Raw genomic sequence first — 121767 nt, forward strand, 5'->3', positions numbered from 1 at the left:
TTTTCTGAGTGAACTAGGTCAATAAATATGTTCTTGTCTTCAATCACATCAGTCAGAATCCAAACAAGTTAAGGACACAATAATATCATCTGATGACTAAGACATTATCTAGATTTCAGGAGTTTCCTTGAATGAACCAAAGGGTAACAGCCTCAATAAGTTGGCTGAAAATTGTGCAAAGTAAAATTCAAACCGATCCACTTGGATGGCCATTTTTGAGTGAATAATGCTCAGAATATAATCATTGCAACCAAAATTAAACCAATAATCAGAGAATTACTCTTCTATACATTGCAAATCCATTAAAGCAAACACATGTATTTTGAACAATGTAAAGGTCAATGAAGAAGTAGGATCCATGATCAAGTACAGGTATGATATGAACATCACAACAATAATATCAGTCACCAAACACATAATCTAGCATAGGAAGGTTGTAGCCTTCAAAGGGAACATAGCCAAACATGCCACTCGTGCAACAATAAATAATTTACATTTTTCTTGGTTTATACTAACCACCGTATCCATATAAATTTTCAACTTTGATAAACATACAAGGCTCCTACATCTTCCCAGATCTCAAAATATCCAGACTTTCTAGGTTACATTTTCCATATCCAGAGAACTTGGGGTGGCCAACCACTTCTTTAATGGTACCAATTTCCATGAAATAAACCATTGACAAATTAGACTGGCGGTGGGAATGCCGGTGCGTGAGAGGGAGAAAAAGTGAAACACCTAATGAATGCTAAGAATTTAGAACAGTGAGATGCATTGTACCCATATAACAACAACCAGATTTTGTTGCTTTATTTTTAGGTGCCAAGGATGTGACAACATAACCCCATGCCATAGAGAAGCCCACTCTGCCCTCACATGAGCCCTGTTCTTGTAAATTCTGTTGAGTATAAATAGTCCTAATAATTCATATCACCAGTTAAGCTATTTAAAAAACTTGACCTTTCCATGTTAAAAATAGTAACCATGGCTGCTTTCTCTCCAAAATCTACTCCTCCTTACAATGTTCGTTCGGTTAGTTTTCCAGCTCGATCACATCCTAGTGTAGCCAAACTTGAACAAGAATTGAACAAGATTAGTTCTTGGCAGGTACCAACTTCATTGAAGGCAGAAACAGTTCTCTGTCGCCTATCAAGCCTTGGAGAGATATACAGATGCGTTGAGGATCTTCTCAACTTGCCAATGACCCAACAAGCTCTATTGCAACATCGAAATGAGAAATTGATGAACGACATGCTGGATGACTTGATGAGGTACTTGGATGTAAGTGGCAAGACAAGGGATGCTGCGGTCTTGATGAAAGAAAGCATCCGGGATATTCAATCTGCCCTTCGGCGAAGTAAAGCAGGTGGAGAGTTAAGCATTGAAAGCAATGTCAACGCTTACTTTTGTGCGAGAAAGAAGATGAAAAAGGAAGTAGCAAAATCTCTCGCATCATTGAAGCATGCAGATAACATTTTCGGAGACTCTCCTTTGTTCAATGCAAGTGATCATCTCCTTTCTGCAATTGTTAGAGTGCTTAGAGAAGCAAGTCTGGTCACAGTTTCGATCTTTAGGTCACTCTTGTTATTCCTTTCTGTGCCAATGTTGAAGCCAGGGCCTAGTAAATGGTACTTGGTTTCAAAATTGGTGCACAAGGGTGTGGTCACATGCGAAGGCCAACAGGAGAACCTGAATGAATTGGAAAGTGTGGATGCTGCTCTTTCAAGCTTAGTGGTGCCCAACTCAGGTAAAGATTTTGAGGCACGGGACATACATTCTGTTCAGAAAAGGCTGGGAATTCTGGATACTAGTATTGAAGAAATTGAAAATGAATTGGACAGCTTGTTTAGGCATTTAATCCATGCTAGAGTCTCCCTCCTGAATATACTGTCCCAATAGCTAGAGGGATTTCAGTGTAAATTTTTATGTAACTATGTATCATTGATGAGATCCGAATTTTAGAGGATTTTCATCCTTTCAATTGTACAATTATGTTCACGAGTCCAGTTGTATAGCAGAAAGGTTGAAATAAAGCTTGAATTTAAGTAGATTAATTGTGATCAAACTGTTCTCTCTCTGTTTTTTATTTTCCCCCGATGGTTTCGCTCCTTCCTGAATGTGTTAGAGGGATTTGTTTCCTTAAGATTCCAAGACTTGATTGAACCTTGTCGTTTCTGTATATGAATTTTGGCAAAAAAAACAATCAAATACACAATGCAATACAATTCTTGAGAAATTATTAAAAAAACCAAAAAGAAACACCCTTCGTAGTATTGTCGAAAAGTTTAAGCTTCAAATGGCCATATGAGAGTCCCTCAGCTTGAACAACTTCTTACAAACTCAAGTTTATGTATACCAGACCAATCAAATGTTCTGTTTAATGTTTACTCCAGTAGAGAAAAGAAAAGCTAGGAAAAGAGAGAATGAAAAGAATGAAAAGTCTGTCATTTTATCAAATTATCAAAACTTGTAATGTCTTAAAAGTTTTATATAAATAATAAATCCTAAACGATCACGGGTAATCCAGGAATTGTAAGCATAGCTAAAGAGGGCAATGGAAAGTGGTCCAGAGGAAGAAACTTCAGGGGTACTCAAGATTAAAGGATACACAAATTTTCAAGACAGAAGTAAAACACAGAACCCTTAGTGAGACATGAATAAATTAAGAAAATGTAGTAGCAGGGTCAAACTAGAATAAGAACTTGCATAATTAAGCTGCCCTTTTCTTCAGTCAGGGTTGGTGTAAAATTGATGCAGCAAGCTACCTTTCGCAATCTTTATGTTTCGTTGTGTACGCTACTGATAGCCAAATTTGTCAAGCAACCTGCAGTTTTGACTTTCGAACAGAACTTTCATTGTTTCTTTCAATTTTCCCATTGCCCACAACTTTAATGGGAGGAGGGCTTTCCCTGATGGATCTTTTTCATTTTGGCAGGACTTGCTATACTTCGTAGCTCCTCCTCCCATACAATGACAAATCAGTCTCCAGCTTAGTAGGATTTATTATTAAAGCTCTCTATGAACTCACTTTGTCGTCAGCTGGTTGATACGACTAACAAGATTGCCAGCACCGATTTCTTTTTCTATTTATAAGTGATTGCGTTTTCCATCTCGTCATTCCAAGCTCACTAGGAATCTTCTTCCTCTCCTTCTGGACCAAGATTTTATTTGTGTTGAAATTTCCCAACACTGGTGGCACAAACAAACATAGATAATTAGCCCACACTTCAAGAGTTTTCAGTTGAAAGCTTCAAAAGAAAGATAGATTGATAGATACTTCCAGAAAAATAAACTATTAAAGATGAGTGAGGCAATTGAGATGATTGCAGCTCCCGTAATGCCAAGTCCATAAACCAATGCACCACAAGTTTTTTGCATTGTTATAAGCCCGGTCGGCATGAAAGGTTGTCCCGGGATAGGGAACCTTAATCGAGTATTAAATAGATAAAATCCAGGTTTGTAATTGATTGATTCAAACCCGGGCAACAGGCCATGTTAATCTGAAACCCGAGCAAGACCTGACTTTTCATTTTATATTTTTTAATAAACCCAAAAATATATAATAAATTTATAAATACTTAACCTCGGATATTTTTTTATAATTTATATCTATATAAATTGTTTCTTAACTTTTTAATGTTTGATAACTATATATATAACCTACATCCATATATATAAAATGTTTCTTAGCTTTTTAATTTATGATAGTTATATATATAATTTACATTTATATAAATTGTTTTATAACTTTTCAATGTAAGATGGCTAATAAATAGCCTACATCCAAGTATAATGTTTTTTAATTTTTTGATGTATAATAGCTATATATAACTTATATTCACATAAATTATTTCTTAATTTTTTTATAAGGAATAACTATATATAATCTATATTTATATAAATTGTTTCTTAATTTTTTTCATGTAAAATAGTAAAACTTCAAATATTTTTTAAAAAAAATTTCTCAAATTAACACGAGTAAACCCGTATAATCTAAGACCGAAATAAATTTGATAACTATAGTTTTTTTGTCCACCCTCTCAAGATAACTCCCCATCTTTTTCTGGACCGCCAGAGGAACCTAAAATAAAGAAAAGCCCGAGAACCCCACTAGCCTCTGTCTCCAAGATATAATACTCCTTTGGGTAGTCCAGTGAGAAAAGCTCTTCGCTTAACTAAGTTTGATCCTCAAGATGCTTGGTTACCCCTAACTGAATCAAGAAATGGCAATAAATACTAACAGTGATGGAATGACCAGATGCATGATCCAAACCCATCTAAACAGTGAATGCACCAACAGACATTTATTTGACAAACATTTCTGTAAACTAGACAGGGAGGCTGCTATCAGCTGCACTTGGAATCCTACTCTTTTTTGTTCTTTTTTTTTTTTTTTTTGCTTTACATGGCAATTTGAATTCGAAAAATCAACATCTTTAGATTGATTGGGGCGTGAAAAAATTAGTACACAAACAATTCTGAAAATCTCCATCAAACAAACATTACAATCACCATCCAATTCAGACTACAAAAACCTAAAGGCCCACAAGAGGCTCCAACTTAACCATCCGTACTGCCATATTCTGTAGCTAAAACAACTGGATGCTCGGGCACACATTCACATGGAGATCAAAAAAAAAATTTGGAGGCAACAATGTTTTCATTAATATCACAATGCCCTCACAACCTCAGCAACAACGGCAGGTCAAAAAACCTAAGCATGTGTAAGGTCTTGACTTGTCTTCAAGTTCCATTGCCGTGGGTAATCTTTCCAAACTGTATATGCTGCTTCGAGCACAACAAAATTTGTATAAATTTCTGCAAACTCCTTCACTGAATGGATACACTCGTTCAGGAATTCCTCTGCATATCAATGAAAGTTGGTGGACTAATAAATCAGCATATAAATAATGGTCAAATCATATTTGCTTTTCCCAGTAAAATATGGTGCCCTAAGCACCATCCAATAGAAGGCTGGCACCAAATAATGCAAAGTGAATGCCCATAAATGAACCCAGCATGTGGTTTGATTTGATATATTTTGTTGATCAGTAAATACAGATCCAACACTAAACAAATGGCTTAAAATACAAGATTTAAGAGTGCTAGCAAACCTTAGATATGGAATGCGTCTACGTCTTATGAGTTCATAGGTAGTTTGATTTGTCAGAATAAGATAGCTGCATCAAAAATCATGAAGTTAATTAATCATGCTGAAGCAGGCTAGATGTATTTCATGCAAGTAGACAATTTTTATGATCTTTATCTATTTATTGGGTGTAAGGCCAGTTGTTTTCTGCCATTGTCAGTGAAACTTCAGAAGCAAAAAACAAGTGCAAACATGAATTAAGCCATAATCTGCTTCCAGCTTTTCCCTTTCATACTGGCAAGCTGCAACTGGATATCATTTCCAATTCCTTGTCAGCTTTTGCATGATCTTTACAGCATGAGTAACTATTCCTTGGTCCAATTGGGATTGAACTTTAGAAGCTTAACAAGGGAAGATTTTCTTTTTCTTCCCTCAGAACCTAGTGAACAATGGATCGTTTACTGGTCTCAATTAGCAAACAGGACAAGCACTATTGTAAGAAAAAAGATGAGCCAACTAATCATTTTTTGGACCTGGCCATTTCCTTTTCAAGTGGTATTCAGATTTATTCTTAAAATGGACAAGTTAATTCCATGCTCCTACTTTTCTGTTAAAACTTTCCCACCCATCAAAATGATATCATCAGAGAAAGCGTTAGAAAACGAACTAATATGACATTAGGATAACTAAGTCAGCTCACTAGAAACACCAGAAACAACAAACGGGATATTCTAGTTACTCTTGTGGCTTTTAGAGTAAACATAAACATGACAAAAAAGAAGTGAAGCTGCTCTGAAACCATGTTTCTAAGAATCTCATGTGGGAAACAAAGTACTGAGTGAATGTAAACACTTACCTATGGAAAATGAGGAGCAGCAGGAGAAAGATCACGGCAAATGACAAAGTAACCAATAGCAAGATCATAATCACATCCTTCCACCTGACAGTACAGCATAATTTAGATTAAATCTAAAGCTGCAGGAGTCGTAAAAGCTGATCATATGTGTAGCTAAGTTAAAACTTCATCATTGAAACCGCTGGCACCAGCATGATCATAAAGCTCGATGACTACTCTTTCCCTTTTATCCTTTCTTTATTAGCAAGGCACCAGGGCCTTTCAATGAAAGTAACAGAAGCGGTGAAGAAAAAACAGAAAGGACTTCAAAAAATATACTGTACCAAGCTCTTGAGATGTTAGCCTTCAAGTATGTGATGTACAAGATGCCAGTCCAAATGCATAGTGCAGTTTCTTCAAAAATGTACCACCTAAAAAGAACAAAAATATTGGAAGTGCATTAGAAGTATACGGAAAATTTGAAAAAGTCAGCCTGTAGATCTAATTTGGATGGAAATTCACACAGAGATGATTAATAAGATATCTCCAGGCTGGCGATGTCATTTGTCTACGTTTAGAGTGCATCCCTGAAAAAAAAAAAAAAAAAAAACAGAAAGATGGAAGGCAGGAATGATGATCCTACATGTTTCAACTGGCATGCTTTATCAAAAAGTAAACTATAGAAACATACATGTAATGTTGGGAACAACAACCATTATGCACACAAAACTTCTCTTTTGTCAATAAGACCATCCAAGAGCAAAGCATAACTCTTTAATCCATAGAGCTGGTCCATTGCAGCTAAATTTGAAGCAATCAAAACTCCATGATGTAAATCATTTTATCCAATGCGAACCAAGTTTATCAGAATGCAAAATGACTATGACATTGTATAACAAAATGTCAGCCTTTCTCTTCATCAAGCAAACATGTTAATGCTAGCATGTGGTGGGCATCAGATCCATAAAAGATAACTAGAACAGATTATAATTGACATTGAATTCAATGACTACCAAAGAGTATAAAAATCAATCATGAACAGCTGTAGCTTAAGCTTATGATGAAGTATAACCACTCTTATGGAATTTGAAGCAAGGCCCATTTTGTTTACAATCCATCCAACACAATTTTCTGTAGAGGACTTCAAAAGGATAAAATGCTCACCAAAATCGACAATGATTTCCCCAGCCAATGCATGCCCCAAGCCAAACACAATGATGGTCAAACTGAAGAACACATCTATCACAATCATGGCAATGCTTCGCTCGTGGAGGCTGCAATTATGGCAAAGAAAAAAAGTAAACAACAACCAAATGCTACCATAATGGTGAAATAGAGTTCCTTGAAAAGAAAAAAAAAACATGTTTGTAACAACACAGCTCCATCAGAAACTTCATAATTTATGCAGTCAAATGACGGTCAAAATACCAACATCAGGTGAAATAAGACCACAGAGCAGGAAAAGCAGGATGTCTGGAAATTGGCTAAATTTCTCCAGAGGTTTAAAGCATCATCAGTTAGGACCAAGGTTTTTACTCAGCAACCTAATGCAACCTCATGTTTCTATCAAAATTATTGGAAACAGAACATTAGTTACTTTTTTTGCACAAATTCCTGCAAAATGTGTGTATTTTTAATTCATTGCAAGAGAAGAAAAGGTTGTCCATGAAGGAGATTACAGTGAACTTTGAAAGGTTAGTGATGGGTAAGTACTTCATATGATCTCTGATCATTTTTCTTCTGCATATTCATTTGTAGATTTATGAGATGATCATTTAATATTGGAAAAAATAAAACAGCAATAGAGAGAGCAATTTAAGTGCAGTTGTACTTCCAAGCTTAAGGGGGCATTGCACCAAGTCTTGGGCTTGCATTCACAGGGGTGTATGTTCAAGTCTTGGGGACCAACTGATTGGTGCAAAAATGCTGAAGGACAAAACACCATCCAAATTCTCCACCCAGAACTTTTCAATGGGCTCATAGTTAAGTAATTGCCTCCGTGAGAAATCATTGGGAACAAAAACTCAATTAGGCACTATTAGATGCTCCACTCACCCTAAATAAGTCGACCTTCTTTCTTATATAATCAATAGAACAGTATGAAAGCAGGTAGTTCTAGATTTAAGCATTCTAGAGCTGGAATGAGATTTTAATTGATTCAACTGACTGTATAACATAAACTAGTATGTAAACATGAGATAAGAAATACCTGTTCAACATTGCAAAAGGTACATGACAAAGTTCTGTGAAAAAAGGCAAAGTAGTCAGTAGTAGAGTATGTTAGTTTTTAAATAGATACAGAACAACTGCATCTTCTTTTCCCCTTTGTAATCATCACATGAAATCATATAGAAATGAACTCAGTGGCACTACAATCTATTCAATTTCCTGATTTATATCTCTGCTAAGATTTTGTTGAACATCATGTTATCAAATTGAAGAAAACAACAGAAATTAATAATGGGGGAACTTAAAAACTTCATCATCTTCACTTTTCAAGACCTTATGTCCAGACCTTTTGCATCAAATCACATAATCTTCTAAATTCAAGACTCTGGATACAGTTAAGGTTTAGTCTAGGCATTGGCACTTTTTGCAAATCACATAATCTTCTAAATTCAAGACTCTGGATACAGTTAAGGTTTAGTCTAGGCATTGGCACTTTTTGAACAAACTAAGTTCTTTTTACATTGAAAGTTATCTCACTGCCACCGCAGTCAAGAACAAACAATGACTGTCTTTGGTCAAGTGGATAACAATCCAATCATCATCTAAGAGGTAACAATACACTAAAGCCAGCCAATCATCTTGTGACATAACAGACCAACAGGCCAAAGGAAGGGATTCCTGCATGTACCCAGCATTCATAGCTGTCATTGATTAAAACATCAAGCACACATATCTGCAAAGCCCTTGCATACCTAACAGACGTTCCAGGTGGATACATGTCCAGAACAAGCTTTGTCCAAGATGTAACATTACTTTCTGGAATATTTCTTTCTGACTGACTTCCTTCCACAGTAATAACCAAGCTTCCATTTTTGCTTGAAGCAGGCTGTCTTTGCTTAAACATTATAACAATTGATAGTCAGGGAGATCAATTTGAATGCAATTCCACTCCAGTTTATTTTAATTAGTGTTATTTGCAATGATTTCCTATTAAAAGAAACTTCAAAATCAGGGCTTACTTGGACAACATTGACGCCTTTCTAAATAAAGAATTTTTCTCACTCACTTCCCTCATTGCATCAAGGACATAGCTGAAAGTGTTACAAAAATGGGGAAGAAAACAAAACAAAAGAGGAAGAGAGAATATTAGGCAAGTAGTTATATAAATCACAGAAACTAATGAAATATATTGCAGAAATAATGAGTTCTAATCACAATTCAGATTGATCATAAGGCATTACAACTCCATCAAAATTTACCCGGGAGAAGAATATGATGCAACAAAGTATTGAATCAATGTTGCAACAAACAGCAACAGATATAATCCCGTGTAGGACCTGAAGGGGGAAAAATGGCAATTAAATTCTTCAGCGTTATGCTACATTGCACACTCAAGTTAAAGCAAAGATGAGAACCATATCAAAGAAATTTTAACAAATTTTAAAAACACATCAGTAGTTACACCCTCCTTGCATAGATTCGATAACATCCACTAACAATCACATAATTATGCACTCTATTTACCATAATATTTACCTAAAGTTCCCATCACAAAGTAAATATAAAAAACACCCTTTGATTACCTTGCTAACATAAATAAACATCAAAGGTTTGTGAACATGTTCACAGTGAATAATTAAGAATCTTGAAATTCATAAATTTCCTCTCATTGTCAAAAGAAAAAAAGGCCTAATTCACCTAGCATTTCCCAACCAATTTTATAATTTCACCTTTTTTTGCGCAAACTTGCAAATTATCTTGCTGAAACAGTAATCAATGGTAGCTGTTGACTGTAATTAATTCATTTTACCTCAAAAACTCAATTCATTAAATTCTTTTGACCAATTAACTTGCTAATCCAACATCACTAATATGATCATAACAAGCCACCTTCAACTAAATTTTCAATAATTCAATAACCCATTACAAGTTACACTCCAGCAATCCAATTCAATCAACAAAACCAAAAGGTAACAAACTTTCACTTTTTAACTCGATCATTACTCTCAAAAAAAGAAAGAAAGAAACAACATACCATGGCTCTTGTTTTGTTTTCTCTATTAAATCACTGTCAAAAAGAAAGAGAATGCCCGCATATACAATATGCAACACCACTAATGCTGCTTTCAACCCCAACGAAGATCTCGTTGCTACACAAACAAAATTACACCATTAACCACAAAAACAAAAGAAACCCATTATTTCATTTCTGATTTTCTATCAGAAAGTCACCTGGATCGGCAAGGCAAGGAACAAAACGGTGGCAGAAATTGAAAATCGACATGGAAGGTAAAAAAATCATTAATTGAGAAAAAGTAAAGAAAAAAGACTAAAAAGAATTCTGGAAATTAAAAAAAAAAACAAAAAAGAGAGACAGAAAAGAGAGAAGAAAGCAAGAGTGATGGTTATCTAAACTGATTTTGAGAGAAAATTAAGTAGAATTAAAAAAGAAAAAAGAAAAAGATAGGGAAAATGGGAGACATGATAATGTTGCCAGTTAAAACTAATTAGGACCTCTACGAGAAAAGAGTGCGGATTCTTAGGTCGCGGACTTTCAGTAAGGGTATCTATACCACTTTGGAACGAAACAGGAGAGTGTTAAGGAGAAGGCTTCCAGGAATTAAAGTCTATTTAATTTATGGGGTTGACCAGTTGCTGTAGTGGTAGTAGTTTGAAACGAAGTTTTACTGTATTCGTCGTCACAAAGTACGTGTTTTTTTTTTGTTTTTTTAAATGAAAATTATTTTTTAATTTTATACTAATATTAAATTTTATTTTTATTTAATTATAACACTTTTATAACATAAATTTCAGATTTCATAGGTTAATTTAGTTTTATGAATTAATCCGGTTAACTCAGATTTGTTTTGTTTACTTTTCATTAAGTTATTATGATCTCATGATTCGAGAATAGTGTTTAACAGGTTATCCTGATTTCACTTAGATTGTTTTTTGTATATTTTATTTAATTGGTTTTGTTTTTTAATTTTATTATTCAATATTGGATCAGTTGGGAATTAAACTATTTTGATTTTTTTTAAGAATATATTGGTCTTACAATCAAGATAACAAATTTAAATATTTAAACACTCGTTAAATTTCAATAGTCAAATTTTATTTTTATAAGTTGTATGAATTGTTTTTGAACTAATAAAATTAACCAGCTCACATGATTTTTTAATTTTTTTCACTAGGAAAAAAACATCACCAACATTTTTACTATCATTAAGAATTTTTTAAAAAAAAATTATAAATACACGTACTTTAATAAAGATAGTCTACTCATAAAAGTATTGATTTGAGCTCATAAAAATTTGGACCAATAATAAAATCTTAAACGAAGAAAGTCGAAGTTTGAACTACTTTTTATCACATGATAAATGTTTTCTTTCCACATTTCTTGGTCTTCGGACAACAGAAGAAAGTTTGTTGGGTGTTTACTCATAAGAATGTCTTATGAGAGTCCTTTCTTTTCTTTATTTTTCTTTATTTTTTTATTATTATCTGTTATTGTTAGAAAAGCATATTTTTTTCCTTGATTATCTTATTAATACAAATAATATTATAGGTGCTCAAATCCATTTTTCCTTCAAGGAAGCTGAAGCTGAAGCTGAAGGTGAAGGTGATTCATTTATAATTATTATTCTCTTAGTTAAGGACATTAATTTTCTCAATTAACAGTCTCATCTTCTTCTTTATGAAGCCGACAGGATCCTACGCGCACATCAGTGAAAAATATGGCCAAATTATATATTTTTTTTTTCTCCTTGGATACTCACTCAAGCGAATCAGCTCAAATTAGTAAACATAAGAAAAAAATGGTCAAGAAAGTTAAATAACACCAGGTCTTTGAACTTATCATGGCTTTAGACATCAAAATAGCATCGTGCTCGACATTTTCTGAGACACATTTGCAAGTTCTGAGCTCGCCAGTTTGCTTTGCGTTTGACATGCATGGCTGAAAAGATGAGTTTGTGTTTAGATATTTGGGCCATGCTTGTTCCATCTGTCTGATTCACGGTTAGGTCTATCTGCCCAATGAACCAGAGACTGGTAGCTGAAAATTTTGTATGTATATCATTGCAGGCTGGAACTTGGGACACTGACAGGTTCGCTAATTAAAACTACACCTGTGCTTCCAAACTGGTCATGACAGACCTTATAATTATCATATGACCTTCGTAAGAAACACTGTTATAGATTGACAAATTCCGTTAGTCAAATCAAATGAATGCATAAAGTATTGTCAAACGTCCTGTTGACATAAATATGTAAGTGGTTTTTTTTTTTTTAATTACTTTGGCAGTGCAAAGAAACAGTAGAAATAAGCAAAAGGTGTAGACAGAATGAGAAAGGAAACGAAGAAATATTCAAGATATATGTAAATGAAAAATTCTCCTTTGCTTTGTTTTTTTTTTTTTTTTTCTCGATAATTATAAAGTGGGCCTCTATACTTCCACAGCAAACAGAGACAATAATAGTCCGAGAAATCAAAATATTCCATAGATGTGGCTATATATATATATAGATAACAGGACCTGCTCCTTCTTTAAAAGAATACAATAACTTTTATTTGTCGTGAATTATGCTTTTTATATGTGCATGATTTGGGATTGAATCTCCACATAATTTCGTTCTTGCATGAATTATACAGCGTTATTTATACAAATGTTGCACGTTGTTTATGACAAAGTTCTATTATTTTTACTCTACAAGTAATCATCAAGCCATTTTAAGAATAAATATATTATATGTGTGCGAGCGTGTTGGGGGCTCTTAAAAACCCATGAGTAAAAGAGTTAAAGACATAGTAATAATTAAAGATAATCATTTTCAGTTCGAATTGATTTTTATCAAAAAAAAATAAACAAACCGGTTTTTTCCTAAAGAAACCAAAACCGAACCGGATATTGGAATAAGTAAATGTTCTTGGGAATAAGTAAATGATTGAACAAGAAAACTCAAATTTAGGCCTAAACTAATAAATTGAGGATGGACACTCGATTTAATTGTAAAGAGAATGAATTAAATTGAGTTACATGAAGTATGAAGTAAAGCATGGTTGATTAATGAAAGATTTAGGAAGAAATTCAAAATGGAGAATTACACTTGCTTTTATAGGCATATTCGGATAACAATTGAGAAAGGAAGAAAACATGATTTGGATTTTACTAACAAATTGATATGTTCTTATTGTTCAAGGGATCAGTCTTGATAAGCTTTAGGGGTAAATGAAATTGACTTATTTGATTCTTCAAACATGTTTGTTTATGTGGAAAGGGAATAAATAATATGTAAGTCATATGCATTGAAAAGAAAATAAGCCCTCATTGTTTAAGGGAAATTCAGCCTAGGGCTGAAAATGAGAAAAGAATTAGAATGTTTTAATTATTTGAATATTTATATTAGATTGTGCTAGTTGAAGTAATTAAGATTTGAAAATGGAATAATTCCAATAAAGGTTAGAAAAGGCTAGTAAAAGAACGCACACCATACTTCAAGAGAAGATATATGACTCCGTTAAACATCACCCTCACAGAATTGTTTACAGCCACCAAGGGAAAAGATTTTGTTTAATATCTATCTTTTATGGTATCGCCTCCATACACTCGTACCTCCAAGAAGTTTTGTTTGTTTAACAAGAATAAATGACATGATACGAAAGATTGCTTCACATTATAAAAAAAGATTGAGAGGCTAATAACCAAGTGTTATTTAAAGTAATTTGTCAAAAGGCACGCCCACTTGGAACATGACAGAGAAGAGCCCAGCCAACCTATAACGGCCAGAGGAAGTATAGAAAATATGTCTTCACAACGGCTCGTCAACAGAACCTATAACACGAGCTTATAACTTTTATTTCAGAAGATGGAGAGAGGTGACTTACCTCTATAGGGATGCATTGGTAATTTCCATAGTTCTAGTCAATCATCAAGTCCACAGGGTGTTGGTAGATGATGGGAGCTCAGTTAATATCCTGTTTAGAGATGACATATTGCACTTTGACGGTATCCATTCGTGATCAGCTAAAATTGTTATGAATAACCCATTTGGACAACGTAGGTCGTATTCCTTAACCAGCGTCTTCGAAGCATCTATCTCAACGCAAACTCTTGCGTATCTAAGCCTTTTACGCAACAATGTAGTATGATCAGCATGAAGGGGAACTTCAATAGCACTCGTTACACAACTCAACCCCTTAATAGTCCAATACTCGAGAGGAACATCATACAGCCTAACCCATACCGGAACTCTGACCAAATCACCTTTCAAAAATTGCATGTTCGGTTGCCAACGTTTAAGCACCAAAGGTCTGTTTGCCATGTGTCATGGGGCTCTTTCCAGAACATTTGTGGCGCGATCAACAGAATCAAAAGTGAAAAGGAAGAAACCATTATCCGAAGATAAAACTTCTGATAGACCGTAGAAGCCCCATATTCTTTTGGCAATAGAATTAACAACAAGATACGGTAATTGACCAACTAGGGTGGATTTCTACAGTTCGCAGCCATCTTCAAACACATCAAGTGGAGGAGCTACTGTCACACGACCATCAGCCACAGCGGGGGGGTGCAAAATGCAAATTATGAACTGGATTAATATCAATGGTCTTGCTAACCTCATTGTCATCGACATCAGAACCCTTTAAAGCATTTAAAAAATTCAATTTGGGGCTAAGGTTTAGATGTTCTTGTTGTTGAGACCCTACCTTCAATTCATCAACTTTAGAAGCCAACACATGATTCATTTCTGAAACAGCATGAGAAGCTTGGAAATTAGAGTGTTTCTCTATGCTAGTTTCAGAATCAGCTTGATTATCACTAGTAAACTGAGAAATCTTCATACCATGACTATTTAACATATCTTGTAGCTCTAATCTTAAGGTATGTCCAGACTTAACTTCAATGTGTTGTTCAAAGTTATAGCTAACCATTGGAACAGATTCCACAGCAGAACACAAAGACATTATGGCATCAGACAAATACTAGAGATAACAAAGTTCTAAGTAGAGAAACTGAGTCCAAGAAGAACTAATAAGCAACCTAAACTCATAAACAACAAGATGAGTTACTTGACTGAAACATTCATGTCCATAACTGCCATTGGAAAATCCAGTAAGAAAATCCACTGAAAATGATGCAACTGCTCTTTTATATATACTCCAAGAACAAACAACAGAATTACGAGGCCAGTATCTCTCAACTCATTGATTGGAACGATGATCCGTTCAGCCAAGATTTAGAGCATGATCTAATGGACAACATACTCAAACGTGGTGACGATCCAACGGTGAACAAAAGAGATCTAGCTTCGACAACACCACTCTGTAACCAGCAAGGAAATGAACTTTCAAATGAGCTGGAATATAATCTTCAAGGGTGGCAAGGGCCTTTCAATTCTAACTTCGAGATACTAATTTGAAACATTCATGTTAACTATTGAAAGTGAAAAGACAAATAGAGGGCTAAGCTTAAAGAAGAGATGCTGGTTCAATTCAAACTGGAACATTATTCAGTTATTGGATCATAACTAGAGCTTTAGAACATGGATTTAGGTTTGATTTATATGGATCGAAAGCTAAGACATAGGCCTAAAACTTTCATTAAGAGTCCAAGATTCAAAACGGCTATTTTCAAGTTCAAATTGTAGCAACAAAAGAGAAGTTATCATTATGGACTTTGTTTTAGGTTTACCTAGGTCAAAAAAAGATAAAGACTCTATTTTTGTTGTGGCTGATAGGTTTTCTAAGATAATGCATTTCATTGCATGCTATAAGACTAATAATGCATCTTATATCACATACTTGTTCTTTATGGAGGTTCTATGTTTGTATGGCATTCCTAGGAGTATAGTTTCAGATCATGACGTTAAGTTCCTTAACTACTTTTGAAAGACTTTGTGGGGAAAGTTGGGAACCAAACCTTTACTTTCGTCAACTTGTCATCTAAAATAGATGGATAAACTCAGGTAGTGAATAGAATTTTATCACAACTTTTGCGCGTTGTTATTCTAAAGAATCTGAAAAGTTGGGAAGAATGTTTGCCTTTTATTGAGTTTGCTTATAATAGAAATGTGCATTCGACCACTAACTTTTTTCCTTTTGAAATTGTTTAAAGGTTTAACCACTAACTCCTATGGATTTAATTCCTTTATATTTGGAAAAAAAGATAAGTTTAGATTGTGAAAAGAAAGCAGGGATGACGAAACAACTCCATGATGGAGTTCGACTACAAATAGATAAAAGGTTGAAATAAGCAAATAAGAGACTTAAACATGTTGTTTTCCAACCCGGTGATTGGGTTTGGTTGCACATGTGTAAGGAACGATTTCCTTACCTTAGAAAATCGATGTTAAAGCCTCGTGGTGATAATCCATTCCATGTTTTAGAAAGGATCAATGACAATGCCTACAAAGTTGATCTTTCAAGTTAGATTGGTGTTAGAGCTACCTTTAATGTTGCTGATCATACTTTGTTTGACACAGGTTTTGATTCGAGGTCAAATCCTTTTAAGGAGAGAGGGGATGATATGGATCGGTCCATGAACACCAAGGACCCATTACACGTTCCAAGTGGGCCCATCACAAGGTTCAAAGCGAAGGCATTGGAATAAGCGTTCAATAGACTGGTTGTGCAAGTTTCGGCCAAGGTTGAACTTGGAGATCCTTTGAAGCATCAAGATGAGGCCTTAGTTCATTTAATCCATGTGCAAGAGGGGCCCAATCCACCCTTATTTTGGCCATGAAGTTTCGCCAACAAGGCTGTCATTTTTTTATCAACTTCATCCAGCCTTGTTATGTGATGTTTTCATGTGTTTTGTGGAGTACTAACTAGTATTGGATTTCCTATTATGTGAGAGAACAATGATTATTTCCTTTAAATATTAGGATATATGGTTTTTTACTTTATTTCCTTGTTAAGTGATGAGAAAACACAACAAATAAAATAAAGGAACTCAAAGAGAATATAAATCAAGGAGATATGCGCTGAATACTGAACAGTGTCTGGGCTGCAAGATAAATTTTGACTTCTCTTTTGTTGCTACAATTTGAACTTGAAAACAACTGTTTTGAATCTTGGACTATTAATGAAAGTTTTAGGCCTATGTCTTAGCTTTCGATCCATATAAATCAAACCTAAATCCATGTTCTACAGCTCTAGTTATGATCAAATAACTAAATAATGTTCCAGTTTGAATTGAACCAGCATCTCTTCTTTAAGCTTAACCCTCTATTTGTCTTTTCACTTTCAATAGTTAACATGAATGTTTCAAATTAGTATCTCGAAGTTAGAATTGAAAGGCCCTTGCCACCCTTGAAGATTATATTCCAGCTCATTTGAAAGTTCATTTCCTTGCTGGTTACATAGTGGTGTTGTCAAAGCTAGATCTCTTTTGTTCACCGTTGGATCGTCACCGCGTTTGAGTATGTTGTCCATCAGATCATGCTCTAAATCTTGGCCGAACGGATCATCGTTCCAATCAATGAGCTGAGAGATACTAGCCTCGTAATTCTGTTGTTTGTTCTTGGAGTATATATAAAAGAGCAGTTGCATCATTTTCAGTGGATTTTCTTACTGGATTTTCCAATGGCAGTTATGGACATGAATGTTTCAGTCAAGTAACTCATCTTGTTGTTTCTGAGCTTAGGTTGCTTATTAGTTCTTCTTGGACTCAGTTTCTCTACTTATAACTTTGTTATCTCTAGTATTTGTCTGATGCCATAATGTCTTTGTGTTTTGCTGTGGAATCTGTTCCAATGGTTAGCTATAACTTTGAACAACACAATGAAGTTAAGTCTGGACATACCTTAAGATTAGAGCTACAAGATATGTTAAATAGTCATGGTATGAAGATTTCTCAGTTTACTAGTGATAATCAAGCTGATTCTGAAACTAGCATAGAAAAACACTCTAATTTCCAAACTTCTCATGCTGTTTCAGAAATGAATCATGTGTTGGCTTCTAAAGTTGATGAATTGAAGGTAGGGTCTCAGCAACAAGAACATCTAAACCTTAGCCCTAAATTGAATTTTTTAAATGCTTTAAAGGGTTCTGATGTCGATGACAATGAGGTTAGCAAGACCCTTGATATTAATCAAGTTCATAATCTGCATTTTGCACCCCCCGCTGTGACTGATGGTCGTGTGACAGTAGCTCCTCCACTTGATGTGTTTGAAGATGGCTGCGAATTGTAGAAATCCACCCTAGTTGGTCAATTACCGTATCTTGTTGTTAATTCTATTGCCAAAAGAATATGGGGCTTCTACGGTCTATCAGAAGTTTTATCTTCGGATAATGGTTTCTTCCTTTTCACTTTTGATTCTGTTGATCGCGCCACAAATGTTCTGGAAAGAGCCCCATGACACATGGCAAACAGACCTTTGGTGCTTAAACGTTGGCAACCGAACATGCAATTTTTGAAAGGTGATTTGGTCAGAGTTCCGGTATGGGTTAGGTTGTATGATGTTCCTCTCGAGTATTGGACTATTAAGGGGTTGAGTTGTGTAACGAGTGCTATTGGAGTTTCCCTTCATGCTGATCATACTACATTGTTGCGTAAAAGGCTTAGAAACGCAAGAGTTTGCGTTGAGATAGATGCTTCGAAGACACTGGTTAAGGAATACGACCTACGTTGTCCAAATGGGTTATTCATAACAATTTTAGCTGATCACGAATGGATACCGTCAAAGTGCAATAATTGCAATATCTTTGGACACACCACGGCGATATGTGCTACTAATAAAGTAACCAATAGCAAGATCATAATCACATCCTTCCACCTGACAGTACAGCATAATTTAGATTAAATCTAAAGCTGCAGGAGTCGTAAAAGCTGATCATATGTGTAGCTAAGTTAAAACTTCATCATTGAAACCGCTGGCACCAGCATGATCATAAAGCTCGATGACTACTCTTTCCCTTCTCTCCTTTCTTTATTAGCAAGGCACCAGGGCCTTTCAATGAAAGTAACAGAAGCGTTGAAGAAAAAACAGAAAGGACTTCAAAAAATATACTGTACCAAGCTCTTGAGATGTTAGCCTTCAAGGATGTGATGTACAAGATGCCAGTCCAAATGCATAGTGCAGTTTCTTCAAAAATGTACCACCTAAAAAGAACAAAAATATTGGAAGTGCATTAGAAGTATACGGAAAATTTGAAAAAGTCAGCTTGTAGATCTAATTTGGATGGAAATTCACACACAGATGATTAATAAGATATCCCCAGGCTGGCTATGTCATTTGTCTATGTTTAGAGTGCTTCCCCGCAAAAAAAAAAAAAAAAAAAGATGGAAGGCGGGAATGATGATCCTACATGTTTCAACTGGCATGCTTTATCAAAAAGTAAACTATAGAAACATACATGTAATGTTGGGAACAACAACCATTATGCACACAAAACTTCTCTTTTGTCAATAAGACCATCCAAGAGCAAAGCATAACTCTTTAATCCATAGAGCTGGTCCATTGCAGCTAAATTTCAAGCAATCAAAATTCCATGATGTAAATCATTTTATCCAATGCAAACGGAGTTTATCTGAATGCAAAATGACCATGACATTGTATAACAAAATGTCAGCCTTTCTCTTCATCAAGCAAACATGTTAATGCTAGCATGTGGTGGGCATCAGATCCATAAAAGATAACTAGAACCGATTATAATTGACATTGAATTCAATTACTACCAAAGAGTATAAAAATCAATCATGAACAGCTGTAGCTTAAGCTTATGATGAAGTATAACCACTCTTACGGAATTTGAAGCAAGGCCCATTTTGTTTACAATCCATCCAACACAATTTTCTGTAGAGGACTTCAAAAGGATAAAATGCTCACCAAAATCGACAATGATTTCCCCAGCCAAAGCATGCCCCAAGCCAAACACAATGATGGTCAAACTGAAGAACACATCTATCACAATCATGGCAATGCTTCGCTCGTGGAGGCTGCAATTATGGCAAAGAAAAAAAGTAAACAACAACCACATGCTACCATAATGGTGAAATAGAGTTCCTCGAAAAGAAAATAAAAAACATGTTTGTAACAACACAGCTCCATCAGAAACTTCATAATTTATGCAGTCAAATGACAGTCAAAATACCAACATCAGGAGAAATATGACCACAGAGCAGGAAAAGCAGGATGTCTGGAAATTGGCTAAATTTCTCCAGAGGTTTAAAGCATCATCAGTTAGGACCAAGGTTTTTACTCAGCAACCTAATGCAACCTCATGTTTCTATCAAAATTATTGGAAACAGAACATTAGTTACTTTTTTTGCACAAATTCCTGCAAAATGTGTGTATTTTTAATTCATTGCAAGAGAAGAAAGTCCATGAAGGAGATTGCAGTGAACTTTGAAAGGTTAGTGATGGGTAAGTACTTCATATGATCTCTGATCATTTTTCTTCTGCATATTCATTTGTAGATTTATGAGATGATCATTTAATATAGTCTATCAAATATTGGAAAAAATAAAACAGCAATAGAGAGAGCAATTTAAGTGCAGCTGCACTTCCAAGCTTAAGGAGGCATTGCACCAAGTCTTGGGCTTGCATTCACAGGGGTGTGTGTTCAAGTTTTGGGGACCAACTGATTCGTGCAAAAATGCTGAAGGATAAAACACCATCCAAATTCTCCACCCAGAACTTTTCAATGGGCTCATAGTTACGTAATTGCCTCCATGAGAAATAATTGGGAACAAAAATTCATTTAGGCACTATTAGATGCTCCACTCACCCTAAATAAGTCGACCTTCTTTCTTATATAATCAATAGAACAGTATGAAAGCAGGTAGTTCTAGATTTAAGCATTCTAGAGTTGGAATGAGATTTTAATTGATGCAACTGAGTGTATAACACAAACTAGGATGTAAACATGAGATAAGAAATACCTGTTCAACATTGCAAAAGGAACATGTCAAAGTTCTGTGAAAAAAGGCAAAGTAGTCAGTAGTAGAGTATGTTAGTTTTTAAATAGATACAGAACAACTGCATCTTCTTTTCCCCTTTGTAATCATCACATGAAATCATATAGAAATGAACTCAGTGGCACTACAATCTATTCAATTTCCTGGTTTATATCTCTGCTAAGATTTTGTTGAACATCATGTTATCAAATTGAAGAAAACAACAGAAATTAATAATGGGGGAACTTAAAAACTTCATCATCTTCACTTTTAAAGACCTTATGTCCAGACCTTTTGCATCAAATCACATAATCTTCTAAATTCAAGACTCTGGATACAGTTAAGGTTTAGTCTAGGCATTGGCACTTTTTGAACAAACTACTTTTTACATCGAAAGTTATCTCACTGCCACTGCAGTCAAGAACAAACAATGACTGTCTTTGGTCAAGTGAATAACAATCCAATCATCATCTAAGAGGTAACAATACACTAAAGCCAGCCAACAGCAGTCAAGAACAAACAATGACTGTCTTTGGTCAACTGGATAACAATCCAATCATCATCTAAGAGGTAACAATACACTAAAGCCAGCCAATCATCTTGTGACATAACAGATCAACAGGCCAAAGGAAGGGATTCCTGCATGTACCCAGCATTCATAGCTGTCATTGATTAAAACATCAAGCACACATATCTGCAAAGCCCTTGCATACCTAACAGACATTCCAGGTGGATACATGTCCAGAACAAGCTTTGTCCAAGATGTAACATTACTTCCTGGAATATTTCTTTCTGACTGACTTCCTTCCACAGTAATAACCAAGCTTCCATTTTTGCTTGAAGCAGGCTGTCTTTGCTTAAACATTATAACAACTGATAGTCAGAGAGATCAATTTGAATGCAATTCCACTCCAGTTTATTTTAATTAGTGTTATTTGTAATGATTTCCTATTAAAAGAAACTTCAAAATCAGGGCTTACTTGGACAACATTGATGCCTTTCTAAATAAAGAATTTTTCTCATTCACATCCCTCATTGCATCAAGGACATAGCTGAAAGTGTTACAAAAATGGGGAAGAAAACAAAACAAAAGAGGAAGAGAGAATATTAGGCAAGTAGTTATATAAATCACAGAAACTAATGAAATATATTACAGAAATTATGAGTTCTAATCACAATTCAGATTGATCATAAGGCATTACAACTCCATCAAAATTTACCCGGGAGAAGAATATGATGCAACAAAGTATTGAATCAATGTTGCAACAAACAGCAACAGATATAATCCCGTGTAGGACCTGAAGGGGGAAAAATGGCAAATAAATTCTTCAACGTTATGCTACATTGCACACTCAAGTTAAAGCAAAGATGAGAACCATATCAAAGAAATTTTAACAAATTTTAAAAACACATCAGTAGTTACACCCTCCTTGCATAGATTCGATAACATCCACTAACAATCACATAATTATGCACTCTATTTACCATAACATTTACCTAAAGTTCCCATCACAAAGTAAATATTAAAAACACCCTTTGATTACCATGCTAGCATAAATAAACATCAAAGGTTTGTGAACATGTTCACCGTGAATAATTAAGAATCTTGAAATTCCTAAATTTCCACTCATTGTCAAAAGAAAAAAAGGCCTAATTCACCTAGCATTTCCCAACCAATTTTATAATTTCACCTTTTTTTGCGCAAACTTGCAAATTATCTTGCTGAAACAGTAATCAATGTTAGCTGTTGACTGTAATTAATTCATTTTACCTCAAAAACTCAATTCATTAAATTCTTTTGACCAATTAACTTGCTAATCCAACATCACTAATATGATCATAACAAGCCACCTTCAACTAAATTTTCAATAATTCAATAACCCATTACAAGTTACACTCCAGCAATCCAATTCAATCAACAAAACCAAAAGGTAACAAACTTTCACTTTTTAACTCGATCATTACTCTCAAAAAAAGAAAGAAAGAAACAACATACCATGGCTCTTGTTTTGTTTTCTCTATTAAATCACTGTCAAAAAGAAAGAGAATGCCCGCATATACAATATGCAACACCACTAATGCTGCTTTCAACCCCAACGAAGATCTCGTTGCTACACAAACAAAATTACACCATTAACCACAAAAACAAAAGAAACCCATTATTTCATTTCTGATTTTCTATCAGAAAGTCACCTGGATCGGCAAGGCAAGGAACAAAACGGTGGCAGAAATTGAAAATCGACATGGAAGGTAAAAAAATCATTAATTGAGAAAAAGTAAAGAAAAAAGACTAAAAAGAATTCTGGAAATTAAAAAAAAAACAAAAAAGAGAGACAGAAAAGAGAGAAGAAAGCAAGAGTGATGGTTATCTAAACTGATTTTGAGAGAAAATTAAGTAGAATTAAAAAAGAAAAAAGAAAAAGATAGGGAAAATGGGAGACATGATAATGTTGCCAGTTAAAACTAATTAGGACCTCTACGAGAAAAGAGTGCGGATTCTTAGGTCGCGGACTTTCAGTAAGGGTATCTATACCACTTTGGAATGAAACAGGAGAGTGTTAAGGAGAAGGCTTCCAGGAATTAAAGTCTATTTAATTTATGGGGTTGACCAGTTGCTGTAGTGGTAGTAGTTTGAAACGAAGTTTTACTGTATTCGTCGTCACAAAGTACGTGTTTTTTTTTGTTTTTTTAAATGAAAATTATTTTTTAATTTTATACTAATATTAAATTTTATTTTTATTTAATTATCACACTTTTATAACATAAATTTCAGATTTCATAGGTTAATTTAGTTTTATGAATTAATCCGGTTAACTCAGATTTGTTTTGTTTACTTTTCATTAAGTTATTATGATCTCATGATTCGAGAATAGTGTTTAACAGGTTATCCTGATTTCACTCGGATTGTTTTTTGTATATTTTATTTAATTAGTTTTGTTTTTTTAATTTTATTATTCAATATTGGATCAGTTTGGAATTAAACTATTTTGATTTTTTTTTAAGAATATATTGGTCTCACAATCAAGATAACAAATTTTAATATTTAAACTCTCGTTAAATTTCAACAGTCAAATTTTGTTTTTATAAGTTGTATGAATTGTTTTCGAACTAATAAAATTAATCGGGTTACATTTAATAACTCTCACATGATTTTTTAATTTTTTTTACTAGAAAAAAAACATCACCAACATTTTTACTATCATTAAGAATTTTTTTAAAAAAATTTATAAATACACGTACTTTAATAAAGATAGTCTACTCATAAAAGTATTGATTTGAGCTCATAAAAATTTGGACCAATAATAAAATCTTAAACGAAGAAAGTAGAAGTTTTAACTACTTTTTATCACATGATAAATGTTTTCTTTCCACATTTCTTGGTTTTCGGACAACAGAAGAAAGTTTGTTGGGTGTTTACTCATAAGACTGTCTTATGAGAGTCCTTTCTTTTCTTTATTTTTTTATTGTTATCTGTTATTGTTAAAAAAAAGCATATTTTTTTTCCTTGATTATCTTATTAATACAAATAATATTATAGGTGCTCAAATCCATTTTTCCTTCAAGGAAGCTGAAGCTGAAGGTGATTCATTTATAATTATTATTGTCACTTTTGGGTCTTAGTTAAGGACATTAATATAACATTTTATGGATAAACATCAAGTAAACCTAATATTTTTGGATTCAGCTATATGTTGAGCTCATGTGCATTGAATCTGGCAAGATACCAGACCAAGCATGTAAACCCCTACAAAAAAAAGTAATTGTGTGAGCACCAGTGAAAAAATTGATAACGTTACTGTGAAATGATAAAAAAATTTATAAATGAAGTGAATGGTGAAAAGGCCAAATGTATAAATGTTCTTGGGGATTTATTGAGACAATTGATATGATTTATGGAATGATTGAACAAAAAAACTCAAATTTAGGTCTAAACTAATAAATTGAGGATGGACATTGTCGATTTAATTGTAAAAAGAATGAATTAAATTGAGTTACATAAAATAGAGCATGTTTGATTAATGAAAGATTACGAAGAAATTCAAAAGGGGGAATTACACTTGCTTTTATAGGCATATTTGGCTAACAATGAAGAAAGGAAGAAAACATGATTTGGATTTTATTAACAAATTGATATGTTCTTTATGTATAATATGGTAGCTTGTATTGACTTTTCGTGAAGAAATAATTAGAAGGAACCTAAGGAAAGTGATGTGTTACGTTTCGGACTAGATATAAGAAAAAGGTTTGGGTTAGTTTGTATTAATTGCCATGTAAAATGAGTAGAATTATGAGAGCATAGGTAATATATGAATGGATAAGGTGTTAATTAAAAATAAAATGATGAAGGAAGTGTTATGTCACCATTGTTCAAGGGATTAGTCTTGATAAGCTTTAAGGGTAAATGAAATTGACTTAATTGATTCTTTAAACATGTTTGTTTATGTGGAAAAGGAATAAATAATGTGTAAGTTGTGTGTATTGAAACGAAAATAAACATTTCTTGTTTAAGGAAAATTCGGCCTAGGGTTGAAAATGAGGAAAGAAATGGAATGTTTTAAGTTTTTAACTGTTTGGATACTTATATTAGATTGTGCTAGTTGAAGTAATTGAGATTTGGAAATGGAATAATTCCAATAAAGGTTAGAAAAGGCTAGTAAATGAACGCATATAATATTCCAATAGGAGATATATAACTCCTCTAAACACCACCCCCATAGAATTTTTTGCAACCAGTAAGTGAAAAGACTTTGTTTAATATCTATCTTCTATTGTGTCGCCTCCACACACACGTATCTCCAAGAAGTTTTGTTTGTTTCACAATGATAAATGACATGATACAAAAGATTGCTTCACATTATAAAAAGAGATTGAGATGCTAATAGGCAAGTGTTATCTAAAGCAATTTATCAAAAGGCATGTCCACTTGGAACGTGACAGAGAAGAGCCCAGCCAACCTGTTCAAACCCTACCTGAGATCACTGTGATTCTAAATGGCACTTTAGCTGGGGGGGATACTTATAATGGCAAGAGGAAGTATAGAAAATATGTCTTCACAACAGCTCATCAACAGAACCTATGATACGAGCCTTTAACTTTTACTTTAGAAAATAGAGAGAGGGTGACTCACCTCCATGAGGATGCATTGGCAATTTCTATAGTTCTAACCAATCATCAAGTCCACAGGGTGTTGGTAGATGATGAAAGCTTAGTTAATATCTTATATAAAGATGAGATGTCCTATACAAGGATAGATCCCTCAAAGATGACTCATGTAAAAAAACTATTTAAATGAGATTAAACAGTCAAAAGTGCCAATACAAGGTGTCTTGAAGATCTCAATCACAATAGACACTTACCCTAAGTGTTTTACCTTTCAACAAACCTTTATGGTAATAGATATGGCTCTGGCCTATAACACCATAATAAGAAAACCTCTCTTACATAAGATTAATGCAGTAATAAACACATAATAGTTTTTCTGAAAATTCCCTATTCAGAGGGGGATTGTTATCGTGAAAGGAAATCAAGGGGCCTCAAGACATTATGTGTTTGTATGTTTGAAAGGCAAGAGGTCTTTACCCCTGGACCATCAAGGGTTCTTGAAGAAAAGGGTGGAGGTCAGAAATGAGGCCACAAAGTAGTTGAAAGAAATGTCTTTAGGACAAGATAAAGGGATTGTCACCAAGATAGGTCTAACCTTGGAATCACCTCAATAACTATTACTAACAGATTTTCTCTTCACCTATAAAACTAATTTTGCTTTCAACACTTTAGATATGTCAGGTATCAGCCTAAAGATATATGTTCACAAACTTCAAGTTAATCCAATTTTCCTTTATATTAGATAGAAGAAGAAAAAATTTGGGCAGGAAAACTGTCGCACGTGAGCGACGTCGCGGCGATCGTCCACCCACAAAAAATGTAATATGGGGGATATATATCTGGTCAATGTAGGGAGACAAGGAATTCGTTGTCTCTTAGCAGTGAAAAATGGTGTGGGAGTCGCCACCTAGTATTTTGGTCACTAGGAACCCTAACTGGTCTCAGAGATCGGGTACGGGGACTGGTTGCGTAAAGGGAAGGTATTAGCACCCCAAATACGCCCTACCTAAGGTAAGCTGCATCGTTTAATTGTCTGATAAAATTTAAGGTGTTTTCGTTGTGTTTCCTAGTTGTTGGTCCGTCTATGGTTCAAGAAAAGTCCTCCTTAATAAGGAGGTCCTTATCTTATCGGGTAAAACCTAACCGTTTTAATGTCTATGTAAAAAAAAGCTATATCTTTTAATATCAGGAATACATTTTACATATAAATTCTTAATCCCAAATACTAAAAAAGGACAAAAATATTTTTTAGAATTTTTGAAATATTGGCCTAGTTCTCATGGCTTGAATAAACTGGTTATTAAAGCCAAAATGCATGCTAATACATATATTGTTTTTTTGAAATTTCCTTTGTTGTGTGAAAATATGATGTTATAATATTTATATATATACGTTGGAGAGACTAGGCCGTATTTTAAAACAAAACATTTTTTAAATATGTATTTTTGTACGCTTTGACGCAAATCGGGTATTTTAATACTGGGTTTGTATCCTTACGGTATAAAAATACAACCAAATATTAATCCACTTTGACAAAATAAAAATGCAGAAAAATCAACAATATTTTCAAAGATATTTAGAAAATTTTTGAAAGCAAAAGACATTTTTTATTTTGAAAATCTTTGATGTTTTGATGAAAACCAGATATTTTAATACCGGATTTTGTATCTTTACAGTATAAAATACCAACCAATATTAATCAAAATACAGTAATAAAATTACAGAAAATCACATATTTTTGAAATAATTTTTGAAGAATTTTTGTAATTTTTTCATATATATATATCTATATAAATAATACAAAATATAATATATATAATATAATATATAATATTAAATGGGCTGGGCTGGTCCGGCCCAACCGACTGGGCCGGACTCAGCCCAAAATTGCTGGGCCGATTTTGGCCCAAAATGGATTGGGCCGATCTCGGCCCAAAATAAAAATATTCTCTTCTGGGCCAGACCCGGCCCAGAAGACAGGGCTGGGCCAGGACCCGCCTGGCCCAGACTCAAAACGGGCGGGGGGAATTAATTTCCCCCCACCCCTGCATGCAGAACGCTATTCGTTCTGCATGCAGAGAAGGAAATAAAGGAATAACAGAACAGGGGAGGGAGAAGAGTTACCTGGCGCGGGGTGGCGGTGGCTTCCTGCGTTTCTGGCGGTGCTGTGGCGGAAGCTGGTGGCGGCGACTTGTTCACGGACAGCGACTCCCGGCGGCGCTGCGGCTGTTTCCGACGGTTTGGTTCGTTCTCTCCGTTCCTCCCTTTCTCTTTGTTTTCTCGGTTTCTTTTGTTTTCGGGTTGGTCCTTCCTCTCTTCCCGTTACTCTTCGCTGTTTTTTTTCGTTCTCCTCTCTTCCTTCTCTCTCCTTCGTTCTATCTCTTCCCCTCTCTCTCCTCTGTTTTTTCGTTTTTTCCTTGCTCCTCCCCTCTGTTCTCTTCTCTTTTTTTTCTCTCCCCCGTCTCCCCCCTCTCTATTGCTGCTGTGTTGGCTGTTATTTATAGGGCCAAGTGAGTGGGTTTGTACTGTGGAGCATGGGGAGCAACCGGCCGGTCGGCCATGGGGCGCGACTGCCAAGGCTCGGCCCCCCTCCCCGGTTTTCTGGCAAGTGCGCGGTGGGTGGTCGGCCATTGTGTCCGGTCGGTGGGCTCCAGGCGAGAGAGTGGCCGGCAGAATTCAAATTAAAGCCAAACTTTTTCCTTCTTCCCCGCTGCATGATCGGGGGAAGAAGATGAACAGTGTCGTTCAAAACGACACCGTTCTGCTCTTTTTTTTTTTTTTTTTTTTTTTTTTTGAATGGATGAAACGGCGTCGTTTTGGATAAAACGCGCCGTTTCATTTAAATCCTGCAAGACGCCAAAACACGTCAATTTGCGAAGCAGCCCTTAATTATCTTTTGTCCCTTCAATTGCATCCCTGCCGAATTCGAACCCCGTCCCTATATTTGGCCGCGTTTTTCACTTTGGTCCTTGGCCTCTGAATTATGCAATTGAGCCCTTAATTGATCAATAAACTTCCAATTTCTTCAATTAGGCCCCTGAAACAATTAATTCCAGCCCCCATACTTACGCGCCTTCTTCAATTTGGTCCTTGGTTTTGGATTCCTTCAATTAAGTCCCCAATTGGCCCTTAAACTTCAATATTTATGCAATTAGGCCCCTGATTTGACCTAATAAATTCCTAAAAAATATATTTTGGCCCCAGAACTTAAATTTCTTCTAATTAAAGCCCAAATTGACTTAAAAATCAATTTTTCTTGCAATCAAATCTCCTATAAATTCATTTAAAAATCCAATTAAGTCCATAAACATCCAAATTTGGGCTTTTCTCCTCAAATTTCAAATTTTCCTTGTCAACAGGGCTCTCCTCCTTCAAGAATATATTATCAAAAATTCCATCTTTGTATTTTTAACCTCATTGACCAATTTTCCAACCATTTTCTGAGCGCTTCTGCCTCCTGTTATTTTTCTAACCTCCTTTGGCTATATATTTTTATATATATTTTATGGGGACCCAAAAATGGGTTACAACAGATGCCCCCTCTTTATAATGCTTACGGAGCAGAGGTTTTGCGCAGTAAGTTTTATAAAGATAAACCAAAACTGAGCTCCCGAAACTGATCTAGTCGGAGCTCGATTGCTCTGAAACTTTGTCCTTACAGCAATCCTCCTTAACCCAAAAACTATGATCAAAATTTATCATCTTGAGATCCCTTCTGGCGATCTTCTAAACCAAAACCTATAATTATTGCTTACTCAACTTGGAATCCCGTCTGGCAATTCCCCTTTTAACCAATATTGAAATACAAGATCCCTTCTAACGATCTCCTTTAACAAAAAAACTTAGAATCCCATCTGGCGATTCTTTTACCCATAACCAAATACAAAAACACGTGTGTGGTCTCATTATGACGGGTGACCTGCCCGAATGGGAAAAGGAAAGAGTGGTCTCATTATTATGGGTGACCTACCCAGGAAAAATAATGGTCTCATTGTATGGGTGACCTACCCAAGAAAAATAATGGTCTCATTGTATGGGTGACGAACCCAAGAAAAATGATGGTCTCATTGTATGGGTGACTAACCCAGGAATAAATAATGGTCTCATTGTATGGGTGACTAACCCAGGAAAAATGATGGTCTCATTGTATGGGTGACGAACCCAAGAAAAATGATGGTCTCATTGTATGGGTGACTAACCCAGGAAAAATGATGGTCTCATTGTATGGGTGACTAACCCAGGAAAAAATGATGGTCTCATTGTATGGGTGACTAACCCAGAAAAATAATGGTCTCATTGTATGGGTGACTAACCCAAGAAAAATAATGGTCTCATTGTATGGGTGACGAACCCAAGAAAAATGATGGTCTCATTGTATGGGTGACGAACCCAAGAAAAAAAGATGGTCTCATTGTATGGGTGACTAACCCAAATGGAAATAATGTGAAGTGCGGTCTCATTATAATGGGTGACCTACCCAGGGGAAGAATTCTTAGTAAACTCCATGCTTTTCTAAGAAAAAGTTTCAATACGAGGTCCCTTCTAGCGACCTTCCTTGATGAATGTCGAAGTACGAGATCTTTTCTGGCGATCTCAAATAACTTGGAATCCCATTGGGCAATTCCTTTTACTAAAGCTAAAACATGAAGTTCCTTCTGGCGACCTTCATCGAAATACAAGATCCCTTCTGGCGATCTCCTTTATCCAAACAACTTGGAATCCCATCTGGCGATTCCTTTTAACCAACATGTAATACGAGGTCCCATCTAGCGACCTCCAAATAGCGAAACACGAGATCCCTTCTGGCGATCTCCTTTAATCAACTTGGAATCCCAATCTGGCGATTCCTTTTAACCAACATGAAATATGAGGTCCCATCTGGCGACCTTCATCAACTTAGAATCCCATCTGGCGATTCCTTTTATTCAAAGCTGAAATACGAGGTCCCTTCTGGCGACCTCCTTTGACCAATATCGAAATACGAGATCCCTTCTGGCGATCTCAAACAACTTGGAATCCCATCTGGCGATTCCTTTTATTCAATATGAAATATGAGGTCCCTTCTGGCGACCTCTTTTAACCAATATCGAAATACGAGATCCCTTCTGGCGATCTCAAACAACTTGGAATCCCATCTGGCGATTCCTTTTTCCGAAGCTGAAATAATGAGATCCCTTCTGGCGATCTTCTTTAATCAAAAACCAAAAAATCTATTTTGTAAATCGGTTAACCTGGAATCCCATCTGGCGATTCCCTTTAACCGATTGCTCGATGTCGTTCCTCCTGATGGCAGGGTTTGAAAATTATTATCTTCTCTTCTCGTTGTTCTAGAATCAACTCAATGATTCTTTCTTCATCTCCAATTTTGTTGGAATGCATTAAGGTCTCCTCCTGTAATGATCCAAAAAACATATATGCAATGATTTATGATTAGATGCCATGCATGCATTTGTACCTGGTTTTGAAACATAGGCCCCATCATCTTCTTCTATTTCATGAAACTCTCTCTTGATATGAGCTTGCTTTTGAAGTCGTATGCTGGATTCATTTCTCGTGCTGCCTATCATATCTTTGAGAAGAAGTCTTTGACTTTCTTCAAGTAGTCCTTTTCTCAAAATGTATGACTTGTATTTGCCTCTTTGTCATGCTTTTGTCAAATGCTTTAGCTTGGTTTTCAAATCTATAGGCTTCCAACCAATTTTAAACTCGTAAAACTTTTCAAAAAAAACAACTCGTTTTGCCCCCAGTGTAGGGGTGTGATCCTAGTCTGGGCTTTTATAGAGAATAAATTCATTCAGCCAATGATAAACTTTTTTAGTGCGTGAAGGGATAATGATGATTTTTTTTTTTTTTTTTTTCGTTCTTTTTCAAAATGCACATTGTTATTACAGATGATTATAAAGTGACCACTTAATCATTCATCAGAGGTAGGGATGTACTTTAGGGTTAGCTTTTCTTAAATTTCATATTAAACCATTTTATGATATAACCACTCAAACTTGTTCAAAAAGTGCATAATCTCATCATTTATTAAAAAAAAAAGGTAGGCTCAAAGACAAACATAAAATCTGGCTGAAAACATGAGCCCTGATTGCCCAACAGAGAAAATAAAAGTACTGACAAAAGCAAATGACAAAAACATGCTAAGGCAAATAAAGTTGTTTTACATTTTGAAAACTACGAGAAGTTCTTGGGTCAACCCGTTCTGGAAAGTCAACCGAGACAATGCTTCATCTTCCTTCCCCATTTGCGTTTCCTTGTCTTCTCTTTCGATCTCGCCTTCTTCATTATTGACGATTCTTGACCAAGGTTTTCCAACCCTTTATCCCCTATTACTTTTGTCATTACTGGGCAATAGATTTGAATTGATATTGGGTGTGTCTTCAAACGACACCCATCCTATCTTGATGAGCTTCAACAACATGCTCTTGAAAGCGTAGCACGTTTCAAGACAATGTCCGGGAATACCAGCATGGTACTCGCAAGTCAACTCGGGCTTATACCAGATGGGGAATGGTGGTTGTAGTGGTAATGTAGGGATAGGAGCTATTTGTCCAATGCTCAGTAGTTTGGCATACATTTCCTTCAAAGGCATGGGTAATGGCGGTAGTTGTTCTGAGATGTACCTTGTATTTGGTCTTTGGTAGTTGTTTTGGTTGTTTGACTGGTTATTTACTTGATTAGAGGAAAATGGTTTGTTAAAGTTTATGTGGGCAACATGAGAGGTAGGTATTTGTGGGTTGAGTGAATCCACTATATTGCCCTCGGACCCACCTTCAAAGTCGTAAATATGACCTCCCATTTTTCTTCCCATAAAACCCTTCGCCTCCAATGGCTCAACTATACGTCCAGCTTTAATCCCTTGCTCTATTCTTTCAGCTATGCGTACCGCATCGTAGAAATGCTGAGATGAGCTACCCATTAGGTGCTCATAATAAGGTGCTTTGAAGGTATTGGCAAACAAGCTCACCATTTCTGTTTCTATCAAAGGGGGTTGGACATGCATTGCCTCATCTCTCCATCTTTGTGCATAAGCCCTTACTGACTCCTGGCTCCTTTTCTCCATTGCCATTAGACTTGTTCGATCAGGAGCGATTTCCATGTTAAACTTGTACTGTTTGAGGAAAGCCTCCACCAAGTCTCTCCAGCTCTTGATCCTGATGCTGTCTAACCTCATGTACCAGCTTAAAGCGGATCCTGCTAGGCTATCTTGAAAGAAATAGATTAGCATTTTATCATCACGAATTACTTCCGCCATTTTGTTGCAGTAGGATCGAAGGTGAGTGTTTGGGCATTCCAGACCGGTATACTTAATGAACTCTGGTATGCGAAAATCTTTTGGTACCACGATGTTTGGTACCAAACATACTTCGGCTGCTCGCACAGGGTCAAACCAATCATTACCCTCAATTGCCCGTAATCTTTCTTCCAAAGCAAACAGCTTGTCTTGGTCCATCAAACTAGGAGACCTATTATCCGGTATTCCCTCCGCTGTTAAGTCCACAGTGACTGGAGCATGAGTTGGCTGGATAGGGGCGATAGGCACAAAATATTGTTCATTGGCCGAGTTTGCCCCCTGGTTTTGAGATGCTTGAGGGATGTGAGCTGCTGGCGCTCCTTCAGGCTGTTGTGCTGATGTTCCCTCCCCATTCTTAGCTCTTAAAAGCTGCTCGAGTAAGTCGGTTAGTCGAGAAACTTCATTTTTTACGGACTCCAACTCGGTCTGGTAATGTGACTCTAAGTGAGCTCTTTCTTCATTCTCCATTCTTGATCTGGACCGGGTGTTGTGGACTTTGGATGTGGGACCTATGTTTCACGATCTGGTATGCGTGAAAAAATGTAAATGAATGTATGATAAAGAACAATGCATGATGCATATATAATGTGAGCTGAAAAGACCTGAAAACCAAAATGCCTTATGGTTAGGTTTTGTCTTATGCAAAAATATATTTTATGGAGCATACACCCTATAGCCGGTTCTAATTCTTTTGTGCTTGACGAGGGTAGGTTGGCTATTCAGTCTCTAAAAAGGGTCTCTTGCTGTCCCAGTGATTGCCCTCGTGGAGGCAATATGGGGGCTTGTAGGCAATGAGATGGTCACATGTACCAACTATTACCAGTCTAAGCACTCAGCAAAGAGTTGGGGTTTACACAAACTTAAACCTTGACTAACAGTCGTAAGGTAAGCTGCTAGTCCCCCACTTAACTTAAAGTTTGTGTGTGCTCTCAATAATCAAAGTATGTGATGCATGTGACAGTTCTATAAGATGTATGAGACAGTTCTATACAAATGCATGAACAATATGTGTAAAAATATTTAAAGCATATAAGCAGATAACAAAAGGAAAGGCATATTAACAATAAACACACGAAAACAAAAACAAATCAGACAAAAACAAAGCTTAGTCCACAAGGTCCCCAGTGGAGTCGCCATTCTGTCGCACGTGAGCGACGTCGCGGCGATCGTCCACCCACAAAAAATGTAATATGGGGGATATATATCTGGTCAATGTAGGGAGACAAGGAATTCGTTGTCTCTTAGCAGTGAAAAATGGTGTGGGAGTCGCCACCTAGTATTTTGGTCACTAGGAACCCTAACTGGTCTCAGAGATCGGGTACGGGGACTGGTTGCGTAAAGGGAAGGTATTAGCACCCCAAATACGCCCTACCTAAGGTAAGCTGCATCGTTTAATTGTCTGATAAAATTTAAGGTGTTTTCGTTGTGTTTCCTAGTTGTTGGTCCGTCTATGGTTCAAGAAAAGTCCTCCTTAATAAGGAGGTCCTTATCTTATCGGGTAAAACCTAACCGTTTTAATGTCTATGTAAAAAAAAGCTATATCTTTTAATATCAGGAATACATTTTACATATAAATTCTTAATCCCAAATACTAAAAAAGGACAAAAATATTTTTTAGAATTTTTGAAATATTGGCCTAGTTCTCATGGCTTGAATAAACTGGTTATTAAAGCCAAAATGCATGCTAATACATATATTGTTTTTTTGAAATTTCCTTTGTTGTGTGAAAATATGATGTTATAATATTTATATATATACGTTGGAGAGACTAGGCCGTATTTTAAAACAAAACATTTTTTAAATATGTATTTTTGTACGCTTTGACGCAAATCGGGTATTTTAATACTGGGTTTGTATCCTTACGGTATAAAAATACAACCAAATATTAATCCACTTTGACAAAATAAAATGCAGAAAAATCAACAATATTTTCAAAGATATTTAGAAAATTTTTGAAAGCAAAAGACATTTTTTATTTTGAAAATCTTTGATGTTTTGATGAAAACCAGATATTTTAATACCGGATTTTGTATCTTTACAGTATAAAATACCAACCAATATTAATCAAAATACAGTAATAAAATTACAGAAAATCACATATTTTTGAAATAATTTTTGAAGAATTTTTGTAATTTTTTCATATATATATATCTATATAAATAATACAAAATATAATATATATAATATAATATATAATATTAAATGGGCTGGGCTGGTCCGGCCCAACCGACTGGGCCGGACTCAGCCCAAAATTGCTGGGCCGATTTTGGCCCAAAATGGATTGGGCCGATCTCGGCCCAAAATAAAAATATTCTCTTCTGGGCCAGACCCGGCCCAGAAGACAGGGCTGGGCCAGGACCCGCCTGGCCCAGACTCAAAACGGGCGGGGGGAATTAATTTCCCCCCACCCCTGCATGCAGAACGCTATTCGTTCTGCATGCAGAGAAGGAAATAAAGGAATAACAGAACAGGGGAGGGAGAAGAGTTACCTGGCGCGGGGTGGCGGTGGCTTCCTGCGTTTCTGGCGGTGCTGTGGCGGAAGCTGGTGGCGGCGACTTGTTCACGGACAGCGACTCCCGGCGGCGCTGCGGCTGTTTCCGACGGTTTGGTTCGTTCTCTCCGTTCCTCCCTTTCTCTTTGTTTTCTCGGTTTCTTTTGTTTTCGGGTTGGTCCTTCCTCTCTTCCCGTTACTCTTCGCTGTTTTTTTTCGTTCTCCTCTCTTCCTTCTCTCTCCTTCGTTCTATCTCTTCCCCTCTCTCTCCTCTGTTTTTTCGTTTTTTCCTTGCTCCTCCCCTCTGTTCTCTTCTCTTTTTTTTCTCTCCCCCGTCTCCCCCCTCTCTATTGCTGCTGTGTTGGCTGTTATTTATAGGGCCAAGTGAGTGGGTTTGTACTGTGGAGCATGGGGAGCAACCGGCCGGTCGGCCATGGGGCGCGACTGCCAAGGCTCGGCCCCCCTCCCCGGTTTTCTGGCAAGTGCGCGGTGGGTGGTCGGCCATTGTGTCCGGTCGGTGGGCTCCAGGCGAGAGAGTGGCCGGCAGAATTCAAATTAAAGCCAAACTTTTTCCTTCTTCCCCGCTGCATGATCGGGGGAAGAAGATGAACAGTGTCGTTCAAAACGACACCGTTCTGCTCTTTTTTTTTTTTTTTTTTTTTTTTTTTGAATGGATGAAACGGCGTCGTTTTGGATAAAACGCGCCGTTTCATTTAAATCCTGCAAGACGCCAAAACACGTCAATTTGCGAAGCAGCCCTTAATTATCTTTTGTCCCTTCAATTGCATCCCTGCCGAATTCGAACCCCGTCCCTATATTTGGCCGCGTTTTTCACTTTGGTCCTTGGCCTCTGAATTATGCAATTGAGCCCTTAATTGATCAATAAACTTCCAATTTCTTCAATTAGGCCCCTGAAACAATTAATTCCAGCCCCCATACTTACGCGCCTTCTTCAATTTGGTCCTTGGTTTTGGATTCCTTCAATTAAGTCCCCAATTGGCCCTTAAACTTCAATATTTATGCAATTAGGCCCCTGATTTGACCTAATAAATTCCTAAAAAATATATTTTGGCCCCAGAACTTAAATTTCTTCTAATTAAAGCCCAAATTGACTTAAAAATCAATTTTTCTTGCAATCAAATCTCCTATAAATTCATTTAAAAATCCAATTAAGTCCATAAACATCCAAATTTGGGCTTTTCTCCTCAAATTTCAAATTTTCCTTGTCAACAGGGCTCTCCTCCTTCAAGAATATATTATCAAAAATTCCATCTTTGTATTTTTAACCTCATTGACCAATTTTCCAACCATTTTCTGAGCGCTTCTGCCTCCTGTTATTTTTCTAACCTCCTTTGGCTATATATTTTTATATATATTTTATGGGGACCCAAAAATGGGTTACAACAAAAACAACGAGCAATAATTATAGAGGTGGATAAATTATTAGCTGTTAGGTTCATTCGTGAGGTTATGTATCCAGATTGGTTAGGTAATGTGGTAATGATAAAGAAGAGCATCGGAAAATAAAGAATGTATGTAGACTTCACCGGTTTGAACAAGACATATCTAAAGAATAGTTTTTCTCTCTCAAAGATTGACAAATTGGTGAACTTTACAGTTGGCCTTAAATTCTTAAGCTCTTTGGATATTATTTAAAGGTACCATCAAATCCCTATGTATCTAGAAGATGAGGAGAAGACTTCTTTCATTACAGAACGATGAATTTTTTGCTACAAGGCAATGTCATTTGGCTTGAAAAACACAGGATCCACTTACCAGAAAATGGTTAACAAAGTGTTCAAACACCAAATTAGGACAAACATGAAAGCTTATGTGGATCAAATGTTGGTGAAAAACATGACTTTTGAACAACATTTAAAGGATCTAGAAAATGTTTTTTTGTTTTGTTTTGGGCAAATGTTAGATGAAGTTAAATCTTTTCAAGTGTGTATTTGTCATCAAAAGAGAAAAAGTTTTAGGTTTCCTAGTAAGCAGCAATGGAATAGAACCCAATCTTGAGAAGATTCAAGCAATATTGGATATAACTCCTTCTTAAAAGGTCAATGATGTTAATGCCTCACTAGTAGACTAACCTCCCCCAACATATTTATATTCAAGTTGAAAGAACGCAACTACCATTCTTCATGATTTTGAAGATATCACAAACTTTAAATGAACATCAAAGTGCCAGAAAGCTTTTGAAGAGGTCAAAACTTATCTCATATCTCTTAAGATCTTGTCACATCTAAAAGAAATTGAGAGTATATTCCTCTATCTTGGTGTTTTTAACTAGATAGTGAATGTCGTGTTAGTAAAAAAAAAAAGATGGCATACAATGTCTGGTTTACTATTCTAGCCAAACTTTTCATGATGTTGAAACAAGATACTTGAAAGTGAAAAATATAGCCTTAGCTCTAGTGAAAACCTCTAGAAAGTTAAAATTGTACCTCCAAGCTCATCAAGTTATAATATTAACAGACTAGCTTCTATGACAAATTCTCCACAAGGTATACATGTTTGGATAGCCAGTGAGATGAGAAATTGAGTTAGAAAAATAGACTTTTATATTAACCAAGACCAACTATTAAAGGGTAAGCCTTAACAAATTTCATAGCAGAATACTCTTTTAAGAATGATCTCCAGGATAAGTTTATTCCAATAGTTGAACATCAGATCCTCTTAGAAAAAGCTTTGATCCCCTCATAGTTAATACAATTGATCTCACATTGAGAATTATATGTTGATAGATCTTTCAATTCTAAAAAAAGTACTTGTGAGCCCTCATGGGCAAGTCTTTGAATATGAAATTCAATTTGAATTTTTAGCCACCAACAACGTATCAGAGTATGAAGCTTTCTTAGCAAGATTGGGCCTGGCAAAAACCTTTGAAGCTTCCCCTCTCCGAGTCCAGAGTGACTCCTAACTCATAATTGAATAGTGCCAAATGATATTTAAAATTAGAGACCCTACTTTAACAAAATACTTGCTAAAAGTCCAAGAGCAACTCTCTAGGATAGATAAAGGCAGAGAAATTCTAAATGATTGTATTTCAAAAGAAGAGAATGGAAAGGTAAATTTCTTGTTCAAATTAAAGTCACTAACTTTATCATCAAAAAATTCCTAAATCCCATCAAAAGAGACTATTTTACAAGTGTTGAGTCTTATATCACCAATTATCAACTTTATGAACTCTGGAAAAAAAATATTGACATGAATATGTGATTACTCTCTATCTAAACACTCTTAAAACCCGCATCGAGCATATTAGATTTTGAGACATCATTACCGTTAAAGGTTTTCAAACTAATTAATATATAAGGTTTGAACTCAAAGAAAAAAATATATATTTTTAATTTGTAAACATACACAATAGTCTAGATATAAAATTTCAATTTGGAGGCCAAGGTATCAAAATAAATTATATAAAATATAAGCTCCCTCTCGTGATTAAAGATTATTTATAACAAATTTTAGTCCGAGATTTTTGAAACAACGGCAAAGGACAAAACTAAACTTGTATTGATATCTTTTATGCATAGAAAAAACACAAAATTGTATTTCTTATTTCACAGTTTGATTTTAATTTGTCCCGTTTGCATCCATAGCATAGTCTTTTCCAATCAACCTTATTGCAATTTAATCTTGTTCATTCAATGCTATCTGCTGATAAAATACCTCCTAATATATATCCTACTTACTAAAATGTATGGGGGAACATGTTAAGATCTGCTTATTCATCAGTTGGCATTTTTTCTATTGGGAATATGAATAATTAAAAATTGAACATTAATAAAATAATAAACTCTCACACACACACTCGGCAATGAAAAATGCAAATACAAGTTACCATCAGAACTTTTGTATTGGGAAGCATATTCTCGTGAAAATCTTGAAATGCAAGCTGGGAGATGGTGAAACGTCCAAGTCGTGTAGTAAACACCAAGACATTCATTTCGTTACTAGCAAGGACGGAATCAAACATAGAATCTCAAGTGCATGAAAACAGTCCATGAATTGTAGCCGCATAAATCAACCATTAAAATTAAGCTACCAATATTTTAATTTTTACTTCGGAATATGTGACCTTGGAGAAGATCCATTTTGTTGTATTATATTTTGCCAGATGCCAATGGATCGAGTCATCCCTTTCTTTGTGAGGAGGTAGGTTCGTTTTTTAAGATTATAATTTCGTTTTTGAATCTGAAAGGACGCTATGGATTTAGATGTAGATCATGAGTCGTCTATAAAATTTGATTAAAAAAGGAACTGCTCTCTGTGTTTGAAAGCTTACTCAAGAATACCCTAGTCATTAACCAAAAAAATCTTGAATCTGTACAAATTGGCATATAAGAGAAAGATGCATCAGTTCAAAGATTGTTCCAGACACATTTTGATTCGGTGGCTAGGACAATCCGCCAGCCTTTTGTTTTATAAGCCTAATTACCAAGAAAATGAGCAACATAAAACCATACTCTCTTGTCCACTCCTAAGGTCACTGGCTATATAATACTTATATGCATCCATGTTCATAACACAATCACTTAAAGTGGGAGACACAGATTTATTGCACAACCAAATTCTAATGACAAACAGAAACACTTCATGCTTTTGTTTTCTTTCCTAATTGCTGGCCAATCTGGCCTTTCACTTGGCTGATGCTGCTGTACCAGCCATATTTGTATTTGGTGACTCAACTGTTGATGTTGGTACAAATAATTTCATACCCGAGTGCCGAGGAAAGGCGAACTTCCGGTATTATGGGATTGATTATCCCGGTTCGGTGCCTACCGGAAGGTTCAGCAATGGCTATAATTCTGCTGACAGTATCGGTATGGATCGACTATTTGTAACTATTAAACAAAATTTGCTACTCATTCAAAAAAAAAAAAGAGCAAGTGATACTTGATAGCACAGATAGTTTAGCAATTTTCTGAAATGCTAGCAATTCTTTCTTTCATAACGTAACGAGAACTTGTTTAACATTTCAGAACTTCATTTATTGTGATATAGAATTTATAGCTAATGATCAATGTTTGCTTGGACAGCTAAGCTCTTTGGTTTTAAGAAGAGCCCGCAATCCTTTTTTTATCTTCTCAATCAAACATCGAGTTTCAAGCACAACATACGCTGTGGTGTCAATTTTGCATCAGGAGGCTCAGGGATTATCGACACCACCGGATTCCAATTATTTGTAAGCCTTAATTTCTGTCATTGAAAAAATGTTACATTTGTGTCATCTTAGTTAGTTTGTTTCTAAATTTACATCATAGGGCAGTAATTAATGAACTTCATTTTATAATAACTTTGCAGACGAAGGTTGTGCCGATGAGAGAGCAGATTCAACAATTTTCAACAGTTTGTGGAAATCTCACAGAAATATTGGGTACAGAAGCTGCTGCTGATATGCTATCTAAGTCATTGTTTCTCATCAGTGTTGGAGGCAATGACCTCTTTGAATATCAGCTAAATATGTCTAAGAATGACCCTAATCTGCCTGAGGCGCAAGAGCTGCTACGCATTCTATCATCAACATATCAAATTCATCTACGGGTAAGAAATTGCATTGCCAGGTGATGCAAAATGTGTCACTAATTATGCCACTATGTTTCCAAAACCGTCGGCAATCATTCCACTTACTGATGCTTTTGACAGGCATTAACGGCAAATATGAAGATGATTTTATTCAAGCCTTGATTCTAAATCTATCTCTAACTCCCTTAAATTGTTTTATAAATATTAGAAAAAAAAATTGATTATATCAATTTGGCATATATTGTGGCAGAGTTTGTACGACTTAGGGGCTCGGAAATTCGGCATTGTAAGCATCGCACCAATCGGATGCTGTCCGCTAGAGCGTGCTCTTGGAACTGGTGAATGCAACAAGGAAATGAATGATTTGGCTCAAGCATTCTTCAATGCCACTGAGATCCTCTTACTAAATTTAACCTCTCAAGTTCAAGACATGAAGTACTCTCTTGGAAATCTTTATGAGATAGCTTATGAGGTCCTTCATAACCCACGATCCGTCGGTAAGTATTTCATTCTAACAAAGAATTTTATCAAAAATGCTCGAAGCACTACAAGAAATCACGTCTAAGCTGACAAGTAGAGCTGGCAACCTTCAAGTTTTTGTCATTTTTAGCTCTAAGACAATAAAATACGATAATTTTGTCACATTAAAATTTATAGTATTATGTTAATTTAATCATCCTGATTTCTCAGGTTTCAAGGAGGCGCAAACAGCATGCTGTGGGAATGGAAGCTACAATGCCGAATCCCCATGTAATCGAGATGCAAAGCTTTGTCCGAATCGTCGAGAGTACGTATTCTGGGATGCAATTCACCCAACTGAGCGTGCAGCCAAATTAGCAGCTCGAGCCCTCTTTGGTGGAGGAGCAAAATATGCAACACCTGTGAATTTTAGTCAGTTGATAGGGGATTAATATCCTGATACAACTAATTAATAAAATGCAAGAATATGAGTTGTATCAATGATGTAGAAGATCGATGATCCTTCGCCAAATCCGGAATGTTAATAATCCCACTTTAACTATCCTATTTCAATAAAGAACTGTTACTTTCTATACTTTTGGATCATTGAACTCTTTATTTTTTAAAAAAAAAAAACGAAAGAAATATATGTCATAATTAACAAATATTTAGGAGAAGATTTAGCAGCAATCATGTGTCGCAATTACGTATATTTAGGATATTTTTTTTATTTTTTTGTCTTTGTTTGTCGTGGATATTTGAAACATTGAATTGTTGAATGCATGGGAAGATCCCAAAGAACTTACTAGAGAATACTTTTTCTTTCCTTTCTTTTTCTTTTTTCCTTCCCCTGTTTTCAGACATGAATATAAAGCATTCAACAATTTAGGAGAATATATTTATAATAACTGAAATTTGAATATATAAAATCTTGAAATCACTCGACTTGGCGCTGAGAAGAAAGCAAATTTAATTTATCATCATAACTCTAATATACCAAACATATATATTCTCGTGAAATTCTTGAATGCAAGCTAGCTAGCTAGCTAGGAGTAATTAATATAGTGAGACAGCGTAGGCTAAATTGACATGATCATACATATCGTTACTAACGAAGATGGAATTAAACATAGAAATCCAAGTTTCTGCAAACAAACTTGCTCATAAACTCTCGCTCAACGTACAAGTATAGTTTAATTTTTTTCCTAGCTTGAACACCTTTCGATCGAAGCTTTGCTTAGGTGATAGAAGCATGACATAGGTGACTATAGATAATTTCCAGTGGCAGATGATTTGTTTAGGACTTTATTACCGAGGGATTCAGTAGGTATTTGGAGATGTGATAATGAATGTTTTTTAAAGTGTTTTTAATTTTAAAATATATTAAAAAATATTTTTTAAAAAAAAATTATTTTTATATCAGCATATTAAAATGATGTGAAAATATAAAAAAAAATAATTTCAAGTAAAAAATAAAAATATTATTTAAAAAAAATTAAAACACAAAAATGACCTGAAAATGATTGAGAATACGAAAATAAAAATCTTACGACAACATCTCCTCGGAAACATGTGTTCCACTTTGTTCAGTTTTTAATTTACATATTTAAAAACATGTAAATTAAAAACATGTTTTTAAATTTGTAAAAACATTAATTAAGAAATTTGTAAAAACATTAATTAAGAAAATGACACAAAAAATGAGTCAAGTCAATACGAGTTAACCCATTAAGCACTATTTTCGTTTCATGATGTCAGGATAACTTCATAAAAACCAAACCAAAATAAATCATGAAACTTAATTCTCAATCAAACACAATATTAAATGATGAAATTAAAAAAAAAATTAATCAAAAAAAAAGAAAAATGAATCAATCGGATTAACCAAATAAAAAGCAAATACAATTTTGAATTACATGAAATCGAGATAACTTCTTAGAAAGAAAATAAATAAAAAATGACATGATTTAACCGAGGTTAAAATACCAAAACTTGCAGCCTTGATCATGAGACCAAGATATCTCCATAGAAAACAAATCAAAATAAGTTATAAAGCTAAATTCCTAACCGACCCAATATTAAATGATAAAATTAAAAAATCAAATTCAATTTTAAAAAATACAAAAAACAACTCGAATTAACTCGGGTTAACCTATTAATCACTATTATCCGATCATTAGACTGAAATAACTTAGTAAAAAGCAAATAAAATAAATCATAAAGCCTAATTATTAATTAACATAATATTAAAGAATGAAATCACGACAAAAAAGTTGAATAAGAAAAAAAAACCTTAAATAACCAGGTTAATCATCAAAACTCACAATTCATATCATGAAAATTAGATAATTCAATAAAATATAAATTAAAAATTAAAAAAAAAAAACATTGATTGGAAAAAAAAATGTTTTCTTGCATTAATAGTTTTGGAAATCAATTTCGAAATGGGATTATGTTTTTGTCTTTTCTTTCATAAAGTAACATCTTGAATCCATTCCTACAGCTACACGCGTATGGATATATTAAGAAATAGGGAGTCTCTTGGAATTGGTGAGTCTCTTGGAAATCCACTTATCTTTTTTTTTTTTTTTTGCCCCTTAAATTGGTCAGTCTCTTGGAATCAGTCAAACATAGATTATTCACATTAAGATTAAAGCATTGGTGGAAATCTTTTTCTAATTTCATAGAGATACGTGGACCAATAAAAATAAATAATTTCTCGTGAATTTAAACAGTATATCGACAAAGACATCAACCCTGTTACTACACGCCATGAGCTTTCTGTCCAAATCCAATGACCGGTCAACGAAGCCCAATTTTCCACATGCATGCAGGTCAAGCCGTCTTGGATGACTGGCAATAACTTAACATAGACTCTTAAAGGAATCAATATGCCTAGATCAGACAGAAGTCACTCCTTCTCTTTACTCTCTTAATAAAATTTCTGGGAAAGGAAGATGGAGGTTGATGATGGTAGTAATCATAGCTGGGCTGATCTGCGGTTTGCACGTCATGGAGATCATCAATCTCTCTTTTCTACAAGCAGTCTCCTCGTGTGCCCCTTAAGCTCCCTAAACCAATCCGGGCACACGCCTATTTGTCTCAAGTCACAATCTGCCGTGTCGAACTTGTTGATGATAGTGAGGATTCAAGCTCTTCGAGCTCTATGGCCTGGTTGACTAAAGTTGAGGAGTCAACCTATGGAGATATCCAGCTTTTAGTTCCAGTCTCAAACCGCCAATTGAGGACTGATTCTCCAGGCATGATGCCAAAGATGTTGAACTTGTTGCGCTTTCGCTTAGTAGAAATAACTAAAGCATGTAGCCTTAAACTTGCTAGTGGTAGTCCTCATGGGATCAATAAAGTTGTGTTGCTTCCATCTTCTACTAATAGGAACACTAATGAGTATGGTGTTCTAGCAATCTTCCATGAAGGAAAATTGGGTTACTGGAGGTTCGATGAGAAGGAATGGAAGTTTATAGATGAAACAAGTTTTAACTATGATGATATTATTGTTTACAGGGGACAAGCATATGTTGTTGATAGATTGGGGACTATTTATTGGATTAATTCATCTTTGAATTTGATTCAATATTCACCTCCGCTATATGGCTATGGTAGCCAGAAGACTTTGGTTGAGTCGGATGGTGATTTTTATGTTGTTGATAGGTTCTTCCACGGAGAAAGGAGAACTTGGAATGATGAACTTCACAGTGATGTCGCGTATCCATTTAGGTATCTCCCAATTTGTCAAGCTAAGACGGTCAGTATTAAAGTGTATAAGCTTGATGAAGAGTGGGGTACTTGGGTGAATATAAGCTCGTTAGGGGATAAGGTTTTTGTCTTGGGTAATGAATGCAGTTTCTCTGTTTCAGCTAAAGATTTTTCTGGGCGTAAAGGTAATTGTATATACTTCATAGATCCTCTCGATGCTAGTCGCCAAGGGGAGTTGAGTGGCGGCGATGCTCGTGTATGTGATTTAAGTAGTGGTAGAATTAGCAAAGTAGCAAATTTTCCTGGCCATTCTTGCATGTTGTGGCCACCTCCAAATTTCTATTGTTGAAATCAAGAGGGATGTGGAGACCAAAAGTAACCCCAGTAAGGATATAACTTACAGGATCGATGTTTTAGTTTTGGAAACATTACAGGTAAACTGTGTTTTTACAATCCATGCACGTACTTGTACCATTTAAATTTTATTAAACATGGTGTTAATGTTGTTAAAGTTGTTAGTGCTTTTTAGTCATTAGATTTTGGATCTGTTAATGATTATTTGTTTTACCTATTCTTTAACCATGTTATTAGGATTAGTGGGTTGCAATCTCTCATGATTTAATTTTTTAAAAGGCTACTTAAAGTCAACCTAGTTGTTTAATTCAATAAGATCATTCTCTAATCTCTTTGGAAGATTACATGATTTTTTCGTTCTTTACTGGCATGCTTGCCCGTGCTGCTCTGCGGGCTACACGTAACCTAGTTTATGTAGCCAAAGAATGCGACCATCGTTGGCACTGAAATCTGATTTCTTTAATCTCCTGTGAAGATTTACTGAGGAATGTTTAAATTATTTGTAAAAGCGAAGTTATAGAATGATTGACCTTCAATCAAAAACTTGGTGAATCTTCTTGATCAATTACTATATCCACCATTGACTTCTACATGTAAGGACTCTAAAAGCAGCATGATGGTTAACAAATTTGAACTAAAATACTTTACCAGCAAAGCTGTGGAAGAACTTAAAAATGCAAAAGCAACCTTCTAGTGCATGAACAATATATGAATAGTCATGCTGTGGAAGAACATGCGTTGAAGGTTACTTATGAAGATCAATCAAGAGGAAGAGGATGAGGTCGTGGTGGATTTAGAGAAAAAGAAAGAGGTAGAGAAGGATTTGACAAGTCTATCATTTAGTGCTTCAACTGCTACAAACAGGGACATTTTTATGTGATGGTCTGAAATCAGCCATCATCCATTATAGAAATGGTGCAAGTTATGTCTAGGAGAGCGAGAAAGAAAATATGTAAAAGAAATGCTTTGAAATGGAGATATTTGTAATGGGAGGTATATTTGTCCTGACACAACATAAAAATTGAAGCATAAACATTCTTTGAAATGGGAGGTTTATATGTTATGCAGAGGAAATGGCAGACAAAAAGTGTATCTAAAGCATGAATCTAATTGTTAGTGATGGCTTAGAAAAATAGATGAGTGTAACCTGTTGCAACAAAAACTATTACGAATATAGAAGGATCCACGAGATCCTCCTCGAACCTTCTATCAAAACTCAATCCCATGATTCCAGGCAATCCCTTGATTATAGACAATAGCTATAGATGGATATGTTGACTTTGTATGTAAATTCTCTTGTGTAATATTGCTCTGTAAATTTTAAAAATGAGACGCGCACGGCCATAAAACCTTACGGTGGTTTTTCAAACCTTATCATGGTATCAGAGCCAGCACCTCTAAGGATTCACCTTCGTCGATTCAAATGACCTCTGAATCTTTGTCCCCTACCCTGTGATGCGATCCAGGGTTCGCATCACCCTGTCTTTCAATACCATAATCCACCTCCTGACCAACCAGTTATCTTCTTCCAACTTTCTCCTCTGGCGTAGTCAAGTGCTGCCATTCCTGCAGTGTCAACATCTTCTTGGATATGTTGATGGCTCCATCAAACCTCATCCTGCAACTATCGGTTCTGGTGCCTCTGCCACTACAAATCAAACATTTACTGAAAGGCAGCAGACCGATCAACTTGTACTGAGCCTCCCCCTTGCTTAGTTGATGGAAGAAGCCATGTCTGTTGTTGTTGGCCTAACCTCTTCGCATGCAGTCTGGTCCACTCTAAGGACCACCTTCATTCATCCTCTTCGCATGGATGATCTTGACAAAATACAGTACTGGTATTTATGTGCTCAGCTTTCTCCACTTTTTCTGCTCCTTTCTGATTGGTATACGGACACCAGAGCCACTGTGCACATGACTAATGATTCTGCTCAGTTGGACAAGTCTGATACGTACAGTACTGGTAAAGGTCGTGTTATTGTCGGTAATGGTGCCTTTCTTCCCATTTCTCTTACTGGTACCATCTCTCCCACCTCTTCCCTTACTTTAAAGGATGTCTTAGTTGTGCCTGGCTTAACCAGAAATCTGATTTCCATTGGTAAACTTACCTCTGATTTTCCTTTTTCTATCACCTTTACCAATGACTGCTTTATTATACAGAATCAAGTCACAAGAAGGGTGGTGGCAACCGGACAGCTTGAGAATGGTTTTTATGCACTTAAGCGTGGACATCAATCTTTAATTTTATTTTTTTTAGTTTAACGTAGGTGTCCGGGCCAGCTTGCGCGCACCTCGACTAATCCCACGGGCCCTGAAGTTAACGATCATATAAGCCTCCAGTAACCATCATATGAGCAACCACAAGGCTCGAACCTGAGACCACAGATGGAGCAAACCTCTTAGTCCCAAACTCTTACCACTGGGCCATCACCTAGATGGTTTCAATCTTTAATTTTTGCTTTATCTAATAATTTTCCTCGAGCTTCATTCGATGTTTGACCAAAACAACGGCCATGCCGAGCGCAAACATAGTAATATAACTGAAACTGGTTTAGTGATGCTCTTTCACTCATTTGTCCCTCTGAAATTTTGGGTTGATGCTTTTAGCATGACTGCTTTCACCATTAATCAGTTGCCCACGCCTACGCTTGATGGCTTGTCTCCTTTTGAGCTTCTGTAAGGTAAGACTTCCATTTATTCCAATTTTCATCCTTTGGTGGCCTTGTATTTTCATACTTGCACGATTATGCTCCTCACAAATTAGCCCCTCGCAGTTGTCCATGTGTTTTTCTTGGCTGTAGTATGTCTCGTAATGGCTTTCGTTATCTTGATCGTTCCACTAATCACACGTCTTTATTTCAAGGAATGCTATTTTTTTATGAACTTAATTACTCTTTTAAGGGAACTCCTTGCTCTGGGCCCTTGCCTAACTCATTTCTTGACCCTGCTAAAATCTCAGTGGCCGAATCACCAACTCAGTCCGATCCCATACCACAGTCGTGTCTTGTTTTGTGCCTCTTCCTATTTCGCATGCCCCTGATGCCGAGCCTGCTCTCCCTTCGGTGCATGAGCCTTTGCATGCCTCAACTCTTATGCCCACTGGCCCAGATCCTGTCACCAACGTAGCCTCCTCTACAGCCTCGGGCCGTCCTCCTCTAATTGACCTCGTCCAATTCAGACTCAGGCAAAATCAGGAATCTTCAAGCCTGCCCTCCGATCCTATGTGAGCACAGTTCCTCCCTCCAGCCTGTTCCCCTCTTTTCTCCCCATGCGCGAGCCCAAAGGCTTCAGGTATGCAGCCAAACATCACGGTTGGATTGCTGGATGAAGAAATTCAGGCCTTTCATAAGACTCACAGATGGGATCTGGTACCTAAACAGCCCAATAAAAATGTTATGGGCTTCAAATGGGTTTTTTCATCAAATATCAATTTGATGGCAGGATTGTTTTGATTTTTTTATTCTATTTAATTTGAGTTTTAGGCTGATTATAATGCATTTTATTGTTAGAAATAAGGATATAGAGGTTTATAAGACTTTTTGTCATGTATTTTAGATGAGTAATGTTGAAATCTAAGTTTTTAGAATTCAAAAACTTAAATCTTGATTTTTCAATCACTGAAAATACTTTTGATGTCAAAAAAATGACAAATAAACAACATGTTGTCTATCCGATGCGTTCTCCATCAAATTTATATATAAAAAACAATGAAACTGACCGCTCAATTAAAAAAAAAAAAAATAGAAACCTAAGTTACTACACCCTAATGTGCATGTCTAGCCAATGCACTCCTAGCCCTTCATTTGTTTTATCCCATTGTTTTTTTTTTCATGTTTTTTAATTGAATTTTCGTAATAAATATATTTAAATGACATTTAAATAATTACCTAATTATGTTATAAGTGTTAAATGATATTATTGTATTTCATTGTATTATTAACAATTGCTTTTTGAATAGTTATATATGAGGCTAATATGCATAATTTTATAAATATGTAGAGTTTTTGAAATTTTTATTGTTAACTTTTCTATATTTTTTTTATCAACATTATTATTTTTATATTCTTATTATATTGATATTGAAATTATTAATTCATTATTTTATTTAAATAAACTTGCTTTTAAGATTACGATAAGCTTTTATTTTAAAAATATAACTTATGATGAAAAAAATATTCTATCAAATAAAAAGAAGAATTGCATTAATAGAGGAAAGAGGTTTTGATTAAAGAGATGTTGTTTTTGGACTTAATTTAAATTGTTAGAATTTTTTTATCTTGATTTTAATTTCTTATAGTTTCTATGTAATAAATAACATAGCTAGAGGAAGATATATTTTGTTTTAAGAAAAAAAAAACAGAGAATTTATATTATGGATGGACTCATTTCGAATATGGATTCAACTCCGGTAGAAAATGCTTTATATTGTAGAAGTGCTTTTTAAATTGAATAGGCCTCATCTCTGGTATGAATTCAACTCCGGTGGAAGTGCAGAATCCATGACATCAAACAACAGTTATGTTTGAAAGTATAATAATGGTTATTTTTTAAATAATTTTTCATGTTGAAATACATGTTAATGATTTTTTTTATTTTTAAAAAATTATTTTTGATATCAACACATCAAAACAATATAAAATATATTAAATTTTAGTAAAAATAAATAAAATTTTTTAAAAACATAATTTACAGCCAAAGAGTTTTGTGGTTGCTAATTTAGTTCACTTTTCCTTTTTAGCCTATGTTGATGACAACGTAATGTTGGACGGTTAGCTTGAAATTGTATGGTCAAGCTTTGTTTCATGCCTTCAGCTAAGCTCAAAATCTTTCTTGAAACTTGAGTTATTTCACTTATTTGTGTGCGTTTTGTATTTAAATTCAAGAAATCTGGAAGACTTATTTAAGGATTTGGAAGTTTGATGACTTGTTTAATTTTTAGTTGTTTGATTTAGGTACTATATTCTAAACTTTTTTCAAACACTGCTTTCTTCGTAATACCATATGCATAAGAAGAAGCAGCCTTTAATCATCATTATCTCCATCAAAGTCAAACCACTCTTCTCAGAAATGACTAGCATTCAATGGGCAGACCTTGCGAAAGAACTGTTAGAAATGATCGGCAAACGCTTAGATTCTCGTGTGGACACACTTCGCTTTCGTGCTGTCTGTACTTCATGGAGATCCTCTGTCTCCTTACCTTCATCGGATCAAGAAATCCCTCCTCTCATCCTCAACCTTCCTGGCCCAATTTCTTATGCCCCGCTTTTCTTTCAGACCACGATCTGCCGCATGGACCATGTACATAAAGATCCAGACTCTTCTTCATCATCAAAATCATGGTTGGTTAAAGTTGGAGAGTCAAACTACGGTAAGTTGAAGCTTTTCAACCCGCTTACAAATCAAGAAATCAAGTATTCTCCTATAGCTTTGAACTTACTTGAATTCAAGTTTGTGGAGTTAAGTAAAGCTTTTTTACTTAAATCGCCTCATGGGTTTTCTGTTGATGGAATAAATAAAGTTGTTCTGTTTCGTGTCTCTGCAAATTCTAGTGATGAAAATGAGTTTGGGATTTTGGCTATTTTTCATGAAGTAGAGCTGGCTTATTGGAAATATGGGGCTGAGAGTTGGATTACATTGGGTGGTGATGAGAATGTTCAGTATGATGATATTACTGTGTGCAACGAGCGGGTTTATGTTGTTGATAGATGTGGGACGGTTTCTTGGATTAGTCCGGTGTTGAATGTGACTCAATATTACCCTTCGCTGTATTGCTCTGGCGGGCAGAAGGATTTGGTGGAGTGTTGTGGAGATCTTTATGTTGTTGATAGGTATCTTGATGGAGAAAGAAGAAGATGGGTAGGTATTGATGGTCTGATGGATAGCGATGATGAAATTCTACCTAATGTGGGATTCACCCCGACACATGCTCCTAAGGCGATCGATTTTAGAGTTTATAAAATGGATGAAGATTGGGGTAAATGGATTGAAGTCAAATCTTTAGATGACAAGGTCTTCGTTTTGGGGATGGATTGTTCCTTCTCAGTTTCGTGTAAAGAGTTCAATGGAGTTAAAGGGAATTGCATTTACTACATGGATGGTGATGATTACGTGGGTAGTGGACTAAGTGGTGGGAGCATTCATGTGTTTCAATTAGAAGATCGTAGCATTCACAAACTTGCAGTGATTCCCGAGTTCTCTGAGATATTCTGGCCTCCAAGCAATGTGTCCTCTGTGTAAATCAATCCGGGCCTGGATGCTTCGTGTATGCATGATTATGCTATGATTTTGTTAGTTATCTGATTTACGCAAATAAGATGCGTGTTTTAGCATCACCCCTTCTGGTTTTAATATTGAAACCTTGGTTTCGGTAATGCTTGGTGATGTAAACTTGTTGACGTTGATCAATATTGTTTATCTGCAATACTCAGCCAGTGGACATTGAAGCCAATCAAGCCTAGTTTTCCCTTCGAAGCAGGGGAAGAGATGAAGACCCAGGTCTCATCTTTGTACAGTTGCATGATCCCATCCTCCGCAACCAATCTAATTTAAGGTGATTAATTACTCTGGGGAAGGATCCTTTAACAGTCACGTTCAAAACCCAGATAAAAACAAGAGAGAAATTTGGATGTTTCAATGGCACACTGATTTTTTGAAAACCTTAGTCAGGTGGTTGTTTCCCTTCTCCTTCGATCCCCTTGCTATATTCTTCTGCGTCCCATAGCAAGAGCGGAAAACAGGCATAGGATGAGGAGCATAGAGGTCCAATCTGAAAGGGAAGATGGTCTTGTATTTAGATTTCCAGTTCAAGTCTCTTAATTTGGCCTGGGGACCAAAAAGAATTAAACAGAAGGGAAACTATCTGTCTGTCTCCTCATTTTCATGTCTTTTTGAGAAATTAAAGGAATTCTTTTTTATTGATTGTACATTCAAGTGCAGTGTGCATGTATTCTTGTTATCATTCCTTGGATTCTTTGATCATGTGCTTTCCATTTCTTTTGCAGACCAAGAAAGAAATTAATAATATGTTTGAGAGTATGGTTGTAATTATTTTTTAATAAAATTATATTAAAAAATATTTTAAAAAATATTAAAAATAATATTAATTTGAAATAAAATAAATAAATAAAATTTTAAATTTCTTTAAAAATAGTTTTAAAACACATAGGATAAGCCATCAAAACTGTGAAGATAATAGTTTGGTAAGCCCTAGTCTGGTGTAAAACAAAGATGGGCCCAATAATCCAATCTCTCTCTCTCTCCAAATCCACTGCTCTAAATCCAGGAAAATTCTATATCCAATTTAAGACCAACCATTCTCTTAGTTTGACTTTACAAACCGAGTCGTACATAAAATTAAAACAAAAAAACAAAAACATAAGGTAGCGTCCATTCCCATCAGTGTACTGGCATAAAAAATCCGTTAGTCTTCTTCTATTACCAAACTTGTGAGGGACAGAGATCTGATCAAAACACCATGTCCCAATGGGCAGATCTTCCAAAAGAACTGTTAGAAATGATCAGCAAACGCTTAGATCTTCGTGTGGAAGTACTTCGCTTTCGTGCTGTCTGTTCTTCATGGAGATGCTCTGTCTCTCCACCTTCATTTGATCAAGAAATTCCTCCTTTTTTTCTCAAGCTTCCTCCACCCATTCGTGCTCCCGATCCCATCTTTGCAGGTGCAATTCTCATGCAAACTACCATATGTCGCATGGAGTTTCTATGTAACTATTCAAACTCCTCCTGCTCTTTATCAAAATCTTCGTTAGTTAAAGTTGGAGAGTCTAAACATGGTAAACTACAGCTTTTTCATCCACTTTCAAATCAAGAAACTAACGACTCGTTTATATCATTGAACTTGCTTGATCTTAAGTTTGTGCAATTAAGTAAAGCTTGTTTACTTAAGTGGCCAGGTGGGATATCTGTTTTTGGAATAAATAAGGTCGTTGTGTTTCCTCTTTCCGGGGGTTGTATTGATAATTGTGAGCTTGGAATTTTGGCCATCTATCATGAAGGAAAACTGGGTTATTGGAGATATGGAGATAAGGAATGGACTTTGTTAGATGATAGGAACTTTGAATATGACGATATTATTGTGTATAAGGGGCAGTTTTATGTTGTGGACCGATGGGGGACAGTTTCTTGGATTGACTCATCATTGAAGGTGATCCAATACTCACCTCCGCTTTATGGCTGCGGTGGGCAAAAGAATTTGGTGGAATCATGTGGAGATCTTTACGTTGTCGACAGGTATCTAGATGGAGAAAGGAGGACATGGAAAGATTATGAGGATGTTATGGATACCAATGGCAATCCTCTTTGTTTTTCGAGATTGATGAGTAAAGCCAGACCTATGGCTGTCGATTTTAGAGTTTATAAGCTGGATGAGGAATGGGGTACTTGGGTTGACATAAAATCTTTAGATGATAGAATCTTTATTTTGGGTATTGATTGTTCTTTCTCGGTTTCATGTAGGGATCTTAGTGGAGGTAAAGGGAATTGCATTTACTTCTATGATAGTCTTTATGGCGGTCAAGGAATGAGTGGTGGTGCCATTCATGTGTTTCGATTTGAGGATCATAGCATTGATAACCTTGCCTTGATTCCCGATTTCTCTGAGATATTCTGGCCAGCCAACACTGGTTCCTCAACATAAACCTGTCTTGGTCTGGTTGTTCATGTAAGTAAGTTGTAGACTTTCTATCTGATTAACGTTAATTGGATGGATGCTTCAGTATTGTTGCCTGTTGTTCTAATTTTGAAATCTTGATTTAGCTTGGCATATTTGGTCTACACATGCTGTCTTTGATTATATATGTTTAGTTGTAATGCTCTACTGATGGAGACGTTTAAGCAGAGATACTCTTCATGCATAGCAAGTGAGAGGAGAGTAATCAGCTTCAAGTATTGTCCCCTCAACCTTGAACAGATGAATGTTGTCATGATCCCTGACTTGTCTGATATTTTATGTCTTGACATTTTGTTTCAATCAAATCGCAGAAGATTATTGTCCTTAACTATGTTTACCAAATTAATCCAAGAAAAACTATTTATGGTAGAAGGATCTGAGAGTAGTACATGCAGTGTTAGATTATAAGCATAGATTTCTCCTGAAGCAAAGCGTGAAATAGGGACTTCTCTAAGACAGGAGCAGGCATGTGCATGCTTAATTCTGCTTGTATTTTATTTCGTAGCAAACAATTCTTTTTTTTTATTTTCTTCCTAATTAGTGGCTGACAATGATAATTTTATGATATCAGATATGCAGATTGAAGCCAAGATCCCATTCAAAAGGAGTGCAAGTTCTCGTTCTCTCTCCCCTCTTGCATGTATCCTCTCTTTTCTTTTTTTTATTTTTTTTTATCGTGGGTATTCGGATCAACTTATACGCATCTCGACTAATCCTCGAAGCCCTAAAATTAATAATCATGTAAGTTTTTAGTGGCTCTGAAGTCTGTGGCATTGGCTTAGAATCTGACCAATTGAGCTACAATTCTCGGGACTTGTTATTCTACATGGTGAACTAGTACCTCTTTAACCTATGTAAACTTGTATCCTAGAATTTAATTATGGATTGTGAATTTTGAGATCCATTTTTAACTCCCTGATGATTTCTCTCACGCTTCTAACATAATATTACTTCTCTCATCACTTGCATCGATAATCCAGTGTTCTGGCTCCGCATGCTCCTCTTCACATTCCAAATCCAGAGCTCTATAAATAGTCAACTACAGATAGTAAGTAGTTCCCGCATGCTGGGTTTCTATGAGCAGGAGGGGATGACTGGAGTGGAGCAATCTTCCAAAGGAACTGTTGGAAGCAATCCGGAAACGCTTGGATACTCTTCCCTTGCTAGAATACCAAAACCATCGAAAAATACGATAAAAAAAATATATCCATACCAAGAATAATCATTAAATGTCATAAAATATTCCATATCTTTATGAGTTTTAATATTTAATGGACCACGCTCATTAAAATGAACAATGACTAAAAGCCCAACAAAGGTGGTAATTTTTTATATTATTATCATAGGAGTAGAAGAATAATTAAGAGACACAATCATAGAATCTATAAAATCATGCAAACTACGTAAACCCTAGCTATTCAACCCGCAATTCATTTCGAAGAAGATAAATATTTTTAGTAAAGATATGAATATATAGGCTTTTTCAATGTATTTTTTGACAAAAAAAATCTTAATAATAAAAAAAAGATTATGTATATATTTAATTAAATACATTGAGAACTATTTATGTCTATAAATACAAAAACAAAATCATTAACAAAACTAAGAGATAAATATAAATTAAGATATTTAATCTTGCAATACAGATAATGTACATAATTGTGCTTAATGATTTTGTTTATTAGAATCAAATTTTTATTTAATAAAATAATAATAGAAAAAGACATACATAAGAAAACAATTGAATAAAATCAAATAAAAAAATATTATGTAAGATTACACATATTAGAAAAACAAAATGTTATCGTTTTATGTAAAGACCAAGTAAAAAATAAATAATATTTAACCAAAAACTAAATTGAAAAGTTGAAATATAGATATGAATGATGATATTTGATCTCAAAACATAGGTTATAGACTCGATTATGTTTAATAACTTTATTTTTTAAAATTAATATTTTATTTAATAAAACAATAAAAAAACATATTAACGATTAAATAAAATTAAAGAGATTTTTTTCCGCGCGGCTACACAAAAAGAATACCTCCCAATTTAAAAAAATATTGAAGTCTTGTTCATAAACTAAATATTCTATTAAAAAACATTAGTTAATACAAAAATTCAATAAAACTAGTGGTTTAGTAAACTAATTGAAAGTAGGGATGCTAGATTTTTAGACAAACAAATAGATATTGAAAATCCTAATAAATTAGTAGATTTATTTTAAGATTCAATATATAAAAAAAATAAAAATATATATAATATGGATATTTTATATGTCGTAATAAATACATAATACAACTGGTAGAAGATTATCTTACATTCAAACGTGAAAAAAAAAAATTGAAGATCTCTTGAAGAAACTTTATCTTCTTTTTATTCATTAAAATGGAAGAAAACTAAAAGAAAAGGAATTAGATTCAATAATAAAAATGATGTCTTTCATTTAATTGATTATCCACAAAAACAAACTAAACTGATATTTTCTATAAATAAGCTCTAACTCTGTTAAAAGGACCACAATTTCTTTATGAAGAAAACCCACAGTAACATAGGAAAAGCAGGGGAACTCTTCCAGATCGTTTAAAGCAAGGCCTCTGTGTCTTGAACCCAGATCAATTTCTTTCCAGTTTAAAACTCAATGTAAGACACATAATGCAACATGATAATTCCTGGGTTCTGTTCTTGTCTTTAACACGAAAAGAAGATGAAAAGGCTGCTTAATAATGCTTTTCTATGGATTGCCTGAGGGCTATTTCAGAAACATGTTTCAAGTTTTGTCCTTGCCTCCCAGGGAACCTGAATTGGACCTCTACTACTCATGAAGTATCAGTTAAATGGATAATCCCTCAAGCCACAGATACTCTTAGACATCCTCAGTTTTTATTACATCTCAAATATCTGACTGCCTGTTGAAGAGATTGAAATTTACAGGAGGGCAACCATATCTTGCAAGCATAAGAATAGCAAGTGCATGATAGATACATTATTAGAGGTTCATCTACAATGACCAAGCAAGTTTTCTCTCCATGCACACAAAGCCCTGTCAAGACAAGCTCCACACAAATTCACTCTTTATAACAACACATTTTCCCAGAGGGAGAGGCTGCGAGAGGGAACCTCCGATCTTCATAGCTGCATAAAACTATTAAAATTCCATTGTGAACCAACTATTAGGAAGAAAACAGAAGGAGACATAAGCATCAGTGGTGTAATATCCATGGTATTATCAAGTATGCTAATCATACACATGCCTATTCCTCTATCATAACATGTGAAGCAGGAGATATTTGTGCGTTTATTCAACTTTAGCTCAAATCAGCCCCAACACTACGATTATCATCTTCGCTAAAATCTCAGATCCTTTTAGAATATATGGTTAGCTTTGATGGATTCGGTAAGATTAAGGACAATAATGTTCTGTGATGTGATTGTAAAGATAATGTTAATTTCAAAACAGCATTATAACATTCTTCTGTTCTTAAAGTGCCAGAGACAAGACTTGAAGCCGATCACTCTCCTATCTCTTGCTTTTCAGGAACAAACATGAATGACTTCGCTTAGATATCCTTTATTAGAGCATTACAACTAGCAGCAATGATCTAAACAGAAAGATTAGAGATACTATATATCTTTCTGAATAGAGGGTTTCAAAAAAATAGTAAAAGCATTCATCCAATTAAGTCAATCAGATAAAAGATTTTGCGACTTCTAACACTTACATCAGAGATCTAGACCAGGATTGTTCTGTATTGAGGAATCAAACATGTTGGGCGGCCAGAAAATGTCAGAGAACTCCGGCATCACATCAAGTTTCCCAATGCTACGATCCTCTAATTGAAACACATGAATGCTACTGGCACTTAATCCTCTACCCGCGTGATCATCACCATCTACGAAATAAATGCAATTCCCTTTACCTCCATTAAACTCTCTACACGAAATCGAGAAAGAACAGTCCGTACCCAGGACAAAGATTTGATCATCTAAAGATTTCACATCAACCCAGGTAGCCAACTCCTCGTCCAGCTTATAAACTCTCAGATCAACAGCCCTGGGTCTGCTTTGCTTCCTGAGTTTCCTAACACGAAAAGGATTGTCACTGTAGTCCATAACATTCTCATAATCTTTCCATGTTCTCCTTTCTCCATCAAGATACCTATCAACAACATAAAGATCTCCACGTGACTCCACCAAATTCTTCTGCCCTCCACAACCATAAAGTGGAGGGGAGTATTGAATCACTTTCAATGATGAATCAATCCAATAAACCGTGCCCCGTCTATCAATAACATAAAACTGCTCCCTGTACACAATAATATCATCATATTGAAAATTCTTGTAATCTAACAAAGTCCATTCCTTATCTCCATATTTCCAATAACCTAATTTCCCTTCATGATAAATTGCCAAAATTCCAAATCCATCCATATTACTACAACTTGCAGAGATAGGAAATGGAACAACCTTAATTATTCCGAAAACAAGAAACCGTCTTGACTGTTGAAGTAAGAAAGCTTTATTCAACTGTACAAACTTAAAATCAAGAAAATTCACTGATATTGGTGAGTACTTGATTTTATAATTTGTAAGTGGATTCAAAAGCTGCTGTTTACCATATTTTGACTCTCCTACTTTAACCAACCAAGATTTCGAAAAAGAAGAGAAGGAGTTGGGATATTTACTTATAAGTTCCATGCGACAAACGGCGGTTTGCATGAGAATCGCATCTGCATGGATTGGTGAAGGAAGCTTGAGAATTAAACGAGGGATTTCTTGATCAAATGAAGGTGAAGAGGCAGAGTATCTCCATGAAGTGCAGACAGCACGAAAGCAAACTAAGTCAACTCGAGAATCTAAGCATTTGCTGATCATGTCTAACAGTTCTTTTGGAAGATGTGCCCATTGGGACATGGTGTCTTAAGTTCTCTCCGTCACTTACAGGGCTGGAGGTAATCAAAGAAGACTTGCAGATTTTGTAACGCTAGTATTGATGGAAGTAGAGATGCTTTATGTTGCTTTCATTTGGATAAATCGGCCAACTAACACCTAAAAAATAAATAAATCGTGAAATAGTATTTGGATTAAAAGGTTTTAACGAAATATCACGGTTTGAGGATGTTAAGCAGTTAAGGTCGTAAAACATGACATTTTAATAATGTGACGGTTAAAAATTTTGACAATTGATTTCGTGTTTCTTAATGATAATATTTGATTAAATTTTGCATTTTAGAACCATAACATCTCATATGTCATAATTCTCAATCACAAAATTTAAAAAAAATTCATTTTGAAAAATAGTTAGATATTTAATAAAATAGTTGGACAGTAACCAAAACAATTCGACTATTTTGACTATTGTCTAATTCATAAAATCATAGTTCTTATTAATATGAAATTTTATTTACTTTATGATTTTAGAGAATAAAAACTTTTACATCGGCCAGACAAAACAATTCGATTGTTTTGGCTGTTGTCTGGTTTATAAAATCATAGTTTTTGTTAATATAAAATTTTATTTACTTTATGATTTTAGAGAGTAAAAAAAATTACAATTTTATCAAAATTTAGACAGAATTTTTTCTGTACTGAAACTATACAAAAAAAATTGTCTCACTTAAAAAAACTTGCAAAAAACCACAATAACTTCTATCAACAAATTCTAACTAAACTCAACACATTCTCATATTTCATAATCACAAATAGTCCCAGGAATTGAAAAAAAAAACATATTACATGCAAAATGAATAAAAATAATACAATAATACAATATTCAATAATCCCAAAATATATAAACACAACTCATCTGTTTATTTATATCTACGTCATCTATTGGATGATCCGAGCTCATCAATAGCACAACTAAATCCATCTCCTACTCCTGCCTAAGTGGCATCGTGCTCTACCATGGCATCATCTAAAGTTGGCCTCTCTCCAAAAGTTTCAAGTCTAATGCGGCAAACATTTAACCACCGGGATGCTACGATGTGAACTTCGCTTTCTTCGTCAGTAATATGAAGATAAGATGCGGCCTCTCAACCATCCCGTAACAAGAAGTCAACATAATATTAATAAAATATTAATGTTAAATTAAGAGATAAATACATAAAACTCAAGATTTAACATATATTAATCATGAAAAGACTTTATTACTTACATGATGTTGAATCCATTGGGTATGTTACTTGCACTGCATATATCTAAGTGGAGAAACCTGCTCGAGATTTGAAGCAATGACATGTCGTGTTATACTCATGTACCAAATCATATACTCCTCGTCAGTAGTCACACGATGCATCTCTGTAAATATTTCATTCATTTGTGCATCTCATTATAATACATAAACATTATGTCAGCCTAACCAATCGTAATCATTATTTTTACTATAAACCCTAAATTAATTGAAATGATTGATTCATAATTTATTTAATTTATTTTCATATTCAACTATATCAAATAAATCATAATTAATTGTATTATTAACTAATGTATCTCATTATGATACATAAGCATTATGTCAACTGAATAATCATTATTTTTACTATAAACCCTAAATTAATTGAAATGATTGATTCATAATTTATTTAATTTATTTTCATATTCAACTATATCAAATAAATCATAATTAATTGTATTATTAACTAATGTATCTTATTATGATACATAAACATTATGTCAGCCGAATAATCATTATTTTTACTATAAACCCTAAATTAATTGAAATGATTAATTCATAATTTATTTAATTTGTTTTCATATTCAACTATATCAAATAAATTATAATTAATTGTATTCTTAACTAATTTATCATTAATTTAACAAATCTTAAATTCATTATAAATCTTAAATTTAACTTAAATAATTACTTCATTTCAATCGAATCAAATATAAATTTATAAAAGTGTAGTATGTTTTTCTTGCCAACAGAACTAGAAGGACGTTGATGGTGGCGGTGGCGATGGCAGTGGCGGTTGCGACAATGGTGTAGGAACCTTTTATTTATTATTTTTCATTGAGTTGAGTAGGGAGAAGACTTGAAAATTATTGGTCCTTTGGCACGTGGCGATCATTGTGGTTCCAGTTGTTTTAAATTTTTAATTACTTCTCTCCGTCACTCACAGGGTTGGAGGTTTTTCATTTCATTTTTTAAATCTCTACTTTCTCCTGTTGTTTTTTCTGCATGCTAATTTCATTTTTTTAAAAAAAATTATTTTTAGTTTTTTTTTTTAATAATGAAATTCTCTCTTTTTTCTTTTCAGGGGAAGCGCTTATAGAGAGTTTGGGTGTTAGGAGTTTACTTTTAGCTTTTTATATTTATTTTTTTCCCCTCTTGCTACTCCTCTCAACTGATTCGTGTTCTGAATAACTTATTTGCTTGTCATCATGTGTTATTGTTTTCTTCTTCTATTTGTAGCTATTTTAATCTTTTTTTCTCTTGTTTTATCCTTTCTTTTTCTTTCCTTGAGCTTTATATTTATTTCTCACTTTTGTTCTTTGCCTTTTCTGTCTGGAGAAGGTTAAAAAGCTGGTTGCTTTGCGACGAGGTTTGGTGTGCTTTTTTCTTTTAGTAAAATGGATTCATGGTTCTTCAAGCCCCAGAAACTATTCATATTTACCCCTCTAGTTTAATTTTGATCATATAAGACCTTATACTTTTAGTTATTGGTCAAATCCGGTCCCTCCACCCATGCTCATAGATGATGGTTTGAGAGACTGATTAACCGTTTCAATTTTGTGAGATCAAGTGTTTTGGTTAGACTATATGGTAAGAGAAAATAAGATCGGTTCTTCTCCCAGCAAATGAAGATTTCTCGCAGCTGCGGCAGAGCATTTTTGTTGCTTGGAAAAAGATAAGCATTTCGATATATTAACTGGATCAGAAACCTGCTTGCCCGTCTTCCCTCTTGAACATGCTTTATAAAGGAAACGCTGTTAATTACAACTGTAAACCTTTTTGGATTGTACAACTTGTCTTAGCTTGGAAACTTTATCAGCTTGCTAGGGGAATGAAAGCACTTGATGGGAGTAAGAACATACAGGATTATAACTTTGTTTCATTGTTTTTTTGTTTTTTTTTTCAAGAACATGGTGACAGAGTTCTGTATATCCTGCTCTAGTTTCAACATCTGCTAGAATCCACCTGATACACAGTAATTTCATGATAATCCAATTTAGTCAAAAAGATTAATTCCTACTCGAATTGTTGCCATCTGAATCCAATTATACTAAGGTAGAATTATCCAACTATGGCATTATATTGACTTAGGCATTAGAATTACTCCGATTGTGGTTTACCGCATGCCCTTGGTTGTTTCTGCCAAGAACAACACCAAAATTAAATCCTGGTACAATAGAGCTAAGATGGAATTCTACGCAAAAAGAAAAGGAAAGGAAAAGGGAAAACTCTGTCGTTTGAAAATCAACAATTCGATTACAATTATTCTTAAAAAAATACAATTTGAGAGTAATTATACTATTATTAACGTTATTATCATATGCATAAGTACTATATACATGTTTTGTTTGAGGCTTGATCTGTTAATGGTGGAGTTAATATCTTACGGGGGGAAAATGCACAAGGGTAGACATTTTCTGCAGCTTTGGTTACTCTTCTGCACGTTCACGGGACATTGCACTGAACTCAAATGACTTGAACTCCTTAGATCAATAGTTAAGATTTCACAATCATTGAGAAAAAAAAGCTTCATTCCAGAATGCTACTAGATTAAGTTAATGGCAATTATCAGAATTAGTAGGATACACACCTGTAATGATTGCTACAGAAGCATCCAGACACAAAACTATCCATGTTTTATGCTCATGCAGTCGTATGAATCTTGCCTAGATATTCAGCAGACCAAATTCCATACTTATAAATAGTTTTGTTTTCTTCTTTTTTTCTTTTTGATGAATGACCATGAAATTTTTTTCTTTTCAGATACAGCAATCCTTTATCTGTCTCTTTAGAGTAATTTTTTTAACTTGATCTTTACAGGGGAGCAGTTAAAGAAGCCTTTTTGGGAACTAACAGAGCAGATATAGGCTTGACATCCACGTTGATATGATTTAACAAATTCAACAGCAGTTATGGGATGGTTGAATCAGCATCATGGGGATTGATTTTTCTTCTTTCAGCAGATTGGTTTTAGATTTACGCACCAGACAAATGGTAGATTAGTGATCCCTTCTTTATGCATATTAGGTGACCTAATCTAAAGCGTAGCAGGAGTTTGGTTAACGACAGTTTAAAAGTTGTCTTTGTAAATTCTATATCTTTTCTTTTTATATTTTTCCCGCTTTTTAAGTAAAAATTGGATTATATGATCTTCCCTTCATTGTGTGGAAGGAAAAGGACCTTCCACAGCAATGTCAAACCAATACTTAAGCAGTTTGTTCACTAGAATAGAACAGTTATGAGCTGAAGACAATTACTCAGTGCTGGAATTCAAGTTTAAAAATGAATAGGATCATGAACCAGACACATGTTTTACAACAGCATTGCTAGACTGATGAGCAAAAAACTTTTGCCTAAGTTGAACATATGGGTACCCGATAAATGACAGAAAGTTTAAAAATGAATAGGATTATGAACCAGACACATGTTTTACAACAGCATTGCTAGACTGATGAGCAAAAAACTTTTGCCTAAGTTGAACATAGGGGTACCCGATAAATGACAGAAAGTGGGCAGGCTTTGAGAAGGAAAGGACCTCGTACCACACTTGGTTCTTCTCATCCATTTCAATTGAAAAACGCTCTTCCCCAGCCTGTTCCCCAGTAAAATGTTAGTAATGGCCTGTGTTTATGTATGCCAAAGAGGCTTAGCAGGCTAAAACTTGAATGTGGAAATGACTAGACAGTATGAAACAAAACATGCAAATGCTTTTCTAATATTACTTCATCCATTAAAAAGAAGAGTCAGCAGAAAAAAACAAAAAATAAATAAAAGGAAAGCTCAACACTCAACAGACAAAGCAAACAAGCTGTAGCAACATTCTGCAGTAGGATGTCAAGCCAACCCATAGTCAAGCAACCATGATCGTTCGCGGTTGCTATGCTACATCAAGTTATTAATTAGTTGATTTATTGATTGTATCCATTTTGATAACATCAGTAGATCATGATAGCTCAACTACCTAAAGACCAGGAAAAAAGAAGAAAGAAAAATCAAGCACCTCATTGCAAGCATGACGTGTCAACTGAATGAAATGATGTATGCCAAATTCTTGATTCCTATATATTGACATGGTGACTATCAAGGTTCGAGTCATCAAATTTCAACGTCAGCAAAGAATCACTAACCAGCAAGTGACCTTGAAGGGTACCGCCACCGAAGCAAAACGAAGCCATATCCTTCTTGGAACTCCTGCTTTCATTTACATAAACAATCTGAAGAGGCATCATAACCCAAGGCAAAAACTCCTTTACGCATACACAAAACTTCACTCCACTTCGAATCGGAGTCTTCGAATCAACAAATCCCCAGTCAAACCCAAAATGCCTGCAATCAAATTAAACAAAAAAATATTCATACCCCACCATTAACATTTCTCACTTAAAAAAAAATCACAGACCTCCAATTTTCAAGAGCCAGCTTGCCCTTTTCATAAGTCTCAACACCAGAACCAACTAAAACACGAGCATGGTTAATCAAGAAACCATCTTTTGAAAGCTCATTGAGAGAAGACGCATGTTTGGAAGTAGCTCCCCTGTACTTCGAGTCATAATTAAATCCATCTGACCTGTTAATAAGCAATTAAGCATCAACTATACATAAGAAATGACAAAACTGTGGAAGAAAGAAATTCAATATTAAAGGGTCAGTTTCTTTATACTTGTTTAGACAATCCTTCTGTTCTTGAAGTGATGGCTTAGCCCAGCACAAGAAAACCATTGCTACTCATAAAAATATGAAGTTCCTTCAAAATAATAAATGTCAGTGATGAGAACATGATTCCGAAATTGTAATTGAATACCATTTCTTTGAGGAATTGGATTGCAAAGTAATGGTCTTTATACCTTTTCAGAGCTAAAAGAAAAAAACAAAGCCCTGCTTTTGAGTTGAAAGTCTGGAGCTTTTTACCTTTTATAGTGAAGAAAGGTTTGGATTTGTGCCTTCAATTCTCAGCTCTGCGTGATAAAGAGTCTGAAGTTTATGATTCAGAGAATCGGAAGAGAGTGAAATGGAAGAGGGGAGACTGGAGAGAGATGTCAGCTGCAAAGGTCAGTGAAGCCCACAACGACTTGTCTCTTGGAGCTTATTCGTATTAAACGACTTGCCACCTGTATTTATTGGTAGACGTAGACGACATTGGTGAAATTGGATTCTGATTACAATTTCCGACTATTTGGAATGTACCAATATTTGTTAACTTCTTATCATCTTCTCCTCTGTTTTCACAGTCAAATAATATATTAAATTTCAGTGCAAATTAATATATAAATTAGTGTTTTTTTTGGTAATTTAACATTCAATAGCAACTTCAACCATACTTTTATACAAACACTTATAATTTATTTTTAATTGAAAAGTATTTTAAATAATATGAGAATTAATTTAATATGAGTCGATTGAATTTATAAATTTATAAATAACTTAGATGTCTAATAAAAATATAGTTGACTAAAAAAAATCAAGATAACATTTAAAAAAAATATTGAGATAATAAAATATTAGATCGATCCGGATCAACCTAAGTTAAATCCCAAATCTGTAACCCAGGTCATGAGACCATAATAAACCCATATAAAGTAATTTGAAATAAATTATTAAGCTTACTTCCTAATAAATTCATTGTTGAATGATGAAATTGAAAAGAAATTAATCAACAAAAATGACATAATAAAATTACCTAATTCTACTTGAGTTAACTCAAAAACCTTGTGACCCGGGTCATGAGACTAAGATAATTTCATATAAAACAAATTGAAACAAATTAAAACCTAATTCATAATTAACCAAATATTGAAAATGCTGAATAATAAAACTAAAAAGAAAATATCAATTAAAAAAATAGACAAAAAAAAATTTGAGTCAGCCGGGTTAACCCGTCAACTCATGACATAGGTTATGATACTGAGATAATATAAACCCCGGGCCTAAAAATTGATAAATCAGTATTAAATAGGGTCATTCTTTATTGAAAATGATAAATTATAAGGGAAAATGTTGTAATTTGGAATGAAAATTCTCAATAAATTAACTTAAGATTTGGATAAGATAAAGTAATAGATCAGTACATGAAATATCAACCTAATGATAAATTGTTTAAATTTTCTAATCAGGTAAAATAATTATTTAAATGAAAATTTTATAAATTGGGGTGAAAATAGTTGGATGATGATGATAGAGTGAAACTCTATATAAAATAATGTATGATTTTATGCGCTAAAAACATTGATCGTCATTATACCCAACGTACAATTGCGTTATTTCGACCGAAAGTGATGTAAACTCTGAGAAAACTAACATATTATTCAATATGGGTTTAAAGTTTCATGTCAATCAGAGTTTGGAAAGACCTTGCAAGAGTGCTGATAGTTGGACAAAAAATATAAAAAATAACACATGGACTCATTAATGACATTGTCAAATTTTGGCCAAATCTTTTTCTTCTCTACTTTTCTGGCCGACAACCCTTTAAAGAATGAAGAGCTTGATATTTTTGTTCATTTTATCTTGAAGATGGGTGCTTATTCTTTCAAATCATAGGTTAAAGAATGTGTGAGGATGATTTTTTACTAGGAAGGCTTATCCAAGTAAGAAAAACCAAAGAAAAATGGGTTATTAGGAGAGAAGTTAGAGAGGAAAAGTGTTCAAAGTATAGAGAAAGTTTGGGTTTTGGGAAGAGGATGAGCAAAATCCTTGGAGATATGATGAAGAGCTTATTAAATTGAGCTTGAAATTTATTGGTAAGGTGTTCTTCCCTACTTATTTTCTTGTTTAATGGGTTTAATGGTGGAAGAATGAAAACGTTTCAAATTCTTTCAATTCAGGGTTCTTGAAACTAATTAGGAAAAAAGAAAAATTATTATTAATTATGTAACTTGAAATGGAATTACTATAAGATAGAATGAAATTATGGAGGAATTGAAAGAAAAGTCATGGGATAACCTAATACCTAAAATCGACCATGTATATAATTTTGGGGAATGGAGTAAAATGATTTTAACTTAGGGATACTTATGTTTATTTGATTGTGTTGTTATAATAAATTGTATTTGAGAAATATTTCTATTTGTATATGGGGATTTCATATTATGTGTGTTTTGGGAAATTTTGGTTAAAAAAATAAATGGCATGTATGGAAGTTAGGATTTGTTGTTGTTTAAAGGGTATAAATAATGGTTAAGATTTGATTTGGGGTGTGTGTGGTATTTTGGTAGGATGTATGATTTTCATGTTGGTTTGTATTGTGTAAAAATTAAAGAGGAAGATGAAAGCTTGTTAATTTTTGACATTGAATGTTTATAAATTAATATGAAAGCTTAAGATATTGTTATTAGGGTAGAGATTGTTTAGAATGTATTAATTAAACGTATGAATATTAAGAAACTTATTCAAGTTGTATGGGAAATTATTGAGATGAATTGTATGGAGTGTTTGGTATAGGAATTAATATATTTGAAAAATAAATTACAAAAATCATGACTAATTATGAGTTCGTTTGAAATGATCAAAAGTTAGTATGGAAAAATTTGGAAATTTAGGGGGTGTGGTTTTCTGGAAACCACTTTCCAAACTTTCATGTGTTTGTTATCATTAGAAAAGTTGGTCAACAGAAAATACTTTCCAGTCAAAAAAAAATTGGCTTGGTTTCTAGAAAAGTATTTTCCTTTTATTTTGGACGAAAAACACTTTTTAGAAGTTGTGAAAAATTTAGAAATGTCATATTATTTACTGATTATATCAAATTTGGTCCTCAAACTTTTGATTGTTATATATATATTGTTTTGAATAATTTTTTTTCAATTTTATTTTTTATAATTTTATTTTTATATTAACTTTGGTCCTCATTTTTATAATTGTTATTTGCTTTCCCTTTATCATTTTTTAAATGAAAATTTTTATCTATCAAATTTGGTCCTCATTCTTTTGATTGTTACTTATTTTATTTGAAATAATTTATGAAATAGTAATTATTATTATTATTTTAATTTCTTCATCTTTCAATTTTTTAATTTGTTAGATTTGATCTCTATTATTTTAATTATTATTTATTTTATTTGATATAATTTATGAAATTATATTTTTTTTTCAATTTCATTCTCATTCAACTTTTTAATTTGTAAGATTTGTTCCTCATTATTTTAATAAACTTGAAAAAAATAAAACATTAATAAGTTATTTTCCAACTCATTTTCCATGACATAACCAAACACTGGAAAATATTTTCCAACTTATTTTCTATTACACTACCAAACATCGAAAAATAATTCACTTTCCAAAAGAAAATTACTTTCCAGCAAACAAACGGGGCCTTAATTAAATGAAATTGCTTGTGATGTTCTAAGTGTGTTTAGAAATCTTGTGTTTTGTATTGAACATTTAATGAAGATTTATGAGAGTTTAAATATTTTGTGTTAGATGTATTAGAATGTTGGAATTGTAGATTTTTTGCTAAATTGGGTAAAATGGTGATAGTGTTGATCTTTTAATGATATAAAGATGCTTAAATGTTATTATAATGGTTTTAAATTGGTGTTATAGGTAAATTATAATTAAGTTGATATGTTTTGGGAAAGTTACGCTTTTTAAGTAAAAGATGGTTAATTAAAGGCACTTTAAATGTTTGAGATAATATGGGTAGGTGAAGGTATAGAAATTGAAAACTTTAATGTGTATATATATGTGGAGTGAAACCAAATAAAATTATGAGTTTTATAATGATTGGCAAAATTATTAGTTTAGAGACACTTGAGAAATTTGAAAAGTTAATCATGATTAAATGATCAATTTGCTTTGTTTTAAGTATTTTGGATGCTGGAGGGAGATTGTAATTAAGATAAAAGTGAGTTATTATGCAAATGGTCGATTTTACCAATCATTTCTTCTCCAATAATCTTTTTTCAAAGGTTAACAAATTCACTAACAAAAGTTATAAACTTATTATGCATGACATGAAAACTTTTAAAAGGTTTCATTTTAAAGAATTTGTAATCTCCTTAACCTGACTTATTCTTTCATGTGTGACTTCCAAAAGTTTTCAAAATTCAAATGTCATTTTATAATTCGTAACTCTAGAAAATTCCATGTTTAAGAGCATAAAAGAATGCATTAATAGTCTTAGTATTATAACTATGTCTTATTTTTTGTTTATCATCTCATTCGCATATAAGTATTGTCATCTCATTCGCATATAAGTATTGTAATAACCTCTCTATTTAAATTTATCTTAACATGTATAGTGTATTTACTCTCAACAATATCTCATAATTCAACATCTAAGAAAGGCTTGTATCGTAAATTTTCATTAGACATGGTTTTTACTTCAAATAAGAGAGTCTTAGTTAAACATTGACCTTCTTGTGTTATGATCTTTTCTTCTAAGTGATTAAGCTTTAAACTAAGAGTCGCTTCGATACCAATTAAAAGTCTAAAATATCTTAAAAGAGGGGTCAATTAGGGCTAAATTAAACTTTAAAAAATTTAATAAAAGCACCACTTCGATTTTCAATAATAAATTATAAAGCATAATTCTTAATCAACTTAATGTTAAATAATAAAATTAAAAAATAAATAATTAAAAAAAGAACATAAAAAACGATCCGGGTCAACCTGGGTTAATATGATAAACCAACAACCTGAGTTATGGACCGAGAAAATCTCATAAAAAGTAAATCAATAAAACAACTCGAGTCAACCCGGGTTAACTTACCAAACTCATTACCCAAGTCATGAGACTGAGTTAATCTCATGAAAAACAAATTGAAATAAATTATAAATTTCAATTTTACATCAACTAATTGTTGAAGGATGAAATTAAGAAAAAAAATAATCTAAAAAAATGACATAATAAAATGACTCGAGTCTATTTAGGTTAACCCACAAAACACGTGACTCAAATCTTGAGATTAGGATAACCTCGCAGAAAGCAAACTGAAACAATCCATGAAGCCTAATTTCTAATAAACTCAATATTAATTTATAAAATTAAAAAAATCAAGTCAATTAGATTAACCTGCCAAACCAGTAACACGAGTCATAAAACTAGAAAAATCACATAGAATCAAATCACAATAAATCATGAAGCATAATCTTCAATAAATTAATTATTAAAAAAACATAAATTTAAAACAACTATCTCTTCTAGTTTTTTTTTTTAAAAATTAAATTAAATTAATATTTTTACATTTTCGAACATGAAAGCAGAGGAAGAATTGCCTCGCCGTGTATGCGGTGAAGAGTAATCCACGAACCCCTAAAAGCTTAGCTTAATTCTAATTCGATTTTTAAACGAGGCTATGAGAAAATGATTTTTTAAGAACGTTGAAAAAAAAAATTATAGATGTCGGAGTAGATGGATAATATTACAGAGGGAGAGAAAAAATAGCATAGCGAAGAAATAGAAAAAGAAAATTAAAAAAAAAATGTTGGAATAGCTTGTGTTGAATGGAAGGAAAAAGAAACTTTAACTTACATTGGAACTCCATCTGAGGTATTTATAAGAATGAGTTTTTAGTGGTGTAATAAATTATAACTGTCACTTGTTATTAAAATGGTGAATTTTTTTTTTTACCCGAGTATTTTCACACTCTCTTTGAAAAGCAAGACTAATTTCATTTGAGGTTCGTAGTTGCTCCTCCCAATAAATATGCTTTCTGGAGATCGAATTTGTATTCTTATTCTTGTAGGGATATAGCGGTGCCTTAACCACTTGATCAACACTTCGTTGGTTATTAAAACAATGAATTAAATAGAAATAAACAAAAAATAAAAAGAAAAAAATTAAAAAAAACATAAACGACCGCAACTATTTATTAATAAGTCCATCCATAGTATTTTGTGAAAGCCTTAATTAAGACTTTATAATTTCTTAGTTTTTCTATGTTAATTTATTAATATTAATGTTGATCGTTAATTGTACCTATCCCAAATTAAAGAAGAAGGGGGTAGCAATAGCATGTAACGTTTAGTAAATAGTTGTTTAAAAAGTAATTTTGCTTAGAATATTGAATTTTTATGATTTCTCTCTGATTTTTATGTTTGTTTTTTTTTTTAAATCAATTACAAAAAATAACTAATAAAATATCACTAATTATTTCTTAAACATCATAATTTTTTTAAAGATTTGTGTTCATGTTTAATAGCACAATTAAATTTTTTTAAACAAACCTGTAATTTAAAAAAGAAAAAAAATTGTAGAATGCAATCTACTATGTTGCACGCTAGGGGTCACCTCATTAATTATTTTATTTTAAAAAAAAATTCAACGGTGCTAATTTTTTTGTTTTGCTTTTGAGAAAATACTGTTTTTTTAAAAAATGCCAAAAAAAAGTATTTTCTCTATTCCCTTTGTGATTGAAAAGACAAACTACCACACATTTTAGTGCTATTTTTTTATATAGAGAACTCAAATCAGTTTTGAATATATTATCTCATTATCAATTAAGTTTCAAAGTTTCTTACTTTATCGATTTCGCTCAAACCATGATTAACGTTAGACATTAATGCCTTGATGTTGATGACGTTTTTTGATTTGAATATTATGTGACAGGGGATAACTATTCCCATTACGTATTCTAAGTATAGGTTTTAAACCTGGTTCGGGTTCCAGATTTTGACCGGGTCAAACCCTATTTTTTAAAAAATTCAAAACGGTGTCGTTTTAGTAAAAAAAAATCAACGAGTTACAACCGGGTTTTGCCAGGTCAATCGAGTCACCTGGTAAACCCGACGGGTTACACCGGGTCATGAATTTTCCTATTTTTCTTCAACCCGGTCCAATTCTAGCCCCGGGTTAGCCGGATCCCGGATCGACCCGCCGGGTCGGGCGAGTTTCAAAACTATGATTCTAAGGCCCCACGCACTTACTTTCTGATAAAAATGAAGAAGAAGAAGTTGTATTTAATGAGTAAAATCTAAAGTATAGAACAAAGAAAAGTTGTACTTAAATTGAAAAGGGTATCATTAAATAATATCGATAAGTATAATTTTAAGTTAAGCATTCTGTGACATTTTAATAAAAAAAGAAAATTAAAATAACAATGGTTCGTTGTTTGAGATTAAAGAAAATTAACATGTGATTAAAGAGGCCATAAATTAATGTATAATTTGTACCATAAGCTTGAAATCTTGCACTTAGCACTTCATTAATATATATATATATATATATATATATAGATCATGCAACAGTCGGCATTTGTGATTGTGTTTTCCAAAATTGATCTTCTTTTGCACGTGTTTTGGCTATAAACAAGGCAGGCAGCTTTGCCTATTAAAAACAGTTTAATGGATTTTGCATGGATCATCCCCACAAGAGACAACATAGTGTTAGGTATATTAAAGACAGAACAAAAAAACTATCTAGGTGGTGGTACAATGATAAAAGCTTGGGATTAAGAGGTTTGCTTCCTCTGTGATCTCAGGTTCGAGCCTTGTGGTTGCTCATATGATGGCCACTGGAGGCTTACATGGTCGTTAACTTCAGGGCTCATGGGATTAGTCGAGGTGCGCGCAAGCTGGCCCGGACACCCACGTTGAAAAAAAAAAAAAAAAGAAGACAGAACACATGCTTCGATTTACTACTTTGAAATTAACCCTCCCTCTGCCTTTTTTTTACTTTCACATTTTACGTCTTTTTCCCACCTTTTCCTTTTCTTTCTGCAATGTCTTGTTATTATCTTCTTTTCTTTTTACAGAGAGGGAGGGAGGGAGGGAATCCAATCTACATGAATAATATTACTTTTCTAAGGAAAGTGGACATTAATGCAAAATTCTGTATAGTATGATATATGATAAGGCTTAAGTGTAGGAATGATTGATTATAATATATTTTTTTAAAAAATCAAAATGATATTGTTTTTTATAAAATAGATTTTAAAAAATAATTGATGGATTAAGAGGATGGTTTTAACTGAGTTAGTTAATCAAAATGATTTTTTTTTATTTTTTGATTTATTTTATATAAAAAAACACATGTTTACATGTTTTGCACACTAAAAAAAAACGTGTTATCCATGTAGCTTAGTCACACTTTCAAGTCTATCCTCTTTTTTTTTTTTTTTCAATATTGGTATCGGATCCCACATTTTTTTTTTTATCACTGGTAACGTATTTGGTCCCCATCATATTGCTTCAGAGCAAATCGATTAAAAAATGCAGCTGATTGGACCCATCCCAACTCCGTGTTTTCTCTTCATTTAAAAAGTGTGGATGAGAGAGTGGTAGCCTGTAGGTATATATTAAAATAATATATTTTTTATTTTTTAAAATTCATTTCTATAGTAAAATGATATATATATATATATATATATATATATATATATATATATATATAATTAATTTAAAACAAAAAAATTTAAAATTTTTAAAAAGCTTTGTTGGATTCACTTCTAAACACTCTCGAAAATCTCTTGTAAAGTTTATATTGAAAAGTCAGCAACATAATTCATACACATATACATTTCTCACATTGCAATTGAGGAACACTGCCAAATTCATCCTGAATGGAATATATATCAAACCTCACAAATTACTTGTTGAATTTGATTTATTATTAACAATTATAGATCAGTAAAGAGGATATATCATCTTATTTAGACATATCATAAATTTTTAAATAAATATACAATAATTAAAAGATAGAATGTGGTTTAAGTAGGTAGATTTGAAAGCGTGACAGTGGTTGCTTTTCAAAGTGTTTTTCATTCAAAAATATATTAAAATAATATAAATAATTTTTTAAAAATTATTTTTGATATAGAACATTATAAAATTTAAAAATATATTTAATTTTATTTTTATTTTTTCAAAATTTAACCGTCCCCAAAATGCCAGAGATGGAAGGACAACTCCGTTTGGTGAGAAGGCAGAGAAAAAAAGAGATCACATCTCACACGTATTGCAATTGTAACAAACACTCTGTTCTCTGTAGAGCTTGGAAAGCGTTTGCTGTTGCTCCCCTAACGGCTGGCTGGCTGGCTGGCTATCCATGAAATTCTTGGTGCATAGCATTTACACGCACTTTTTCACTTCCACTCTCCCACGGCCCCCCTCCCTCTTATCTTGTCGTTATCACTCAACCATTACTTTGTCGCGGTGGTTGGAATTGTAGTTAGAACTGAAATTCACGGTTATATTTGTTAGCTGTTTGAACGTGGGATAATGATTATTTTTTTATTTAAATATTGATTAAAATAAAATTATTTTATTTTTTAAAAATTATTTTTAATATTAGTATATTAAAATAATTTAAAAAATATTAATTTGAAATGAAAAAATTAAACAAAATTTAAACTTTTTTAAAAATACTTTTAGCACATGAAAGACAAACAATTGTATATCAATTCATAATTCAAGATGCAAATCATATCTGACCCACCTCGAGAAAAAAAAACTTTATCCTTCTCTCTCTCTCCCCCCCTTGGTCACCACCACTCCAGCTCTTTGACTAAAAAATTGACTTTTCACTTTGACTCGGGCCTGATCTTATTACGTGGATTTGAGATTTAAAAAATAAGTCTCATGCACTAATCTAGATAACTGAAATCAGCTGCTGAGAGATCGAAGAATCCATGTCCTAATATCCCTGATAAATTAGTTCATGTAGTAAGTAGTTGATGCAAGTTAAAAAGAAAAAAGAAAAGAAAAAGGGTGATCGTGAAACTGCTAATCATCAATCATCATGGTTAAATAAAGAGGCCATCTCTTTTCGGTTTTCTTGTTCGAGTCCAAAAGCTAGACATGGAAGTAGTATAAAAATGAAGAGAAACATAACACAACAAGAACACACAAAGGGTCACGAGGTCTAAGCTCTATGTGACAAGCAAACGCAATAAACCCACAACCCCAACAACGCTATTCCTTTGTTGTCTCCTACCTCGAAGATTCCTTCCTTTTTCCTCCTTTCCTCTTACTATAAGAACCATGATAACCTCCCTGTTCAATTAAGACAATTTCTTCACAATCTCTGAAAAATCCCGCCCAATAAAATGGCTGAGAGCTCCAGTCACAACCACCTCATCTACCTTCACGGTGACCTGGACTTGCTCATAGTTGAAGCCAGATCTTTACCCAACATGGATGTTATCTCCAAGAACTTCCGCCAGTGCTTCAATGTTTGCATCCCTTCTTCCGCCACCACCACCACCACCAAATCCATCGACCACCATGACCGCGACCACCGCCACCACCGTGACCGCGACCACCGCCACCACAGTGATGCCGACAAGAAGATCCACCACCGTCACATTATCACCAGTGATGCATACGTGACAGTGACAGTCCCTCAGGTGACACTCGCCCGCACCCGCGTGTTGAAAAATGCCGCAACCCCCGTTTGGGAGCAAAGGTTCAATATCCCTTTGGCACATCCTGTTAAAGATATTGAATTTCACGTCAAAGATAATGATTTGTTCGGTGCAGAGTTGATCGGGACCGTGAAGATACCTGCATCAACAGTGTTGTCGGGGGAGTTTATTCAGGGATGGTTTCCAATAATTGCTGCATCAGGGAAACCACCAAAGCCCGACACAGCTCTTTATCTGGAATTGAAATTCACACCTTTTGAGAAAAACCCTTTATACCAGAATGGGTTTGGAGGTGATCCTGTAGTAAATGGGGTGAGGGGTACCTATTTCCCGGTCCGAAAAGGCGGTCATGTGACACTCTATCAAGATGCTCATGTGAAGGATCATGACTTGCCTGAGATTGAGATTGATGGAGGGAAGGTTTTTAAGCAAGAGAGGTGCTGGGAGGATATTTGTTATGCCATATCCGAAGCTCATCATATGATTTATATTGTTGGCTGGTCTGTCTTTTATAAGATTAAGTTGGTTAGAGAACCAACTAGGCCATTGCCAAGAGGTGGAAATTTGACACTTGGGGAGCTGCTGAAGTATAAGAGCGAGGAAGGTGTGAGAGTCTTGTTGTTGGTTTGGGATGATAGGACTTCTCATGATAAATTTGGGATTAAAACAGTAAGTGAGGATTTTGATTAGTACTATTTGATTTTTATTATTATGTGGGTTTATTTGGTCCGTTGTTGCTATTTTGTGTGATGTTTGTTTTGTTTGGTTAATGAGCGATGAATGGTTAAATAATTCAATTATGATTGTTTAACTTGGGTGATTGTTGCCACTTTCTTGTAGTGGAAAGTTAAGGGGAGGTTTTGTCAGAAGGTTTTAAAATTTAATGCAAATTTGTAATGTGATGGCAGGGGGCACATGCAACTTCTATTTTGTAATTGTATTTTTTCCCCTCATGATTTTAGCAGTAGGGATATTTAATAATGAAAGATGTCTGCAATAGTTTTATAATGTGAAAAGCTATTTTGGGATACAGGCAGGAGTTATGGCAACACATGATGAAGAAACCAGAAGATTCTTCAAGCATTCATCTGTTACTTGTGTGTTGGCACCTCGATATGCCAGCAGTAAGCTCAGTTTTCTCAAGCAACAGGCAAGCCTGATTTTATTGTTGAGTTGATTGTTGTCTCATAAGAAGCACATGCAGCTAAGTGTGTTGGTTGTTTTAACAATGCACATTCTTTTGGCTAATGGGTTTTTATTTTACATCTCTTTAGCGTATGCAAAAATATTAATTGGTAAGTTTTGGTTTGTGGAACAAACTTGGTTGTTCTTTCGGTTTCATTTGAGAGGTCACAATTGCTTCTCTTTGGACAATTTATTGATGTGCGGTGGTTTTTCCCAGATTGTTGGAACCATGTTTACGCACCATCAGAAATGTGTTCTTGTGGACACCCAAGCATCCGGTAATAACAGGAAGATCACTGCATTTATAGGAGGCATTGATCTCTGCGATGGACGGTATGATACTCCCGGACATAGACTGTTTCATGATCTCAACACTGTCTTTCAGGATGATTTCCACAATCCAACATTTCCTGTAAGTGATAGACAAATCAAATGATCAACTTTTAGTTTCAGTAGTCTTTTCACTTTCGGTATCTGCTATTTATATTCAGATCAACAGTGTACAAATGGTGCTGTAATAGTTTGTTTTCCACTTTTTCAAGCGCATAATGTACCTATAATTTCAATGTGACTTGATGTTTAAGTTGCCATGAAATTTATATCACTTTCAAGTGATATTTTCTTTATCATCCCCAATACTAACATGGTTTACTAAATATTCTGAATTCCTGTTTATTGACTTCTGATATTGTTCCGCCAGATCCTTTGGTTCTGTATACTTTTTTCTTTTTGCACTTTTTTTTGCCTCAACTCTCCTTTTTATGTATGAAAGGCTTTAACCAAAGCACCAAGGCAGCCCTGGCATGACCTGCATTGTAAAATTGATGGGCCAGCTGCATATGATGCTCTTATAAACTTTGAGCAGCGTTGGAGGAAAGCAACAAAGTGGACAGAGTTGGGACTGCGTTTCAAAAGAAAATCCCACTGGAGCGATGATTCATTGATAAAGATAGAACGGATTTCGTGGATACTAAGTCCTCACCTTTCTGAAACAAAGGATGGAACCACAATAGTTCCACCTGATGATCCCACAGTATATGTTTCCAGTGAAGAAGGCCCTGAGAATTGGCATGTCCAGGTTGGACATCACACCCTCTAATTTTGTCGTTTAGATTACAACCTTTATCATCATCATCATCATCATTTTATTGACCCCTGTTTTTACTTATTTTGTTTTTGCAGATTTTTAGGTCCATTGACTCCGGATCACTGAAAGGATTTCCCAAAACTATTGATGAGTGTCAGGATCAGGTTTACCGCAAGTTGAACATTTTATTTTCCTTCTTCCTTTTAATATAAGCCAAAGATAACATACCTTTATTGATGTTAATTTTGTGTTGCAGAACCTAGTTGTTGCAAAAGATCTGGTTGTAGATAAAAGCATTCAAACAGCATACATACAAGCCATCAGATCTGCTCAGCATTTCATATATATTGAAAATCAGTATTTTCTTGGATCCTCATATGCATGGCCATCATATAAGGATGCAGGTCAGAATTGCAAATTTTCATTATACCGGTTCTTTTTTTTTTTTTTGGATTAGGATTCCTTTTTCAAGAGACCCACGTTGATGCAGAGCCTCTATATACAAAATTTTGCATGGGTATTTGGATTTTAGGAATAATATATCTTGGTAGATGTTCTTTTGCTTGATAAGATTTGGATTTTGGACCTTCTCAAATTCATATCTTTTACCACAACCTCTATGGCTTTTCATCTATTTGTTTGCCTTTTTAAGTTGACAACTCAATTATTTTTATTTTTTAGCGTCTCACTAGTTTAGCCACTACCATCATGAATTCTGTTTTGCTCACCTTTGCTTCTTATGTTATTGTCAAGCTGTTTTGAATGAAACTTTTTGCTATTTCTATGGACAACGATCATGGCTGTAACTACATGCCTTAATTTTACACACGACAACACAGATAAAACACACACATACACACATTTGTTCTCAAGTTGTTTCCATTATTATGATGTGCAGGAGCTGATAATCTAATCCCAATGGAGTTGGCATTGAAGATTGTTAGTAAAATTAGAGCCAAAGAGAGATTTGCAGTATATGTTGTTATTCCATTGTGGCCAGAGGGTGATCCAAAGACCAACACTGTGCAAGAAATTCTCTTTTGGCAGGTAGTGTATAATCAACTATGTTGACTTGAAAGATCAATATATTTTTTCAGACATCAAGAATGAACCATCTTGTATATTTGGAACCCGGTCAACTTTTTATTATTCATGAGCTCTTGTAGTCATAGTGTACTTCTCATATGCCTTGTCCCTAGTGACATGGGAAAGGTTCACCTTATACGGTCTTGGATCAACATAAGTTTCCACTTTCTGTCCTTAAACAATAAGAAGTATTTGATTTCCAATTCCATTGGTCTGGGATGCTTGATTCCTATACCTGCAATTGGTGATTTTTCATGGTAAGATGTTTAGTGACTTGCAGCTAGAACGGCTGTTTTGCTACTTTTACTGTTATTATCCTTCTTATAGGCAAGACCATGGTTTTAGATACATAACAGAGAATAATAACTGTTACTCAAATTTTGCTGCTAAAGCAGCTTTATTAAGGAGTTTCTTAATATTGGTGCACGCTGATTGGGTGACTATTGCTTTGGGTTGTGAGTTGATTTCTTTTAGTGATTCTGTCAGCAAGTTGGATTTGATTGTTGTGAGACACCAAGGGTTTCTGTTGAAACAGAGCAACAATTCAATCTATTTTGTCGCTAACTTTAGAAAGTTTATACTTTGCAGAGCCAGACAATGCAAGCAATGTATGAAAAAATTGCACAGGAACTTAAATCAATGAATCTTGTAGATTCACATCCTCAAGACTACCTCAATTTCTATTGCATTGGTAAACGAGAAGAAATTCCCCAAGAATTGTCGAGTGCTAATGGTGGAACGGTAATTCTTTCAGATTATATCCTTCTGTGGTTTTTCATCGTTACCATTGCATTACCTGTTTTCTTTCTGTGTATAAAATAGTTTGTTGGCTGCTATGTAACCATATATTATGGATATAGCTGCGTCTGCACTTGCTGCTGATTTTCACCCTAGAAAGTGGTGTGCACGGTATCCGATTGGCTATAATCCAAAAGTTGCTTATAGGAACTGAAATATGTGGCCTTTGAAACTTCGAACTTTTGTGTAAACAAAGCCCAATTCAAGTTCCCAATTTTAATTGTCAGCCATGCGACAATGGTCATAATAAAATGTCAACACAATGAAGATAAATAAATAATTCCCTTCTGAAATTTCGTTTTAGCTCACGTATTTTCCTTTGGCGTGGAGGTGCATATGGAAAGGTTTCTGCGCTCCTGTTTGTCTCATACTCTGGCAATTCTGGATTATCCCGGTTACATAAAGTGCTGCCATTTTTTCAAGTTTCTGACATGGATTTTTTCTTTCATATCTATCTCAGTTCTTGATTGTGTCCAGTGACCTAAATGATGGGAAAACTATCATGACTTTCTGTTTCTGAAAATGTTGAGGCAGAAATCTTCTGTGACCTGCTTCTCCAAGGCGCGGTTGGTGTTATTTCACTAAAGCAAATGTCAGCTACTCTTATAGCCTTAAAAATTGACCTCATGATATTTATTTTTGTTCCTTACCATTTAATCTTGCAGCAGTATTCCCTTTTTTGAAAAGGGTATGATAGTTGAGGTTGTTATCTTCGAAGTGTGGCTTTTACTTTTTATCTGCATTGAAGTCCTAATAATGTTCACAATCACATTGTTTCAATCAGGTCTCCGAATCTTTTAAATCTCAGCGATTCATGATTTATGTCCATGCAAAGGGAATGGTAGTGGACGATGAGTATGTGATAATGGGATCTGCAAATATTAACCAGAGATCCATGGCTGGGTCAAAAGACACTGAGATAGCTATGGGTTCATATCAACCCCGGCACACATGGGCTGCAAGGAAGAAGCATCCACGTGGACAGGTTTGTTTGGCATCCTTCTTCATGCCATAGCAAAAATCTTGTTTCTGGCCTAGTTTTGCTGTTGCTCATGAGGTGGTCAGCATGGAAAAATGTTTTCTTTTCTTTTCTTTTCTTTTTGTGCAGATTTATGGATATAGAATGTCACTATGGGTGGAACATCTTGGTGAGATAGATGAACTGTTCATGGAACCCGAGGATTTGCATTGTGTGAAGAAAGTAAATAAAATTGCCGAGGACAACTGGAGGAAATTCACAGATCCGAATTTCAAACTGTTGCAAGGACATCTTCTCAAGTATCCTTTGCTGGTAGATGCTGATGGGAAGGTGTGTCCACTTCCTGGACATGAGAATTTCCCAGATGTTGGTGGCAAGGTGCTTGGAGCTCATTCCACCACACTTCCCGATGTGTTAACAACATAATCCCCTTCCCATCTCGTGTTCATGCAACACTGATGAGGAAAATGGGCAGCATGTTTCTGGGTTTCTCAATGCGGAGCTTTATGTTTTGTATGTTTTCTCTTTACTTCATGTCTTGGGGAAGCTCTAAGTATGTCATGTCACTGTGGAAAGCAAGACAAGGATGAGACGCTGTGAATACTGGCTGATACGAATGGTTTCTAGGCTGTCATCGATGGGAGAAGGTTAACGAAACAAGCTACATAGCAAGTCCGTACATGCCTGGTTCCAGTGTAACATTTTAAAAATGGAGTGCTATTCACATTTCCTGTTCACCTTCTATGTGTGTTGCAAGTTTATGAATGATGTGGCTGATGTCAATACCAGGCAAGCAGGCAGGTGTTACTGTTCTTTTGCCTTCTGCAATCATCCGACCGTTCAAAATTGCATTTGATTGTGCTCCTGGGATTTTATCTTTAAATAATTTGTTTTTACGCCTTGTTTATACTATTTATTATTAAATTAAATTTAAAAAAAGGGGAAATTACTATAGCCTAAGACTCAGATTACTAGCTATTTGATGAAATTGCCTCGTGTTCAAAATTATCTGATAAGATGATTTTTTTACCATAATATAATTGTTTTTTACAAGTTGCATGGGTTAAATTGATTATTTTGTTTTTTTATTGCACAGTGTAAATATTAATTTAACTCTAGAATAAATATTAAATTGCATGGGGTTAAATATTCATTTTCTCCCTTCAATATTGAATTTTTTATATTCTGAAGGGTTCATGTTATTTTTTTTTACTTTTTTACTTTTTTATTTATTTATTGTTGTTATATTTTTATTTAAATTATTTAAATTATTAATTGGTACGTATGACTCGGGTTTTAAATTTTTTTCTTAACCATTTATTTACATCACACGAAGGTGAATCACTGGCCACAAATCTAGCAAAATGCAATAAATGGAGGAAATACGGCATTCTTCTGGTGGGAATTTCGTAGCATGAATGGTATTGGAATGGAGATGGGGAGAAAGAGATGCAGAATGTGAACAAATGTTCTTTGGCCATGTACTTTTGGATGTGTTTAAGTCACTGCACTCTCAATGTTTATCGATTTAGGAGCTGCTGAGTTTTAATAAAATGTAGCTCAAATAAAATTACTGTTTTCTTTCTTTCTTGAGGTTTGATGTTTGAACCAGCTAGAGTAATGAACGGGTTTTGTTCAAAGAAATGGTCTCGTGAGAAGAAACACTATGGATTCACATGGTTTTTTATTTTTTTTAATTTCATTTTTATACATTAGATTAATTAAAAATTACAGTTGGTTATTTGTTTTGTTTGGCTTGTATTGACTACTTGCAATGTCAAAAAAAAAAAAAAGGATTATTGATTGATGCTCGATTTGAAAATATTAAATGAAACTAAATTGAATTTAAATAATTAAAACAATGAGGATGGAATTTCAACACTAGACAAATATTGAGTCCTTTTTTCTTTCAAACATTGGGGACTTAAATGTGGACATGAGAGAGATTCAACCTTTTGTTTTGGTCCCTTGATTTTTTCTATTCAATTTAATTTTTTCATAGTTAGTTTTTTTTGGATTATACTTGAAAGTTTTTTTCGGTTGCCTAGATATGAGGATTCCATGATATCAAGAAAAAATTAAAACACGTGCTTGATAATTAGTTTTGCAAAATAAAATTTAATTTAATTGATCTAAAACAATTAAAGTTTAAGGGATCAAATTTGACACTAGAAGAATTTCAAGGGCCAAAAAGGATATGCATGAATTGACGTGTGCAATGTATGTGCCACCGTTTGTGGTAATGTCGTCGCACTTTAGAAACAAGTGCAACTTCCTTCATAGTGTCACACTGTTGTCAGTGGTTGCATTCAAAGCGATGCAACGTGCTTTTTCTGATTAAGTTGTGCATGTCGATGGAAAAAGCAGTGACAAGAGCTTCAACTACTTTTTCTTTCTTCTCCTTTCTTTTTTCTCTCTCATATCCTCGTGATTGATGTTGGTTTGCCAAAATTTAAAAGTGTCCTGTCATTTTTTTTATAGTGTCAAGTTTAGTTTTCATCTTTTTAATTGCTATTTTTGGTTTTGGATCCTTCTTTAAAATTGATTTTTTTTCTTCTAATTTTATATTTCAATGTTGGGTTGATTTAGGATTAAGCTTAATTATTTTTTTTATAGGGTCATTTTTTTCTTATGACTCAGGTCACGAGTTCGAAAAGCCAGCTTGGGTTGACATTGATTTTTTTTTAGATCTTGTTCTTACACTGATTTTTTTTTAATTTCATCATTTAACAATGAGTTTATTAAATATTTAGGCTTCATGATTTTTTTCACATTTTTTTTTTACCTTCAGGTCACACATTTATATTTTTATATGTTTTGATGATAATAATAAAATAATAATTGGACTAATAATATATTTAATTAAAAATAAATGTTAAACATGTTTTATACAATGATAATATCGACAAGCATGAAAGATTTTATGCTAAAACTTCACATTATATATGTTATTTATTACACATTATAATATGAAAACTCCACATATAACACAAAAAAATTATTTAAAAATATATGAGAAATTAAAAATAATCAAGAAAATGATCCTTTATGTTGATATGATTGGAAATTTAGAAACAAAAGTGTACATTGGAACATCATATTGGAATATAGAAATATAAAATGAACTTTGGGAATCTTTAAAAGATAAGGACTAAATTGAAATATATGAAACATTATAGAAATCAAAGTGTAGTGTAGTATCCTATGATTTCTCTTCCTTTTTTTTTTTTATTTTAAGTAAGACTTCGGAGTCGAGCCCTTCATTCAAAACCAAAGAAAACCCTATTAGGTCTCGGCTTCTTCATCGTTTCCAATGGTGAAATTTCTCTCTCATTCTCTCTTTATATATGTAATTTGTTGAAAATTTAAAGACCTAATTAATCTTTTCCTTCTCTTACAGGCTGATTCTCCAGTCAAAAGGTAACATCTCGAACTAGTTTTAATATAGATTAAGGGTTTTTTTATATATTTATTTTTATGTTTTCATCAACTTTCGATGTTTAAGATATGGGTTTTGTGTTTTGAGGAGTTTAAGAATGATTAATGTAACGAATCTTAGGTTTGTTAATATTGGGGCTAGCTGATATACGTTTGTTTACTTAACGGGATTTTAAAAATATTGAAGGGTTTGATGGGAGGGATGACAACTACGAATAATGACTTCAGGTTCTTATGTAATAGAATGTGTCAAGAGCAACTATGGCTTTGTTTTGGTTTCAAATTGCTGCAAATCTAGGGAACCTGAGAAAATATTGGAGGGTTTGATAGATGGCATTGCCATCACAAACAATGGCTTTATGTTGTTAAAGTTCGGATTTTTTGAGTTTATTAAGATTTGTTACCTCGCCAAGCTTGTGTTGCTTAGATATATATGGTTATTTGGCTCTGCACCTTTTGTTTTGTGTTGATGTTATTTGAACTGGGCATACCAGGGATTCACGCTCTCCTTCACCTTGGAGAGAGCAGTCGAGGTCCAGGTCAAGATCGTGGTCGAGGCCCAGGCCCAGGTCAAGATCCAGATCAAGATCATTGCCAAGGCCAAGGCATAGGTCACGGTCACAAAGTCGTGGAAGGTACTGTAACCCTGGGTTTTTGCTTATTGTGTGCTGGTTTGTAATTGTGGCACTAATGCACATCTGCATCCAACACTAATTTTATGGCTTTATTACATGGATGGTTGGTGGTCTCTGCACAGATCAAGGTCTAGAGATCAGGACAGGTTAGTTGCAGCTTTTAAATTGCAATTTCTTAGAATGACAGACATGTGTTATGGTGTTTCTTCCAATGTGTCTTGTGGATCTGTATTGGCTTCATCATTGTTGTTTAGATGGTTTATATGTTAATCTTTACTTGGTTGATTATATGGCAGGACGGAAGTCGTAAATCCTGGAAATACACTTTATGTGACAGGGCTGTCTACAAGGGTCACAGAAAGGGATCTTGAAGAACATTTCTCAAAGGAGGGAAAGGTAGGTCCCTTTTAAGGCAGTTCGATGTATAATTAATATTTCTTAGTAAATGTGGTTGTCATCCATTTTTATATCAATTAATAATCATTGAAGAATTTATATTTTTTAGGTTGCATCTTGTTTTCTTGTTGTGGAGCCCCGGACACGCATTTCTCGTGGGTTTGCTTTTGTTACAATGGACAATGTTGACGGTGCCAATCGTTGTGTGAAATATCTCAACCAGTCAGTTCTGGAGGGGCGATATATCACTGTGGAAAAGGTAATGTGATTATCTCGTTGGTGATGCTCACCAACCCATTTGATTGGATCTTTATTCTTAACTTGGAAGTTTTCTGGTTATATTCAGAACACATTGCGTCAGCTATGTTGGCAGCAATCAAAGATGATCAGTTCATCCATGTCAACTTAAGTGTAACAGCTTGATCAATGGCCAGCTTAAACAGCTTTTCAAATGCTAGTGATCAACTAAACATAGCAACTATATTGTTCAACAACTATACAACATCAGCATTCAATTTCAACCCTCAACTAATCAACGGACATTATCAAGCATTCAATTTCAACTCAACTAATCAACGGACATTATCAACTTCTTTCTAATCAGGCTTTATGGTATTTCATGCCCAACAGTTAATAGACAGTAGTCATATATGCCTGATTGTTGTCCTTGTTGTGCTTGGTAGATAGCCTGCCCCTTGCTGTCTTCCTAGGTGTAGTTTTTCTCCTAACAATATGTTTATGCTTGTGTGTGTGTTTATATTATTTAGTTTTACAGGTAAGCATATGTTCTTAAAGTTTCAGTTCTGTACTTTACCTAGTTTGTTTTGTCCAAGTTGAACATTTTTCATAGTTTGCTGTATTGAGGTGATTCATGTAACTTTCAGTCACGGAGGAAACGGCCAAGAACTCCAACTCCAGGACACTATCTTGGGCTGAAGAATACCAGGGACTATGGTAAGTTTATATTGTATATATGTAATTTTATCTTAGAAAGAAAGAGCTCTATCTACACTTTCAATGCATGTCCTTGCTTGAATTTTACTAACTTATCTTGCTTTTTGGAAAGGCTCTCGTGGTGATCGTGGTGGTGATCGTGGTGGTGATCGTGGTAGGTATCGTGGTGGCTATGGTCGTGATGACCATCGCAGGTCTCCAAGGCACTCTCCTTATCGTGGTGGTCGTGATTATTCTCCCAGGCGCTCTCCCTATGGTGGACGATCACGGAGGGACAGGTCCAGGTCCCCTTATTCTCCTAGAGGCTCTAGGTGAGACAGGCCGTAAGTTATTTTGTGAAGTGGAAATCATGGTGATGTAACAATATTTGCTCAAATTTTAAGCAAATTATGTGTTTATTGTGAGATCTGAGTTTACTTGTTTACATCCTCCAAGAAACATGTAGTTGTGTGTTGTTACTGCACTTTCTTTCCTTTGAACGACTGGGTAATATGTTGCTACCTAACTCTACTGTGAAACAGTTGGCTATGAAATAGTAAGATGGTATGCGCGAGACTTGTGTAATGTTTCAGCTTCTTCTGCATGATTGTTATGGTGGCAAACCTTTATGTAACAGTAAGCCATTACTGCGTATTTTATTTTCGAGCGATTGTTGTTCAATGCTTGAGAGTTGAGACCTTTCACAGTAGCTTATGGCTTTGCATCGCAATGCCATGGAAATGAAAATTGGTCAGAGTATGGTTGTCTTTTGATTGTTGCCTTGAAACAATCTTACCATATTATACCGTGTTATAAAATAAAGGTGCAAATGAAAGCACCGGTCAATAGTTCAATTTTGTTGTCAGTGGCCAGCTACAGTCGCGAACAAAAGCAGCTCGCTTCCATTTGTTACCATCAGCTGATGCACCCTCACGTTCAGCTTGGGAACGCAGAAAATTTCAGGTTACCGTCAAGAAGTGGAAAGGCGATTTGTTCGTTGTGGGGTTGCCCTGAAGTTGATGGAAGATAATTTGTCCACTAATTTAAAAAATCCCCTTGTTTACATTTTTTACTTGCCAAAAAGAAAAATCCCTTGTGAGATGATTAACATGTGGAAAGAATGGTGCAAATGTAAGGGAGAAAAAGGATGGCACTGGAGATAGTTTGCTGTTGTGTGAAATGAACAATATTAGCCATCTGGTTAACCCATCTTTCAAGATTTGGAACCTAAATAGGTATTTATTTGAAATTAGTTTTTCGAACAGTATCAATAAACGATAATGACAAAGTAGATCCAACTGGCTAATCACCAATAAGATGGACCCAAATCCAACTAGTTGGTGATAACAACAGTCAAATGGAGAGGATGAGGATTTTAGAATGAAAATCATTCTTGCTCTCTAATCTCTACCCCCCAAAAACAATGGGAACTCACAAAAAGTCAAAACTTGTTAAGCCAGTCTCAAGTCTCAACCCACCACATTAGCCCATTAATTTGTGCTATAACCCAGCCCCTACAAATTCTAAAGAAAGAGGACGTATAAAGGGACACCAAAATCAGCTCCAGTTCTTACTCCAAAGTTGCAGAAACAATGTCATTCCCAGCTCTGCTAAACCCACCACAAACCCCAAAATTACACGCCCTTCTATCTCTCCCTCCATCTCTCAAGTTTTCATCTTTCAAAATCCTGAAATTTCCCCAAAAAATCCACTCTTTCTCACCTTCTCTACAATCCCAATTCGCTATACAAAATTACGATTTTGAAGACCAAGACCATGCCATTGGTGGCTGTCTACTCTTTGAAGAAGGCATTTTTGAAGACCCATATTTGGAAACCAACTCAAATGCCATTGAGGACCCAAAGTTGAAAACTTTTAAGAAAAAGCAAAAAAGGGTTGTTCCTACAATTGAAGCAGAGAATTTGGTGCCAGAGAAATGGAGAGATGCGCAAGCAGAGATTAATATTGGAAAAAAGGAAAGGAGAAAGATTGCTCAAGAAATGGAATATAATAAAAAATTCGAAAGGAAAAAGAAAGGGTTGGTTCCTATTAGGAGTGTGAATCTAGAGGAATATCAGGCTTTTAAAGAAGCCAAATTGGCACAGTTGAAGCCACTTGTGCTCGGTAATCCAGAGAGTTTTAAAGAAGAGGAGAAAATGAAAGAGGACGAGGTGGAAGTGAAGGAGATTGTTAGCGAGAGAGTGAAAGGAAAGCATCCTAGATGGGCAGTTTATGGGAGAGGTTTAGATGATGTTAGAGAGTTTCTTAACAGTGAGGATTATGAGCCTGGCGAACATAAATCTGAGGGTAATTGCTTTTCTATTTTCAGTTTTGAACTTGGGTTTGGTATCGGTTGTTGTTTTCTTGTTGATATTGTAGTTTGTTTGTTTGTTTGTTTATTGATAAGAGGGATTGAATTTGTTGTTATTGGCTTGATTGATGCAAAACTAGTTAATTTTAGTGTGAATTTGGTGTAAGCTGTGAAGAATATGATTTTTAATTCTCTTTGGGTTACTCAATGCTATTTCACCTTATGTTACGTAGTTCTTAAAGCGTATGAGATGCATTCTGGATTTGAGTGCTGATGTTGCTTTGTTTTGCTCTATGTTTTGCATGTGAGCTTCAAGATCTTGCTATTCACATCGCCTTTTCTGCCTTGTGTTTTGAATAAATAGGTAAACGCAAGTTGTTTACGAAAGAGGAAAAGGTTTTGTTGAATAAGCGGGTACCTGATCTAGCAGTTGCTAACTCTGTGAGTTCACTATCTGTTGAACCACTCTCGTCACTGTATTTGATTTTGATGTATATTTATTGTTGTTTAATAATTAGTTGCTGCTTTCTCAATTTGTAGTTATCGAACTGCTAGCTGATGTTTCAATCTGATTTTGGAATCAAATGAGAAGTTTCTTACAGTTACAATAGCTATATCCCCCCCTGCATTTTTTGGTCATGCATGTCTTTCTTGTTTGAAGAAGTTATGACAGGCTGTACATGGTGCAATTGTTTTTTTGGATAATATACATTACGCAAATCTGCAATTCATTTGTAGTTTTTTATTTTTGTTGAATTCTCTGCAGAGCAAATGGCTACCTCTCCACACCCTTGCTGCATCAGGAGAATTCCACCTTATGGATGCGTTGTTGAAGCACAATGTGGACATCAATGCTGCGGATGTGGTAGGTGGAATTGCCTTGTGCTGATTTGTTGGATTTTGTCAGTCCCATCAAGTTTTATACACTTCCCTCCCTTTATTTCATATTGGATGCAAAAATGCTTGGAATTCTTAGTATTTCATGTTTGCTCAGTTTTGAACTTTGGATCGTTATATTTTCCTCAGAATGGTTGGACTGCACTTCACAGAGCAATAGTATGCAAAAAGCAAGCTATAACCAGCTATCTGTTGAGAGAATCAGCAGATCCTTTTGTTCGTGATGCAGTGAGTATTGACGCAATGACTTTCTTTATCTTATATTTATTTTTCTGCCAGTACAATCATTATATTTATTTATCTTATTTTACCATGTTCAACTTGTTCTCTTATGACTAATTATCATCTTTTATGCAGCCATTTTCTAATGAGATTGTATTTGCTTTCCTCTTTCTCTTTTCTTGCTGATGACAGGAGGGTGCCACCTTGATGCATTATGCAGTTCAAACTGCATCTGCTCCAGCTATCAAACTTCTTCTGTTATATAACGTTGATATAAACCTTCAGGACAATGTGAGGATGATATAACCCTACTTTTTTTTTTCCGTTTCAGTTTCGATGCTTCAGTGGTGAACACTCTCATTTATTACCCTTTCAGGATGGATGGACACCGTTACATCTTGCTGTTCAAACCCAGAGAACAGACATAGTGAAGCTTTTATTAATTAAAAGAGCGGACAGGACATTAAAAAACAAGGTAATTATACAATGATTCTAGGAATCTCTCATACCATCACATCGTATGAATATTCATGGAAGATATCAGACCACCGCTTGTATGTGTTTCTGGCTTTTGTACTGTGCTTTACCGCATTGAGGTGATAGTAAAGCTTAGGTTGCATACTGTGTCACCACTGCTAACATACGAGAGATACAGACAAAATTGCCTGCAGTTTGAAACTTGAGCAATAGGTTGATAAGAATCGGCTGCCTACTTTATGTGGAGGATCCATGGTCAATAAATGAAACGGGGATTCAAAAAAAGAAAAAAAGCTTAATAGCTGGGAAATGGAAAAAAAAAAAAGAAGGAAAATCGTAGGTGGGCATTTTTTTGAAAGTCCTATCACCAGTAGTTTCAGCAACCTTTTTCGTTACATTGTCATCACAAATCACTTTATTTTTTTACCTCCCTCTCAGGATGGCTCAACACCACTCGATCTCTGCCTCTCTTCTGGTAGAGACACAAGGACCTACGAGCTTATCAAGCTGCTGAAGCAGTTCATGAAGAAACCAACTTTGGCAAAAAATCCTTATAACGCCTCAGCTTCCCAACTGCTTTAACGGAACCACTTCGTATCTTCCCATTATCCAAGATTCGCAGGAAATTGTTGCTCTGACAGTGAGTCTATCACTTCAAGCTCCCTCGTGTACAAGATTATACCTTGTAGTATGGAGGAATTGGACGGATGCAGATAAAGGAATTGTCTCCTAGGACAAAAATATGCCAAGGACATTTCCGATGGGATAAAAAATGGCAGCCCATTTGTATCTGATATTACTCTCTCTCTCTCTCTCTATATATATATATATATATATATATTATGACAGGAAAGAAATGAAGCTTTAATTGTCATTATTATATAATTAACACTACCATTTTGTTTCCATTATGATAAACGAAAAATGACTTTTTTTTTCTTCTTCATTTGAAGTAAAGTAACTTGACAGCACGTTGTCACAGCACCTAAAACTCTTTCCACCACAATCACTGTCCTCCCAAAAGAGAAATCTTGACATTATCCAAATCCTAGATTAAAAAACAACGAGTTGTGTAAAATGACTGGACCCATGCAATCATGTTGGGCTAACAGATAAAGATTATATCCTTAAAACTAATCCTAAGCACAGGTTCCTTTTCCTTGCTTCTTATCTTAGCTTTTAAAGAAAAATGTTCAAGCATTTTTATCATGTTTATTTTGAAGAAAATATATTTTAAACTATTTGAGAGTTAGTTCGTGGGTCAAATGATTGATGGAAAAGAATGGATTAATATCGGTTAATTTTTTAAACTCGTAACTTACAAGACTGTAATAACTTTTTAAAAAATAAAATTAAAAAAAATTAAATTAAAAAAAGACTAAGAAAAACCCAAGTTAACCCGAAATACTCGCGATCTAGATTATAAAATTAAATTTTTTTTATAGAAAATAAATCAAAACCTAATATTTAATAAAATCAATACAAAAATAAATTGAAAAAAAAAATAAACTAAAAAACCAAAGCAATTTTCTAATAAACAATGCTTGCTTTCTAGGAAGATGAACTTCAATATAATATAAATTTTGATAATTTAAAGAATAAACAGTTTAGTTATTCTTAAATCGTTTTTCACATATTAAGGTTGATTTTTTTTTTATCTGAATTAATATATTAAATTTTCTCTTGCATATTCTGCAACATAAGAGTATATTAAAATAAATTTATTTAGGTCCGTTTGTTTGCTGGAAAGTAGTTTTCTTTTGTAAAGTGAATTCTAAGGAAAGTGAATTCCGGGAAAGTATTTTCCGATGTTTGGTAGTGTAATGAAAAATAAGTTGGAAAATACTTTCCAGTGTTTGGTTATGTCATATAAAATAAACTGGAAAATAACTTATTAATGTTTTATTTTTCTCAAGTTTATTAAAATAATGAGGAACAAATCTTACAAATTAAAAAGTTTAATGAGAATGAAATTGAAAAAAAATATAATTTCATAAATTATCTCAAATAAAATAAATAATAATCAAAATAATAGAGATCAAATCTAAAAAATTTTAAAAAAATGAAAGATGAAGAAATTAAAATAATAATAATTAACATTTCATAAATTATTTCAAATAAAATAAGTAACAATCAAATGAATGATGATCAAATTTGATAGATAAAAAATTTCAATAAAAAAATAATAAGGAAATAACAAATAGCAATTATAAAAATAAAAATAAAAATTAATATAAAAATTAAATTTTAAAAAATAAAATTAAAAAATAAATATTCAAAAAAAATTATATATAACAATTAAAAATTTAAGAATTATATTTGATATAATTAATAAATAATAATATTTTTAAATTTTTCATAACTTAAAAATATATATATATATATATATATATATATATATATATATATATATATATATATATATATATTTTCCGTTAGTTTTGAAGTGGACGATGATAAAAGCCTACTAAATAAGCACAAGACATGCTGTATTTTAATTTTTAACTCGCGGCTTCCAAAATCCAACCACCCCCGTCCCTCTCTCTTTCTCTCCCCTTCCCTGTCTGTTAGAAGAACCTTTAACATCTCTTCCTAACAAACACAGACACGAACACGAACACGAACACGAACACATAGACAAGAAAACAAAAACACGAAAAATGCTAGGAGCTCAATTCCCAGCTCGTACATTCAGTGGCTTCAAGACTCTGAAGACAACAGATCAAGGAAATTACCCGACCTGTCGTTTAATCTCACCACAAAAAAACCCTCCTCCTAGTCCATCTTGTTCCTTTCAGTTCTCAGTTAAGAGGATACGGTGTCGCTTTCAATGTCTCAGATCAATATCAGTTTCTTGTAAGGCTTCCAGTGATAGCAGTGGATCCACTAATGCTCATAATAATAATAATGGTCTTTATTATCTCCCTGCATCCCTTCTTGTCTCAGGTTCCTCTCCCTCCCTCTCTCTTTATGTTTAATAATTATGTTCTTTGTAGATAGATACTTGTGTGTAGATTTTGTTGTTGAACTTGTTTCAAAAAATGAAAAAAGAACACTAATTTACGAGGTTTTGATGAATTTAAAAAGATGGGATGTGGTTGTTTTTATTAGATTAGGTTTAGAAAGCTGTTGATTTTGTTATTGGATTTGCCTCTAAAAATGCAAAAGAACACATTTTTGTGAGGTTTTGGTGCATTTTAAGAAATGGGTATTGGTTTTTTTTTATTGGATACGGTAAAGGGGAAAAAGAGGTGTACTTTATGAGTTTGTTTGCAATGTGGAAGTTAAGTAACCTTAATTCAAGAAAAAAAAAACGAACTTTATGAGATTTTGGTGGTCTTTCATAAATGGGTTTTGGTTATATAGATTGGATAGGGTCTAGAAGGGAAAAAGAGAAATGAAGTTAATGAGTTATTGTGAGACAATCTCTTAATTGGTTTGATGGGCTGCAGAGACAATTTCTCATTATCGAATGCGGAAGCAAGGATTTCAAGAGGAGGTTAGATGGCATTCATCTGGTAAATTGGTGTTTCCTTTTGGTCTGCAAGAAAGAAAGGAAGCGAGGCCTAATACAGGATTATTAGGACATGGTTTTCTTCGTGGATTTCAAAGTCCCACGATTTTCCTTAAAGTTTCTTGTGATGGTGACTTTGTGCTGCCGATTATTGTTGGTATATTAGAAAGCTGTCGTTTCATTTATTTCTTCTTGTCTTTGTTTTTTTACAAATTTGGACAAATTTGCTAGCTGTTAAGTTTTGTTGTTTTCTGACACAGGGGAGTTTGCTATTGAGAAATTGATAGATGGAATACAAGGAGATGATAATGCAGTAATTTTTTCCCCATCTCTTGTATTTATTGTTGGTTTATTAACTTTACTTTTTAATAGCCCTTGTGTTTGCATGATTTTTTGGCAGGTTTGCGCTGATCAGTTCCAACTTGTGGGAAATGTAGCAGAAGAGCTTGGATATGATGTATGGAACTATATGTGTTGGGCACTTAGGCTATTAGTTGTAGTACATTGAAAAGTTTAGAAAGATTCATCCTTAGCATTCCGTGTCTTCTTTCTCCTCATTTCAGGTAAAAATGGTACGGATTACAGAGAGAGTGGCAAATACTTACTTTGCAAGATTATGTTTTAGCAAGGTAATAAAGAAAGTTGTGAATTAAATGTCTTAGTTGTCCTAAAAACATTATCACTAGTACTTGTTATTTTTGTTAAATGGAACTTTAAATATACGCAGCCTGGGGAAAAGGATATTCTTAGTGTGGATGCACGACCGTCAGATGCCATAAATGTGGCAAGTAGATGTAAGGTATTTATCTCCAAACCGTAGCTATTCAAATGCTGTTACTATCTTCAATGTTGAATGATCACTGTTTGTTTTCTGATTTTAGTTTAACTGTTTTGACAACCTTTTTCTGATTGTACTAAAAGATTTACATGCTGCTGATTATTGTTGGACTTTGCTCCATGCAGGCTCCAATTTATATAAGTAAACAAATTGTTTTAACTGATGCTATTCGAATTGGTTATGGGGTGGGAAGAGTGCGTAATTCAAAGCCTATTTATGATGTGTCCCTTGATAGGTATTTGGCCAAGCTTGCTTATTTATGCCTCATCATCAATGTCATCTCTATGGGAGGCTGATTCTAAGATTGATTTGAATCTTTTTGTCCAGTGCTGCTGATGGTCCAGATTCACTAGTCGAGGAACTTGATCTCGTAAGGAATATGAATTTAGCTGTTAAAGAGGAAAGGTACACTGATGCAGGTACTTAAAATAAAAATTACTTTGTTTTGACAATGCAAATTTCATTTTCATTATCAATTATACTCTATATCAGTCGCACAATGAAGTCTCTTGCTTCTTAAAACCATTGATTTTGATCACTTGCTCTTGCAGCCATGTGGAGAGACAAACTGATGGAGCTTCGCAAGTCAAGGCAGGAACATTAGCCAACTTAAGGTATATCAAGTTTTAAAAGTGTTGCTTCTAGCTTGCATGTGTAACTTCTACCTTGCCGCTTGCATACGTAACGGCTGCCTTAATGTCTATATAACTTTATTTCAGGATGTTTTTATTATTAAGGCTCCCACTGGTGGCTTGTGGCTGGTCTGTTTGAGCTTGTTCCTATGTAGTTTCAGATGAAATTTGTCTGGTGAATACTGGTCAGAAAACAAATAATCATGGGCATTCTTTTGCATAGCACTTCGATAGACACATTCATGTCAGTTAACAGTCCAAGGGACTCGTGTATAGTCGTCAGAAGTGCAAAATATTGGTATGTACAGCTTAAACTTGCTTCCAGAAATGATATGCCCACCATGTAAGTTTGATCAAGTCTCCCCCTGAATTGTTGAAAGCTATTAGATGATCAATTCTCTCTTCCATACGGAGTGAAAGATACTATTGCTGCAGTGACAAATGTAAACCTTTGTAGATGACGTGTATGTAAAAACTAGAAATGATGTTTCTCAAAGAAAAAGATCAAGGTGTTCTATCACCATGTAATTCTAATCAGTTCTCTTGTCTTTCATGTCTCTTATTTCATCCCTTGGTTGGAGAAAACATGACAAGCTACCCGTTGTTTCGTTGCTCTGATTTTTGTGCTTGAGTAAACTCTTCTTCACATGATTTTTATTGAAAGGAAGAAAGAACCTGCTATAATGAATAGATTCGCAGACAGTGACATGGAAGGCTCCATGAAAATGGGCTTGAATATGAAATCCGATCTTTAATTGGCCGTTGTGCGCCACCCTATGATGTAAAGCTTTTTAGATATATGTGTATTTGCAATGAATACTTGTGTACAGTTGTGAGTTGTGACAGTGAAATTAATTATCAAATTTTCATCTCTGCCTGTTCTCCTTTGCTAATTGCATTGATATAAACGTTATTCAGTTTTATTTCTACATTTGAGTTCGTTATTTTTTTTGTCCGAGCGTTTTGTAGATCTTACGAATTGCCAATTTGCAAGATACATAATGATAAGATGCCTCTCTTTCTGACAACAATCACATCTATTTTCTTTTCCAACTTGTAAATTTACATGATGCAAGCAGCAATAATCCAACGAAAAGTGGATAAGTGCCGCAGCAATGAACCAATAAGCAATACTGCCTTATTCCATGGTAATGCATTGCAACTTATTAGATACGCATTACGTATCCAGTTCTGATGGACATATCAGAAGCGTTGTCGGCAGAAGTAAGGAAGTCTGGGATGCATGTGCAGACGAAGAGGTTTCGGCATCCTCTCCCCATCACCCCACAGCGCATAGGCTTCTTCACCGTGCACAGCATCATCACCTATTTCTAGGTCATCTTCCTTCATCCTAAGATCGACAATGCGGCTTATCAGAATACAAATTAAGCTTGTAGCGCCTCCATTCCAAGCAGTAATAAAAGCAGCTCCCAAAAGTTGGATGCCCATCTGCTTAAAGCCATCCGCATGTCTTCCGCCACTGAAACTATAAATTAATCCTGTATGGTACGTGGTGTCTGGGTACATCAACTTTAGAAGGGCAGGCTTAGCGAAGATGCCAGAAAGAATTCCTCCCAAAAGTCCAGCCACAGCATGCGTGTGGAAGACAGCCAATGTGTCGTCCACGCTTTGGAAGAACGCAAACCTCCTGTGCAACACCATCATTGTGTACCATGGAATTGAACCAGACATTACTCCCATCAATAGTGCTGCCCATGGTTCCACTATCCCTGCCATGTATCAATTACCGCGTCATGTTTCATACTTTTATCATCGTGTATAGAATGCATAATGTGAATGTAAGAAATTGCCTAGACAAAGGGCTGACCTGCACCGGGAGTGATGCAAACAAGTCCAGTGATCATCCCCTGGACAGCACCAATGACAGAACTTTTCCTGTAAAAAAGCATGTCCAGGGAAACCCATACCAAGAGGCTGGTTGCAGTGCAAAGATGAGTGTTGAAAATGGCCAACGAAGCAACCAAGCCAGCAGCAAAAGGAGATCCACCATTGAAACCTGTCCATCCCAGCCATAGGAACCCTGCACCTCCTAACATGTGAATTATGTTGTTTGGTGGAAAGTTTTGCCTATCATGTGAATGCCTTGGTCCTACCTATATGTATATGATCACCCACCATAATCGCAGATTCAGCAGTCAGATAGCTTGCATACAACAAAATCCATTGGCAGACAACACAATTTCTCTTTTATTTATTATTAGTAACTCTTCTTTTTCGAGGTGAATATCTATTTTCTTAAATTAAAACACACAAAAGTATTAGGAGTGCATGTGAATTACCCAATATGCAGCAGTGAAACCAGCCACCCCAGAGGAAAGATGAATTACATAGCCACCAGCATAATCAATTATACGTCTTTCAAGAAAGCCATCACCCCAGATAGTTGAGGCACCAACAGTGTAACTGAAAAACAGCCATAGAGGAACAAACAACATCCATGCATAGAAGTTCATCCTCCCAAGTAAAGAACCTGCCAGCAATATAACAGTAATAGCAGCAAAAGCAAATTGGTAAAACACAAAATCAGCCACTGGGACCAAACCCCTCCTAGACGGTCCAAGGAGAAGTTTTTCTGACAATGCAGAGCCAGGTCTCCCTACCAGTGGGCTCATCTTGGCCCCAAAGGACATTTGATGGGCCAATAAGACCCAACAGACTAGCACCGCGGCAAAGGCATAGAAGGCCATGAAGGCAGAGTTGACAGCCCATTTTTTCTTGACCATGCTTCCATATAGAATGACTAGCCCAGGAACACTTTGTAGGCAGACCATCGTGGTTGCTGTTAGTTGCCATGCGCTGTCTGCCTTGTTCATCCATTCTGGAGATCCTTCATCTGGATTTAATCCTTGTGGGAAATTCATAGGGAGGAGAACGAAAGCTAAATTGGCTCGAGAAAGTTGAGTCTTTGTTTCCCTTACTTTTGCTTTCGGAAATTTATCTTTCGTTTCTGGTGGGAATTGCAATAAAAAGAAAGATGGGTTTTGGAGCTATATATGATGCAGTAGCATTGTAGCAATCTCCACATTGTTTTCGCCAATAATTAATAGGATACTCTAAAATTCCTAGCTGTTCAAGGTGGTTGGTTGGCTTCAGAATTCATTCAAATTCTATTAGAGCTTAGAAGATTCATTTATGTATTTAATTATTTGCCGAAACTATTAGATATTTACAAAGGATCTTGGACAATTAAAATCATAAAAACAGAAACTGAATCCTGTATTATGTCTGTTCTCCACGTAATTTTTTCTACTAATTAAAGAAAAAATTTATGATTCCTAGGGGAGATTTTGTTTTGAGCTGGCCATTTACTCTTAAAAAATAAGATACCATACATGCCTGGTTGTATGCCCTTCGTTTTCTTTATCATATATACGTATGAGTTCAGCTACCATTTGAAAGCAACATCTTTGGTACCGTTTATCAGATGAAGACACAAACATGGACAGCTTCACATAACATTTTGAAGTCCAAGATCTTGATGAGCTTGCTGGCCCCTCTTTCTTAGTTGTATTGATTGTTCATCAATTGCAGTAGCAACAAGTTTACCTGTGTTCTTCTTTAGTAATATACTAGTTGGATGCCGCGCTATTCGGCGGGCTCACCTTTTATTTTCATAAAAAATACTGTAAACATTTATAATATAAAAATAACATTTTTTTAATATTAATAATAATTTTGTTTTCAAATTTATTAATTATTTTATTAATAATATTAATTATAATAAAAATAATAAAATTTATAACATAAATAATTATATTAAGAATTCCAAGGATGATTATAACACAAATAATAATATTTTTTATATCAATTATTTGAGTTATAATAAAAATAATAATATTTATAACACAAATAATAATATTTTTAACATGAGCACTTTGAATTATAAGAGAAATAATAATATTTATAATACACATTATTATATTAAGAAAATTGAAGAATATTTATAACAAATTATTTGAGGACCCAAGCAAATTGGTCATGAGGCAAGACCCATTAGACATGGGTCCTGCATAGGACTTAATGATATTGGGTCCTGCGCAACAGAGTTTTTAAACCCAGTCCGGTGGGCGGCCCGGTCTAAGGCTCGGGTTCTGGGTTTTGACCGGGTTACCAGGTCGTTCGGGTCAATTTTGATTTTTTTAAAAATCAAAACGACGTCATTTTAGTAAAAAAAAAAAACAAAAGTCAACAGGTTACAACCAGGTTTTTGATCGGGTCAGCCAGGTCACCTCGAGTTTTGACTGTCCTTATTTTTTCTTAAACCCGACCCGGTTCCAACCCCGAGTCGTTTGGGTCCCGGGTCGGGTTTCAAAACTATGTTGCGCAGGATCCATCGCCATTTAGTCCTGCGCTGGACCCATTACCATTGGGTCGTGGCGTAGGACCCAAGCGAATTGGGTCCTGACAGCGACCCATTACCATTGGGTCCTGACGTAGGCGCCCAGGCAAGGCAGCCTAGGTGCCAGATCTCGCCACATGGCACGCGAGTCCTTGGCAATCAAGCCCCAACGCCACATGGCACTCAGTCTAACCCATCGCAAGGGCAAGTAGCCCAGACGCCAGGTGTCCCCATATGGGGGCGCAAGTTAGCTCCCGCCTAGGGCAAGGGCAAGCCAGCTTCAGCGCCACGTGGTACTTCGGTCTGACCCAGTGCAAGGGCAGGCAGCCCAGGCGCCAGGTGTCCCCAAGTGGGGGCGCGGGCTTGGCTCACGCTCAGGGCAAGGAAAGCCAACCCCAGCGCCAGGACAGATAGCCCACGTGCCAGGTGTCCCCACATGGGGACGCGGACCTGACTCCCGCCCAGGGCAAGGGCAAGCTAGCCCCAACACCACGTGGCGTTCGGGTCTTACCCTGCACAAGGGCAAACAACCCAAACACCATAAATATTATTATTTTTATTATAATTGAAGGTATTAATTTTAAAAATACTATTATTTGTGTTATAAATATTAATATTTCTATTATATTTCAAAGCATTAATATTAAAAATATTATTATTTGTGGTATAAATATTATTATTTCCGATACAAATGTTTTTATTTGATCGAGTCAAGCTAGATCAATCATTTCTTTATTTTTTTTTAAACTCAGACCAGTCCATATCCAGTTTAACTAGGTCATAAGTCGATCTATCTGGTTAATTCATATCCTGGATCTACTCAACTAGCGAGTTCGGTTTTTATAATTAGGCTCATTATATTATTATTAATTTGAAAACTCAAAATAAATTAAAAATATATATATTTAACTCTTTAAAAATATATAAGTTGTAGTAAAGATAAATTATAATTTTTTATATTTTATTATGTCTTATCTTTTATTAACAAAACAAGATAAAAAAATAATCAATCCTATTTTATATACCATTACTAGAAATAATTTTATCTCCATCTTTTTTATCCCTACTATTTATATTTTTTATGCCATGGAACAGTTAACAATCCAAACACGTTGCTGACAAGTCACGTACGCAAGCAGTCGAATAAAAGAGACCAATAATTTCCTTTTTCCGGTGGTTCGAACACGATCATCACATTTAAATCGTCGGTGTCGGTGGCGATCTTTTCAATCAAATTCCACCTCTTTTTCAAATATGGGATCGAAGGATTACATCATTTTTCTGATGAAAAGTACCTAATTAGACCGTGCTCCGCGCTACGCCACAGCTTCACAAATTTTTTAAGTAATGTCTAAGTGCTGCAAATATTTTTTTTTTTAAATTACAGATTTGGAAAATAGCTTCAACTATGTTTAATAACTTAATTTTATTTGGATTAGACAATAAAAAATTGATAATAATAATAAACAAATAATTTTTTTTTTAAAAAAAGATCACAATAACTTGAAAAAACCTTTGAAAGTACAAAATTAGATTAAAAAAAACAAAAAAATTGGCCTGAGTAAACCCGAGATAGTGTGATAAACATGTAACTTGGGTAATAAAAGACGAGGCAACTCGGGTTGAAAGATGAAATTAAAAAAATAAAACTTTTACAAAATGATCTAGAACAAAAATTAGAATCAAAAGAATAAGAATTGAAGTTCAAATATCAGCAACAAAAAGGACCAACCTCTAATTTTCGGGGAAGAAAAGATAAAAGAAAAAGAAAAACTTATTGATTATAAATTGCACTACCACTGCTAACACACATCGTATTAGAAAAAAGATGATACATCGTCTCTTCAAATTATAATGAATAAAAAAAGTATATAATAATAATAATAATAATTTTAGAGGATTCAAAATTGAGTTATGAACATTATTATTGCCTGTGATTCTCATGCATAACAAATCTAGACTCTTCGGCCTTCTTTTGCGTGTTTAATACACATTCATGCACTTTTGCTTAATTTTGTCAATTTTATCAATCGTTTTCTTAAGTCATGTAACAGTAATAACTATACTTATAAGAGAAGAAAGATTTTCTTAAAAATTAAAAGAAACGAGGAAGTTATTTTTTTAATGTAATTAAATAAAATCATATACTCTTTTACAAATCAGAAATAATGAATCCAGTTTGCAAAATACTTTCTTGACAAATTAAAGCAATTTGAATGCTAGTTAATATGAATTACATACATTAAAAAAATAAAATAAATTGTTTTAAAGTATTTTCCACTTAAAAATACATAAAAAAATAAAAATAAAGAAGGTATATGAAACTGTAGTTGCAGTTATTTTTTAAAGTATTTTTTATTAGGAAATACATTAAAATAATATTTTTTTATTTTTAAAAAAATTATTTTGATATCAATACATCAAAATAATTTTAAAAATTAAAAAAATATATTAATTTTTAAAAAATATTTTTAAATCACAAAAACAAAATACTAATACTAACATAAAAAAAGACGATGGCATTGTTAATTTCTTGTACAGGCAGGCATTAACTAGTAACCAGAGTCTGGAGCTCTATATTAGGTGGGCCAAGAGCTAGTTTGAGGTTAATGGCCCATCAAGATTTTATAAAATTTGGATCCAACTCGCTGTAGTTTGTGGGATAGACAAGTAGGTCCATTCCTAGTCCTTTTTCAGCGCTGGAAATTGTATTTGTGGTAACTTCCTCCTTGTTTTCACATATCTTCCCATCTTTAAGAATTTATATTTTCTTTCCTCGGTTGTTTTTTTTAGAGTGATCTTAGGATTTTTTTGGGGGGTAAATTTTTTTTACAGTGAATTTCTGTATTTCCAAAAACAAAATACAAAGATAATTATCTTATTTTTACACCACTGCTAAAAATAATTTTATCTCACTATTTTACTCTATTTTGTCACATTTATACCCATTATTTTTATCTTTTAAGTCATGTAACAGTTAACAAACGATCCTCTTATAATTTGAGGTTGGGTTGGAAATGTGACCATTTGAGTTATTTTTGCTAGTACAAGTCACATGATGTTTTTGCTGGTGAAACGGCAACTTATGATCAACAATCCAAACACGTTGACAAGTCACGTACGCAAGCAGTCGAATAAAATAGTACAATAATTTCTTCTTTTTTTTTTCCGGTAATTCGAACACGATCATCACATTTAAATCGTCGGTGGCAATCTTTTCTATCAAATTCCACCTCTTTTTCAAATTTAGGTCATATCACATTTAAATCATGAGTAAAACTCTGGTTATCTCAGGCTCTTACAAGAAGTGCACGCCCTGACTCGAACTCGAGACCTGCATGCTGTGCAGATCTTAAGCTCTTTGTCATCACGCCACGCCCTTTGGGGACTCTCTAAGTAAACGCTACAACTAATTCACATTTTTTTTATATGTTTTTTGATCATGTTTAATAATTTAGTTTTATTTTGATTCGAAAATAAAAAATAAAAAATGATAATGAATAAATAAAATTTTATGTACGGTTCTTGTGATTTTTACTCGGAAGTGCATCAAAATAATATTTTTTTTATTTTTTAAAAATTATTTTTGATATCAGCACATCAAAATGATTTGAAAATACCAAAAAAATATTAATTTGAAGCAAATAAATTTTTTTTAATTTTTTTCAAAAACGTTTTTAAAATACAAAAACAAACAGGCATGCATTGTATCTGTGAACTTGTCAGCATGTCACCCCAAAGAACAGAACAGGACATTGCATTACATATAAGGTATAACGATCAGTGTTTTGAAAATGCAGGAGAGTAGCTTTTCGGCATTTGTTTAACCATGGGAAGTGTTTCGCTAGTCTCTGCAGCCCTAAGAAGGTAATTCTAATATTTTGCTTTCTTTAGGTAGCTAATACTACTAATAAACAATATCTTTGAGGAAAAAATTGACATGATTTCAGTTGCATAATTATCCTTAAATTTATGCAGTATTCGAAGCTAGATTTTAAGGCACGTGCATATAACTAGATGCATGCTTAATCTCTTGGCAGGTGATCTAACTAGTGAATGTTTTCTGCTGGTGTTGTAGGCTAGAAGGCAAGGTGGCACTGATCACTGGAGGATCAAGTGGCATAGGAGAGTCCACTGCAAGACTCTTCGTCAAACATGGAGCTAAGGTGGTAATTGCAGACATTCAAGATGAATTGGGCCACTCCGTTTGCAAGGAATTAGAACCTGAACCTGCTTCATTCATCCATTGTGATGTTACTCAAGAAAAAGATGTTGAAAACGCTGTTAATACAGCTGTTTCTAAGTATGGAAAGCTTGACATCATGTTCAACAACGCAGGTACAGGAGGAACGCCAAAAACAAACATACTTGAAAATGACAAGGCCGAATTTGAGAAGATCATTTGTGCCAATTTAGTAGGTGCATTCTTAGGCACTAAGCATGCAGCCCGTGTAATGATCCCTGCTCGGCGCGGTAGCATAATTACAACTGCAAGTGTTTGTGCAATAATTGGAGGAGGTTCATCACATGCCTACACTAGTTCAAAGCATGGTGTGTTAGGATTAATGAGAAACACGGCTGTGGAATTAGGACAATACGGCATCCGTGTAAATTGTGTGTCACCGTACGCGGTTCCTACCCCATTGTTTAAGAATTTCTTTAAGATGAACGACGATGAAGTTAGTTGCATTTACTCTAACCTCAAGGAAGCTGTGCTTGAAGCAGAAGACATTGCTGAGGCTGCTCTTTATTTGGGGAGTGATGAATCAAAGTATGTTAGTGGACACAATCTGGTGGTAGATGGTGGCTTCACTATTGTAAATCCAGGTTTTTGCATGTTTCCACGATCTAGCTGATCAATCCTGTCATATATTGTTGCTTAATATCCATCCATCCATCTATATTTACCTTTTCAAATATGCTTTTGATTTTGGTGTTTCATCTCTAGCCCTCTGAAGTGCCTCTCCAATTAGAATGTCACTAGATTGGTGTCATGCATAACACCACGGTCCGGATCAAATATTTTCATTAGGCTGAAAAAAAATATGTTTAGGAAATGATTGTGTTTTTAAAGAAGAGAAATTCAAAATTCAAGTTAAATTTTAATTAATTTGATAATATAATAAAAAAAAAATAAAAAACAACAAAAACAAATAAATTAAAAAAACAATATTGGCCTGGGCAAAGCTGAGTTAATAAGCGAAACTCGGCCCGTAACCTGGCACATGAAATCAGGATAATCACGAAGAAGGATGGAATCAACAAAAAAAAAACAATTGTAAACAGTTAAAGCAGAGATTTGTAATAATTTGGTGAGTGCCTTAATTAGGACAACTCCTGTACTATTTATATAAGTAGGGCATTGTATATATGTTATGGTGTAACTTGTTACACAAGATAAAACTATATAAGAGGAAACATAATATTTTCTAGTTGTAACATTTCCTATTTTACAACACATCCCATAATATAAACAAAGTCCTGGAAAAAAAAAGATCTAAGCCAACCCGATTCAATCTTTTAAACCCGTGACAAAATGTCAATCAATAAAATGTTAAGGGATGAAATAAAAAAAATTCAATAAAATATTAAAAACAAAATAAATAGAAATAGCAATCAAAATAATAATGACCAAATTTAACATAAAATAAAATGAACTAAAATATTGAGGGATGCAATTGAAAAAATAATTCAATTAAGGGAATGATATAAAATATTGAGAGATGCAATTAAAAATATAATTCAATTAAAAGAATGTTAAGGGATGAAATAAAAAAAATTCAATAAAATATTAAAAACAAAATAAATAGAAATAGCAATCAAAATAATAGTGACTAAATTTAACATAAAATAAAATGAACTAAAATATTGAGGGATGCAATTGAAAAAATAATTCAATTAAGAGAATGGTATAAAATATTGAGAGATGCAATTAAAAATATAATTCAATTAAAAAAATGATTAAAAAAATAGCAATCAAAACAATAGTGACCAAATCTAAAAGGTGAAAAAAATCAAAGGAGGGTTAAATCAAAAGAACTCTAGTTCTATGAATTATTTAAAATAAAACAAATAGTAATACAAAGAATAGAACCAAATCTAAAAAGAAAGAAATCAAAGAGATGCTTCGAAAATATACATGTGAAGGCTTTGAAACCGAGGAGGAGAGAGGAATGAATGAAGGAAAAAAATAAATGGCTACCAAAGCAAGACCCAATATTTCTTTACCACGCACGTTGTCCAGGAATAAAGGTGACAACCTGGAGATTAAAACACCGTCATAGACGTTGAATTTTGATAGTTGGACGATGTCGTACACTCTTTCTAAAGAACGTAGAACTATCAACACGTGTCCACATCAGTTTCACACTTAGCCAACTTTTTCATATACTAAATTCGCCTTAATCAAACATGATAATTATTATATAAAAAAAAGACAAGAAAACCCCTTAACCAAAGGAAAATATAATTTAATTCAAGGAATTTATGTTCATTTTAATGTGTATTTAAAATGAATATGTAAAAAATGACACCAGTGGAGTGCATTAATTTTTGTCTCTAGGAGCACATGAGTCATTTCATTATTCAAATAATGACAAAAAAAAAAAAAAACTATTACACCCCTACTTCTTAGGCCAACTATGTTATGTTAATAAGAGGAAAATTAATATTTTGCTATTCCGATCTACAATGTTAAATTGTTAATGAGTCTTAAGTTAAAAAAAGAAGAAGCTAAAGTCAAACTAGGACTCCTTTTAGTTTCTTTTAATTTCCCCTTAGTAGCGTAAATTTCGAGTTCCATTTAACAGATAACAAGCCATTGACTCAATAATCATGAGATTCTACAATCCTTTTTCTTTCCAAATGCCCGACCACCTTTTGGTGATGCCATGTTCATTTGGCCAAGCTTTGCATGGGCCTGGTCGTGAGCTCCTTATGCCAGTTCTTTTTTGAATGGATGGTCATCTTTGACGATGCCATATCGATTTAGCCAAGCTTCGTGCTGGCCAGGCCATGAGCTTTTGATGTTCAGCCTCTCTCTAATGGTTGGTAGTCTTTGGCCATGCCATGTCCATCTAACCGAGCCACACGCTAGCTAGCCTCGAGCTCTCTACCCTAAATTTTCTTTCCAAATGGCTGGTCGCTTTCAGCGATGCCATATCCATCTGGACAATAAGCTCCTTACAATTGGTTATTTTTATATATGGTCATCTTTGATATTGATGCCATATCCATTCCGGCCAAGTATGTGGTGTTTAGGTCATAAGTTCTTCAATTATTTCTCGTTGGCTAGTTGACTATATCCATCCTAATTAAATGCATTTGTGCACTAGTTAGGCCACAAGTTATTTATCCATGGTTTTCTTTCGATGGATGGTCATATTTGAGGATGCTATGTCCATCTAGCTAAGCTAAGCTATGCTAGCTAGGGTACGAGCTCCCTATGCTCAGGGCTCCCTCTCTGATGGCTAGTTGTCTTGGCTTGCCATGTTTATTTGGAGAAGTCACGTATTGCCTAACCATGAGCTCTTTATGCTTAGTTCTTTTTTCAAAGGTTGGTTGCTTTCAATGATATTGCCATGTCTATATGACTTTGTTGTTTATGGGTTAGGCACGAGCTCCCTATGCTCGATCCCTTTTTTAATGACAACTATTATTTCCCATGACATGTCCCACAACACCATTAAACAGTTTTATTGACAGATTTATTCCGTTGGTGTAAGGCACTCAATTCGTCGGTAAAATTCTTACCGACGAAATATCGATCATCGGTAATTCCCCATCTCATCGCTACCTCTATCGGAAATAAAAAACCAAACATTGACGCTCTTACAGATGACGAAGCGCGCCAAAAACAATTCCCGCGAGAACTTTACCGACGGAATATGTCCGTTGTCATAACCCAATTTTGGGTTCTTCCAAGTTACATTTTCTTTTCTTAAAAAAAAAAAACCAGAACACTGAAACAGTGCCGTTTTGAACGGCACTGTTCTCCTTCTTCCCTGCGCATGCAGAGGCAGGGAAGAAGAAGATTTTAAATGTTTTTTCCGCTCTCTCTCTCCACCCCACTTGCCTAGGAAACCCGGCACGACCCATACCCACACATACCCTGCCACCATGATGAAAAACCAGGAGAGCCTTGCCCTATGGACAACCATGCTCCACCCCTACCCTGCGCCAAGACAGTGGCAGGGTAGCCACCTTACCCTGCTCCGTGGCAGAGGTAAGGTGCCCCTCTCTTTGTGCGCTTATAAATACAGAGAAGAGGGAAGGAAAAAAGGAGAAAAGAAACGAGAGTAAACAAAAGAGGGTCGGGTGTTTTGAGTAGTTGAAAACAAAAAAAACCAAGGGGGGCAAAATTTTAGAGAAAGAGAGAAGGGCAGTGACAGAGAGGGAAGCAAGACTGAGCAGAGTGAAGGAACAAAAAAAACTGAAGCCAAAAGAACAAAACAGAGGGGGAAAACTTTCGGAAAAAAGAGAAGAACAAAGACTTGGGGGTCACTGCATAGAGGAGAAGAAGGACCGTTCCTCACCACCTGGGCACCACCGCTGTGCTTCCTCTCCACCGCCACAACAGCACCGTCATCCTGCCACTATCAATGTTGCCAATGCCAGCAAAACCAGAGAGGGAGAAGAGAAACAGAACAGAAATAGAGGACAACGCTGAGAAGGGAAGGAGAACCACCGTCCAAGCAGCTCCCCCAGTTCCCCAATTGCCACCAGCACTGTGAGCTGTCAGCAGCACAGCCACGACAGAGAGAGGAGGACGTTGTTGACAGAGACAACACACACCGAGAAGAAGAAAAACCGCAGCAGCTGCCGCCGTGCCTCTCCCCCGCCACTGTGATCCACTGCAAACAGGAGGGAGGCCACATATCCACTGCAGAGAGGGAGGAAACCTTGTTGACAGAGAGAAAGAAAAACAGAGGAAGAAACCAGCACAGCGAAGCAGAGGGGAGAAGAAGAAAGACCGCCGCTTCAGCCACCATCTGCCACTATCGCTGCCACCACTGGCACCACGCTTCCCTTCACGCTGGCCAGACCACCGCCATCGCAGGTCAGCCTTCATCCCCCTTCTTCCTCTTCTTCCCCGCTGTTCACTGCATGAACAACAGGCGTGAATTAATTCACGCCTTCTGTTCATGCATGAGCAGTGGGCGTGAATTATAATTTACGCCCATTGCTCATGCAGCAGTGGGATTCGACCCAGATTTTTTTGTGGGTTGGGTTTGGCCCAGTTCCAAAAATTTTCAAAAAAATATATTTTTGGAAAAATTTGTGATTTCCCCATGTATTTTGTTATGGAAATTTCCTTAATATTGGTTTGTATTTTTATACCGTAAAGATACACATCCGGTATTAAAATACCCGGTTTTCGTCAAAACTTTGAAAAAAATGTTTTTTTGTTTTCATGCATACGGCCAAGTCTCTTAAAGAAAAAATCACATCATATTTTCATACAACAAAGAAAACTTAAAAAAATAATATTTTAGCATGCATTTTGGCTTTAATAACTAGTTTATTAAAGTCACGAGAACTTAGCCAATATTTCAAAAATCCAAAAAAATATATTTTGTTTTCTGTTAATGTCTAGGATTACGAATTTATACGTAAAACGTATTCCTGATATTCAAAAGCTTTCTTTTATAAACATTAGAACGGTTAGGCTTTACCTGATAAGATAAGGACCTCCTTACCGAGGAGAACTTTTCTTAAACCGTAGACAGACCAACAAATAGAAATACAATGAAGCCTTAGCATTTATCAGACAATTAAACAATGCAGCTTACCTTAGGTAGGACGTATTTGGGGTGCTAATACCTTCTCTTTACGCAACCAGTCTCCGTACCCGATCTCTGAGACCAGTTAGGGTTCCTAGTGACCAAAATACTAGGTGGCGACTCCCATTCTATTTTTCCACTAATAAAAGACAAGAATTCCTTGTCTCCCCATATTTTTCAGATACACACGCACATTGAGTGAGGGAGGACGATCGCCGCAACGCCGCACACGTGCGACATTCATCTGTATTTTCAACGGTAATCACCGACGGAATGGTCGTCGGTGATTGTGGCATGGGCGGTAAATATTTCAGAACTCTCTGTAAACCATCGATAGATATAGTCCGTCGGTAATAGCGATGGTAAACACCAACAGAATATATCCATCGGTGATTGTAGCATGAGTGGTAATTTATTTGCAACTCTCGGTAAAATACCGACTGCCTAGTTCTGTCTGTATGGTCGTCGGATCCATTTAGCCAAGCCATAATATTCTGGCCAACCACGAGCTTCTCATGCTATATTTTTTTTCCAATGACTTGTTACCTTTAGCGTCATCATGTTCATTAGACCAAGTTGTTTGTTAGGTTGGTCACTAGCTCTTTATGGTATGTACATTTTTTATGCTAAGTCATCTTTGGCCACACCATGACGTCCATCTAGCTAAATCATGTGCTAGAGCCATGTCACAAGCTTTTTAAGCTCGCTTATTTCCTATGGTTTATCTCCATTAGTCACACGATTTCCCTCAATCCAAGTTTTATGATGGTGAGGCCTTATGCTTGTTATGCTCATTTTTTTTTCTTCAATGGCTGGTCACCTTTACCCACGTTACGTCTTTATGGACAAGCTTCACGCTGACTTGGCAATGAGCTCTTTACAGTCAATTCTTTTCTAATAGATAGATACCTTTGACCATGAGTGTCAGTCTAGCCAAGATACGGATTAGCTAGGCCACGAGCTTCTTACGCTCGTTACCTCTCTGATGGCTGATTGCTTTTGCCCATATCATGTTTTTTCTAGCCATGCTATTCTTTGGCTACATACACTAGTAGCTCATTACACTTCATGATCTTATATTGAGTACTGATTATGGGGCCTACGCCATGCAATTCTAGTAAAGCAACACCAAAAATACATGTATTTGTTAACCAAATAAGAATAGTTATTGTTGAAATCAAACGTGAATAGTATATGATTGACTAAGAATTTCATGATGATCCAAATAAAAGGGATTAATTATTGTTCACTACAAGGAAAAGTAAGCTAAAATCAACAGAAGTTGTATGATTTACCAAGAATTTTATAATCGAGCAAAGGAAAGGAAGACAAGACCACGATGGACTAGGAGGAAACGATTGTTAATAGGACAGGAGTTTGACTAATCGACTAGGATTAAATGATAGGTCATAAGGAAAAGGTTTGCGTTATCGACAAGAGTATCTAAGACTATGCAGAATAAAAATCCTCAACATGTATAATTAGTTAGTTTTATATAATAAATTAGGATTCATATGTTTATATATATTAAGATTCATCATGTAAGCTTTTTATCTAATATGAATAGTCTATATAGAATTAGTTTTAAAAGATTACATAGAACATTAATATCTTATAATAATATAAATAGGGCAATACACTTACTATAAATATGGTCAGTCCCAAATATGCAATTTCATTTATTTAATTTATTCTTCTTGCTTTTTTATAGCTTTTTTTTTAATGCTTTCATTATTTTCTATTCCCCTTTATTTTTCCTACGATTTCCTTCTCTTCTTCTTCACCAATTTTTTTTATTATTATTATTAACGTAGGTGTCCGGGTCAACTTGCGTACACCTCGACTAATCCCACGGGCCCTGAAGTTAACGACCATGTAAGCTTCCAGTGGTCATCATATTAGCAACCACATGGCTCGAACCTGAGATCACAGAAGGAGCAAACCCCTTAATCTCAAGCTCTTACCACTGGGCCATCTACTATATGATTTCTTCACCAATCTTCTCCATATGGGTCGTAGATATAACAAATAACCTTTTGTTTAAGGTTTGAGGTCTGGTATCCCATAACACTCCATGATTTTTAAGGCAAGTACTTGCCTTCACTCAAAACCAAGTTCTTAGTTATAATAGATAATAATTAAAATAAATTAAAAATCATATATTTATTATAGATTTAAAAATTTATCAGTTAAAAAATAATTCATCTAAAATAGATGGGCTGAAAGAGGAGGAGGGAGCAAGTCTTTGCTAGGACCATGAGGCCAAAAAGAGGAGCATAGGTACTATTCATCTGTGATTTCAGCTCCATATAGAATCATCGGAGTTCGGTTGTCTCGGCATTAAGTCATTTTGTCTTAGCAGTTAGATGGGTTGTCTAAGCTTCAACTTGTTGGTTTAAAATTGGCTCGAATTCTGGAGTTTGAGAGCTCAAAATGATTTCGAGCATCCAACGATTTAAACACTTCAAATCGTCCACAAGTCCTTGGTTATAGTGTTTGTGATACTGTAAAGTCGATTTTTTTGGATCCATCAGACGATCTTTCCTCCAACCATAGTTCTAGATCGGGTTTCGGATGGGTCGAAGGATCGTCCTCGTATCTCTCCTGCAACCGGGTGTCATATGTTTCCTGAAAAAGAAAGTCAACAAATTCAGAAACATAATAACTTAAGAAAGAAATTGTTGAAATCCAACATACCAAGAAGTACTGAGCTTAGTTATTCACGAGTTGTTGCATCCCTTTTCGACAGTTATTATTTCGCACGTGTGTTTCTACAAAAAGCTTCATCGGTCTTGGTTCGCGTCCAAGAATCGTAGCCCACAAGAGAAAGCTGTTGTTAGTTAAACATATTCATATACAATAATTTTAAAAAATGGATGTAATAAAAAAAATCTCACCATCTACTTTATATGAGAAATGAACAGAATGGGTTCGCCAGTGTGCATGGTAATGGAATCATAAATCTACCTCCGGTTCTCCGTACCGGATTGTGACCATCACATGAAACGCTTGGATATCACATGCTGAATATATTCTTTCCATACAGCCTTTGAGGCATACGAAGATCTAAAATCCTTCCAAACCACCACGTCTTTCCAGCTTGAAAACTTTATTTCTTTAACATATTTCTTTGACTTTCTTATGAGCCTCATACAAAAAAATTAATGTATTTATTTAATCATACAACAATAAAAATTGGCATGTGTAGGAAAACCACTTAATAAAATTTAAGAAAAAAATAATTGCAATTCGTTGTACAAAAAAAATGTTTGCTAATGTGATGGAAAGAATACTATATAACTTTTTGAAAATGAGCCAAAAATCAAATGTTATTTAATGAAATAATATCCAAAAAAAATCTCTGATTAATTTATCTTGGTGAATTGCAATTAAAATTAAAAAAAAAAGCTAAAAAAGACAAGTGTCTAGGTTTGGGTAGGTCACACGCCTGGTGTATAAAATAGAGTATTAATGGTCAAAAACAGCTAAAAGAAATTCAACTCGTCAAATGAAACTAGTTGACATTAAAATTAGTTTTTTTTTGTTGTTGGAATGTGAATAAAATTAAAAAAAATTACCAAACTCAATTCCTTTTCATCACAATATAGAAGAAGATAAAATTATATATATATATAATTAGTTTGATGACCAGAGTGGAAGATATTTTTAGAACAAAAGAAAAACGATTACAATCTACAGTATTTCCTCTTACATTCTACAGTGCATGTTACGGTAAAAGCTCCACACCTTTGAGATTTCTTGTTGATGTTAATGTTAATTCTTCTTCCTTGTTTTAAAGGGTTACGAGGGATTTAGTGCTAGGAGATTGTGGGTTCAAGGGTGGTTTGGATTTTGGGTATGGATTTTCATGTTCATAAATTGAGTCTGGTTGGACATTATTATTATCAACACTTGTTTTGGGTTGTGTTTGGGCTTTATGGGTTGGATCATAGACAATTTCAATTTCAGCATGTATTATCCTTCGTCCCCGCGATTGTCTGCCACAAAACCAGCTTAATGAATCCCTACATCATTAAAAGCTTCTTAATACTGAATCCAAATTCGCATAAACCACGCTTTTAGTTACCTGGATGTTTTCCCTTTTTGCCTGTGTATCCTTCGTCCTACCTCATCTGATCAGCCTCTTCTTGATGGAAAAGTCTGCCATTTTATCCTCCTTCCTAACCAGCATCGGTTTCTTGAGAGGAGAATATGCCTTTAAACAGGAACCATATGGGAGCTTTTCACTCGAAGTCTCGTCGTCAATGTCAGCCCTTAAACAGGTACCATATTTGGTTCACTAGTAGTAAAAAAAAATAACTATAACTAAGCCTTTTAGCATAGTGCCATGCGCCCTTATTTTCCAAGTTATATATATATATATATATATATATATATATATATATATATATATATATATATATATATATATATATATATATTTGTTAGAGTTATACCTAGGAGTTATCTTATGTTGATTTTCTTTGGGTTGCAAAGAATCATTTCTGTTTTTTATTTTTATAAACTAAATTTTAAAACTATTTCAAAAAATTGAAAAAACCAACCAATAATAGTCAAGAATTTTCACTACAAACGAAATGGTTTTCAAAATTGTCATAATAGCTATTGGTTTTCAAATTTTATGTTTATGTTTCCAAGGATTTTAAAAAAACAGAACAAAAATTTTAAATCATACCAAACCACCCATCTGCTTTTCTTTCCCTTTCAAATACAAATGTTTGCATTATGCACAAATATTATTTTTCATGAATATCATTTTGCTATTGTTGAGCAAAGCATTAAAAAAAGAATTGTCCTGTTTTGGAGTGCAATTTTAGCTATTCTCCGCAATTCATCTCACACCATCAGTGTACAGTCATGTCATATCTTCTATGGGCAAGGTGTACGATTTATAACAGTCATGATGTTATAAAAAATTCAAATTCTTCAGTAACAAGATTTATATATTGGATATATAATTAGTTAATCATTTAATTTTAATTATTTTTTAATTTTTATCAGCTAAGATGGCTGGTAGTTTTTGTGGAAATTAAGTGAAATTAGACTATAGCTAGCTCGCTAATGTTGCTGGTAGCTAGTGTTTAGTAAGCTAAAATAATTGGTGACAGATAATTAGTGTCTAGTATGTCAAATGTGACTGGCAGCGGATAGCTGGAGCCTGATAAGTTAAAGTACTTGGTAATTGGTATCTAATAAGTCAATATGATTGGTGGCTAGTGTTTAGGAAGTCAAGGCGACTAATAATTGATATTTATAAAAGGTCTTCTATGATAGATAAAATATTTTTATATATTTAAGTAAGTATTTTTACAGCGACAAAGTGCAATAATATTAGAGAAAGAATCTTAGAAATATGTATTATTGTAGAGAGAGGGGGTCTTTGAAGTATTTTTTTTAATCAGTTATTACCGACGAAAATAGTGGTGTAATTTTTTGTTAATAAATATCATTGTAATTTATAAATGGTATTTTTTTCATTAGTATTGTCATTGATATTTGACAATTTTATAGAAGTGTACGAGATGACATGCCCGCGCGCTGCTGCGGGCTTATAAAACAAATGCACTTGATAGTGTTATAATTGTGAACCAGTGCTAGATAAGTAATAGAAATTAAAGGTATGATGGAGCAAATATTTCATGACGAAAAAAAAAGTTGTGTTGGCGATCCAAAACTTAGAGACTGAACAAAATGATTTATAGCAATTTACAGTGTTTTGTGATGAAAGATACAGTGCTTTCGCCACATGATTTAGCTTTTCAGTTAATAAAAAGAACAAAAATTACAAAGCTAAATTCTCTACCAACATAATATTAAAAAAAAAAACCAACAAAGATAATTTTGGAAGGAAAAAAACCCATGAGAAAAAACGTTGTAGCAATTGACAATGTTTTGGGAGGAAAACTATAACACTTTTCCCAATAAAATAAAATAAAAAACATTTAGAGAAATATTGTAACAATCCACAGTGTTTTGTGAGAAAAACTACAACGCTTTCCTCATATGATTTAGTTTTATTGTAATTATAATTCTTAACCAACTAAATATTAAAAAAAAAATCGACAAAGATAATTTTGGAAAAAATCATAAAAAAATCACATGGGAAAACACTGCAACAATTCACAGTGTTTTAAAGAAGAAAAATTACAAAGTTAAATTCTTAATCAGCTCAATATTAAAAAAAAATCGATAGAGATAATTTTATAAAAAAAAATAACAAAACAAACACCAAAAAAAGGAAAAAAAAAAATCATGTTGGAAACACTGTAGCAATTCACAGTGTTTTGTGATGAAAGCTACAGTGCTTCCCCACATGATTTAGCCTTATTTGTAATGACTTGTAATTGTAATTCACAAACAACTCAATATTAAAAAAATAAAATAAAAAGGGATAATTTGAAAAAAAAATTATAAAAAAAACCATATGGGAAAAAACACTGTAGCAATGGACAGTAATTTTCAAAAAAAGTTATAGTGATTTCCTCACATATTGTAACTGTAATTTTTAACCAGCTCAATATTAAAAAATAAAATAAAATAAAGATAATTTTGGAGGAAAAAAAACCATGCGGAGAAACACTGTAACAATCAAGAATGTTTTAAAGAAAAAAATTACAAAATCAAATTCTCAATCAGCTCAATATTAAAAAAAAATCGACAAATATAATTTTGAGAAATAAAGAAATAAAATAGAAAAACTAAGTGGAAAAACATCGCAGCAATCCACAGTATTTAAAAAAAAAATTACAAAGCAAAAATTTTAACCAGGTCAATATTTAAAAGGTAAAATCAACAAAAATAATTTTGAAAAAAAATAAATGAAAAAAAAAATAAGAAAGTTGAAAAAAAATAATTTTGCAAAAAAAAGAAAAAAAACGGAAAAAAAAGAAGAAAAAGTTAGCAAAAAAAAAAAACACTATGGATTACTGTTGTGATTCACAGTGTTTTATGTGTGGGGGGAACCGTGAATCCCCCCATAGGGTTTAGAGTATTGTATAATAAACATGGCATTTAAAGAATAATTAGGAAACCAAAAATCTAGAATTTTAAGTTTTTTCAAACGAAAACAAGGAAAAAATAAAAACTAATGTTTGCCATATTTGTGCCAACAAATAGCATCACCACACATCTCCTAACAATATAGAACCTCGACCGTCACTCCCTTATCATGGGCCTACCACCCATATCTCCCTGACTCCAAGCCACCTCCACCACCCCAAACTTCCTTTTTCTTCCCTCCTCGAGATACACATTGCCCCATAATAGATTATAATATAGAAAATTCAATTAAGCAAATAAATTGAAAAACAGTATCAAACACAATTATGTATCTATGCTTGTTAGAAGAATCAAACCCCTAATACTCCTCATGATGGCCTGTCCTAGGGAACCTGGGTCATGGGGTTGGGCGGTTGTCACGAATCTGATACTTAGCCATGATGGAGTAAATTTTCGAGCAAAGTCTTCTTCGAAGAATTGATATAATTAAGACACACTCGAGAGATTTGCACGCAAGCGTCCCTCGTCAACAAAAATAGAACATTAATCAAACCCCAAATCTTATAGCAATGAACCCAGAAATAGAGGATTCGAAAACGAATCCCTAAACCCAATTATTTACATTTCAAAACTCTCAAGAGAAGCGGAACAGTAATTGAATGGATGATGATCACTGACAGGGTTGCTCGGCAACATGGTAAGTGTTGATTTTTAAAATAAATTTTATTTAAAAATATATTAAAATAATATTTTTTTATTTTTAAAAAAATCATTTTGATACCAGCATATCAAAATGATTTGAAAATACTAAAAAAAATATTAATTTAAAGTAAAAAAAATAAAAAATTTTAATTTTTTTAAAAAATATTTTTAAAACACAAAAACAAAAATTACAGCCACTTATTTACGCATCATCTCTTGTTTCTCTCCATGTTTTTCCCTTTGGCTTCCATATATGACATAACAAGGTTTTCGCCCGTCTCTTACACATTTGTGTGTTAAAATCTTTTATCTGGTCTATTACCTAAACATATAGAGAAAAGTATAAGGAAGTGTTTGGGAATGTGGTTGTAGTTGTTTTTCACTTAGAAACACATTAAAATAATATTTTTTTTTATTTTTTTAAAATTATTTTTAATATTAGCGAATCAAAACAATCTAAAAACACTAAAAATTATTAATTTTAAACTAAAAAATATTTAAAATTTTTAAAAACACGGATTAGAATAAATTTCTAAACCTTCCCTAAATTTGGTATGTTTTTACGCTTCTCACTCACAATGCTTAAGTAACCGTACATAGGGTTTATTGTTTGTTTGTATTATTAAAATTTGCTAAACATCAGACTCAAACCTTGAGCTTTCCGTAATAAGGTACGTTGAAATATATTTTTCCTTTTTTTCTTTTATCAAAATAGAGTTGCTTTGTGCAATATAAGCACCATACGAACCCTCAATTGAATATATATGAAATGTAAATTAAAAAATCAAAGAATGCATAGTTGATATATTAATATTTCTAATTCGATTGTATTACTAATCTTATTATCCAATACAAGGGATTGATGAATATATATATATATATATATATATATATATATATATATATATATATATATATATATATATAAATGAAATCAAAAGTATGTGGTTTATGATTTTCATGACGGGAGATAAAGGCATACACTGGAGGGATAGAAACACATGCAGTCCTGTTTCTCTCTTCGGATTACTTTCTAATTAATTAATAATTAAGTTCATAAGATTATGTCTCAAAAAAACAGTACTTCTCATGGTTTATAGTTACAAAAAGACGTGGACTCGCGCTACATCGTAGATTTGTATTTTTTTTCTTTTTAAAAAATATTATTTAAGTGCTGTAAGTGTGTTCCCAAAAAGTAAGAAAAACTTACAACGACTCGGTTATACTTAATTTGGTTTTATTTAAATTAGATGATAAAAAAGATAAGGATAATAAATGAATATTTTTTTTTTTTAAAAAAAGATCATGATTGTTTGAAAAAAAAACCTTGAAAGTATAAAATTGGATAGAAATGGATAAAAAACACAAGCTTGAGTCAACCTGAGGTAGCGTGATAGACATATAACAAGGACAATAAAAAACGAGTCAACTCAAATTAACTTGCAAAACTCATGACGTAGATCATGACATTAGGATAACCGAATAGAAAATAAATTGAAGAAAACCACAAAACTAATTTCTTTAAAAAAAAACTAATGTCAAACTATAAAATACAAAAAAAATAAGCTAAAAAAAAAATTGTAAATCCATGTTAGTCTTTTAGACCTATGACTCAAGTCACTAGATTAAAAACATCATATATGAAAAAACCGTAAAGCTCAATCCCCAACAAATTAAACGTTGAAGGATGAATCAAGAAAAAAAACATTCACACAAAAGAATTTAAAATTAAAAAATAGCAATTAAAAGAATCAGGTTTAAACTAAAAATAAATAAATTAGAGAGTACCTACAAATTTTCTTTTGGATGAACTTAGATTGAATGAGAAAATTAAAAACCAATAATTTTTTTATAAAATAACTAAGGAGAAAATTTAAAATTAAAAGATAAAATTAATTACCCACCAAAAATAATAAAAATATCTACATTTAGAATTTTTCTATCCTAAGTATATCTTTCTATTTCATTAAAATAAACTCTAAATAATAGCTAATAAAATATTATTATCTACTCTTTTACTACCATAAAATTACTAAAATAACAACATCGTGTTTATTTTTTTTGGTAACAGTTAGTGGTGTCTTGTTATCTTAAAAACTGACAATTTTCCCTTTTTTTTATTTTTATAGTAAATTTTCCCTTTTTCTTAATTCAAGCATGAAAGACATGTCATGTTGCTGGCTATAAGCTATATATAGTCTTTGATTTTAATTCTTAGGGAACAAGGTGGAAGCAATTTTAAAAACTTTCCAACTGAAACCTATCACAGATTTTATTGTAATTTAATAGGTCAATATATATTTCTTTTATAGGATTAATGCCCTTGTACCATAGTTTTCAGACCCGGCCCAGTGGTCACTCCGGTCCAAGGCCCGGGTTCCGGGTTTTGATCAGGTCATCGGGTCGCCCGGGTCAATTCTTTTTTTTAATCAAAATGACATCATTTTAGTAAAAAAAAAAAAGTCAACGGGTTACAACCAGGTTTTTAACCAGGTCTTGCCGGGTCACCGGGTCAACATGCCGGATCAACCGGGTTTTTCCTTTTTCTATTTTTTCTTCAACCCGGTCTAGTTCCTGATCGACCCGCCAGGCCGGGTTGGGTTTCAAAACTATACCTTGTACTCCTTTTCTTATAATTATTGATTTTACCCTTGTAAGAGTATTTTTAAGATCTTAAACTAGTTTGTTAAGATATTATCATTTCGTTCAATTTCATTAAATCATATATATATAAATGTCAGGAATCTGTGTATTAATCGATAAGAGCATTATTTAAAAATTAATTAAATTAGAAAAACCCAAAACAAATAGGAACTTATCATAAGTTTAAATACAGATTAAAACTGAGAACAAATATTTTAAAAAATAATATATATTTTAAAAAAGTAAACTCATAATTGTTGTTATTTTCTAGTAAAGTTAGATTACCTCAAACACACAATTAAGCATAAGAGATAGAAATCCTCATTCATAATTTTATTGATAATAAATTTTTCATTAGATGCTAACTTTTTTGTAGTGGTATTTTATAAATTAATATTAAATATTTGATAAATCTCTCAAAAAGCATAGAGATCTCTATCAATTGATGTGTGGTGTCCCAGAGAGATGAATTGAAATTATAATAAATCCTTCAAAACGATGAAGAAATCAGTTATGGCTAAATCATGAAATTGACCCGCGCAGGAAGAAGCAAGCAGAGGGTGGATTGATGCTTGACAGGTTGCCGACGAACTTGTTTTCGAATTAATTCTCTGAGTTAATTCCCTCTCTTCTCCATTGCATCATTATAGCCTTGAATTAATTAGGTGTTTAGACTTTTCAAACAACAATTTTTTCTTGCTTGTGATTTGGGAAATTTGAGGCTGATTTATATGTACGTACTCCTTCATATATATTTATTGAACATGAGTAAATATCTTATTTTATATATGATTAGTTTAATTATTTATTTTATTTTTAAATATATTTTTTAAAAATAATTTAATAACTAAGTAAATCATAATTTAATTATATTATATTATCAAAAATTAATTAACTTTTTTTAGCACGAGTAAAAATCTTTTTTTAATATGACTTTGATGACTAGATAAATTGCTATTTTATGTTAGTTTTAAAAAAATTAATGTCCATATTGTAAAGTAAAGTGAAAATAATGATTGCTATTTATTATTTCAAATATTGCAATTTTGATTTTAATATATATTAAAAATAATAAAAAAAATTCATATTTTATTTTATCTTGTACATTATCAACCTAATATAATATAAAGATATTCACTTGATTTATATATTACTATATTAAAGATAGCTTCACCTGTCTTTTATTTCATATTTTCACCTTTACTTAGTTGTTTCTGTCTCTCCTATCTCACAATAATTAAATGACTAAATTTTATTATATTACCCAAAGCTTACTCTTCTTTCTACCTATCAACCTCCATTCATACCTAATCATCACACATAAGAGGCAAGCAATCTTTGAACCATTTTTTTTTAGCATATATAGTAAATTTTTTTAATAAAATAACATTATGCAAAAAATATTTTAAAAAATAATATAGTTTAGAGAGTCGCATATAACATCTGTGATTCACAAATAACAAATATCATTTGCATCTCACTTAAATTGCAAAATTATTAGACATAAAATTCAATAAGAAGAGATGATAGATGAGAGAGAAAAAAAGGAAAGATAAAAAGAAAAAATCTCTAAGATACACTGAAATTCTGATGACGACACCACTGATATCGTTGGAAATATCTTGATAAGACAATCCAATGACACCAAAAAAAGTCACTGATGACTTATTTTAATATATTTTTAGATGAAAAACACTTTAAAAAATAACATCTACCACACTCCTAAATC

The 121767-nt window shown here is 34.2% G+C and overlaps 14 protein-coding genes and 1 long non-coding RNA gene across 28 annotated transcripts; 11 read left to right on the forward strand and 4 right to left on the reverse strand.

The window, feature by feature from the left end:
* The first annotated feature begins 411 nt into the window (after positions 1–411).
* LOC112327445 (uncharacterized) lies at positions 412–2065 on the forward strand. The gene has a single exon (XM_024600387.2). It carries the CDS (start codon positions 967–969, stop codon positions 1897–1899), a length of 933 nt encoding a protein of 310 aa, XP_024456155.1. The 5' UTR covers positions 412–966; the 3' UTR covers positions 1900–2065.
* A 2353-nt stretch (positions 2066–4418) lies between these two features.
* LOC112323260 (protein S-acyltransferase 10) lies at positions 4419–23588 on the reverse strand. Of its 10 annotated transcripts, none has more exons than XM_052452841.1 (11): positions 23189–23588; positions 22992–23106; positions 22216–22293; positions 21976–22047; positions 21709–21846; positions 20981–21014; positions 19926–20035; positions 19112–19198; positions 5946–6029; positions 5115–5180; positions 4419–4863 (listed from the first exon to the last, which is right to left on the reverse strand). In XM_052452841.1, exons 1-11 carry the CDS (start codon positions 23256–23258, stop codon positions 4689–4691), a joined length of 1029 nt encoding a protein of 342 aa, XP_052308801.1. In that variant the 5' UTR covers positions 23259–23588; the 3' UTR covers positions 4419–4688. The 10 variants fall into 10 exon arrangements, with proteins under 10 accessions (XP_052308801.1, XP_052308800.1, XP_052308799.1 ...); XM_052452840.1 differs by lacking the exon at positions 19112–19198 and adding an exon at positions 6269–6355 and having other exon boundaries at positions 23189–23586; XM_052452839.1 differs by lacking the exons at positions 19112–19198; positions 19926–20035; positions 20981–21014 and adding exons at positions 6269–6355; positions 7089–7198; positions 8134–8167 and having other exon boundaries at positions 23189–23585.
* Positions 8155–21863, forward strand: LOC127905307 (uncharacterized). Its single transcript, XR_008059205.1, has 3 exons — positions 8155–8493; positions 8566–8861; positions 21725–21863. It is a non-coding gene; the product is annotated as an uncharacterized LOC127905307 (long non-coding RNA).
* Positions 23589–39709: 16121 nt separating the features above from the next.
* On the forward strand, positions 39710–42329 carry LOC112327562 (GDSL esterase/lipase At5g55050). The gene is made up of 6 exons (XM_024601371.2): positions 39710–39815; positions 40557–40715; positions 40932–41077; positions 41197–41436; positions 41669–41915; positions 42109–42329. Exons 1-6 carry the CDS (start codon positions 39710–39712, stop codon positions 42327–42329), a joined length of 1119 nt encoding a protein of 372 aa, XP_024457139.2.
* Positions 42330–44768: 2439 nt separating this feature from the next.
* LOC18099108 (putative F-box protein At1g65770) lies at positions 44769–46164 on the forward strand. Its single transcript, XM_052452842.1, has one exon. The coding sequence runs from the start codon at positions 45044–45046 to the stop codon at positions 45938–45940; it is 897 nt and encodes a 298-aa protein (XP_052308802.1). The 5' UTR covers positions 44769–45043; the 3' UTR covers positions 45941–46164.
* A 4518-nt stretch (positions 46165–50682) lies between these two features.
* On the forward strand, positions 50683–52868 carry LOC18099109 (putative F-box protein At1g65770). The gene has a single exon (XM_006382953.3). The coding sequence runs from the start codon at positions 50947–50949 to the stop codon at positions 52180–52182; it is 1236 nt and encodes a 411-aa protein (XP_006383015.2). The 5' UTR covers positions 50683–50946; the 3' UTR covers positions 52183–52868.
* A 424-nt stretch (positions 52869–53292) lies between these two features.
* On the forward strand, positions 53293–55542 carry LOC18099110 (putative F-box protein At1g65770). 2 transcript variants are annotated; one of them, XM_024600428.2, is made up of 2 exons: positions 53293–54626; positions 55203–55542. In XM_024600428.2, exon 1 carries the CDS (start codon positions 53420–53422, stop codon positions 54596–54598), a length of 1179 nt encoding a protein of 392 aa, XP_024456196.1. In that variant the 5' UTR covers positions 53293–53419; the 3' UTR covers positions 54599–54626; positions 55203–55542. The 2 variants fall into 2 exon arrangements, with proteins under 2 accessions (XP_024456196.1, XP_024456195.1); XM_024600427.2 differs by having other exon boundaries at positions 53295–54622.
* Positions 55543–57493: 1951 nt separating this feature from the next.
* LOC18099111 (putative F-box protein At1g65770) lies at positions 57494–59674 on the reverse strand. Of its 2 annotated transcripts, none has more exons than XM_024600468.2 (2): positions 58355–59674; positions 57494–57767 (listed from the first exon to the last, which is right to left on the reverse strand). In XM_024600468.2, the coding sequence occupies exon 1, from the start codon at positions 59544–59546 to the stop codon at positions 58356–58358; it is 1191 nt and encodes a 396-aa protein (XP_024456236.1). In that variant the 5' UTR covers positions 59547–59674; the 3' UTR covers positions 57494–57767; position 58355. The 2 variants fall into 2 exon arrangements, with proteins under 2 accessions (XP_024456236.1, XP_024456235.1); XM_024600467.2 differs by having other exon boundaries at positions 57494–57802; positions 58355–59673.
* Positions 59675–64051: 4377 nt separating this feature from the next.
* On the reverse strand, positions 64052–65893 carry LOC18099112 (UPF0548 protein At2g17695). 2 transcript variants are annotated; one of them, XM_052452843.1, is made up of 5 exons: positions 65716–65893; positions 65468–65551; positions 65207–65374; positions 64935–65133; positions 64052–64428 (listed from the first exon to the last, which is right to left on the reverse strand). In XM_052452843.1, the coding sequence occupies exons 2-5, from the start codon at positions 65524–65526 to the stop codon at positions 64237–64239; spliced, it is 618 nt and encodes a 205-aa protein (XP_052308803.1). In that variant the 5' UTR covers positions 65527–65551; positions 65716–65893; the 3' UTR covers positions 64052–64236. The 2 variants fall into 2 exon arrangements, with proteins under 2 accessions (XP_052308803.1, XP_006383018.1); XM_006382956.2 differs by having other exon boundaries at positions 64052–64399; positions 65716–65889.
* A 9486-nt stretch (positions 65894–75379) lies between these two features.
* LOC7468855 (phospholipase D delta) lies at positions 75380–82192 on the forward strand. The gene is made up of 10 exons (XM_024601470.2): positions 75380–76772; positions 77137–77253; positions 77506–77700; positions 78061–78366; positions 78471–78539; positions 78632–78779; positions 79274–79422; positions 80050–80202; positions 81044–81244; positions 81368–82192. The coding sequence occupies exons 1-10, from the start codon at positions 75786–75788 to the stop codon at positions 81662–81664; spliced, it is 2622 nt and encodes an 873-aa protein (XP_024457238.1). The 5' UTR covers positions 75380–75785; the 3' UTR covers positions 81665–82192.
* A 2220-nt stretch (positions 82193–84412) lies between these two features.
* LOC18099113 (serine/arginine-rich splicing factor SR45a) lies at positions 84413–87225 on the forward strand. The gene is made up of 8 exons (XM_006382958.3): positions 84413–84554; positions 84639–84658; positions 85171–85311; positions 85434–85457; positions 85608–85707; positions 85817–85966; positions 86592–86661; positions 86774–87225. Exons 1-8 carry the CDS (start codon positions 84552–84554, stop codon positions 86974–86976), a joined length of 711 nt encoding a protein of 236 aa, XP_006383020.1. The 5' UTR covers positions 84413–84551; the 3' UTR covers positions 86977–87225.
* A 514-nt stretch (positions 87226–87739) lies between these two features.
* On the forward strand, positions 87740–91341 carry LOC7486552 (ankyrin repeat domain-containing protein, chloroplastic). Its single transcript, XM_002307303.4, has 7 exons — positions 87740–88947; positions 89316–89392; positions 89718–89816; positions 89978–90076; positions 90263–90361; positions 90447–90545; positions 90986–91341. The coding sequence occupies exons 1-7, from the start codon at positions 88233–88235 to the stop codon at positions 91127–91129; spliced, it is 1332 nt and encodes a 443-aa protein (XP_002307339.2). The 5' UTR covers positions 87740–88232; the 3' UTR covers positions 91130–91341.
* A 1698-nt stretch (positions 91342–93039) lies between these two features.
* On the forward strand, positions 93040–96082 carry LOC18099114 (bifunctional nuclease 2). Of its 2 annotated transcripts, none has more exons than XM_024600433.2 (10): positions 93040–93493; positions 94000–94218; positions 94322–94374; positions 94462–94518; positions 94625–94690; positions 94789–94860; positions 95025–95134; positions 95227–95318; positions 95451–95513; positions 95619–96082. In XM_024600433.2, exons 1-9 carry the CDS (start codon positions 93208–93210, stop codon positions 95501–95503), a joined length of 1008 nt encoding a protein of 335 aa, XP_024456201.1. In that variant the 5' UTR covers positions 93040–93207; the 3' UTR covers positions 95504–95513; positions 95619–96082. The 2 variants fall into 2 exon arrangements, with proteins under 2 accessions (XP_024456201.1, XP_006383021.2); XM_006382959.3 differs by having other exon boundaries at positions 95687–96082.
* A 421-nt stretch (positions 96083–96503) lies between these two features.
* Positions 96504–99071, reverse strand: LOC18099115 (ammonium transporter 2 member 3). Its single transcript, XM_006382960.3, has 3 exons — positions 97832–99071; positions 97360–97645; positions 96504–97261 (listed from the first exon to the last, which is right to left on the reverse strand). Exons 1-3 carry the CDS (start codon positions 98411–98413, stop codon positions 96735–96737), a joined length of 1395 nt encoding a protein of 464 aa, XP_006383022.1. The 5' UTR covers positions 98414–99071; the 3' UTR covers positions 96504–96734.
* A 4549-nt stretch (positions 99072–103620) lies between these two features.
* LOC18109824 (borneol dehydrogenase, mitochondrial) lies at positions 103621–104949 on the forward strand. The gene is made up of 2 exons (XM_006388052.3): positions 103621–103758; positions 103970–104949. The coding sequence occupies exons 1-2, from the start codon at positions 103721–103723 to the stop codon at positions 104745–104747; spliced, it is 816 nt and encodes a 271-aa protein (XP_006388114.2). The 5' UTR covers positions 103621–103720; the 3' UTR covers positions 104748–104949.
* The last annotated feature ends 16818 nt before the right edge of the window (positions 104950–121767 follow it).

Source organism: Populus trichocarpa, chromosome 5 (genome assembly GCF_000002775.5).
Source record: "Populus trichocarpa isolate Nisqually-1 chromosome 5, P.trichocarpa_v4.1, whole genome shotgun sequence".
In the NCBI taxonomy this organism is placed as follows: domain Eukaryota; kingdom Viridiplantae; phylum Streptophyta; class Magnoliopsida; order Malpighiales; family Salicaceae; genus Populus; species Populus trichocarpa.

Bases quoted from the DNA above. Each gene is read 5' to 3' on its own strand.
- LOC112327445 (XM_024600387.2), top strand. From the start codon at position 967: ATGTTAAAAATAGTAACCATGGCTGCTTTCTCTCCAAAATCTACTCCT.
- LOC112323260 (XM_052452841.1), bottom strand. From the start codon at position 23,258: ATGATTTTTTTACCTTCCATGTCGATTTTCAATTTCTGCCACCGTTTT. The intron at 22,294-22,991 runs GTATGTTGTTTC...TTCCCCCTTCAG, and splicing joins AAAACAAAACAAGAGCCATG to GTCCTACACGGGATTATATC. The intron at 21,015-21,708 runs GTATGCAAGGGC...CTTTTTTCACAG, and splicing joins CCACCTGGAATGTCTGTTAG to AACTTTGACATGTTCCTTTT.
- LOC112327562 (XM_024601371.2), top strand. From the start codon at position 39,710: ATGAAAAATGCAAATACAAGTTACCATCAGAACTTTTGTATTGGGAAG. The intron at 40,716-40,931 runs GTATGGATCGAC...TTGCTTGGACAG, and splicing joins TAATTCTGCTGACAGTATCG to CTAAGCTCTTTGGTTTTAAG. The intron at 41,437-41,668 runs GTAAGAAATTGC...ATATTGTGGCAG, and splicing joins CATATCAAATTCATCTACGG to AGTTTGTACGACTTAGGGGC.
- LOC18099108 (XM_052452842.1), top strand. From the start codon at position 45,044: ATGGCCTGGTTGACTAAAGTTGAGGAGTCAACCTATGGAGATATCCAG.
- LOC18099109 (XM_006382953.3), top strand. From the start codon at position 50,947: ATGCATAAGAAGAAGCAGCCTTTAATCATCATTATCTCCATCAAAGTC.
- LOC18099110 (XM_024600428.2), top strand. From the start codon at position 53,420: ATGTCCCAATGGGCAGATCTTCCAAAAGAACTGTTAGAAATGATCAGC.
- LOC18099111 (XM_024600468.2), bottom strand. From the start codon at position 59,546: ATGTCCCAATGGGCACATCTTCCAAAAGAACTGTTAGACATGATCAGC.
- LOC18099112 (XM_052452843.1), bottom strand. From the start codon at position 65,526: ATGGTTTTCTTGTGCTGGGCTAAGCCATCACTTCAAGAACAGAAGGAT. The intron at 65,375-65,467 runs GTATAAAGAAAC...GCTTATTAACAG, and splicing joins CAGAAGGATTGTCTAAACAA to GTCAGATGGATTTAATTATG. The intron at 64,429-64,934 runs GTTAGTGATTCT...ACATAAACACAG, and splicing joins CCCTTCAAGGTCACTTGCTG to GCCATTACTAACATTTTACT.
- LOC7468855 (XM_024601470.2), top strand. From the start codon at position 75,786: ATGGCTGAGAGCTCCAGTCACAACCACCTCATCTACCTTCACGGTGAC. The intron at 76,773-77,136 runs GTAAGTGAGGAT...TTTGGGATACAG, and splicing joins ATAAATTTGGGATTAAAACA to GCAGGAGTTATGGCAACACA. The intron at 80,203-81,043 runs GTAATTCTTTCA...TGTTTCAATCAG, and splicing joins CGAGTGCTAATGGTGGAACG to GTCTCCGAATCTTTTAAATC.
- LOC18099113 (XM_006382958.3), top strand. The intron at 85,312-85,433 runs GTACTGTAACCC...GTCTCTGCACAG, and splicing joins CGGTCACAAAGTCGTGGAAG to ATCAAGGTCTAGAGATCAGG. The intron at 86,662-86,773 runs GTAAGTTTATAT...CTTTTTGGAAAG, and splicing joins GAAGAATACCAGGGACTATG to GCTCTCGTGGTGATCGTGGT.
- LOC7486552 (XM_002307303.4), top strand. From the start codon at position 88,233: ATGTCATTCCCAGCTCTGCTAAACCCACCACAAACCCCAAAATTACAC. The intron at 88,948-89,315 runs GTAATTGCTTTT...TTGAATAAATAG, and splicing joins TGGCGAACATAAATCTGAGG to GTAAACGCAAGTTGTTTACG. The intron at 89,817-89,977 runs GTAGGTGGAATT...TATTTTCCTCAG, and splicing joins ACATCAATGCTGCGGATGTG to AATGGTTGGACTGCACTTCA.
- LOC18099114 (XM_024600433.2), top strand. From the start codon at position 93,208: ATGCTAGGAGCTCAATTCCCAGCTCGTACATTCAGTGGCTTCAAGACT. The intron at 94,375-94,461 runs GTAATTTTTTCC...ATTTTTTGGCAG, and splicing joins TACAAGGAGATGATAATGCA to GTTTGCGCTGATCAGTTCCA. The intron at 94,519-94,624 runs GTATGGAACTAT...TCCTCATTTCAG, and splicing joins CAGAAGAGCTTGGATATGAT to GTAAAAATGGTACGGATTAC.
- LOC18099115 (XM_006382960.3), bottom strand. From the start codon at position 98,413: ATGAATTTCCCACAAGGATTAAATCCAGATGAAGGATCTCCAGAATGG. The intron at 97,646-97,831 runs GTAATTCACATG...ATATACATATAG, and splicing joins GTTTCACTGCTGCATATTGG to GTAGGACCAAGGCATTCACA. The intron at 97,262-97,359 runs GTCAGCCCTTTG...GATACATGGCAG, and splicing joins TTGCATCACTCCCGGTGCAG to GGATAGTGGAACCATGGGCA.
- LOC18109824 (XM_006388052.3), top strand. From the start codon at position 103,721: ATGGGAAGTGTTTCGCTAGTCTCTGCAGCCCTAAGAAG. The intron at 103,759-103,969 runs GTAATTCTAATA...CTGGTGTTGTAG, and splicing joins GTCTCTGCAGCCCTAAGAAG to GCTAGAAGGCAAGGTGGCAC.